The following is a 121,669-nucleotide window of genomic DNA, read 5'->3' on the forward strand; positions in this document are numbered from 1 at the left end:
CACATTCTTCTACAAGTTATTTTTCCCACCACTTAGGTCACATATTGAGTTTCCCTTATTGCCATTGCATGGATACATTTACCTTTTTCTCAAGCTCTTCCCTAGTAACAAAACATCTAGAGTAGATATGAAAGCATCTGTTTTTTGGGTTTTTTTTTTAAAGACACAAGTCCATTCTGTGAGCATCCCTGCAAGGACTGGCCATCCATCCTTGATTGAGTCCCACCCCCTTTGCTCCTTTCCTACCAACCTCACTAGCCTTTCCTGCCTTGGCATCACAATCCTTGTGAATTGAATGACTTCTGACTTCACTTGATTAATAAGTTTTGTACCATTAGCTCTTTAGAAATAACCAGTCCTCCTTAAATATTCTTTTAAAATTATTTTTTAAATTTTAATGTTGGAGATCTTGAACTCAAAACCCAACAAACCCAACAAGTCTAAAATGCCTTTATTAAAGCAGCATAAGGTTGCCTGCCACATGATCTAAGTGCTCAATTAAATATTTCTTGAATAAAAAATGAGGCAAGTGGATCACCGTCTGGGGAATTAAAACATCTGTGTCCTTCCTCAGCCCTGTCACTTACTTGCTGTATGATCTTAAAGTTACTCATACATTGATGTAAACTATTAAAAAACATTTGTATTATGATTCAAAGTTTGTGACGGGGAATGTGGTAGGCAGAATAATGGTCCCTCCTCCCCAAGAAAAGATGTCTGCATCCTAATCCCCAGACCAGTGAATAAATTAGCAAAGGGGAATTAGGTTGCAGTTAGAATTAAGGTTGCAATTTAGATGACCTTAAAATAAGATTATTCTGGAGTATCCAAGTGGGTCAATGTAATTACAAGGGTCCTTAAATGTAGAAGAGGGAGGCAGAAGAGAATCAGAAGGAGATGTGTCTACAGAGCAGTGAAAGAGATGCAATGCTGCTGGCTTTGAAGCAGAAGGAAGGGGTGAGCCAAGGAATATGGACAAAAAGCTGACCAAAGAAACAGATTCTCCTCTAGAACTTCCAGAAAAGAATTCAGCTCTGTTCACCCTTTGATTTAAGCCTAGTGAGACCCATGTCAGACTTATAACCTACAGATATGTAAGATAATAAATTGGTTTTGTGTTAAGCCACTGAGTTTGTGGTTATTTGTTTCAGCAGCAAAAGAAAACTAATACCGGGATTAATAAAATTTAAAACAATAAAGTCCCCAGAGAGAGCTTTAATAAGTCCTTCGATGTTACATGACTAAATTCAATCAAATATATATTTTTTAATCAGTTTCTTTTTAAAAATTACCTGGATAGGGCTTCCCTGGTGGCGCAGTGGTTGAGAGTCTGCCTGCCGATGCAGGGGACACGGGTTCGTGCCCTGGTCCGGGAAGATCCCACATGCCGCGCAGCGGCTGGGCCCGTGAGACATGGCCGCTGAGCTTGCGTGTCCGGAGCCTGTGCTCCACAATGGGAGAGGCCACAACAGTGAGAGGCCCGCGTACGGCAAAAAAAAAAAAAAAAAAAAAAAAAAAAGATGTTCAACATCATTAGCCATCAGGGGAAATCAAATCAAAACAAACATGGTACACTTCATACTTACCATAATGGCTATATTAGAAAACACAGGTAATAACAAGTGTCATAGAGGATATGGAGAAATTAGTACCCTTGCACATTGATAGTAAAAAAGTAAAATGATGCAGCTGCTTTAAAAAGTGGTTTGGCAGTTCCTCAAAAGGTTAAACACAGGGTTACTATATGATCCAGCAATTCCACTCCTGTGTGTATACCTAAGAAAGTTGGAAAACTATGTCCACATTAAAACTTGTACAAATTGTTCATGGTGGCATTATTCGTAAGAGGCAAAAAGTGGAAACAATGTAAATGATCATCTGGGGAATGGATAAATAAATGTGTTATATCCCTACAATGGAATATTATTCAACCATAAAGAAGAATGAACTAGTGATACACACTACGACATGGTTGAACCTCAGAAACATTATGCTAAGTGAAAGAAGCCAGGCACAAAAAGGCACATATATATTATATGATTCCATTTATATGAAATGTGCAGAATAGGTAATTCATAGAGACAGAAAGTAGATTGGCAGTTTTGAGGGCTGAAAGGCAGGAAGAATAGAGAGTGACTGTTAATGGGTACAGGGTTTGGGTGGGGGTTCAGGGAATGATTAAAATGTTCGGAATTAGATAGCAGTAATGTTTGTGCAACTTTGTGAATATACTAAAAATTGCTGAATTATATACCTTAAATTGGTGAATTTTATCATTTGTGAATTATTTCTCAAACAAAAGTACCTAGAAAAAAATCTGATAACAACCAGATTAAAAAATGAGCAGAAAACCTGAATAGACATTTTTCCAAAGAAGACATAGAGCTGGCCAACAGGCACATAAAAAGATGCTCACCATCGTTAACCATCAGAGAAATGCAAATTAAAACCACAATGAGGTATCATCTCACACCTGTCAGAATGGCTATCGTCCAGATAACGAATGTTGGCGAAGATTTGGAGAAAAGGGAATCCTCATACACTGTTGGTGGGAATGTAAACTGGTGCAGTCACTATGGAAAACAGTACGGAGGTTCTTCAAAAAACTAAAAATAGAACTACTAAATGACCCAACAATTCCAATCCTGGGTATATCTGAAATAAATGAAAACACTAATTTGAAAAGATACATGTACCCCAATGATCATAGCAGCATTATTTACAATTGCCAAGATACGGAAGCAACCTAAGCACCCATCAACAGATGAATGGATAAAGAAGATGTGAGATTATATATATATATACGGAATACTAAGTCATAAAAAAGAATAAAATTTTGCCACTTATGACAACATGGATGGACTTGGAGGACGCTAAGTGAAATAAGCCACACAGAGAAAGACAAATACTGTATTATATCATTTATATGTGGACTCTAAAAAATAAAACTAACTAGTGAATATAACAAAAAGGAAACAGACTCACAGATATAGAGAACTAGTGGTTACCAGTGGGGAGAGGGAAGGGAGGAGGGGCAAGATAAGGGTGGGAGATTAAGTGGTACAAACTACTATATAGAAAATAAATAAGCTACAAGGATATATAGTAAAACACAGGGATTATAACTAATATTTTATAACTATGAATGGAATATAACCTTTAAAAATTGTGAATAACTATGTTGTACACCTGAAACTTTTATAATATTGTACAGCAACTATACCTCAATTTTAAAAAGTCAGTAGAAGGGCATTCTAAATACGCAAAGAGGATTGATGTACCTTTGTGAAAATACACTTGAGGATATAATCTAACTCAGCAAGAGATGATGTCCTGGATCACAGACTTAAATAAAATCTTAAAACCTTAAAGGAAAAAAAAGTGTAAAAACAATACTTAGAAACAATTCTGGTTTTAGTAATTCAGACCATACAGAGCTGACTAAAGAAAAGCTCTTTTCATTCCTCTTTTAACCTTACCCTTCCATAATAAAATTTAGATCTATTACAGTCTTTTCTTCTTGCTTATACATACACAAATGCACATAAAAGGAGTTTTATCTTTGTTCTTTATTTTTACAAAAATGAGGTCAATCTATATACAGCTTGCTTTCTTCACTTAGCTCCTCAGGGACATCTCACCAAGTCAATATATATTGATTTAATTTGTATAAAGTTCATACCTTTGATCTCTCATAATTTATTTTTCCCCCAATCTGATGGTTTAAAAATGGTATCACACATAAGAAAAAATGGTATCACAATATACCAAAACATCAAGTTGTATACCTTAAATATATACAATTTTTATATGTCAAAGTTATCTCAATAAAGTTGTTAAACTTTATTTTTTGTTATTTTTGTTGTTTGACTTTTTATTGAAGTGCACATATCAGTATATATCTCAGTGAATTTTCATAATCTGAGCACACCCTGTAACCAACACCTCAGATTAAGAAACAGGACATTACTGGAACATATGCATTTCCTATGACCTAGCAATTCTACTCCTAGGCGTATACCCAAGAAATGCAAATGTATGTTCACCAAAAGACAGAACTTAAATTTGATAACTGTTACCATTTGTAACATTGCTCTTAAGTCTTAATATATTTTAATAAAAGAAATAAAGCATTGCAGTTAAAGATGAAATCCCTTTTGACTTCAAATCCCAGGTCTATTATCCTCCCCTAGGCCCCTGGGCCCTGAGACAACCACTCACAGATTGGGTATTTTTAGGTTTTTCTTGCATATTTATATTCATGAATTCATTGCATTTTCCTGACTCCCAGTGAGACTGAGCATCTTCTCCTATTTCCTCTTCTATGAATTGCTTCTTCATACACTGGCTCATTTTTTTTTTTTTTTTTTTTGTGGTACGCGGGCCTCTCACTGTTGTGGCCTCTCCCGTTGCGGAGCACAGGCTCCGGCCACGCAAGCTCAGCGGCCATGGCTCACGGGAGCCAGCCGCCCCACGGCATGTGGGATCTTCCCACACGGGGGCACGAACCTGTGTCCCCTGCATCGGCAGGCGGACTCTCAACCACTAGCACCACCAGGGAAGCCCCACTGCCTCATTTTTCTATTGTATTATCTTTTGTTTATTAACTTGTAGGAAGCCAGTTTATTAAGATATTTTCCATTTTCTGTCATTTTTATTACAAACATTTTCCCTCACTTTTTCTTTTCATTTTGTTTATGGTATCTTTTGCCTTGCAAAGAAATATTAATTTTTATGTAGTCAAACATGTCTATTTTTTTTCTTTAATTTCTCTGGGTTTCCTGTCCTGCTTAAGAAGACCTCCCCATCCCCAAGGTTATACAAATATTACCTCACGGGCTTCCCTGGTGGTGCAGTGGTTGAGAGTCTGCCTGCCCATGCAGGGGACACGGGTTCGTGCCCCGGTCCGGGAAGATCCCACTGCAGAGCGGCTGGGCCCATGAGCCATGGCCGCTGAGCCTGTGCGTCCGGAGCCTGTGCTCCGCAGCAGGAGAGGCCACGGCAGTGAGAGGCCCGCGTATAGCAAAAAAAAAAAAAAAAAAAAAAAAAAAAAAAAACAAAAAACCTCATATTTTCTTCTGTTTATTAGTTTATTTTTTCTATTTACATTTATTTGCAAAGTACCATATTCCAGACACCACATGGGACACATATGGGTATTCTGGACTGGATGGGGAGAGAGTTTGAAAAACTCTCTTGAAAAGCTATATTGGAGCCACTTTTGTCTTCAAACGTTTCCTATATGGTTGAGAAAGCAATACATACAACTAAAAACAATTAGTCCAGCTGCTAGCCTAGCATTTGATATTCTGTTAGCAGGAAGTTGAGAAATATTAACCATTTGATAAAATGAAATCGGATGAGGGTTTTTTAATCTGTGACTTTTTTCCAGTGGTACTTGAAAAATGTGGTAGTCCTGAAACTATTGTAGTTTCTTTACAGGTAATGACAAGGCCCAGGTTTGAGTATTGAAAATAGCTGAAAATAATTGCTTAAATTTAAATACCAGAGAAAGCCATTTTGGGCGTTTGCTATTTCTTTACCAATGCTGGCTCTCTGCTCTGTTGTCCCTCAAGAACAATGGACTTTTTAACACCAAAGGGGGATGGAAGAAGTGAGGAGGCTAAACAAAATTGTCACTGATCCCACTACCCAGACTCCTACAGTATGCCGTATTTGATTTCATACCTTCCCAGCAAGGACCAGAATGCACCAGCACCTTTCACTGAAACAGTCACCCTGAACGAACTTTGTAGAATACAGAGTTTGCGCTTAGTTTGTTAAGCGGTGGTGAGCTGTTCCGAGTTTCTGAGGCAGTTTCACCCTAGCTCGCTTCAGGTAGTTTGATCAGGCAGCCACCCTGGGATATAAACAGAAACTGATTTAATTGAAATCCTCGGTAACGTCCCTGCGCGCCCCCTTCCGGCTGAGTAAGCGCACATCCCTGCATGATCCATATTTATTGCAGCTGCCACTAATCGAGATGTTGACGGAGAAATTGCTATCCGCAAGGGCGGGGGACGTTCGTTTTGGAAAAAGGTAAATCGTGTAAACTTTCCTTAGATTATTTTTCAACAGTTTGTAGTAGATAAATCGACAACCCATTCAACTCCCCCAGAAAGTTTCCCGTGAATTAATTGAGAGGGGGAAAGGGATGTTTTGTTTGAACTTTACAGCCTTTTAAAAACCTTTTTTTTAATTTAATTTAATTTTTTATTGAAGTGTAGTTGATTTACAATGTTGTGCCACTCTCTGCTGTACAGCAAAGTGTCTCAGTTATACACATATAGACTTTTTTTTTTTTCTCGGTACGCGGGCCTCTCACTGCTGGGGCCCCTCCCGTTGCGGAGCACAGGCTCCGGAAGCGCAGGCTCAGCGGCCATGGCTCACGGGCCCAGCCGCTCCGCGGCATGTGGGATCCTCCCGGATCCGGGCACGAACCTGTGTCCCCTGCATCGGCAGGCGGACTCTCAACCACTGCGCCACCAGGGAAGCCCCACATATAGACTTTTTAAAAAATATTCTTTTGTATTATGGTTTCTCACAGGAGATTGAATGTAGTTCCCTGTGCTATACAGTAGGACCTAAAAACCTTTCTTGAAGGTGTTTTCCCTTAAAGATCAGAGGGAAGCATCTTTAGTGAGAGAACCAACAGCTGGACTGAGATAGTAGGTGCTTGGAACTCCTCACAAAATTAGTTCTCTTCCCTGGTTCCCTGAGAGAGGAAGGTGCCACAGTGTCCTTACTTTTGCTCCCTGACTTGGTTTGCAAGCTTAGTCACATACCCTGTACCACAGAGTACCGGGTTAATGATTTATCTAACGGGGGTAGATACCATATGCCACTTCAATGCCGCATTTTTTTCTGTTTTTCCAAACTAGTCAGCTATTATACATTGATGACATAGCTTAATGCTGTCACTAGACTGTTCTAGAACACAAGTATATATTATGTTCACAGTGTTGCAAGGAGCAAAAGAACTTCCCTTTTTGATAGTACGATGTTTCTGGTAACACTGAAAGGAAAAAAGAAAAAGTGACCCAAAGAGACAAGATAGCATGTGAGTAAGGTTAGATCCGATTGGATCTCAGATCTGAGGGCATTTTAAAAGTAGATTTTTATTGAAGTGTAGTATACATACAGAAAAGTACACAGCACAGGCCATTAATGCTCAGCTTGGTGAATTTCCACAAACTTCACACTCTTGTGTAATGTTCATAGATCATAAAACAGAACATTATCACAACCACAAGAGACCTCATGTCTCTGCTAACCAGTCACAAAGGCCCCTAAGTTAATCATATGTTCCTTCTGACATCATAGATTAGTTTTGCCTATTTTTGAACTTTATATAGATGGAATCATGTTTTGATATCTGGGTTCTCAACTTTAAGTTTGTGAAGTTCATCTATGTTGTTGCATGCAGCTGGAGTTTGTTCATTCTCACTGATACATAGCATTTGGTGGTGTGTGCATACCACAGTTTATTTATCCTTTCTATCATTGACGGGTATTGGGGCGGTTTCTAGCTTTGGATTATTATGGATACTGCTGCTTTTAACAGTCTTAAGCCATATATGTATGTGTGTACACATATATGTACACACATACATATATATGTGTGTATATATATATATATATATATACACACATATATGTGTACATACACACATTACTTTTTGGCATGTATACCTAGGAATGGAATTGCTAGGTGATATACATATAATTGCATATACACATATGTATACATATTTTTAGCATTAGTAGATACTGCCAGTTTTCCAAAGGAATTGTACAACCATTCTTTTTTTTAATAATTAATTAATTAATTTTTATTTTTGGCTGAGTTGGGTCTTTGTTGCTGCACGTGGGCTTTCTCTAGTTGCAGCAAGCGGGGGCTACTCTTTTGTTTCAGTGCGTGGGCTTCTCATTGAGGTGGCTTCTCTTGTTGAGGAGCATGGGCTCTAGGCACACAGGTTTCAGTAGTTGTGGCACGAGGGCTCAATAGTTGTGGCGCACGGGCTTAGTTGACCCACAGCATGTGAGATCTTCCTGGACCGGGGTCCGAAACCATGTCCCCTGCATTGGCAGATTGATTCTTAACCACTGCACCACCAGGGAAGTCCCCTGTACAGCCATTCTTGTTGCTGTATATCTTCGCCAACTTGGTATTTTCTGTCTTTTTAATTTTAGCCATTCTGGTGGGTATGTCGTGGTATTGTATTGTACTCTGTTTGATTGTTTTTTAAAACTTTGTATTGAATTATACTATACATACAGGCATACCTTGTTTTATTGCACTTCACTTTGTTGCACTTTGCAGATTTTGTGCTTCTTACAAATTGAAGATTTGTGGCAACCCTGTGCCAGGCAAGTCTATTAGGGGTATTTGTCCAACAGCATGTGCTTACTTTGTGTCTCTGTGTCACATGTTGGTAATTCTTGCAATATTTCAAACTTTTTCTTTATTATTATATTTATTATGGTGATCTGTCATCAGTGATCTTTGATGTTACTACTATGATTTGCTGAAGGGTCAGATGATGATTAGCATTTTTAGCAATGAATTATTTTTACATTAAGGTATGTACACTTTTTAAAATTATTTATTTATTTATTTATTTTTGCTGTGCCAGGTCTTAGTTGTGGCACGTGGGATCTTCATTGTGGCACGTGGGATCTTTAGTTGCAGTGTGCAGACTTCTTAGTTGTGGCATGCAGACTCTTAGTTGTGGCATGAATGCGGGATCTAGTTCCTGGACCAGGGATCGATCCTGGGCCCCCTGCATTGGGAGCGCAGAGTTTTACCCACTGGACCACCAGAGAAGTCCCATGTACATTGCTTTTTAGACATAATTCTATTGCACACTTAACAGTATAAATATAGCATTTATATGCACTGAGAAACCAAAAAAATTCATGTAACTAACTTTTTATTTTGATTTTTGCTTTATTGCTGTGGTCTGGAATGAGATCTGCAATATCTCCAAAAAAATACGTGTATAATAAGTGTAGGGTTCATTGAATTTTCATGAACTGAACACAACTATGTCATCAGTACCCAGATCCAGAAACAGCACATTACCACTATTCCAAAAGCTTCCTCATGTTCCCTTTCAGGCACTACCATAACTCCCACAGAGGGATAATTTCTATGCTGACCTCAAACTCATAGATTAATTTTGACTGGTTTTGTACTTTGTGTAAATAAAATCATAAAGAAAGTACCTTTGTGTGTCTGATTTCTGTCACTCAACACCAGTAGTGTATGAGAGTTCTTTCTAGTCATTCCATCTCCTCACTAATACTTGGTATTTTCCATCTTTTTAACTTAATCACTCTGGTGGATGTATAATGTATTGCATTATAATTTTGTAGAATATCACACTATAATTTTAAATTGCTTTCCCATGATAACTGATAAAATTGAACATTTTTTCATATATTTATTGGCCATTTGGATCTCTTCTTTTGTAAAATCTAAGTCTTTCTCCTATTCTTCTATATGATTGTTTGTCTTTTTCTTATTTGTCAGAGTTAATCATATTCTCACAAAGTTAAACATACACCTACCACATGGCCCAACTATTTATGCTTCTAGAAATTTACTCAAAAGAAATAAAGACATGTCTACAAAATGAGTTGTCTGTGAATGTTCATAGTAGCTTTACTCATAATAGTTGAACATTGGAAGCAACCTAAATGTCTATTAACAGGAGAATGGATAAGTAAAGTGAAGTATATTCATAAAGTGAAATACTATCCAACAATAAAGAGGAAGGGACTACTGATGACATACAATGATATGAATGAATTTCAAAAAGATGCTGAGCCAAAGAGGCAAACACAAGTGTACCTACTGAATGATTGTATTTTTGTAAAGTTCTACAACGTGGTTAATCCATGATGAAAGAAATCAGAACAGTGATTGTTTCTGGGAGACGAGGTGAGAAGGAAAGGATTGACTAGAAGGAGGCACAAGTAGCTTTCTGAGTTTTGGGGTATGGTTTATGCAGGTTTATGTGTTTGTCAAAACTGATTAAAGGGCTTCCCTGGTAGCGCAGTGGTTGAGAGTCCACCTGCCGATGCAGGGGACACGGGTTCGTGCCCCGGTCCGGGAAGATCCCACATGCCGCGGAGGGGCTGGGCCCGTGAGCCATGGCCGCTGAGCCTGCGCGTCTGGAGCCTGTGCTCCGCAGCGGGAGAGGCCACAACAGTGAGAGGCCCGTGTACCGCAAAAAAAAAAAAAAAAAAAAAAGTAATTTAAAACATTTCCTATATATAATGAACCTGATTTACATAACCCCAAAAGGTAATGGGATGAATTAAATCAATTAGAATACAAAACTGGTTATTTGGGGAGAAGGAATGCTAATGTTTTTACAACATGAAGCTAGGAGGCTGAGGGTGAGCTGTTAAAGTGAATCATTAATGTTTTTATTTCTAAAGAAAGGATGCACTTCACAAAATTGAGATAATATTCCTTTTGTAAATTATTCTGTCCTTCATGCTGCCTACATGCTGACTATGTCAGTGATTTTTAATAATATTTTTAGCGAGAGTTTCAAAGAAAGAAGAAAATTTACAATTAATCAATACATCAGTTAATTACTTTCTGAAGTTTCTTTTTTTAACACTTTAGGCAAAATGAGGAGAATTCCTATTTTTTGTTACCGTTATATTCTGCTTTTCAATGGTTGATTTTCAGATTCATAAATATGTACAATGTTTTTAAAGGAGTTTAGATAGGCATTTTGAAATAGACCAGAAGTTGTTACTTAATTTATATATCATGTCAAAGATGTACATGATAGAACCCTTTTGGAAGCAGTAAGACTACATAAAGCAAAAGCAGAAGCCCCTACTATTTTATTGTAGTTTTGTTATGGACCTGGGTTCTTGGACTCTTTAATCAATAGAAATTGATAAGAGGCCCGACAAGGAATTAAGGCAAGGCTTTACTGGGACTTGTGCTGCAACATGCGGGAGTGCAAATAAGTAACAGGTTCCCTTGCTCGCTCCCACAGTGGGGTGACCTGGTTCCTTAAATGGGGTGAGGGTAGAGGCGGATTGGTGGGGGCCAGAAGGGTGGCTTAGGTGGTCTGCCCGCCCCCTTGGTGGTGCTGTGTGCTGGGATCATGCACAGTAACCCTGCTTTTGCTCCTGGCACTTCAGAAGTGGCAGTTGGGGTTTGGCCTTTTTGTATCTTGCTGTTCATAATTTGCCCCAACTGAGCATGCATGCAATTATTTTTAATCCCTTATAGTTTCTTTGTATTCTGTTGCTTGAAGAAACGGTTGTCCAGGTACAAGCACTACAGTAAAGGGCCTCAAGTCCCAGCCTGTCTCAATTTGACTTCTAAAAATTTATCCCACCCAAAGAAAATGTTTAAGCAAGCAAAACCAGTCACGGATACAGCTTTTCCTTATAGCACTGACTGTGATAGAGTTTAAAAACTGAAAATAGCCTAAGTATCCATCATTAGAATATCTTAGAAAATTATGGTACATCAACAGAGTAAAATAAGAGGTATTAAAATGATAATTAGGAAGACTTCGAAACATGAAAAAGGAAAACATAAAATAGAAAAATATGATAATTCTTTAAGAATTATCTATGTAAGTAAAAAACAACACAAAATTTAAAAATAATTGTGTGGGCCTCCCTGGTGGCGCAGTGGTTAAGAGTCCGCCTGCCGATGCAGGGGATACGGGTTCGTGCCCCGGTCTGGGAGGATCCCATATGCCGCGGAGCGGCTGGGCCCGTGAGCCATGGCCGCTGGGCCTGCGCATCCGGAGCCTGTGCTCCGCAACGGGAGAGGCCACAACAGTGAGAGGCCCGCATACCGCAAAAAAAAAAAAAAAAAAAAAAAAAAAAAAAATAATTGTGTTAGGATGATAGCTTTGTGGATATTTTTAAATGTTTTAAAATTATATCTTATAAAAAGTCTTACAAATAAAAAGTTTAAAACTTTTCTTATTCCCAAATTTGCACATCACATTATTATCAGAGGTTTCACATTTTAAATTTTCTACTAATAATCTTATCAACCTGAAATATCTTGCCTAGATACACTGGGATTTTCAGAAGTAGCAATGTTTATTAAAAGCAATGTTTAAATCAGATAGAGCTTATTAGTAGCCATAGTTTTGGTGTCATAAAGTTGTCTTGTAATTAAGAATCCAGTTTAAGCTTGTTCAACGCCAACTTTTCAAAGCATATTTGCCCATGAAACCATGAAATCATTGTGGTGGTGTCTCCCACAATCCTGTACCCCTACCTTCCATCCCCTCAGCCCCATGGGGCACTAGGAAAATCCCGAGGGGCCTAGGGCTGAAGAGCACACCCTGTACCCCACCTTCTGATTTACTAGTGTGGATTTAGAACCAAGAAGCAGAAACAAAAGGCAACTGCTCTAGTAACACCAAGAACTAAAATAGTACTGTCAAGCTCTCCTGCTTTGTTTTGAACCCATATCTCTTAAACATTTTTTAAAACACTACCATAATCTCTTTATCATATCTTAATATCATCTCCAAAATCAGACACCCGTTGGTGACACCCATTACAGTCCCATTCTGGCTCCTCATGTGCTCAATCCAAGAGCAAATAAAATCCACAGTTTCTCAGCAGGCTAATTGGCAAACTGCAGCTTGTGGCCAGAAGTTCTTGTCCCAGCTTCTTCTTTCCAAAAAACAAACCAAAAAAAGGAGTGTGTTCACTTTCAGGTACCTTCCTGCTAAACAAACTCGTTCAGTCTCAGCTTTGTTCTCTAATCACACCAACAGCAGGGAAGACTGATGTGGGGGAGAGAGAGAGAGCATCCATCTGAATGTTACATAACACAGGATTCAGAGGGTGTGGTCCACCACCTAGCTCGGACCTATTCCTGGCGTGTATTATAACTTTTTTTTTTTAAGTCCTTCCCCCCCCCCCTTTTTTTTTTTTTTTTTTGCGGTACGCGGACCTCTCACTGTTGTGGCCTCTCCCGTTGCGGAGCACAGGCTCCGGATGCGCAGGCTCAGCGGCCGTGGCTCACGTGCCCAGCCGCCCCGCGTCATGTGGGATCTTCCCCAACCGGGGCACGAACGCGCGTCCCCTGCATTGGCAGGCGGACTCTCAACCACTGCGCCACCAGGGAAGCCCTCGGACCTATTCCTAAGTGTTTCAGCCTACCCCATCTCTTACCCCCTTGCTTCACGCTGTATGTTTTAAGGTAATTCAACAAACTGTGATTTGAGCATCTTTATTTGATCTGTGCCTTTCTGCACAATGACATGGTCTAGGATAGCTCGCCTGGTAGGATGCTTGGGAACCACAATGCATCAAGTTAATTTTCCACATTATGGATTAAAATCCAGGCAATCTGATTCTAATACCTGCCACCTTTGGAATTATGCCACAACAGGCTCCTTGAAGAAATCATATGTTCTCAAACTCATTTTTTTAAAATAAATTTATTTTATCTTTGGCTGCATTGGGTCTTCATTGCTGCGTGTGGGCTTTCTTTTTTTTGTGTGTGTGTTTCGAGTGGGGGCTACTCTTCATTGCTGTGAGCGGGCTTCTTATCGCGGTGGCTTCTCTTGTTGTGGAGCACAGGCTCTAGGCGCGCAGGCTTCAGTAGTTGTGGCACGTGGGCTCAGTAGTTGTGGCACGTGGGCTCTAGAGCGCAGGTTCAGTAATTGTGGTGTGCGGGCTCAGTAGTTATGGCCTACAGGCTTACTTGCTCCGCGGCATGTGGGATCTTCCCAGACCAGGGATCAAACCCGTGTCTCCTGCATGGGCAGGCGGATTCTTAACCACTGTGTCACCAGGGAAGCCCCTCAAAACCTATTGATTTCCAACAATTAAAACATTCTATTCAGAGGAAGAAAGGGTACTTTCTCTGAAACCAGGTAGGAAGATGAGTGTTCAAGACCATAAAAGGAGTCATTAGAAGCCTGGAGAAAACAAGACATTCTAAAATGAAGTCATGGAATGAGATTCAACATACATCAATGGATCATTAGAATTTTTGTTAAAAGTAGCTTGCTAGAAAAGCCTACAAATAATGGCTAGCTCAGTAACAATGAACCTTTTGCAGTTAGTTTCTAAATACAGTTTCCTACTAGAAAGAACGAAGCTTCTTGAAGAAATGGCTAATTCCAGGTCTATTTTTCAAGTAGAAAATATACACAGTGAACACTGGACCAGCTTATCTTAGCAGAAATCAAAGAAGTTATCAAAGATTAGTAGGGCCATGTCAAAATTGGTCAGAAACAAACTTGAAGACATTCCTACTGGCCAAAGATGGGACAACTTAGGCATCAATACAAATAATAACTGTAACTATTTACAATAGCCAAGACATGGAAGCAACCTAAGTGTCCATTAACAGATGAATGGATAAAGAGGTGGTAAATATATACAATGGAATATTACTCAGCCATAAAAAGAATGAAAAATTGCCACTTGCAGCAACATGGATGGATCTAGAGATTGTCATACTAAGTGAAGTAAGTCAGACAAAGACAAATATCATATGATATCACTTATAATGCAGAATCTAAAAAATAATACAAATGAACTTATTTACAAAACAGAAATAGACTCACAGACATAGAAAACAAACTTATGATTACCATAGGGGAAATAGGGAGGGAGGGAAAAATTGGGAGTATGGGATTAACAGATACACACCACTATATACAAAATAGATAAACAAAGGTTTACTATACAGTATAGGGAACTATATTCAATATCTTGTAATAACCTATAGTAGAAGAGAATCTGGAAAAGCATGTATATATATATATGTATAACCAAATCACTTTGCTGTACACCTGAAACTAATACAATATTTTAAATCAACTGTACTTCAATTAAACATGTAAAAAAAACTGCAAAAAATTGTTCTATTAGGGACTTCCCTGGTGACACAGTGGTTTTGAATCAGCCTGCAAATGCAGGGGACACGGGTTCGAGCCCTGGTCCAGGAAGATCCCACATGCCACAGAGCAACTAAGCCCATGCACCACAACTACTGAGGCTGCACTCTAGGGCCTGCGAGCCACAACTGCTGAGCCCACGTGCCACAACTACTGAAGCTCGTGTGTGTAGAGCCTGTGCTCCACAACAAGAGAAGCCACTGCAATGAGAAGCCCGTGCACCTCAGCAAAGAGTAGCCCCTGCTCGCCGCAACTAGAGAAAGCCTGTGCACAGCAATGAAGACCCAACACAGCCAAAAAAAAAAAGAGAGAAAAAGAAAAAGAAAAAAAAATTGTTCTATTAAACAAATGAAAGCAATTTAGTAATAAAAAAAGAATAATAGCTGTAATGAATTAAAACACATTATGTGTAAATAGTTCAAAATTATACTTCAAAAACACTCACTGATCATTTTTGGAGAATGCTGGAGAACCAATTCATTATTTCTAAAAAATGGACTGTAATACAAGAGAACCTGTTAAAGCTGATTAATTTGTAGTTTTTCAACTAAAACTGGAAGGCTGGACCTTGTTACTTTGGATCCTTGAACATTAAGATGGAGATCATTCTGTTCTATGCTGTTCATAGTTTACTGAATTCTGTAAAAGAAACAGTGGGTAAGAATGCTTTTACTGTATTTTAAACAAATTTTTACTGCAGATTCATAACCCCAGTTAGCTATGTAAAAATGTGAATGAATGATGACAGAGATAGAGAGTAAGAGGCATCATCATACATAGTCAAACAAAACATGTTAGTCTGTTCTAACAGATTGAAGCCCATTAGTCATTTGTGTTAGTTTTACAAGGACATCTCCATTTAACTTTGCACTGGTATGTTTCACAAGTTTCATTGTGGGCCATTATTCCTATACATTTATATTAAAAACTGCAGGAGACAAAAATATTACAGCATTACATATTTTTAAAAGGACCAACCAAATTAAATTAAATGTCATGAACTTCTGTCTGTAGGTTTATTTTAAATTATCACTTTATCCTGCATAAAGCAATTTTTCAAATGGCATGTGACTTTTCCATTCTAATAAACTCTTTAGAATACCGTCATGAAAACTACCTACTTTGCATCCTACTCTATAATTTTCTATCCTGTCCTACGTGGGTGGAGATTACCCCATTTGCTCAATGCATTATTAGGTCAATTCACAGTAACTGCCATGGTTATAGTATATGACCCATTCCAGAATAAAGGGAGTTTGAGGATGTAAGTTATATCAATTACACTCTTTCAAAGAAGGACGGGAAAATAGACTTTAAAATGAGTGAACTAAGAGAAAACAGGCGTCTAGAAGTCTGCTCCTAATTATCGGTTTTAAAGAGTATACACATGGGAGTGGTCACACCAAGGGTACATACAACACTTTTTTCACTCCTCAAAGGCAACAGTATTCACAGATAAGGGTGAATTCAAGAAAACAGAAATCCCATTGTTGCCAGAAGGACATGTCAAACATTTGTATTAAACACCACTTTGAAAGGCTCTGTACTTCGTGTTAGAGTTACCGAGGAGTATGAAACATAATCATTATTCTCAAAAGACTTTGATTAAGTGCTTCCCATGTACCATGTTCAGCTCTATGTGTGTGTATCTTATACATATATATCAAAACCTCACTCCAACCTCCTCATATAGGTATGGTTATTTCCACTTTAGAAATGGAGAAACTGAAGCTCAGTGAAGTTAAGTAACTTGCCCATGGTCACACAGCAAGTTCAGTATTGGATCTGTGTTTGGAACCTTAACAGTCTGTCCTTAGAGCCTGAGCATTTAACTATTACGCTATCTTCTCCACTGCAAGTTTGGTCAAGAATCAGAACATTTACATATCCTAGTTAAGATGTGCAGATGGGTAGGTGAGAGATTTTGCTTTTAGTACTTACTCTGACATTTTAGTCGATTCTCTTTGTACCTCATTTTGTTCATCTATCAAATGAGAATCACAACATGTCTATCTTATGTAACCTATCATGCAATTATTACAGTAATTATTGTGAGTACTTTAAAGGACAAATATTATACAAATGATAAAGTGCTTTTTTTTTTCTAAAGCAACAGAGGGCCCCCATCTGTCCCTGTCTTTGTAGGGTCAAGGTCTGCATTGATATTCTGATTCAACAGATTGAGCATCTACTGTGGACCCAACAAATGCTTTGCACTTGTGTAAAAGGTGTGTGAACAAGATATGATCACTACGTTTGTTGAGTGCCCAGTCTCAAGTCAGAGACAAACATTAAACAAGCAAGTATACAAATATGGGTGTAATTTTTAAATTGTGTTTTAAAGGAAATAAATACCTTGTCAGGAAAGAGAACAAAAGAATGGACTTGAAGGATATGTCTTTCATACTGGTGGAGAGAAGAATTGAAAGTATGGTTGACTAAATGGGAAAAGAATTTGAGAAGGAATAGATACACATATATGTATTAGTGAATCACTTTGCTGTATACCTGAAACTAACACAACATTGTTAATCAACTATGCTCCAATATAAAAATTTTTTTTAATTTGAAAAAAAGAAAAAAAATAAAAAAGAAAGTATGGTTGAGGGGGTTGTGGTATATGAGGCAGGTGGGAGAGGTACCAGCCTAGGGCTAGGGCATGAGGGCCCTGTAGTGGGTTTTGTATTTTATCCCAAGTGCAATGGGAAATCATTAGTGGGTTAAAAGCGGGGGCCTGGCATGGTCAAAGAGTTGAAGGTGTTTGCAAAAGTGACTACACCGATGACCCATGATGTCAGGGCTGGATGAGGGGTCGAAGAGAAGGTGGGACTGCAGGATGGAGAGAAGACGGCTGGTCACTGACCTGAAGGGCTTGGTAAAAGGTGAAAGGAGTGTTGCTGGAGTTACTAGAGAAAGAGAAAGGATAGGACAGTGTGTTTGAATGAGTGAGGAAGGCAAGGAAATTTCTGGTCCATGTTATGATCATGGGAGTGGGTGGTGGTGACAGAGTAGAGGAAAATGTGGCTGAAGATGTGAAGTGAGAAAACTAAAAGGCCAGGACGACTTGACTGACCTGGGAAGAAAAGTTTCAGCTCCCAGAAGGCTCAAGCTTGAGGGGTTTGTATAGGGCTGACGCCTGCTGGTCAATTCTGGTAGAAGCCCTGAAGCCCAGCTGCTGGCTGAGTGGAATCAGCTCAGAGAAAACTGTAGCCACAGGCAGCAAAGGGAGAGGGATGTTTCTACTTAGACATGACCTTTTCACTTTTCAAAATGTCTCTGCCAGGGGTTTTTGGCTCAGAATGTCCTCACAACTAAAGCACCCTTTATAAATAATCATGTTATCAAATAATGAAAATGCAACACATGAATAGTTGGAGAACACAAGTTTCTCTCTAAATTTTGTTTTTAATTTAAAGTGAAACATACAAGTTATAAAGTACACAAATCTTAACTGTAAAGCAAGATGAAATTTTAGAAATATATAAACCCATTACATTACAAATATAATTAAAATATAGACTATTCCAGCAACCCAGAAACCTCCCTCTTGCCCACCCCCAGACACCACTTGCTCCACTATCCTAACTTCTAGCCACTATCCTGACTTTTAACAGCATAGATTAGCTTTGTCTGTTCTTGGACATCATATAAATGGAATCAAACAGTATGTACTCTTTTGTACTTTGCTTCTTTGACTTAATGGATGCCTGTGAAATTTACCCATGTTGCATGTAGCAGTAGTTCATCCCTTTTTTAAAAATTCCATTGTAAAAATATACCATTATTATTTATCCATTCTCTTGCTGATGGCCTTTTAGGTTGTTTTCAGTTTATGAATTTTACACTGCTATGACCATCCCTTTATATATGTCTTCTGTTGATTGTATGTATGTATGATAGATGTATAACTAGATATGGAATTGCCAGGTCACTTTAAGTGGATACTATCAAAGATTTTCCAAAGAGGCACTCCCACCAGCAGTATATGATAATACCAGTTGTTTCACATTTTTGTTAACACTTGGTGTTGTTCGGTGTTTTTTTTTTTATTCTAGTGTATAAAGAAGAGACTTCAAGAGAACCCCTTGGAGAGTTTGACCCGTGTCCCTTGCAGTTGGTGTGGTACAGAGGTGAGTGCCAAACCTAGTTCTGAAAAAATTCTCCAGGCCAAAGTGGCCGGTTGTGGCAGAGTACAGAGGGCTGCATTTGATGTGTGACATTCCCTCTGAGGGCAGGGCAAAAGCTGGATGGCTCTTGTGGACCAAATGCAGGTCTTGGGTCCCTCTTGGATCCTGTCCTTAGCAGCCATGAGATCCCAACAGAGAGGTGGCCTGAAAGACAAAAGGGAGCAGTCAAGAATGGCAGTTAGAGGAGGGACATGGCCAGGGTCAGAAGAACTGTCATCAGAGAGCCCAGCATGGGAATTTCTGAGGGACTCAAGGAAGGGCCCATAAGAGGAAGATCTAGCCTTGGGGGTCTGCCTGCCCCAGAGGGCACCTTCATGAGGCACCTGTCAGTGAGATTTTTCTGTTCCTTCCTGTCCTGGAAAAAGAGCAGAGACAACATGGTGAGGGCCAGGAGAGAAAAGGAGAACCACAGTGGGAAAAGAGATCCAGAGCTGACCATGCCCTCTCCCCCACTGTTGCCTCCAAACCCCCTTCAGCCTAAAGCAGGCCAGAGCTGAGAGAAGGGGAGAGGTTCAAATGAGGTAAGAGCTGGAGTTGTGATGAATACATACACTGAATATTTTAGTTACTAAAATATCTCTGATAAACGCCCCCCAAAAACCTTGTTCTCCCTACAGAATTGCCTACTTCATTTAATGGCAACTCCATCCTTCTAGCTGTTCAGGCCCAAAGCCATCGATCAGATCATCCTCTGTCTTCTCTCACACTTCATATTCTATCCATCAAAAAATCCTGCCACCTTTACCTTAACATGTTCTATGTTTTGAAAAGGGAGAGAGGTCAAATATGGTTTTGGTGTTTTCTGTATTTAGGATATCCTGAATTGTTCAGTGTTGGCCAACTTTCAAGAGAATAAGAATTAGTATAGTTTGTAGGTTTTCTAGGTTTACATAGAAATGCTCTGTTCCTTCTGTTGCACATGCTTATGCTACTAAAGGCTAAATCATCAAAATAAAGACCAAAACCTAAGAAAGGAACCAACAGTTCATTAAAGTGAGATGATTGTGGTTACTACTAATTCATATTTCATACAATCCAGTAAAAGGAATTGTTGGTACCAGATAAACACAGATGAGCTCAATCTTGTAGGTGAAGGTTTGATTTGGACACAATTATCTATGAATATGGGTTTTAAAAAAAATATAAAGCCTTAACTTAGAGTTTCATTGTGTTTTATAATCATCACTGCCTTCACGTTTAAGTATCTGTTTAAGTCCACCTAATAAATGAGGAATACATCTTTGTGTATGGGGTTTGTAAATATGAATGCAGTGAACTATAACTTTAAAAAGAACACATTGGTTTTTTAAAAAAATAATTCTTGTTAATCTAGCCGATAGAATTATTTGCAGAAGAACTGAGCATATAATAAGGAGTTATTTATTTATAAATAGGAATATTTTCCCCCAAAAGCTTCAGATACTTTAATTATTCTAGGATTCTTTCAAAAACTAAAATTCAAGGGGCTCTATTTCCAGAATGACAGCATGAAGTGCTCCATGGATCTGTTCCCCAGCAAAATAACTATAACTGGTGAAAAGTACAAAAACACCCATTTAAAATCTCCAAAAATTGTCCTAAGTTCATATAGCAAATGAAGAAACATTTTTCAAGGAAATCTACTAAATTTCAGTATGAACAACAAGAGTCTGTGACACTTGAGCTACAACCTGCTCTCTCTCTCTCCCCTACTCCAGCTCAGCTTGATGGAAGCTCCAATCCAAGCAATTTGTCCAGAGAGATAGGGCTTCCTTTCTCCTTAGTTCCTAGTCAAGGGATATGGTATATCATCAGGAGGTGCCACCAGCATCTCACCTACTCCATCTTTGAGTTGCATAGGCAAGATTCCTGATAAGTGTGGCCGAGAAGTTGAAGTCTCACTTCCTCTACCCAGCTCTTACTCATATGATGGAGGTTCTACCACAGGCACAGCAGACTGAGAATCCTGGGCCCCCAATTGCCCTTGCCTCTATTTACTTGAAAGGTGGAGGTTTCCACACCAGAAGAGGCAAAACAAGGATATGTGGGGCTACCACCCCCATCCAGATGTTTGTAAAGCAGTTAAAAGTCATTACCAACTCCAGCTCCAGAGCAGTGGATCAGAGATATTGCCCAGTGGGAAGTGGTCTACAAGAGCAAAGAGTTCCAAAGCTCTCTCTAAAGGAGCTAACTTTATTTCAACTGTCATAAGAATCAACAAACTTAAAGGTAGATCAATAGAGATTATATAATTCAAAGAACAGAGAGGGAAAAAAACGAAGAAAAATGAACAGAGCCACAGAAAAACGTGAGACACCAACAACCACACTGACATATGTGTAATGAGAGTAACAGAAAAAGAGAGAAAGGACTAGGAAAATATTCAAAGAAATAATGGTTGAAAACTTCTTCAACTGGATGAAAAACAGTAATCTACACATTCAGGAAACTTAGTAAACTCCAAATAGGATAAACTCAAAGAGATCCACATGTAGACACATCATAGTAAAAATGTTGGAAAGCAAAGACAAAGATAAAATCTTGAAGGCAACAAAAGAAAAACAACTAATCATAAGTAAAGGAAGCAAAACAATTATAAACTGACTTCTTATCTGAAAGAATGAAGGCTAAAAGCTACTGGAATGACATATTCAAAGTGCTGAAGTGTCAACCAAGAATCTCATATCCAGCAAAACTATTTTTCAAAAATGAAGGCAGAATAAAAATATTCCCAGATAAATGAAAACTAGGAGAATTCCTTGTTAGCAGACTCACCTTACAAGAAATATTAAAGGAAGTTCTTTAGGCTGAAAGCAAGTAACTCCAGACAGTAATTTGAAATCAATATTTTTAAAAAGTACTGGTAAAGGTAGTTATCTAATTATGTAATTATTTTAAAACAGTATAAATGCATCTTTCTTCCCGTCTTTTTTTTAAGTTGGCTTAATTGTTTAATTTCAAATTCATGTAGTATTTTATATTTAAGTTACATTACTCTTTTTGTTTACTTTTAAAAATTAATATGTAGTATAATATTATAAGTTACAGCTGCATAGCATAGTGATTCACAATTCTTAAAGGTTATACTCCATTTATAGTTATTATAAAATGTTGATTATATTCCCTGTGTTGTACAACATATCCTGGAAACTTACTTATTTTATACATAATAGTTTGTTCCTCTTAATCCCCTACCCCTAACTTGCCCCTCCCCACTTCCCTCTCCCCACTGGTAACCACTAGTTTGTTTTCTATATCTGTGAGTCTGTTTCCTTTTTGTTATATTCACTAGTTTTTTTTTTTCAGATACCAACATATAAGTGATATCATACAGTATTTGCCTTTCTTTGTGTGACTTGTATCACTTAGCATAATACCCTCTAAGTCCACCCATATTGTTGCACATGGCAAAACTTCATTCTTTTTTTATGGCTGAGTAGTATACTGTTGTATATATATATATATATGTATATATATATATATATATATATATATATATACTACATCTTTATTCATCTGTTGATGGACTCTTAGGTTGCTTCCATATCTTGGCAATTGTAAATAATGCTGCTATGAACATTAGGGTTCACATATCTTTTTGAATGAATGTTTCTGTTTATTTCAGATATATACCCAGGAGTGGAATTGCTGGGTCATATAGTAGTTCTATTTTTAGTTTTTTTAGGAACCTCCATACTGTTTTCCATAGTGACTGCACCAATTTACATTCCCACCAACAGTGTATGAGGGTTCCCTTTTCTCCACATCCTGGCCAACGTTTGTTATTTGTGTTCTTTTTGATGATAGCCATTCTGATGGGTTTCAGGTGATACCTCATTGTGGTTTTAATTTGCATTTCTCTGATAATTAATGATGTTGAGTATCTTTTCATGTGCATGTCTATGGCTTCTCTGGAAAAATGTCTATTCAGGTCTTCTGCCCATTTTTTATTGGGTTGTTTTTTTTTTTGATGTTGAGTTGTATGAGCTGTTTAGATATGTTAGATATTAACCCCTTATTATTAGCAAATATTTTCTCCCATTCAGTGGTTGTTTTTTCATTGTTGGTGGTTTCCTTTGCTGTGCAAAAGCTTAAAAGTTTGATTATTTCTCATTTGTTTATTTTTGCTTTTATTTCCTTTGTTTTAGGAGACAGATCCCCCCCCCCCAAATTTCTATGATTAATGTCAAAGAGTGTTCTGCCTATGTTTTCTTCTAGGAGTTTTATTGTTCCCAGTCTTACATTTAGGTCTTTAATCAATTTTGAGTTTATTTTTGTACATGGTGTGAGAAAATGTTCTCATTTCATTCTTTTACATGTAGCTGTCCAGTTTTACCAGCACCACTTACTGAAGAGACTTTTTTCTCCATTGTATATTCTTGCCTCCTTTGTCATAGATTAATTGACCATAAGTGTGTGGGTTTATTTCTGGGCTCTCTGTTCTGTTCCATTGATCTATGTGTCTGTTTTTGTGCCAATACCATAACGTTATTCACCTTCTCTTAACTTATTTTAAAGCAGTTGTATAAAACAATATGAAATAATTGTATTGTTCAGCCCATAATATGTAGAAACGTACTATCTTTGACAATAGCAACATGAAGGAGATGGCAGGAGCTTTATGGAGTGAGTAAGGAAAGTGCACCAGATGGTAATTATGATCCACAGGAACAAGTTAAGAGATCAGAAGTGGTAAAAAAGGAAGGTTAATGTAACAAATTCTATATATATATGTGTGTGTGTGTGTGTGTGTGTGTGTGTGTGTGTGTGTGTGTGTGTGTGTGTGTATATATATATATATATATATATATATATACTTTCCTTTCTTCACTTAGCTTCCTTACTAGACATAAAATTATATAAAGTAGTAGTTATAATAATTCATTTTGCGTTACATATAGACAATATGTATAACAATAATATTACAAAAATGTGAACAGAGAATAGAGATATGTATGAATGATATTTCTATATCTTACTGAATTTGAGTTAGTATAAGTCTGAAGTTTATTCTGATAAGTTAAGGTATATATAGTAAGCCTTGGAGCAATCATTAAGAAAATAACTAAAAAATTGTTTTTAAATAATTAAAATATTACAATGGAAAATATTCAATCAATGCAAACAAAAGCAGTAAAGGATGGGCATTCCCTGGTGGTTAGGACTCTGTGCTCTCACTGCTGAGGGCCTGGCTTTAATCCCTGGTCAGAGAACTAAGATCCCACAAGCTGCACAGCACCACCACCACCAAAAAAAAAAAAAAAAAAAAAAAGAAAAATAGAAAGAAAGCAGTAAAGGAGCACTACAGGAACAAAAAGACAAGGAATGTATAGAAAACAAAAAGTAAAACATCACATGTAAATCCAAATGTGTCACTAATAATAATAATGTCATTATTTAATCAAATTACTTGATTTGATTTAATCAAAAGGCAGACATTGTCAGACTGGATTTTTTTTATAAACCCAACTATATTGTATAAAACTTTAGGTTTAAAGTTACAAACAAGAGGCTGGAGTGGCTATGCTAATATCAGACAAAATAGACTTTGAGACAAAGGAAAAGCTGTACTAGAGACAAACAGGAATATTTTATAATGATAAAAGGGATAATCCATCAGGAAAATATGGCAATTTTAAACCTATATGCACCTAATGACAAAACCCCAAAATATATGAAGCAAAACTGACAGAAATGAAAGGAGAAATAGTCAATTCAACAATAATGGTTGGGGACTTCCCTGGTGGTGCAGTGGTTAAGAATCCTCCTGCTGATGCAGGGTACACAGGTTCAAGCCCTGGTCCAGGAAGATCCCACATGCCATGGAGCAACTAAACCCATGCGCCACAACTACTGAGCCTGCACTCTAGAGCCCATGAGCTACAACTACTGAGCCCACGTGCCACAACTACTGAAGCCCGTGTGCCTAGAGCTCGTGTTCTGCAACAAGAGAAGCCACTGCAATGAGAAGCCTGCATGCAGCAACGAAGAGTAGCCCCAGTTACCACAACTAGAGAAAGCCCGTGCACAGCAACGAAGACCCAACACAGACAAAAATAAAATAAATAAAATAAATAACTTTATTTTAAAAACCCAAAAAACAAAAAGCAATAATGGTTGGCCACTTCAGTACCTTACTTTCAACAATGGAAAGAACAAGGGGCAGAAGATCAACAAGGAAATAAAAAACTTAAAAACACTAAAACCCAACTAGATCTAACAGTCATTTATAGAACACTCCATCCAAAAGTAGCAGAATATAATTCTTCTGAAGTTCACACAGAAAATTCTCCAAAATAGACCACATGCTAGGCAATAAAACAAATCTCAATAAATTTAAAAGGATATAAATAATATGAAGTACACTCTCTGGCCACAGGGAGTGAAATTAGAAATCAACAACAGAAAGAAATTTGGGAAATTCACAAATATGCAGAAATTAACCAGTATATCCCTAAATAACCAAAAGGTCAAAGAAGAAATCACAAAGGAAATTAGAAAATACTTTGGAATGAATGAAAATGAAGATACAACATACCAAAATGTATATGACTCAGTTAAAACAGTGCTTAGAGGGAAATTTATAACTCCAAATGCTCCATATTTAAAAAGAAGAAAGGTCTCAGGACTTCCCTAGAGGCCCAGTGGTTGAGATGCTGTGCTTCCACTGCAGGGGTCATGGGTTTGATCCCTGCTCAGGGAACTGGGATCCCGCATGCTGCACAGTGCAGCCAAAAAATAGAAAAAAATAAAAAGAAGAAAGCACTCAAATTGATAACCTAAGCCTCTTACTTGAGATGTTAAAAAAAGAAGAGCAAACTAAGCCAAAAGCAAAAAAGGAAGAAGGAAATAATAAAGATGAAAGTGGAAATTAATGAAATAGAGAATAGAAAAAAAATCAACAAAACCAAAAGTTGGTTCTTTTAAAAAAATCAACAAAATTGAGCTAGATTGCCAAGAAAAAAGAAAGAAGACATAAATTACTAAATTTAAAAATGGAAGACTGGACTATCAATCTTACATAAATAAAAAGGATTACAAAGGAATACTATGACCCGTATGCCAATAAATTAGGTAACAACTGAAACGAACAAATTCCGAGAAAGACACAAATGACTAAAATTGATTCAAGAAGAAATAGAAAATGGCAATAGACATGATACATGAAGAAATTAAATTAGTAGCCAAAAACTTACCCACAAAGAAAATCCCAGGCCCAGCTGGCTTCACTGGTGAATCCTACCAAACATTTAAAGAAGATTTAATACAACTTCTTAAAAATTCTTCCAAAAGATAGAAGAGGAGGGAACACTTCCCAGTTCATCCTGAGAGGCCAATATTACCTTGATATGAAAACCAAAGACATCACAAGAAAGAAAACTACAGACCAATATCTCTTATGAATATATATGCAAAAATTCTCAACAAAAGATTAGCAAATTAAATTCAGCAATATATAGGAAGGATTATACACCAGGACCAAGGGGGATTTATCCCAGGAATACAAGATTGATTTAACATCCGAAAATCAATTAGTATAATATTCATATTAAAATTCAGGGGCCCCAGAATAGCCAAACAATCTTGAAAAAGAATAACAAAGTTAGAGGACCCACACTTTCCAGTTTCAAAATTTACTGCAAAGCTACAATAATCAAGACATTGTGGTACTGGCATACAGATAGATATGTCAACCGATGGACTATAATTGAGAGTCTCACACTGATGATCAGTTGATTTTCAATATGAATGCTAAGACAATTCAATGGGGAAAGAACAGTCTTTTTGGCAAATTGTGCTGGGACAATTGGATGTCCACACACAAAAGAATGAAGTTCATTCCCTGCCACAAACCACATACAGAAATTAACACAAAATTGATCAAAAACTTAAGTGTAAGAGCTACAGCTGTAAAACTCTAAGAAGAAAACATGGGCTTAACTCTTTGTGACCTTGTATTAGGCAATGATTTCTTAGGTATGACATCTAAAGCACAAGCAACAAAAGTTAGAGACTTATATCTAGAATATATCAAAAACTATTAAAACTTGGGACTTCCCTGGTGGCGCAGTGGTTAAGAATCCGCCTGCCAATTCAGGGGACACAGGATCGAGCCCTGGTCTGGGAAGATCCCATATGCCACGGAGCAACTAAGCCCGTGCGCCACAACTAGTGAGCCTGCGCTCTAGAGCCTGTGAGCCACAACTAGTGAGCCTGTGTGCCACAACTACTGAAGCCTGCACGCTTGGAGCCTGTGCTCTGCAACAAGAGGAGCCACCGCAGCGAGAAGCCTGCGCACCGCAACGAAGAGTAGCCCCCTCTCGCCACAACTAGAGAAAGCCCATGCACAGCAACGAAGACCCAACACAGCCAAAAATAAATAATAAATTAATTAATTAAAAAGAACTATTACAACTTAGCAAAGACAAGTAGCCCAATTAAAAATGAGCAAAGGATCTGAATGGACAGTGCCCCAAAGAAAATATATAAATGGCTGATAAACACATGAAATGATGCTCAACATCATTAGCTATCAGATAAATGTAAATGAAAACCACATGAGATATGCTGTAATCAAAAAGACAAATAATAACAAGTATTGGCAAGGATGCGGAGAAATGGGAGCCCTCATACATTGCTGGTGGGAGTGTAAAATGGTGTAGCTACTTTAAACAACAGTCCAGAAGTTCCTCAAAGTTTATACATAAAGTTGCTATGTGATCCAGCAATTCCACTCCTAGGTTTTACCTAAAAGAAATGAGAAATAAAAATATATGTTTGCACAACTTGTACTTATATACAAAAAATTGTACCTAAAGGCTTATAGAAACATTAATCATAATAGTCAAAAAGTTGAAATGACTCAAATGTCCATCAAGTGATGAATGGATAAACAAAATATGGTATACCCATACAATAGAATTATTCAACAATAAAAAGCAAAGAAGTTCTGATATGTACCACAACATAGATGAACCTTGAAAACATGCAAAATGAAAGAACCTAGTCACAAAGGTCATATAATGTATAATTCTATTTATATGAAATATCCAGAAGAGGCAAATCTATAGAGATAGAAGGTATATTAGTGGTTGCCTAGTTCTGGGGGGAATGGGGGAATTGGGGGTGATATGTAAGGGGTATAGGGTTTGTTTTGGAGGTAATAAAATATTCTAAAATTAATTGTGATGGTAGTTGCACAACTTAGTGAATATACTAAAAGCCATTGAATTGTACATTTTATTTAAATTATTAATTTAATTTATTTATTTATGGCTGCATTTGGTCTTCGTTGCTGCGCGCGGGCTTTCTCTAGTTGTGGTGAGCGGGGGCTACTCTTTCGTTGCGGTGCGTGGGCTTCTCATTGCGGTGGCTTCTCTTGCCGTGGAGCACGGGCTCTAGGCCTGAGGGCTTCAGTAGTTGTGGCACACGGGCTTAGTTGCTCCATGGCATGTGGGATCTTCCCGGACCAGGGATCAAACCCATGTCCCCTGCGTTGGCAGGTGGATTCTTAACCACTGCGCCACCAGAGAAGTCCCTATTTATTTATTTTTGAATTGTACGTTATAAGTGGGTAGATTTCATAGTATGCAAATTATATCTCAACAAAACTGTTTAAAGAAAAAGCAAATGAGTTACAGTTTTCTAAAAGGATGTTAATTAAAGGATAATTCAAAATAACAAAGAAAATAGCTCTTTCAGGTAACCTTACCTAAAAGACTGTGCAAAGATTTGACAAATTATTATTTAATCCTGTAAGATGTTTGAACAATGAGGATATTACAAATACTGATAATGATATTTTTCTACTTTATTTTCTCTCCACCCTTTTTCTTTCTCTCAAGAAATCACTCTTTTATGTCTTTGAATGTCTTATACTATATTGATTTCAAAGTTCTTTTCGCTTCAACTAGAACTCTCTGAACAAAGGACATAGAAACAAATGAAATAAAAATTATTTTATTATATATACATATATACATTTAAATTGTTACAAATTGGTATAATATGAAAAATGATTCTAGCTAAAAGGAACGTAATAGGTCTCCATCATTTAATCCTATAACCTACCATGTATACAAAAGTCTAAGTTTCCTCACTTGTTTTATCTCTAACTTGTTTTCTTATTGGGAATAAGAACCCCAGACAGTCAAATGAAGTTAAGGAAATTATTTTTTAAAACCCGGTTGTCTGTACTGTCTGAGAATTATGTATTTGTCTCCTTTGGTTAAACCTAAATTCTCTAACTAAATTAAGTCTTTTTTTATTTCTAAACTCTCTCTTTATCATTAGTAATTGTCACAATTCCAGAGTTGTTAACAATTTGGCTGTGCTTTATGTAAGCTTTTTTATCTTAAGTTTATTTATAGCTGTTCATCTGACTCTAATAATACTCAAGAATTTATGTATGCTTTCTTTTATAATGTGCTGTAGCAATCAAAACTGAGATTGCGGGCCTCCCTGGTGGCGCAGTGGTTGAGAGTCCGCCTGCCGATGCAGGGGATGCGGGTTCGTGCCCCGGTCCGGGAGGATCCCATATGCCGCGGAGCGGCTGGGCCCGTGAGCCATGGCCGCTGAGCCTGCGCGTCCGGAGCCTGTGCTCCGCAACGGGAGAGGCCACAGCAGTGAGAGGCCTGCATACCGCAAAAAAAAAAAAAACAAAAAACTGAGATTGCAAAAGCTTATGAAGCAAATAACGTTTTTTCCGTCTTTAAAACTTTTGTAGTTATTATATGTCATCTTCTCAGTTCTCCCCACTGCTGAGGTTTAGGTCTCTGACTTTGGCCAGGGCATTCAGGCATCAGGAACAGCTGCATCGTCTACAAGGAAGGAATGGAAAGGAAGGAAGGCAGTGATGAAAAGAGCCTAGAAGGATGGAAAAGCATGTTCTGCTTGATGGACTCTGAGAAGACAATTATTGAAAATGACAGAAAGGCACGCTCTCAGCACCGTGAAGGCCTGTCTCTTCACACAGGAGCTAAGAAGCATCAATCTGAGAGACAGGAAACATAATAAAAGGAGAAAAGGGGACCAAAGAGAGAGTGGTAGGCAGCAGAAACAGAGAAGATTAGAAATGGCCAGAAAATTGCAGAACCCAGAGGGCTATAGATGGAGAACAAGGGAGTGATGAATCAGGTGGAGATGGACCTGAACAAGTGAGAGGGCAGGTTGGATGAGTAGGGTGAGTCCAGACTCTGATGGTGGAAAGGAAAAGAAGCGGAACCCCCAGGCAGCAGGTGGAATAACCCTCAGCTCTGGGGAGGGTGTGGGGATGAACAGAAAGGAAGGGAGGATCAACTCATATACTGTGATGTTTTCAGCACCAAAGGCAGGACAACTCAACCGTTTGGGTCAAGTGGGGAAAAGTGGGTGGGGGAAAGGTTTATAGAGGGTTGTGATAAACTGAATTACTCGTTCCTAATTCTAACATTTCCTTTATTGTACAATTCCCACCTCCTCTTGCAGGAGGTGGGAAAAGCATAAACAGATGTGCAAAGATAGGAAGTTGCAAAGTGTAATGGTGGGTAGGGACTAGACGACTTCAGTTATAATGGAAGATTTATACAGGGGAGCAGTAGCAGAAAAGCCTAGAAATCTGAAGCAGAGTCGGATTGTGAAAGTCCTCAGATATCAGGGTAAGGAACTGGGCCCCAGCAAGGGGAAAGGATGGGTTTTCAGTAAGGATCTAAAGTAATGAGCACAATATTTTAGAAAGATACATTTACCAGTGAAAGACAGAATGGAGGGAGAGATCAGAGGCAGGAAAACGAGTTAGAAAACTAAGGTGCTTGTAGTTCAGAATAAGGGTCTTAAAGATTGTGTATAAAGCAATTCTGCTTCTGGGCATTTACATTCTAAGGAGATATTTATGTATACAAAGATTTAACTATTAAAGATGCTTTTTGCAACATTCATAAAATGTTTCTAAAAACACTTTAAAGAGCATCTTTTTGCAGCTAAATCTGTGCACACATTCTTCATTATTTAATAAACTTCTATCTATAGATTAAGAATCTCCTACTTTGCCAATGAAAATAAATCATGACCTTTCTTAGATCCACAATCCTAAAATGACTAACAAAGATATAGCTATATAGACACATACACACACACACACACACACACACACACACACACTGCTGTATGAGCTCCTTAAGGCAGAAGTATCAATGCATTGCTCAAATATACTGGTGTTGGAATTGAGAAGGAATTACAGTGTTCTGTAGATATTGGAGGCTTTCTCCATGACCACGATCTAAACTGATATGGGAGCAGGGCAGGCAGCTCAATCAGAGGAGGGTGAGAATCCTCCAGAGGGGATATCAGGGGCAATTACTTGTCTATATCTCATTTCTACACTACACTATAAATTCAGTGAAACTAGAGACACAATACTATCCAAATAAGAAATAAATAGGATTTTTTAAATCTTCGAACAAAATTTTTTTCCTTCATCAGGCCAATTCTGACCCAGTTCTAGAGATCAGCCAATCCCATGCAACTGGCTTCTATTTAGGTTACCTAGACCAATGATGCTGCAAGGGAGAGGGAATTACACCAATTGAATTAAACCCATCAGAGCCCTCCCTAGAAGCTGGGGATAGGGATCTGTCAATACACCCCCTGGGGTCTTATAGCTGCTACATTATTTGTAAAGAGTGGATGGATGTTGGTAGAATGAATATCTTAAAGATGAAATTAAAGCCTATGATAGCAGAATTCAAATGTCAAGAGAAATTGCATTGTATTGCAATAAAAGACTTTGCAGACATGATCACAGAACTGCTAACAGCGATTTGAAAAATCTTAAAGCACAAATGAAATACCAAAAGACTAGACATATGTAGACAGTATTATAAGATGCGGGATGGTGAGGGTTAGGTGGAGGATCAACTCTTGTCAACTAATATAACAACTTAAACTAACTCTAAGACAGTGGTTCTCAACTCCTGAGTGTCAATGAGACATTTTTAAATATTACAGTTCTTGATGGCACATGTGACTGGATTGAAAGACTCAAAGTTTCTCACTAAACAAGTCAGCAGTAATTACAATAATTACAAGGTACTGGCTACCCCAGGATAAATATGTCTGAGTTTCATTGCGTAGTGAACAGCTGTTGCTTTGGTTTCCCAGCATCCTTTCCCCACTCTTCAGGGAGAATAGCACACTGGAACATCCCTGGAGAGCCTCCTCTTCTCTGTTCTCAATCGGTGTGGTTGGAACACTGGGGCTCCCTCAGTCAATAAACACTTCACATCTCCTTGGCCACAGTGATTGGTCCAAACCTGACCAATTAGAATGAGGACCAGGATTTGTGTTTGGTTCTTGGAGGAAAGAAGCTCTTTCTTTCCTTCTGGATTTGAGGCAGAAAGGATGTTGGGAAGAGCTGCTGCCTTCTTTTAGGCATCATGGAGTGGGGGATGGAGAAGGCAGCAGTGGAGTCTGTAACTGCCCGGAACCACCAGGTGGAGCCCGAGCACAATGCAGAGATAACATTTTATGTGCCATACCTAGCTATGCTGGAAAATTTATTTATCTGAACCTTTCAGTTATGGGAGCTGTGTTTGACTATACCTTCTTATTTTCTATATTCTTGATGCTCTGTCATTTGGGGCCTTGATCCTGGAAAGACTCCCCCTCCCAGGGCTAGCTAATTCTTAGAGATAGATAGCAAATGACTCTCCCTGCTCGTTCCCTCTCCCACACCCAGAGCGTGCCTTTGACATACAAACCAAAGAATCCAGAGCCAACCTCTCCAATTATTTCCTTTATCAAACTCTCACACACCAAGCCAATATTCCCCCTGCCCTAAATCAACCCAGGGCCAGGTACCAGGCAGCTAGAGACCATCCCACAGCCCAGAGCCTACTGGAATAAATCAACTATCCAATCCTAAACTTACTCAGTTACCTACCCTGTTTCACCCATTCTTTCTTATCAAAACCCTTTTAATGGCTCTTGGCCATGTTCTCCCCTCTCTATCCTCTCTGCCCCCTGACCAACCCTGGTGCTTTCCCACGTGGCCCTGTGTGGCATGCTGGGCCTCCTGTTTCTAGGGATCTGTGAGTATAAACTTCTTCTTTCATGACAATCATTTCCACGAGGGCGTGTCTTACCCTACCTGATTAAAACAAATCCTGGGTAAATTGTTGAACAGAAGTCAATGAATTCCTTATTATTTCTTTAAAATTTATTTTATTTCTTTTTCACTGCCTTGGGTCTTTGTTGCTGTGTGCGGGCTTTCTCTAGTTGCAGCGAGTGCGGGCTACTCTTCATTGCGGTGCGCAGGCTTCTCATCGCGGTGGCTTCTCCTGTTGCAAAACATAGGCTCTAGGCATGCGGGCTTCAGTAGTTGTGGCATGCGGGCTCAGTATCTCTGGCTCACAGGCTCTAGAGTGCAGGCTCAGTAGTTGTGGTGCACGGGCTTAGTTGCTCTGCGGCATGTGGGATCTTCCCAGACCAGGGCTTGAACCCATGTCCCCTGCATTGGCAGGAGGATTCTTAACCACTGGGCAACCAGGGAAGTCCCCTTTCCTTATTTTTTAAAAGCCAATACTGAAGCCAGTGCGCCTAGATCCTGTGCTCCACAACAAGAGAAGCCACCGCAGTGAGAATCCTGCCCACCGCAGCAGAGTAGCCCCCACTTGCCACAACTAGAGAAAGCCTGCGCAGCAACAAAGACCCAATGCAGCCAAAACTAAATAAATAAATGAGTTTTTTAAAAAAATTACAGCGCTGGTATCTGAAGAAAAGACCATTTTTCTCAAAGGTTGATTACATGCTCCTGCTTTGAGGTGGTCTGGTTAATGTATAATGCAGATGCACGTTGTACATTGGGAAAGACCTACCACAAAGGGGGCATGTTATTTGTTTTTTTCTTTCTGTCTTAGTTTGATTGTCCCGCCATAGAAAAATTTGTGATTCTACTTCATCTGAGTCAGAAAAAGTCCTAACTGATACATATAATTATTGCACTGTGGAGGCCTCCTGTGGCTTTTTGGTTGTTCAGCACATATCCATTTCCCCTTCTTTTGGTAACCTCACTCTGGTGTCCTGTTAGGAATTCTTCCTGTTCTTAGTCCATGTGCAGCAAATGGGTACCATCCCTCCATCAAGACTTGAGCATGTGACCAGGACTAGCCAAGTGTTGGAATTCCATTCCCTGGTCACAGTGACTAGTTCAGAGGAGGTAATTTGACCAAATTTGCCTAATCACAATGAGTTACGGGAAAAGACTTCTTTTCAACTCACTTTGAACCCAGAATGATATAGGATGGAGAACTGTTGACACCATCTTACCATCTCAAGCTAAAAGCTTGCCTGAGATAAAGCCAACACAATAGCAATGTAATCAAGAGATGGGAAAAGATAAATTGAGTCCTGATGTCATTATTTGAGTTTCTGATCACATTATGCTTGAAGTCCACCCCTACACTTTTCAGTTACATGAGTCAACTAATTTCATATTCTGATTAAGTCAGCTTGACTTAATTAAGCCAATCACTTGTTAGAGAATATTCTCTTATGAAATTTTAGCTTGGTTACTCTTCAGTACTGTGTCCTATTTGAGTTGAACCATTTACTCTTCTGACTTGTGAACCCTGGAGAAATGTTGATGTGTAGACCTGGGCTAACTAAGATGAACAAAATGCGCTAATAAAGGATACAGGTAGACATCACACAGATAGCGTTACCAAGCTCATACGGCTTACTACACAATAGGCCAATAAATCGAGAGATGAGGTGTTGGGACAAGAAATAATGACTTTATTCGGAAAGCCAGCAGACCAAGAAGATGGTGGAGTAGTGTCCCAAAGAACCATACCCAAGTCAGAATTCAGGTTTCTTTTATACTAAAAGGGGAGAGGGTGTGGCTGTTTGTTGCAAACTTCTTGGTGCCGGAATCCTATGTTCTTGCAGCTGTCTATGCAGGTCTGGTCACAATATTCCTATAAACCTCCAACAAGACAAATGTTATTCTCTGTTATGTAACTTTTTATCTCCATATGAATGGAAAAGTGTTACACCTTTAAAGGTCAGAGCCTTGAGAATGTGCTATCATGTATATTTCAGGCTATAGGCAACATTCTTTTACAAAAGGTGCAGAGCCAGCATGACTAAGCACAGGCAACAGAGCACCTGCATTAGAGCTAAAGGAATAGACTTAATATGGAGTCAGGTTTGTTCTTCTGTGTTACAATGGTCCATCGTGAATATTCCACAGCTAACCTCTCAAGGTTCTCTAGAGAATCCATAAACAAATAGTTGCTAGCTGCCTCTAATCAGCACTTAACTAAGAAAAGGAAAACAAAGCTCACTGTTCTCAAATTGTAATTTTTCTCACCTCTTTCCTATTTTCCTTATATGAATCCTGTCTCATTTTCATTAGATAGAATCAATCAGTTTATCTTTCTAGTATACAAACAAAAAAGCATACTAGTAATTAATTCTTTTAATTGTTCTTTGATTTTTCTGACAATCTTATTCTCCCACAGCTAATTTATTAATGTTCTAGGTTACAAGCAAACTTTCTTTGGTGCCTGTTTTTTGACATATTATAAGGCAATTACCTCAAAGCAAATGAAGTGCCGATTTGTGCTCTATCACATCACCTTCTCGCTCCAGGTCGTAGCAGACAGGCATCACCATAACCATGTGTATACTCAGTTATGGAAAATATTAATTTTTTACATTAGTTAAGATTTTGTGGCACTCTTGTGAAGAATTCGTGGAATACCTGTTTGCTGCCAGACAAGTTTGTTGATCTCCAGCACAATTGTAGAATAGACTACTATGTGAATGCTTGGTAAGTTCTTCTAAGATCAGGTGGTGGGCAATAAGGACCAGTAGAGGTTTATTAAGAAAAGTCATTTAAATTTTTGATTGGGTTAATATTCTGAAATTCAGTAAAATGCCAGTTCAAATAAGGACACTAACATGGTCTTTCATGATATTTTGCTTGGTAAAATAAAGTAACATGGGCCATTGTGTGCAGCTAATTGAATAATCCAAAAAAATTATCAATTTTTTCATTTAATTTATGTAAATAAAGTATCTAGTATGTATTAAGCACGTGTTAGGTTTGGTATACAGGAGGAGACTGCACCTCTCCCCACAAAAACGTGATACAGAATAAATGCCTTATTAGAAATCTTCATGTGAGCCCAGAAGAGAGGTAGCAAATGCAGCTTAGCTCTAACTGCTCAATGGACTACTATGCCATCATTAAATACTATGCTTAAGAAAATTCGTGATAGTATTAAAAATGCTTATATACGTAAAGGGAAAAAGTAGAACACAAATCTACATACAGATTTTCATCTTAATTATGAAAACCTAATCAAAATTCACACAGAAAAATACTAGAAGAAAATACACCTAAATTTTAACAGTGGTTGTCTCTAGGTAGTAGGTTATGAGCTCTATTTTTTTCTCTTACTTTTCTAAGCTTTACCCTCCTCCTTCCATGTTTTCTATTACTTTTATAATAAAGCACTTTAAAATTTATTATAAAATTGCTTAAAATAATAAAAAGTAGACAAGTACAATGAACTCCTATGTATTTATCTTCCAGATTCAATGATTATCAAGATTCTGCCCATTTGCTGAATCTATCTTTCTTTATTGTTTCCCCCAGAGTATTTTTTTAATATTTATTTTATTTTATTTATTTATTTGGCTGTATTGGGTCTTAGTTGCAGCATGCAGGATCTTTCGATTCACCATGCAGGCTTCTCTCTAGTTGTGGCACTTGGGCTCAGTAGTTGCGGCGGGCAGGCTTAGTTGCCCTGCAGCATGTAGGATCTTAATTCCCCAACTAAGGATCGAACCCGAGCCCCTTGCATTGGAAGGTGGATTCTTAACCACTGGACCACCAGGGAAGTCTCTGGTATGAGTGTACTTCTGTGCAATTTTATCACATCTATACAGATTAGTGTAACCACCACCACAGTCCAGATACAGAACTGCTCCATCATCATAAAGATCTCTCAAACTATACCTTTAGGGTCATACGCATCCCCAACACCTGGCAATTACAGATCTGTTCTCTATCTCCAAAATGTTGTCATTTCTAGAATGTTATATAAATGGAATTAAACAGTATATCACCCTTTTAAGAGTGCTTTTTTTCACTCAGCATAATTCCCTTGAGATCCATTCAAGTTGTTGTGTGTACCAATAGTTTCTTTTTATTATTGTGTAATATTCCATAATCTGGAGGTACCACATTTTGTTTAATCATTCACTCATTAAAGGACATTTGGGTTGTTTCCAGTTTTGGGCTGTTGCAAATAAAACTGCTATGAACATTCCTATACAGGTTTCTTTGTGAATGTATGTTTTCATTTCTCTGGGGTAAATGCTTAAGCATGAAGTTGCTGTGTTGTATGGTAAGTGACGTTTAGTTTTATAAGAAATTGACAGGCTGAGTGTATTATTTTACATTCTGACCAGCAGTGTATGAGAGATCCAGTTTCTGCGTCCTTACAGCATTTGATATTATCACTATCTTTTATGTTAGTCATTTAATATTCTAATAGGTATGTAGTGGTATCTAATTGTGGATTTAATATGCGTTTCTATGATGGCTAATGATGTTGAATATCTTTTCCTGTGAATCTAATGGATATTTAAAAAAATAATCTAGGACTTCCCCGGTGGCACAGTGGTTAAGAATCTGCCTGCCAATGCAGGGGACACGGGTTCGAGCCCTGGTGCCGGAAGATCCCACATGCCGCAGAGCAACTAAGCCCATGCCCCACAACTACTGAACCTGCACTCTAGAGCCCACAAGCCACAACTATTGAGCCCGCGTGCCACAACTACTGAAGCCCGTGTGCCTAGAGCCCGTGTTTCGCAACAAGAGAAGCCACTGCAATGAGAAGTCTGCACCCCGCAATGAGGAGTAACCCCTGCTTGCCACAACTAGAGAAAGCCTGCATGCAGCAATGAAGACCCAATGCAGCCAATAAATAAATAAATAAATAAATAAATAAATAAATAAATAAATAAATAATCTCTAAGGATCCACCAAAACTTAAAGCAGTATTACTTCTGGGAAAGTGAGAAGGAACTGGGGTTAATGATGAGTATTAAGAGAGGCTTAACATGTATCTGTAATGTGTCATATTTTAAGAGAAGAATGAATTCATGTATTATTTATGTAGTTAATTATTAACTAAAAACAAAAAAGCACAGAATAAAAAACAGAAGCAGTATTTTATCATGGAAAGAACTCTGACTTCAAATCAGACAGACTTGGGTTTGAAGTCTGATGTTCCTACCAAGTGTGAGACTTTAGGTAGTTGATTTTAAACTCTTAGTCTTACTTCTCTTGACTGTAAAGTAGTGATAATAGTACCCACCTCATAGGATTGACCTGAGGAATTAGTTAAATTAGATAATATATTAGAAGTGCTTAGTATAGTGTGTGGCAGAAAAGAGTTGCTCAGTAAATAGCAATAAGCTACTATTCCTACTAAGAATGAGACTTTGTTAGTGTTTAATTTATTTAGACCTTTGACTCCACTTAACCTCCAATAAATGGACTAGTGTTCATTTTTCAGGAATAGTATCATGCTGTAACATGCTTAGTGATTTCATTCCATGCTTCCTAAATGAGTAATAGGTTACACTTTTAGGTTGTACAAAGTTGACACTAGCAAATCCCTAGTAAACTCTTTTCCTTGAGGTCCTCGAAATTTACGAAAATATCTGTAATGCTTAACAAAGCCTCTTTTCTGTATCAGTGTAATTGTCAGAACAAATCAACGTGGCAAATATCCCTGTCCCATAATCTTAACCAAAGAGTAAAGAGTGATCATTTATCCTTAACAATGCCCAAACAGGTTTGAACAGGTCTGTTTGCCTGTGGCAACTTTACATTCCAAGATGAAATCTCATCCAGATATTCAAAAGAAACTCAAGCTCTCTGCACTATGTGATAAATGCAGGTGCCATGTCACCAAAACTAAGTGACAGCTCTCCAACATGAGTTAGTCCATGTTAGCACACAGGTTTCTCTGCCACTGTTGATGTCTGGTCATCAATGCCAACATTCTTCTAGGTGACAACACGCTGCATTTCTCATTTACAGTGTGAATTCGATTCAAGTGTCATGTGTCAATTATCTATGTTTACCTGAACACACATAAAGAACTGATTGCATTTCTAGAAATGTTAATACAGGTCATGGGGGGTGAATATGGTGAATCTTGTTCTGATAATTAAGGAGAAAAAGGAAACATAGGAAGGAGAATAAGGAACAAGTATATGAGGTGAGCCTATCTGATCGTCTTAATGCTCACCCAATGAAAAAATAAAAGGGAACATGAATTTCAATGTTATAACTGTGATTTGTAAAATAATAACAATAACTAATAATAATAATACTTTTTATAAATTAACAGAGTAATGCATTTATTGGGGGCAAAAAACCCAAACTGAATTGTATAAAGTGAGAAAAGCTTAAAAAGTCTGGTCAGGATCACAAAGTTAAGTCTTCTTAAAATGAAGACTAGAAGCCAGGTCTTCTTATTCATGGTTCAGGATGCTTGCCACTAAGTTCATTATTCCATGATATACCTATATCCATTATTCCATCTTTTAACTTCTCTGTACCTCAGTCTACTCATCTTTAAAAGAAAGGGGTGGTAACAAGTCTGAAGGTAATCATGGGCATCTGTGGGCTATTTCCAATATTCTGCCAAATATCAATATTCTTGCCAAATACTGCTATTTCATGGCAGTGATACTGATTATTTCAGGGTATGCCACAAGTTACTGGAGCGTGTGTCAGACAGTCACCTGTGCATGGTGAGCAAATAGAGGATGTGCTCTGTCTGGCAACAGCTCAGAGCAACAGTCAAAATTAAACAGCAAAGTGTACTCTGGGGGGTTCTGGGAAAGTTGGAAACCACTGAACTAGACTGCTATGTTGCTTTAGCAGTGGCAGAAAGAGAGTTAATTCCCGCTCACTCCTCTCTCTGTCTACACCTTCTCTGAAAGCCAGGACTAGGAGATGAGTCAGAGTTTGAAGAGGGCTCATGGCTTCCTCTGGCAGTTGTAGGTAAAGATCTCAGCTGGACTTGTAAAGACCAGAATACAGATAAGAAGTGATCCTGAGAAGGTAGAAGAAGCTGACCCTAGACCTCCAGGACAATGGAAGAGGCAGGGCTTGAGCTTTGTCTTATTAAGTTCTATTTTTATTTCCATAAACTTACATATTTTTATTTTAGACTCATTTGTTAAGCTTCAAGGCCCTGACAACTTGTGACAAAAGCTCATGTTGTTCCACATGCTGCTGTCGGGCGATTTGACCATGGACCATACTCCTTTTTCATCTTTCATTAGAAATTTAAATTTATCACTGCCCCCACCAGCATTGTGTTTCATCTCTTTTCAATAGCAAATTATTAACATCAGATTTTAACCACAGTATTGAGGTAACAGAGTATCTTATTTAGGATAAAGATAGATAAATTCTGAACTTAACCAAATTTTATACATTTTATGTAGATAATTCAAATGATTCTCAAATTGAAACTTTTGCTGTTCTGAGAAGTTTACTTTTCTTTCAGTGATGACAGATCACTTGGAGGTCGGGAGCTTACATTTTGTTGTTGGATACTGATGTCAGGCACATTTTTCCACCTAAATCATGTGAAAAGAGAAACTCAAACGTACTTGGTTATTTAAAAAACTTTTTGGTGGTACTGGATCCTTATTTAAAAGTCATCTATTAATAGTTAAATTCTGAGAGCAATGACAGCCTCAGGCAATGACATGAATGAATGAATTTCACAAACAAAATGTTGAGCAAAAAATATATAGTGTCATGATTCCATTTATACAAAGTCAAAACTAGGCAAAATTAATCTATGCTGTTAGAAGGTCAGTAATTTTTTCCTTTGGAGTGGAGAGGTAGGGTGGTGATGGAAAGCAGGTGTGGAGACATCTTCTGGGTGCTTGCAATTTTGTCATTCTTGACCTGGGTGTGGTTACATAGCTGTGTTCACTTAGTGATAATGTCTTGGGCCATTAAAATATCATTTGTGCATTTTTCTATATGTGTATTATACCTCAATAAAATTTATTTTAAACTTTATACATTTACTTAAACATTAATTTTTAAACTCATGGGAAATACATGAAAACATCCCCTCTGTAAAAAAAGAAAACTGGAATATTTTAGTTAGGGTAAATCCTTTCTCGTCCCTTTCAAATCTTGTACTCTCCCAAGAGGGTATCAGTTTATCCTTTTTACATACATTTATATACCTAAGTAAGGACAAAGAATATGTATAGTATCATTGTGTATGTGTATTTTAGGTTCTGTGCTCTTTTTTTTTTAAAATAAATTTGTTTATTTATTTATTTATTTATTTGGCTGCATTGAGTCTTTGTTGCTGTGCAGAGGCTTTCTCTAGTTGTGGCGAGCAGGGGCTACTCTTCATTGCGGTGCACTGGCTTCTCATTGCGATGGCTACTCTTGTTGCAGAGCACGGGCTCTAGGCACGCGGGCTTCAGTAGTTCTGTCACATGGGCTCAGTAGTTGTGGCTTGCAGGCTCTAGAGCACAGGCTCAGTAGTTGTGGCACATGGGTTTAGTTGCTCTGCGGCATGTGGAATCTTCCCGGACCAGGACTCAAACCCATGTCCCTTGCATTGGCAGGCGGATTCCTAACCACTGAACCACCACCAGGTAAGTCCCTCTGTGCTGTTTGTAAAACTGTGTGGATTAATAGACTTTGCATTTCTTCTTTCAGTAATACAGGGTATCAACAATATCACTAAGAAAACTTTAATAATTGTCACTAACATATATCATTTTGTAATACACTGTATAGACAGTTTTATCACATATATATTTTACTTTTATATGCGTTATATATGTGATATACATTTCATTATAGTATAGGTTTATTATACAACTTGTAATAAAACTTATACAACAAAAGAGTCATTGAGTACCTGTCGGTCAGCAAGCCTCAAGGACAGAGAATTAAACCTGGAGATAGAAGCTTATAAGAATCAACAGTAAGTGGCTGAGTTTAGGTAGCAACATACATAATGAAGTTTCAAAATTTGTAAAAGTGCTGCTGATGAGATTATGGTAGAGTGTCTTCTATATTTTATCTAAAAGCCTAAGGAAGCTCCCAAATCCAGGATTAAAATTTAATTTAAGCAGGATACACTATAATCTTGCAATTTATATTTCATCAAGTAATAAAGCCTTGATAAAAAGAAAGTCAAAAAAAAGCAGAAAAATCAGCCATGGTTTATTTGGTACCGAATATTCCACCTACATCAACACACATACACACACACACACACACACACACAAGTTAAAAAGTCAAATGGTTTAAAAAAGCTTTTAATGATGAACATCTATTCTCAATTTCTGCCTCCCCAAGGCAACTACCTTCAACTCTTTTAGTTGTTTCTTCTGATATTTAGCTCCTTATTTCTGAACATGCTTCTTCAGCTATTTCTTGATCTTTCTCACTTTAGACATCATTTGTTAACCAACTATGGTAAAAGATCATTTAACTCGGGCTTCCCTGGTGGCGCAGTGGTTGGGAGTCCACCTGCCGATGAAGGGGACACGGGTTCGTGCCCCGGTCCGGGAAGATCCCACATGCCGCGGAGCGGCTGGGCCCGTGAGCCATGGCCACTGGGCCTGCACATCCGGAGCCTGTGCTCCGCGACGGGAGAGGCCACAACAGTGAGAGGCCCGCATACCACAAAAAAAAAAAAAAAAAAAAAAAAACCCAAAATCATTTAGCTCTCTTACAGTTCCTCCCCAACACACACATACTCCCCTACTCCTCATCCTCCTAACATCAACATATCATGATATTTGATTAGACCATTATTTAGTATTTATATTCATACTGAGCCATGTAGTATATCTGATGACATTTCCTTGTATTACAATTTTTAAAAATTTCCCTGGATTTAATCATTGTTTCATTTTTCCTTTTTAAAAGAAGTTTTAACTAATTCATTACCAAACTCTCCACTAGAAGTATATATCTCTCAAACACTTAAAATACATCAGAAAACTTAAGTGTGGGGGGGGAGGGGAGGGCAGGAAAGAGAGAGAGAGAGAGAGAGAGAGAGAGATAATTTCCCTTCTGAAGTACTTTGTCCTGTTACTTGAGATTTTTGTCCCACCACTATTCATAGAATTCTTCTTATTTCTCTCATGTCCCAAATCCCTGGTCTCCTAGTTCTCATGATTTCATATTTCTTGAATAACTCCTTCATTTTCCAGGAGTACATCCTTTAGTAACCCCTGAGAAACAGAGCATGTCTAGAAAATTGTTTCTTAGTTCTTGGAAATAATCTTGTATTGTTTCTGAAGTAATTTTCCCTCTGTTTTCTGGTATTAAACTTCCTGTCCCGATCCTCTAATTTTTACATTTTTTCTCTTATTTTCCATTCTGTTGTCTTTTTACTCTACTTTTTGGAAAATTTCTTGAACTTTATATTCTAACTTTTCTTTTGAATATTTTCTTCTATCATATTTAAAATGTTATCTCTCTGGGGATATGAAGATATTAACTATAATGATGTTTTTTTAAAAAAGTTCTCTTCTGCTTTCTACATTGTCACTGTTTTGGTTTTTGTCTTAGGTGTTAGACATTTTCCTCAACTGTCTGATGATCCTAGGCTGTCCAGTGATACTTAAGAGTGAAACACTAAAAACTTATTGGAAGCTGTCTGCTGGGCGCTGAGTCTTGCTGACTATTGGGTTTCATTGTAATGTGATCTAGCAGAGGTTGGCTATTTTTGTTAGAGGGTTCCCAGCTTTCAGGATCTGTAGGTCTCATCTCTGTATAGGTTTTGCTTTGTTTTTCCCAAGAGGAAGAAGAGCAGAGTGGGTAGTGAGTAGGATAGAGGTGCAAAACTGATTACCAGCTTGTTTGCAGTTCATTCAGAAGGAGGCTGGGTCTCACTCTTTTGGATGTAGACTTTCCCTTAATCTCCCTGTTATCCTCAGCAGTGCCTGTCCCTGAGAATGGAGTCCCTTTGGCTTTAACTCACTCTAGAGTAAAGCCACTCCATTCCATGACAGAAGTTGGGGTGTGGGGGGATGGTGGTAGGTGGAGAGGTATGTGGTGCAGGGCAGGGTATCATCTGACTGGAAGGGGTGAAGGAGGAAATTTAGGAGTCCAAATGATTCTAACCTATTTTCAGTCAGTTCCTTTTCAGGTTTCTCGTGAATGGACTTGCTTCTTTTCCCCCATCTCAACCTCAGGCATTAAGTTTTCAGCTTTCTAGGCTTTGCTTAGTAACTATCATTCCTCCATCTGCTCTCCAGCTTACAAATATTTGTTGATAGCTTTCTTTTGTCTCTTTTCCACCTTTCTTGTCTTGTGAGTTTTATGCTTAAAAAACCATTTTGTGTCATTTTAGTGGAATTAGGGAGAAAGTGGAGAAAATGTGTCATGCTTAACTGATGTCCTTACCATTTCTCCACGTTCAGTTTTAAAACAAAACCTTCCACAATGTTCAAAACTTTCAAGGGTGTGCCACTGAGATTGGGATAAAATCTACTTTCTTTGCTGCAGTCTATAAAGCCCTCCATGTACCCCTCTTCCCTTTAGTCACTGTGCTCCAGTCACAATAGCCTTCTTCTGTTCCTTGAATTAACACAACAACCTCATTTTATTTATTTTTTAAAATTTCTTAAATTAATTAATTGATTAATTTATTTAGTTTTGGCTGCGTTGGGTCTTCGTTGTTGCACACAGGCTTTCTCTAGTTGCAGCGAGTCGGGGCTGCTCTTCGTTGTAGTGTGTGGGCTTCTCATTGCAGTGGCTTCTCTTGTTGCAGAGCACAGGCTCTAGGTGTGCGGACTTCAGTAGTTGTGGCACATGGGCTCAGTAGTTTTGGTGCACGGGCTTAGTTGCACTTATTGTTATCTGAATTAATCATATTTTTAAGTTCACTTGTTTAACATTTGTCTCTCCCAACTAGAATGTAAGCTTCATGAAGGCTGGGACCACATCCAGGTCCTAGAATGGGACCTGACATAGAGTGGGTGTTCTAAATATATTTGCTGAGTGAATAACGATGCCCGGTCTGGTCAGAGCCCTACTGGTATTAGGAAAGCAGGCAGAATTCTCTAGACTCTCTCTGCATGGAAGACATCCTCAATTTTCTCTGCTCAGAGTCCACACTCATGTATCAATTTTCTTATTACTAATTCAATGTCCCAAGTGTTTGAAACTAGAAAATTAGCCTCTGAAAAGATGACTTAAACCTCTTGGTCAAGAGAAAGTTATGTCTCCCACCATAAATTAATAAACTGGTATGTGGTATATGTTTGGTTAGGAGGCATAGCTTTCAGAGTAGGCAGACAAAAGTTTGAATATCAGTTTTACCATTTATAGAAAAGTGAACTTGACTAGTTAATTTACTGAGCTTAAGTTTCCTCATTGGTAAAAAAATGGGACTAACAATACCTATATTTTAAGACTGCTGTGAGGACCAGGTGAGAAAATGCATTCAAGAGATTGAGCAGTTTGCCAAGGAGAGAGCCTGGAAGCAGGGGGACCAGGTTTTAAGTCCAAGTCTTTATGATGCTAGATTCTTAACCCTTAACTTCTACACTATCCCACCACTAAAATGGCCCCCACGGCTATCCTTCTAAGTCTTCTAGTCCTAATATTTTAGAATATCTCCTCAACTGACTTAGGCAGAATACTAACATTCATTCATTTATTCAATTTATTTATTTATGCCAGAAATCTCAGTTTTATTTGATGAAGCAAGACAACATTTAGGACCTGGAGTTTATTCAGTGATGGAATTAGAGTATTTGGTAGGAAGAATAGCTTTTGGATTGGAAGGAGTACTGATAGAATCAGTGAATTCAAGTTTTAGTCCATCATAAACAGTAGAGCAGTTTGTCTCTGAGTGAACTGCTTTAATTTTTATCCTGAAAGTTAAAAAACCACAAACCTTTATTGAGATATACACATACCATACAATTCATTTATTTGAAGTATATACTATACTGTATGTCAACTATATCAATAAAACTAGAAAAAAACCCAATATAATAGTAGAGTTGTATAACCATCACACAAGCAATATTAGAACATTTCTTTATCCCCCAAAGAAACCCCATATCCACACAGGGAGTCGGGCCACGGGTCGACGCTGCTACCTGGGCCGCTGCCGCCGCCATAACCTCGGTCCCCATCTCCCGCCATGGCGGAGGAGCTCTCCGCGGCCACGTCCTACACCGAAGATGAATTCTACTGCCCCGTCTGTCAGGAGGTGCTCAAAACGCCCGTACGGACCGCGGCTTGTCAGCACGTTTTCTGTAGAAAATGTTTCCTGACTGCAATGAGAGAAAGCGGAATACATTGTCCCCTGTGTCGTGGAAACGTGACTAGAAGAGAGAGAGCATGTCCTGAACGGGCCTTAGACCTTGAAAATATCATGAGGAGATTTTCTGGTAGCTGCAGATGCTGTGCAAAACAGATTAAATTCTATCGCATGAGACATCATTACAAATCTTGTAAGAAGTACCAAGATGAATATGGTGTTTCTTCTGTCATTCCAAACTTTCAGATCTCTCAAGATTCAGTAGGGAACAGTAATAGGAGTGAAACATCCACATCTGATAACACAGAAACGTATCAAGAGAATACAAGTTCTTCTGGGCATCCCACCTTTAAGTGTCCCTTGTGTCAAGAATCAAATTTTACCAGACAGCGTTTACTGGATCACTGTAATAGTAATCACCTATTTCAGATAGTTCCGTTCCTGTGACATGTCCTATTTGTGTGTCTCTTCCTTGGGGAGATCCTAGCCAGATTACTAGAAATTTCGTTAGTCATCTAAATCAAAGACATCAGTTTGATTATGGAGAATTTGTGAATCTTCAGCTAGATGAGGAAACCCAATATCAAACTGCTGTTGAAGAATCTTTTCAGGTAAACATCTGAAGGCTGTAGACGTCTCTGCATCTTTGTACCTGCAAGTGCCATCTTTAAGGAGAAAACTACATGAAGTCGCCATTTCAATAACTTGATGTGTATATTAATAAAAGTAATTCAGTCTATTGTTTTAGTTTTTAATTGAAAAATAAAGGTGGGCCATCTAAAAACTTCATTCTCTTGATAAGTTAAAAGATAAAAGTTAGGACATTATCTTTAAAAGCATTAAAAGGATTATATTTCATTAATGTAATGGTGAAAAGGGAATCCCTGTTGTACTTATATTTTTATATTACATATTGAATTTTTCCTTGCTTTTGAAATTTGGTGCAGTTCCTCCCATTGACATTGTTGTACACAGGTAACACAGTACCAAATTGTGAAAGATGTGATTGATATAAACTTAACAAATCTGAGCCAGTTATTTGAGTTGCAGAATGGAGACTTGAAGTGCTAAATGAAACAATCCAAAGGAAACTTTTTAAAATACAGATTCTAGCAGAAGAATTCAACTATTATAAGAAAATTGTATTTATATAACGTTTAGTATTTTTGAAGACTAGTGAGATTTCTTTACTAATTTTGACTCTTTAAAAAGTGAAAGCTCATTGTATAGATATTTCCTTTTTGCTGTTAGAAGGAAATATCAAGAGAAAAATTTATTTCTTTGATGGGCAGTTGGTAATTTCATATCTTGTTTGTTTGGCTGACTAATTTGTAAGCCTAAAGTACAGTAAGCTGAATTACAGCTCTTTGGCCTCAGAATTTTCAATAGCAGAATTGCTAAAGCTAAGACAAAACTTTTATTAGAAACTTCCAGTTGGTGATATTACATTCTATATATATATTTAAATGAGAGGTTTGACTTCATCTCAGTTTAGAAATTTGTTCAAATCTAAAGATGTATATGCATATATACATACACTTTTGTATGTGTATGTACACATATATGCATGCAGTTTGTCAGGTTATATACAGAATTTCTATTAAGATTTTAAAAATGCACAAGCAATATGAGATCAAAGTATTTATCTGATTTGATTAAAATTTTGTATGTCACCAAATTTTTAAAGTAACAGTCAAATGCTAAGTCATCTACTTGGCTACTATTACACCTTAAAAATGAGTTTACACACCTACACAATTACCTGTTTATATGGTGCTCATTTGTTATCTTATGGTAATGTGGGACTATAGTAGTGAGATGGATTCTACCAACCACTCTGTTTCACTACATTTTAGTCAAAAACTGGGTTTGTTCTTAGTATTCATTAATGAGAATCATAAAATAACTTGTACTAGAAGGCCCAAATCACAGAATAAAAGATGAAGAGTGGATTAGCTGACATTCCATACTAATACATTGTTGATGCTTTCTTTAAAATAAATAACTCAAAAGAATATAAAAGAAAATCTCAGAAGTAGTTTGCTGCTAATATATACATATATTGTATAAAAAGGTATATTTTGGTTTTGTTAAAATCCTTGTTGACTTTTCTACAGTGAACATTTTTTTAACTTGATTTAATAAAAATATTAATTTTGAAAAAAAAAAAGAAACCCCATATCCATTAACACTCACTCTGCATTTCTCTGCTCCTCCCCGACAAACCCCTGACAGTCATAAGACAATCACTAATCTTCCTTCTGTCTCTAAAGATTTGCCTAGTTTGGACATTTCATATCAATGGAATCATACAATATTTGGCTTTTTGTCACTGGCTTCTTTACTTAGTGTGATGTTTTCAAGGTTCACCCATGTTGTAGCATGTAGCAGTACTACACTCCTTTCTATGGCTGAATATTATTGCATTGTATGGACATGCCACTATATTTTGTTTATCCACTTTTCAGTTTATAGGCGTTTGGGTTGTTTCCAGTTTTTGGCTATTGTGAATAATACTGCTGTAAACATTTGTGTGTGAGTTTTTGTGTGGACATGTTTTCATTTCTCTGGTGTATACCTAGGAGTGGAATTGCTGAGTCATACATTAGCTCTATGTTTAACCTTTTGAGAAAGGTAAATACTGCTTTTTAAAGCAGCTGCACCATTTTACATTCCCACCAGCAATGCATGAGGGTTCCAATTTCTCCACATCCTGGTCAGCACTTGTTATGTTCCATCTTTTTGATTATAGCCATCGTAGTAAGTGTGAAGTGGAACCTCACTGTGGTTTTGATTTGCATTTACTTCATGGTTTCCTTGATGCTAATGATGCTAAGCTTCCTTTTATTTGTTTATTGGCCATTTGTATATCTTTGTGTAAATGTCTATTCAAAACGTTTTCTCATTTTTAAATTGGGTTTTCTTTTTATTATTGAATTTTAAGGATTCTTTGATATGCTAAATAGAAGTCCCTTATCAGATATATGACTTGCAGATATTTTCTCCCATTCTGTGAGTTGTCTTTTCACTCACTTGATCGTGTCTTTTGTAGCACAAATGTTTTTTAATTTTGGTGAAGTGCGATTTATCTATTTCTTGTTTTGTTGCTTGTGCTTTTGCATCACATCGAAGAAACCAAAGCCTAGTCCAAGGTTATGAAGGTTTACCCCCTGTTTTCTTTTATGAGGTTTATAGTTTTATCTCTTAAGTTTACATCTTTGATCCATTTCAAGTTAATTTTTATATATGGTGAGGTGGGAGGAGATTAACCTTTTGAACGAGGAATATCACAACTAAAATGTCAACTAAAATTATAGCTTTGTACACTTAATGCCTATAAGATTTGTTTTTTTGATTTTAAAAGTCATTTAACTAGCCTAGTTTCAAAACTATAACTCTCATTTGAAAGCAACTGCTGCAGCTAATTAGGTCAAAACCTCTTAGCTTTGGAAATGAGAAATTGTGGGTCAGGAAATCAGTACTTGACTGTTTTTTGTCCAATCTGGCAACGATCACTGATGGCTGCTTGAAGTCCTAAGTGAGAAGTTTATGGAAAACTCTGTAATAGATCATTTGGTAACACCAAATTCCAGTGAATAATCTTAACATCACTAAATATGGGATACCTAGACATTATGTTTCTTCAAGTGTGATGCAATAGGAAGTACATACTACTGCCTATGAAATATTTTTGCCAAGATAATTGAATCTTAATCTAATCGTACTTCTAGATCTAACTACCAGTTTACAAAAAATATGGAGGCTCATGGAACAAGAAAAACAATACTACGTGGATACAATCAGCTAAATCCAGAATGTGGGAAAATCTAGAGGACAAATGATCCAGTCTATTCACCCAAAATATAGTATAAAAAAGAGATGGGGAAGTGTTATAGACTAAAATAATCTTAAGAGACATATCAACCAAATAAATTATATGGATGTCCTCTTCCTGAGTTGTTCAGGTACAGAATAGGTGTAATATACATGGTAATACTATCCGTTTCTAAAATGAGTGAACACCTTTGGAGTGAATTAAAGTTTTACTCAAAACATTCCCAAGGTGACTTTGTGCTCATTAAGTTAGAAACTGTAGATACAAGTAACTGCATTTTAAAGAGATTCCAAGGAAATCATTCTTATCTATAAATTCTGGAGAGAAAAGAATTAATTATTTTTGTTACCTTACTTCAATTACTAGTAGACCCTGTTTTCCTTCTCAAGTAGAATACATATCAATGAGTAGGAGTATATTTTAACAGTCACTGTATTGCTCTGTAACCATAAAAACATACTGATCCATTTCCATTTGAGCACAGAAGCTAAATCAGGTCCAAGTGAAATGCTAAGAAAGTCATCTCCAACTGGGATGCCAACTGAAGCTTCAGGTTTTCATGACAGATCTAAAGTTCCCCCAAATCCTGAGTAAACGGAACTTTGGAGTCAGGCATACCTGTAACTATTCCTAGTTCTGATATATGATAATTTGATGAATTTGGGCAGGTAACAATTTTTAAAAACAACTCTGTTGAATTTACAAGGTATAATTTACAAGTTTCAAATGCACAGTTTCATGATTTTAGTAAATTTATACCGTTGTGCAACCATCACCAAAGTCTAGTTTTAAATTTCCATCACTCAGGCTTCCCTGGTGGCACAGTGGTTAAGAATCCGCCTGCCAGTGCAGGGGACACAGGTTTGAGCCCTGGTCTGGGAAGATCCCACATGCCGCGGAGTAACTAAGCCCGTGCGCCACAACTACTGAGCCTGCACTCTAGAACACATGAGCCACAACTACTGAGCCCGCATGCCACAACTACTGAAGCCCACTCACCTAGAGCCTGTGCTCGGCAACAAGAGAAGCTACCGCAATGAGAAGCCCGCTCACCGCAAGGAAGAGTAGCCCCCGCTCGCCACAACTAGAGAAAGCCCCATTCAGCAGTGAAGACCCAATGCAGCCAAAAATAAATAAATAAATAAAATTTATTAAATTTCCATCACTCCATAAAAGTTCTCTCATGCCTATATTCAGCCAAATGTGGCTCCCAGCCCAAGCAATCATGGATGTGCTTTCCATATCTACAAATCTACTTTTTCTAGGAATTTCATGTTAATGGGACCATACAATACATAGTCTTTTGCAGCTGGTATGTTTTTAAGTTTCATCCATGTTATGGTATGTAGTTTCCTTTTTATTGCCAAACAGTGTTCCATTGTATGGATATACCACATAGTTTACTCATTCACAAATTGAAGGACATTTGGATTGTTTCTACTCTTCATCTATTATGAGTAATGCCACTATGAACATTTGTACGCAAGTCTGTGGATATATGCTTTCATTTCTCTTGGATATATACCTAGGAGTGGAACTGCTGGGTATGGTAATTTTATGTTTAACTTTTTGAAAAACTGCCAACTGCTTTCCAAAGTTGCTGCAGCGCTGTACATTCCTACCAGCAATGTATGAGAGTTCCAGTTTCTCCACATCTTTGCTAACATTTGTTATGTTTTCTTTCTGATTATAGGCATTCTGGTGAGTATGAAGTGATATCTCATTATGATTTTAATTTGGATTAAATGATTAATGATGTGGAGCATCTTTTCACATGCTTATTAGCCATCCATAAATCTTCATTGGTGAAATGTCTATTCAAATCTTTTGCCCATTTTTAAATTAGGTAATGTGTCTTCTTATTGTTATAATGTTCTTAATATTTTCTGGATACAAGTGCTTTGTTGGATATATGATTTGCAAATATTTTCTTCTAGTCCATGGCTTGTCTTTATCTTTTCTTAATACATGAATTAAAAGTTTTAAATTTCTATTAAGTATAATTTGTCAATTTTTTTCCTTCATGGATCATGACTCTGGTGTCATATCTAAGCAATCTTTAACTCAACATCAAAAGATTTTTCTGTTTTCTTCTGGAATGTATAGACTTTTAGCTCTTTTACATTTAGGTCTATGATCCATTTGAATTAATTTTTATGTATAGTGTGAGGTAAGGGTCAAAGTTCTCCCCACCACCACCACAGGTATTCAATTATCCCAACACTATTTGTATTAAAAAAATTTTTTTACTCTTTCCCTATTGAATTGTTTTAGCACGTTTGTTGAAAATCAAATGACCATAAATGTAAAGGTTTATTTCTGGGCTGTCTATTCTGTTCCATTGATCTATATGTCTATACTTGTGGCAATACCACACTGTATTCATTAGTGTAGTAGCTTTATAAGTTTTCAAATTGGGTAGCAGAACTCTGTCACCTTTGCTTTTCTTTTTCAAAATTGCTTTGGCTATTCTGGTTCCTTTACATTTCCATATAAGTGTTAGAATCAAACTTGTCAATTTCTAAAAAGAAAAAGGGCTGCTAGGGTTTTGATAGAGATTATATATATATTTTTTCAACATCTTTATTGAAGTATAATTGCTCTACAATGGTGTGTTAGCTTCTGCTGTATAATAAAGTGAATCAGCCACACATATCCACATATCCCATATCCCCTCCCTCTTGTCTCCCTCACACCCTCTCTGTCCCACCTCTCTAGGTGGTCACAAAGCACTGAGCTGATCTCCCTGTGCTATTCAGCTGCTTCCCACCAGCCATCCATTCTACATTTGGTATTGTATACATGTCCATGCCACTCTCACTTCACCCCAGCTTACCCTTCCCCCTCCCCATGTCATCAAGTCCATTCTGATAGAGATTATATTGAATCTATAGATCAATTTGGAGAGAACTGTCAACAATTGTTCAATCCATGATCATGGTATGTTTATTTACCTAGATCTTTGATTTCTCTCAGCAATGTTTTGTAGTTTTCAGTGTATAGGTCTTGCATTACTTTCATTACATTTATTTGGATTTTTCTGATACTCTTGTAAATGGAATTGTTTTCCTTACTTAATTTTCAGATTGTTAGCTGTTGGCATTTATAAATATATTGATTTCTGCATGTAGATCTTGGTAGACTTAATTTTTTTAAGCCCCCATTTTGTCATGTGTAAAAAGGAAATAGCTGCCTAGCAAGATTTTATGCAGAATAATATACATAAAAATTCAACAGAAGGCTAGAAATGAAGCCCTCCCCCACACAAAAAAATTCAGTCACCTAAAATGTGAGGCCACATTATTTTGAGGAAAGGGAAATGACCAGGATGAGCCTGATGCAGAAGGCAGGAGCCAGTTGCCAACAGCATTTGCATAATGAAGGCGTTTTGCTGCATTTTCATTAGTGTAGTAAATAGATGTTTGTTGATATTTTCTAGCATCTGCATGTGGTGATTTTATAATCAGAAGAAAACAAATGTTACTTCTTAAAAAGTAAAAATTAGTAATCCATTTAATCTCATAAAGAGGAAAAGTAAAAAGACACAGAAATGCTTGAATTCAATTTGCTGAGACCAATTAAATATAATTCCATGAAAACTACACAGTGCTAGGCACTGGGGCCAGAAAAGTAAGACATGTAATTTATGAACTACTGCAAAGTTCAGCAGGCTGAGGTACCTCAATGACTACTGAAGCAGATGCAGGGAAGACAGATTCCCCCGAGGCCTCCTACTCAGACTAACTTCTCAAATTTCCAACAACTATGGCAGCTTTATTTTGATCTTTTCTTTCTTTTCTTTCTTTCTTTTTTTTTTTTTTTTTTTTTTTTTTTTTTTTTTTTTTGCGGTACACGGGTCTCTCACTGCTGTGGCCTCTCCCGTTGCGGAGCACAGGTTCCGGACGCGCAGGCTCAGCGGCCATAGGCTCACGGGCCCAGCCGCTCCACGGCATGTGGGATCTTCCCGGACCGGGGCACGAACCCGTGTCCCCTGCATCGGCAGGCAGACTCAACCACTGCGCCACCAGGGAAGCCCTCTTTTCTTTTTTTAAATTTTGGCTGTCCGGCTTGCGAGATCTCAGTTCCCCCACCAGGGATTGAATCCTGGGCCTTGGCAGTGAAAGTGAGGAATCCTAACCACTAGACCACCAGGGAACTCCCATACTTTGATCTATTTTTATATGTTGGGTTTCCATATAAGATTAAATTTGAATAAAGCATTCTATGCCTTTATAAGGTTTGAAAACCACTGTCTAATAAAAGAACAAAGTGAAACTGAGAAGCAGTCTGGTATCATAATATTGAACTGAGGGCTCATGTAGGGTGGGCCCAGATCACAGAATTCCTAAGTGGCAGGGCCGTGTTTGAAACTGGGGTTGTCTGATTTCAAAGCACAGAGTCTGGGTTCAGATAGGTACATATACTGAAGAGGTGTGAAGCAACATCATGCTGCTGTAAGGGAAGTGGTGAGCAATGAGGCTGGAATCGTTAAGCACCTACTCTTGTTCACTTGACTAAGGGCAAACCAGGCAAAGACAGATTGGTCTGGATTTGGAGGAATCGGTATAAATGCACGATTTCATGTGTCTGTACCATCGCAGCTCTGTTCACTGAAAAGGCCTACAAGCAATGATACACCAAGCTCATTCAATGGTGGGGTTAGCAAGGGTGTCTGCCGCCTCCTGCCCTCCCGGCAGGCTTTTCTGTCACATTCCATTGCGGTCTCGCCACAGACCAGATATCTTTCATCTGCCTGCGCCTCCTTCAGCCGGGTAAGCGGAGCCCCCAACTCCTGCCACGCCTTAAGGAGAAGACCGCAGCAGCCACCACCTCGGCGGCCATTTACGCCCGGCGAGACAAAACGCCGACAGGAAGAACCTGCCTGGGCGGTGACCCTGAAGGCGGAGCTGGAACCGAAGCCGGAAACGGCGCCGTGGGCGGGACTCCAACTTTGTTTCTTATTGGAGCTCACCGCTGCCAGTCTCGGCCTCCTCCCTCCGGTTCTCACCTCTTCCGCGCCGGCAGTCAGTAGGTGGCGGGCAGGGGCGGGCAGGGGCGAGTAGGGGCGGACGGCCACTTCCGGGTGGGGGAAAAAAGCTGGGCCGCGGGAGGGGCCGGGAAGAGGGAGGAGGAGGAAGAGGAACCGACGGACGGCGGCGGCTGTAGGTTGTTCGGTGGCGGCGGCTCCGGCTCTCTTACGGGCGCACTATGGACAGCCAGGGCCGGAAGGTGGTGGTGTGCGACAACGGCACCGGGGTAAGCTCTTCGCGGGGAGGCTGCAGCGGCTACAGGCTCGCGCAGGGGATGAGCGAGGGGCGCGCGGGCCCTTGGCACCCGGGACTGCACCCCTGGGCCCTCGGCTCCCGGGGCTGCACCGCTGGGCCCTCGGCCCCCGGGGCCAAGGGGCCAGGGCCTCGCTTCCCGCCTCCGTGGGTGTGGCGCGCGAGAGGGTCGGGCTCCTTGGTTTCCCCGAGCCCGCCACTCCCGCAGCTCGGGGTCAGGACGGCGGGCGAGGCCGGCACTGGATGGGGTTCCCACCTGCTGCCCGGCCGGGGCCGGCCCCGCACTGGAGCCTCGGGATTCTGGCTAAAGGGCCGGAGGGGTAAAAGGCTGGGTTTGTGTGTTCCAAAAGGGCTCCATTCCCCAGGGTCGCCGGTGTGTAAAAAGAAGATCAAGAGGCCTTCCTCTTCCTGTATAGTTGAAGATACTGAACGGGAGGCAGGAAACGGGTTTAAAGAAAAAAGGGAAGTGCTGTCATGCAGCGAACCTCAGTCCTTTCGCAGTGTTTGTTTTTTTGTTTTCTTGTTTTTTGAGGGAAAGGGAGACCAGATCGGCAGCGCATCATTTACTTTTTGTTCTGCATGCTGGAAATTTGGCCCAGGTGCAGCCCCGCAGAGACCAATGTGTTCCAGTGGTTGATCTTGCACCCTTTAAGGCCCAAGTGTTAATTCCACTAACCTTAGGGGAAGTTAATCAGTTTGGGTACCCCTCCTCCTTTTTTTCCTTACTTGCAGATTACAGGTAATGTTAGTATTTAAGATTCTAAAATGCAAATAATTGTAAATATCTGAGTAAAACACTGATTTAGAAATTATTTCAAAGTTGTTTCTTTCAATCACCCCCCCACCCCATTTTAAAAAATGTATTTTGGGCAGCAAAGTCAGCAAATTAGAAGACAGAAGTGTTATTATTTTGGATGAGTTCTGTAGTGATCACTTCCCCCTACATTACAACAAGTCCTAACCATCTTGGAGCTGCAGTATTTTGTGACTTTTATCCCCTTCCATAAATGTGATAGATGAATTAAAATAGATTTTATTTGAACTTTAAAGCCCTTTGGAAACTGGATTGTTGAGGGGAAAAAAGAGCTGATATTCACTGCTATAATGCTGCCCTTGATTGAATTTGTTAGACTTTTACAAGCAATGATGATATTAGCTTTATCTGACTTAAGTTAAAAACGGATGAGAGTAAGAAGAGTGTTATCATTTAATGGGACATCCATACAAAATGGAATAGTACTTAAAGAAAAGGAGGCAGGTCCACCACTATAGGAACATTTTTAAGATCTATTGTTAAGTTAAAAAAAAAGTTGTACAGCAATTCCATTTATGTGTGTGTTCTTCTTTATTAAAGATATTTATGTGTCCACAAAGGTATGTGTATATGAAAGTTTTGGCGGAATTCATAAGAAATGTATGTTCATAGTGGTTACCTGTGAGACTAGGGATAAGAGTGAGGTAAGGTGGGAAGGACTTCATCACCCTTCTGAATTATTGGAAAACTGTTCTTTGCTTTTTAACAAACCATGTATTGTTAAACTGTCTTTAAATGAAATTAACTATAAACATGTATTACTTCTACAGTTAAAACTCAGTTAAAGGTGCTTTTTAAAAAATATTAGCCTGATCCCCACTGTAGTCTCATATTGACCTCTAAATAAATGTAAATCTTTAAAAGTTGACGTTAATATATTTTGTTTTGTGAATATGTCAACTTTTTTCTTTAGAAATTGAAGTCAGTTATGTTTTAATGGATTCCTCCTCTTTGAAGGACAGTGAACCCTGTTTTTGTAGTATATGTTTTTTCATAATATTTAGGGGTTTTTTTTCTTCTTCTTTTTTAAAAAAATTTTCTTTTTGGCTGCACCGCATGCAGGATCTTAGTTCCCCGACCAGGGATCGAATCCGCGCTCTCCGAGGTGGAAGCGCGGAGTATTAACCACTGGACAACTGGGGAAGTCCCATAATATTTAGTTTTTATGTTACTATTTCATTAGTTTATCTGTGTTAGAAAACTGATTGTATATTATTGATTAGTCTTACGTCTAATCCATAATTTAAGAATCTTGTTTCTTAAGACAAAAGATCAGTTACTATGACATAAATAGAAAAGTGTAGTTAATTCAAACAAAAACTTACATATTTGGTGTTATGTTTCTAGTTACTTTAAAATTTTTATCCAGATTTTCTATAGTACATGGTAGACTTCAAATGAAGAAACAGCTCTGATGTGGTATGTAGTCATGAATGCTGTGATATTTCTGAAAATTCAGAGAATTAGGAACCACTTAGATTCTGTATTTCTTATGGTTATACTTCATAGTCTTTTTGATTTTATTTAGGTACCTGAAGGTCTAATGATTCCTCTATGATTAAATAAAGAAGATATTAAAATTAAATTTCTGAAAACTTATGGGAATAATTGTTACTCCAAAACAATTTGCCTGTTACACATTTTAGTTGTTAAAATTATAGGTATTTGAGAACTTGATTTTTTAAAAAATTTATTTATTTATGGCTGCGTTGGGTCTTTGTTGCAGTGTGTGGGCTTCTCATTGCGGTGGCTTCTCTTGTCGCGGAGCACGGGCTCTAGGCGTGCGGGCTTCAGTAGTTGTGGCGCGTGGGCTCTAGAGCGCAGGCTCAGTAGTTGTGGCGCATGGGCTTAGTTGCTCCATGGCATGTGGGATCTTCCGGGACCAGGGCTCGAGCCCGTGTCCCCTGCATTGGCAGGCGGATTCTTAACCACTGCACCACCAGGGAAGTCCCGAGAACTTGATTTTTTAAGCCCCTCTGGCAGGCCCTAAATCGAATGCCCTAAGAGTAGGTGAGTTCTTGTGATCACATGCCAGATGTTGGTCCCGCTCTTCTTCCTCACTAGCTCCCAAGCTGACCACTGTCTCTTTTCCTCCTAGAGGAGGAAAAGCTCATCCATATCCAGTACTTCATGCATTTCACCTTCATAACCATTCAAACCTAAAATGGAGCCTTCGTCCAAACCTGCACCTAAAATAGAGCTGCGGAAAGTGGCCAGATAGGTGAAAATGTGGAGATCTGCTTAGGCTTGGGTGCCTTTCAAGAGTTGGGCCTGGGCCCCTGGTGTTATATATTCTTTTACCAAACTTGGGTGATTTCGTCAACATTGAGTTAGTTCAGCAACAGTGAAGACTTCTGGAGTGCCTCCTGTGTGACTGGTATAATTTTTAGGGTCTAGTGATACAAAGTAGCTTATAGTGTTAGGTAATTATACTTTTACAATTCACATTTGTAGTATTATGGCCTTTATCAGGCTTATACAGATTTATATGATGAATTTAGGAGTGTTTGAATTAGAAACAAATCAGAAACAGGTTTGGTTTCACCCTATAAAATGCTTTGGAATAAATATAATAAATATTTTGGTGGTCTAAGATCAGAATAATCACTATGCAATTAAATTAATGTCAGTACCATCAATTTAAATTAATAAAGGAAAAATACAAATTAAATAAGCCCAAATGAGGCTTTATAAATCCCAGTTTATTTTTTGAGGGAGAAAGGTACTTTTAGAGCAAATGTAGATGAGCTTTTTTTTGTTGCTTGAAAGAACATTATATTGTTCATGTTCTTACCATTTGATGACTCAGTAGGAAGTAAGGGAGCCAGTTTAAACCACAGTGCTATGAAGAGGAAACTATATATGGTAAAATCTATTTCTTAAACACAGCCTTACTGCACACAATGAGAGAACTAAGCCACCAAGTCTTAAAATGATTGGAGTGGAGGGAGGTATCTCCAGGATTAAAAATGATACCAAACAGATAATTTAAAAAAGAATATTTTCTTTGTATTTTATTACATCGTGGTTTAGATGTTTTAAAAAATACTTTTTACGAGAAAGGAAATGCCAGGTTGTCTGTTGTCTGAGAAATAACATATAATTATTATTTATATGTAATTATTTTCTTGTTATTATAACTATTAATGCTTTCACATTTGAAATAATGTGAAATAGTGCAGCACTTGCCATTTTGACCAAACACTAGTACCCTGTAGTAATGCTAGCACTGGATTACTATGGCAGCATCTACTTCCAATAAGCTACTGCTTAAGCAGAATAAATGATTTCATTAATAAGTGATTGGTATCTTTAATTTGAACTAGAAGCCAAATTTCTATTTTTTATAAAGCACAGGAATAGTAGTTTACAATTATTTTTATAGTTTCAGGAGTTCTTAATTTTTTGTCATCTTACCTCAGGCACTTGGCAAATATTTTGTCCCATGAAGTATTCTCAGACAAGAATTTCAAGATGCAAACTACCCATCTATAATTGTTCACATTATATCAGTAAACATTGAGTGATGTGATTATGGATTTACCGTGTTGCACGTTTCCTAGTGTGTTTGGCTCAGAATGAGGGGAGGCACGTCAACCTTCGCAGCCTCCTCCCTGCACCAGGACTTGGCTCACGCCCCATCCCAGGTTCCTGCCCCACCTGTACCTTATGTTAATGATTTCTCACTTAAATCATTTGTTTACATTTAATATGCTAAAAATGCCCTTACAAACTTGTAGGTTCTTTTTTCATTCATTCTGTCATTTTTTTAAAGAATATTTATACCCATGTGAGCATGTTCAGTCTTGTGAATGGACACTTTTGACCCACCCAGTGTCCTTATCTGTTCATTATGTTAATACATAAGAATTTAATGTCTGCATTGTATTTGGTTTCTATATTTGGAACATATGTATAAATTATGACTAAAGCTGGTGATCATGACAAATTTTATTTATGTAGAAATTTGGATATGGTGGGGTAATGAGAAGAGATTCTCTGGTTTTGCATCTGATTTCAGTTCACGTCAAGTGAGCTGGCTTTTGATTTAAGGACAAAAGCGAGTTTGATTTAGAAGAGAAGCGTGTGAGAGGTTTTTTCATTTTCTTTTAATTTGAATAGAGTAGAAAATACTAAGTATTATTCTTTTCCTCTGTGGCAGTTGTCACTCCAACTCTTTCTGGGTCACATTGATAAATTATTTGGGAAGACATTGTGGAAAAATGGACTAGCATTTCTGAATTCTGTTGAACACATTTTTAGGGTGGGAAGTGTATTGCTCTTTATCAACCACTATTCAAATGGAGAGAGAGGTATGAGCAAGCAGGTAATCTATTGCATATGCCATCATATCACAGTAATTTCTGCCTTGGAAACTAATCTGGTCAGAATTGTATCATAGTTTTAGAAATGGGTATGTGGCTAAATGGTAAACTGAGCAGGACTAGGTTTTGTGAGTTTGGAAGAAAAGCTATCTGAGCAGTATGTTTTTTCTTTTTTCCTTTTTTTTTTTTTTTTTTGCGGTACGCGGGCCTCTCACTGTTGTGGCCTCTCCCGTTGCGGAGCACAGGCTCCGGACACGCAGGCTCAGCGGCCATGGCTCACAGGCCCAGCCGCTCCGCGGCATGTGGGATCTTCCCGGACCGGGGCACGAACTCGTGTCCCCTGCATCAACAGGCGGACTTTCAACCACTGCGCCACCAGGGAAGCCCTGAGCAGTGTGTTTTATGTAGGTTCTAAAATGTAAACGTGAACTGAGGAGATACGAATTCAGGTGGTATTGGAAATATGCAATTTTTAAATTTTGGGCAGATTTTTCATACCAGTAGCTTTAGTCTGCTAAAGACATGACTTCAACATATTTTTAAGAGCTCTATTTATAGAAGACTTGAAATTATGCATGGCAGAATGTTCTAGACTATTTATAATTAAATGTGGTTCATCAGCATCATTTCGAACAAGATTGTTTTTGCAGTAGAAAAATTTTATATTTTGGAGAGTTAGTCAGAAGTCAGTGAGTTTCAGGTAGTTGCTAACCTTTACCACTATCAAACAAAACGGTTCCGTGTATGTAACAGCTTTCTGTCCACTTTTGTGTTATTACTATCATGCGTCACATTCAGATACTGTTTTTCTCCTTAATTCTTCTAAGAGAATATGGACCTGAAGCCATGGGACAATAGACTTTCTCACTATTAAACATATTCTCTAGGTTAAAATAATCATAGTATCATACGAGTCAACAGCAAAACTTCTAATATTTATTGATCAGTTAAATAATATGCATTTAGTATGTGTCAGACACTGTTCTAGGTGCTTGGGATTCATCAATAGACACAAAAATCCTTGCACAGTGTACCATACATTGAATAAAGGCTTGTTAAGGGAGAGGGTAGAGACTGATTGCATTTCCTTTCTTTTATAGCTTCTTCCTCCCACCCTGAAGTTTTAAACTGCCTTTTCCTTGTAATGGCTGCTCTTAAAAATAAGACTAAACAGACTGTATTATTGGTATAAGAATTAAAAACCCTTGGTTCTATTTTCAGTTTTACTGTAGATTGTTAAATCTCCTAGTATATCCGTTTCTTATTAATAAAATGGAAGTATTATTAGAATCAGTGATATGTCCTCATTGGAGAAGTACACTATCTGAATATGAAATTATGTTATTTGGTATTACTGAATACGTTTGTCTAAATATAAAGATGTAAATAGCCCAAAATTCCTAATAAATGTTTATTTTAACTTGATGCTAGTCCAGGTGCCATTTGATCTTCCCATTTTCAAAAATGGGGTTGCTTAAGTGAATTGCCAGACATGAATGAAAAGCTGCTTTAGTTCTGTTCATTTTCTGACATTTCTCTTTTAAAAATCCTTAGCATTTGTTGAGTGAATTTGTCCCTTCCCCGCTGTGCATCAAGGCAGTGGGCTCCAGCATGAACTGCTTAGCTTAGCTCCCTGTGGTGGGGAGACCTAGGCACTAAATAAGCAGTTGACCAGTAAGGAAACGGGAACTCTGGTAGTAGTGCCATAAAGGAAATAAATGGAGGATATGATAGATGGGGTGACTACTTTGGGTAATTTGAAAGCAACAAAAGTTTAAAATATTGTATAAATGCAAAGCGGTACTTTTCAGATACAGTTTTTAAAAGGATAATATCATAAATACCTTGACACTAACCCACTTTTACTGTTCTTTTCCAGTTTGTGAAGTGTGGATATGCAGGCTCTAACTTTCCAGAACACATCTTCCCAGCTTTGGTTGGAAGACCTATTATCAGATCAACCACCAAAGTGGGAAACATTGAAATCAAGGTAATATTTTATTTATTGATAAATGAGGAGCAAAACCTGTGAGGTGTTCTTTGAATTAAGTAGTTTTAAAATGTGATGCCTTGAAAAGCAAAGGAGGAGGGCCGAATTTCTTATATTTAAAATTTTTATCAACACCTGAAGAAAGGCACCAGAAACTGAAGTTAATTTCATCTGACTTTAAGTATAGCTTGATGCCATTACTCTCTGAATGAAGTAAAATACTTAGGAAGATTTTTATGTTGATGTGAATACTATATTAGTGACTTAAAGTCCTATTACCTAATATAATTTTTAAAAGAAATCAGCCTGGTATTTTTATGTCTTTCAGTTCCATATATTTTTCTATGTTAGTGTCTCTTTGGGACCTAAGATTTTTCCTTCCCATGTTCTCATGGCCTGATCCCCCTACATTTTTATATAGCTAGTCAGGAAACACAGGATATAAATCTTATTGGTTCCTCTTTTCACCAGTATAACTGATTTCCATAGTGTGCAGGAGGAAGCTGTGCAAGTCTTTATTTGGCGTTGTATTTATCTTAGCACGAGGAGAGGGGAGGGAATATTGTCATTGCCTTCCTACTGTACTTAACATGAGAGACTGGATGTTAAGGATGATAGATTTTTATCTTCTATTAAAGGGATTGGAAATCAAGTGGGAGTTACAATATTGTAGAAGAAAAAGAACAGTCAAAAGTCAGTGGTCACCAATTGACTTAAATTTTTCAGGTGGCCTAGGGATCAGGTTATACAAAATGCAGTAGCATTTAGGGGCCCTTTTACTGAATCATTTGTGAACGGACTAGCATTGTTGGACAGTCCTATCTGGACAGTCCTTGGCAAGACTTCACTGAACTGTTAGTGTGTGAGTTAGCGTGTGCCTCTCTGGAACGTTTATTTGAGATGTCTAGGAAGGCGGTAATAGGTGGTAGAGGTTTGCTACTTGGTGGCTCTCTGCTGTTGGGACTAGAGAATTGAATTACACAATGAATAAAAATACAAACTGAAATTTAGGTTCTGTGTTAATTTTTTAAAGACTTAAAAGAGTGAATGATTCTGGCCTCTGTTTTGTTGTTACAATCAGAAGGGATACTCAATATGAGAGGTTTTTTGTTTTTGTTTTTGGGGTTTTTTTAGGGTCTTTTGGGAATTTTATGGAATTCTGTATTCTCTTTTTGTGAACTCCTTTCGTTCTGATTGAATGCAATCTTAAATGAAAACTTAAAATTTAGCTAATAATAGTGATAAGGATAAACTTTTTAATGATGTTGGAAGTCACACTTCTATTCAGTATCAGCCTTTTAAAGAAGAATGGCTTTTTTATATACTTTATGGATAATAACATTTTTGAGGTATTAAGATACATCACATATAGCTATTTTTATTGACCGGCATAGTCACAATCATTACCATTTTCTTGCTTTTTAAGGCCAAGTGATAGAAATGAAACTATATGATATTCTAATAAGACATTTTTGCTAAGGAATTCCCCAGTAGCATTCCTTGTATGGTTTGTCAGTCTGTGTTCGGTTGGCTCACTTCTGTTCAATCTGCTTAATCTTTTAAGTCTTTCAAGTTAATTTGTTCTTCCAGTAGAAGACAGTGAAAGAAAACAGACCTGTGTCAAATTTAACTTGACTACTAGAGCTTGGAAAGTCAACTCAAATACCCTTTACCTACTCAGCTAGACTTTTTCTGCTATTTATTTTCCTTAATTAAGGTTCTTAAATTCAGTAATGAATTAAAGAAATTTGACTTTTTTGGAATTCCTATGCCTAGTGGATTGATTTATACTTTTTGTGTCTTGTTAGCTAAAATGTGGTAGACTAAAAACTGGAAATTTAAATTGTTTAATGAGTTTATTTTCATTCAGGAGTATTAACTGTCCATGCTAATTCGGCCCTAATTGTTAACTCCGTAAACTGTAGTAGTACTGCATCTGACCTCGACCTAATTTGTCTCTATTGCTTGTATGTTTAAAAATTTCAGTGAGGATTTTATTTAGGCCTTTTCTGACTCTTACTTCTACCTTCTCTCTCTTCACCTTTCTTGACCTGTTGAAGTAGAATAACAAAAAGATGGTAAGTGAGGTTACACACATGCTCTCTGTTTGTTTTCCACTTTTGCTTGGTGGGACAGTAGTTGTTGTTTTGTGTCCCTTTGGTATTGGGGAGGGGGGGTAATTCCATATTTTAATTTTTTAATTTTTAAGTACTTTGATTTTTAACCTTTTTCATTGCTTCAATTTGGTAGCAACTAATTAAGTCCTATACTTTCCTGATTGCATACAATGGACCACATCAGAACTAATTACTAACATAGTTTTGAATTGTTTTCCTTGTGTTTTTTGTAGATGAATGTTATGATTAAAATGGAATGTGGTGTGCATTTTATTAGAAACCAAGTGGCTTTATTTAGGATATGTGTGATCCAGAAAATTGGGGTGAAGTTGTTGCATTTGGATAAATCCACTTTATTGACCATTGTTAAATTGAACACTGCCTGTCATAGCCTCTATATATATGTGTATATATTTGCATCCAGTACAGTATCATATGTGTATTTAATAAACTGAGTAAAATTTTAATCTACAAATGAACTATAAATAGTAAAGGGGGAGAAAAAGAGATTGACTTGTTTCCTATATTATCCTTATCGGTGAGCAGATTTTGCATTATCTGAGTATAAATAAGAAAAAGGTGAAAGTCTTGTAAGACTTTCACATAGACAATAGATTCTTCCTCTAAATAAATACCATTGTGTGGCACCTTTTTCTTTTGAACTAGAACTAGGCGCATCCCAGGCAATTGACTCTTTCATCATATTTTTCTGTGATAGTCAAAGTGCTTTCTGTAGTAGATATTTTCAAGTTTGTTTGTTTTTAATATTATTTGTAAGCAGCTTTGACAGAGATTAATATCAGGCCTTTCTAGTGATATGTATTTTAACTAGTAACAGTAACTTTGTGAAGTTTTCTTTTGAATAAACAAAAGCATTTAAAAGTGGAAATTCCTACATTTATCCTAAATAAAAGATCATGCATTTGTCTTAAAATCTGAAGGAGATTAAGAAAAAAGTGTACTTGTAGAGAACAGTGTAGGCTTAATGTTTTTTATGAAATTTTGTTCTAGGAATTTAATTGTGGTTTTAAAGTATATTTGCTCTACTTTTAATTTGAGGTGACATTGTTCAGAATGATTCTTGGCAAATCTCATCTACACTGCCTGCTTTTCATAAAATATAAATGCCTTTAAAACAACATCTCAGACAGTTACTGTAATTTTTCATTGTTTCAGGTAATAGGTGATGGTTTAGGCTTGGTCCAATGATGAGGTGGGTGGTAAAAAACTAAGGCCTGATCTGATGATGGCTTATAATTTTGGTCTTGGAGTTGTGGACAAGTTACATAAAGCTTTTAGCATTTTGGGGTTTTGGAAGTTAAAATGTTCTAAGGAAAACTATATGTTTTGGGATTTTTTGAAATAAAATTTTAGATATGGATACATTTTTAAATTAGGTAGCTTGAGTTAGTCAAGACTATTTGCACTAATTTGATAAGTTAATACTCATTTTCTTCCATTTTAAATGCCCTCTTTGGGCTTCCCTGGTGGCGCAGTGGTTGAGAGTCCGCCTGCCGATGCAGGGGACACGGGTTCGTGCCCCGGTCCGGGAAGATCCCACATGCCACGGAGCGGCTGGGCCCGTGAGCCATGGCCACTGAGCCTGTGCATCCGGAACCTGTGCTCCGCAACGGGAGAGGCCACAACAGTGAGAGGCCCACGTAACACCCCCCCACACACACCCTCTTTGTTCAGAGGGATGGTAAGATACTCAATGCCAGATGTTTTTTTCAGTTAATTATTTATGGTATGTGTGCCCTAGAAGTAGATCCATGACACTTTTATTTTGAGTTGGCATTAGATCAGACATACATAAGCCCCTATTCTTGCATGGAATAAAAACTAAACAGTCTGATGAAATCAGACCAGACTTATACTAAATTTGTTGAAATGTAGTTGTGAATATATATCGATGATATAAACCATCTAATTATCTGATCTGTTATTACCTTGTATAACACAAAGAAAGATATATTCTAGAAGAAAGTAACAAAATTGTATATTAAGTTATATTGATGGCCAAAAGTAATATATGTACTTGGAGGTATAAATGCCTCCCCCTAACATTTTATTAAGAAGTGTTTAGAATACACGGCAAAGTTGAAGGAATTTTGCAGTGAAACCCATACATCCATCACCTAGATTATGATATTAATGTTTACTATACTGATATGTCACATATCTATCCATTTATCCATCTGTCAGTCCATCAGTGTATCTTGTCTTTTGATGTATTTGAAATTATCAGTATACTTCTCCATAAGTAATTCAACAAATGCATGTCAGTTACTAGAGTTCACAAATATAGATTTTTAGTTTTGCATTTTCCTATCAGCTGATTCTAACTAGTTAATATTTAAGCAATTTGAGTATTAAATTATGGTAAATTAACTTTATACAAAATTAGTTGCAACAGAAAAGTTTTAGTGAACATTTCTAGCATGTGCTTTAACTTTGTTTTTCCTTTTTGTTGTTGCTTTCAGTGGATTTTCCAGAAATCTGTTTGTTTTTTATTGTTGTTTTTAGAGTCTTCACCCTTGTTTATCTCTTCTCTTTTTTTTTTAATTGTTATTTTTAAAAGTTTTAAAGTCATACATGTATTTAAACTTCTGTTTTAAAATATCTTAAGGTCTTATAGCAAATAGTAGCTATTTCTGATACTAGTGGTTTTTTTTAATTGAATTCATCAGTATATGTAGAAATCAAGATTATTTAGTATTTTGACTAGCCGATTTCTAAAATAAGTTTAAATTCTGGGGCATCATTAGCCTTATTATACACACAAAATTTGACTTTTGAAATGTGGGTCATCTTAAGTATGCTGTCATTGGAGACAAGACTTGTGAGTATTCTGCTTCGTGTGTAATAGCATAGTTTTCCAGTATTATACTTTAAGATTGAAGATGTTGCTCATGAGATAATTTTAAAGAAGAATTGCTTCTCTTTGTCTTAATTTTTTGTATCTCTACAAATTATCATTCATCTTGGTGAGGCATATATTGAAACTTAATTTCAATTCTAATTGAGGCATATATAGGTAGAAGTTTGTGAAATTTACAAGTTATGTGGTTGGTGCGTATGTCCATTCTTATAGTGCAATAAAAAATCCTTTTATTTTTTGCTTCTCATTATGCTTTATAGTACTTACACTTATCATTTTGATATTTAGTACAAAGAAATGTGCTGCATGCATTGAGCATTTTTCTACACGTTTTTTTTTTCCCTGATGTGCTATCTCACATATCACAGGCCTTATTTTTTGAACCTTTGAGCAAAAGAAACAGATGAAACCTCATACAAAACCTTCCAAAATATGAAAATGTGGGGTTTATTTGTGCTAATGCTCTTCTTTTGGAAACATATGTATTAAAGGTAAGGTCAATTTATTGATTTAAACCACGCTGTACATAAAAATTTATTATTCCTGATTAAGATTTGCAAGGCATTGTTCATGAAAGAAAAGATCTTTTTAACTTGTGGAATGAAGAACTTTGTCTGAAAGTGCCAGAAAGATTAAAATTAATTATTCCCAAGTTTTCCAAAATATTATGGGAGGATAATTTTCTGAAGGTATTTTATATAAAAATTTGGTCTAAAGCTTTGATATTATAATTTTCTAGGATCTTATGGTTGGTGATGAGGCAAGTGAATTACGCTCAATGTTAGAAGTTAATTACCCAATGGAAAATGGCATAGTACGAAATTGGGATGACATGAAACACCTGTGGGACTATACATTTGGACCAGAGAAACTTAACATAGATACCAAGAATTGTAAAATCTTGCTCACAGAACCTCCTATGAACCCAACCAAAAACAGAGAGAAGATTGTAGAGGTAAGTTTTTAGATGGGTTGCGCATATATGTGTTTCTGTGATGTGATGTTACAGCACATGTTTTTTCTTTTATCTTACCATTGTCCTTAAGAATAAAGGGAATAAGAATAATTGTTATTTTCTCCCAGATCCTATTTATTGAGCACCTAACTATGTTAGTCATTACTTATAAGTAGAATATACCAGTAAGCAAAGCGAAGTCCTGCTGCCATGGAGTTTATCCTCTAGCAGGGGAAAACAAACCAAAAGAGCAAAAAGTGAGTTAATTAAATGATTTGTTAGAAGATAATAGATGCTAAAGGGAAAAAAAAGAGTAGGTTAAGGGGGGTGGGGAATGTAGGGAGGCTGCGTTTTTCATAGAATGTGGTAGTATGTGTCTGTGAGAAGGTGATATTTAAACAAAGGGAGTTAGCCAGAATATATTTGGGAAGAGCATTCCAGGCAAAGGGAGTAGCCAGTGTAAAGGTCTTGAAATGGGAGCAAGCCTGGCATATTAGAGAGTCAGCAAGGAAGCCAGTGTGGGAGAGCAACAGGAGATGAGGTGGGAGAAGTAATGGGGGCATTCTAGGGCCGTGTAGGCTCTAATAGGGAATTAGATTTAAACTCCAAGTGAAATGTAGAGCTATTACAAGGAAGGGACATGCTCAGATTTAGGTTCCTGTGGCTGCTGTGTTGAACGTAGATAGGACATAAGGAGGCAAGGGTACAAGAGAGACCAGTTTGGAGACTTTTTCAGTTACCTAAGCACAAGATAATGATGGTTAGGATTAGGGGTAGTAGCAGAGAAGGCAATGAGAAGTGGCCAGATTGTGGCTCTGTTTTGAAGGAAGGGCCAAAATATATTCTGATTTCTTAGAGTGGGTAATAGAGGGATAACTGCACAGATTTCGCTTGAGTAACTGGAGGATGGGGAAAGACTGAGATAGTAGAACAGGATTTGGGAGGGAAATGGATCAGGAGTCCAGTTTTGGACATGTTAGGTCTTCATTAGACATCCAAGAAAAAATGTCAAGTAGATGGTTATTAAGATCAAGTTCAGGAGAGAAGTCTGGGACTGGAGATAAAAACTTGGGAGAGTCATGAGGATATAGATAATATGGTTCACCGAAGAAGTGAGAGTAGACAGAGGTGAGAGAGCGAAGGGCCAGGGAGACAGAGGAGAGCTGGGAAAGGAGGTTGAAACGGCTAATGAGGTAGGCAGTTCCAGAGAGCAAAAAGTCTACATTCTTAAGAGTTTAGATAGGTAACTTTTCAAGGTTGTCTTTCATTTTGTTATATATGAGATAGGAACTTTTAATTGCTTTGTATTTTAGTAGCTTTCCAGATACTACTTAATGTAAATATCTTGTTTTACTCAGTGGCTATGTTTAGATGTTGATGGAAATTTTGGAAGAGATTTAGAATTTTTATATTAAGTGTTTTAAAATTTGAGATCATGATTTTAGCTACAGAATCCATATCATTTCTTATGGTTCGTATTTTATTACTTTTTTCCACTAGCCACCCCTAAAACTATGAAAGATGGGCTTTATTGTATTAGCTCATATTTTAATGGCATTCTACACTTTGTGAATGGTTTACAATCACTAATACTTTGTGATGGATAAGTAGTCATTTGTAATTGCTATTTATTTTTAGCAGCTCATTACAAAATCAGAGTGCAGAGATATTTTTGCATTAAATCAAAAGGTTACTACACAAGGAAACCTTTCGGAAAGTAACACAATACCAGAATGAAAACCAAGTTTTCTTTCAAATGAAAAGTTAGGGAGATGACAGGTATAGTGTCGTCCACTAACTAGCTGTTTGACTAGGACACATATTTTTTTAATCTGCAAAAATGACAAGAATTAGTCTTACTGCACTCTAAGGTCTCATCTTTAGTTTAATGCTCTTTTTTACTCACGAGTGCAAATTTGGCTATGACTGATAATGCCCTACTTTAATCTCATCCAGAAAGTTGTATTAGAACTACAAATACTTTTTAATGATCTTATAAGTAAAAACAAATTCTCACAGACTGTCAAGTTGATAAATGCAAATACAGTTGACCCTTGAACAATGCAGGGTTAGGGGTGCCAACCCCCCTCGGTCAAACATTTGTGTATAACTTTACATTTGGCCCTCTTTATTCCAGTTCTGCATCACTGGATTCAGCCAATCTTGGATCATGTAGTGGTATAGTATTTATTTACTGAAAAAAACCTGCAATTAAGTGGACCTGCGCAGTTCAAACCTGTGTTTTCAAGGGTCAACTGTATAGCATTACTCTTCCATTTTCATCCCTGTGGTGGGAGAATAAAGGGTGATGGAGTAGAATACTACTTAGAATATCCAGTTGCTTAATTGATGAGTATGTGTTTCAGAGATGTAAAATTTATGTATGTATGTATGTATTTTAGGATTGTTTTTAATTGAATTTTATTGAAGTATAGTTAATTTACAATGTTATGTTAGTTTCAGGTGTACAGCAAAGTGATTCAGTTTTGTTGTTTTTGTTTTTGTTTTTGGCTGCACCACGCTGTATGCGGGATCTTAGTTCCCTGACCAGGGATCGAACCTGTGCTCCCTGCAGTGGAAGCACAGAGTCCTAACTGCTGTACCGCAGGGAATTCCCCAGAGTTGTAAAATTTAAATTCTATATAATTCTTATTGTGGTCAGTTGTAATATTTTCTAAATATGAGATATTCATAGCGGTAGTCAGCACTGCCAATCAAGGAATGCTCGGTGTAGATGACAGAGAAAATGCTATAGGATGTTCCCAGCCAACCTGCACTACGGAGAATGAGCATGGTTGTGAGCAGAGTGGGCATGAGGGAACTCCTCCCTGCAGTGTACCTTGGCAGAGAGTGGAACGCAGCCTTGGCTCCAGTGGGGAGGGCAGGCTCAGCTGCTGAGCATTCAGGATCTGCCAGCATTCAGGAGTTACTGTGTTTATTTTTGTTTTTCTGCCCTACTGTTTTATTACCTTTTATTTTTTTTTAACTGCTAGAGGTAGAGCCACAGTCTTTCTTGGCCCAGGTTGAGGGAGAGGGATGCTAAGGTAAGCAGTTAAGCAATTTCTATCGTTTGTCTTTAAATTAAAAGATATTTCCTTTAAGGGACATCAGTTGAGAAGAATGCCTTGTTCAAAAGCAGAATGCTTTCTTTCACTCTAATTAGCCATTAACTAAAACACTCAGAAATCTTTGCTTTGTAGCACTTATGAAATGCTTGGGGACTTAGTGTGTATTCAAAAATCTGTCCCCAAAATTGGAGCTCTGTGACAGCAGGACTTCAGTAGAGGCAAAAAGAGCTAAAGAGAATGGAGGATTCTTTTGGGTTCTTTGATTCTATTTTGGATAGCTAATCCACTCTGACCATCAAGAAACCTTATACATACTTATTATGTAATTTCTAAATACTAATTTTTTCCCTTTCCTTTTGCATTTTCAGGTAATGTTTGAAACTTACCAGTTTTCTGGAGTGTATGTAGCCATCCAGGCAGTTTTGACTTTGTATGCTCAAGGTAGGTGAAGCTTAACTTTTAGTATAATCAATTCAGCAAATATTTATTAAATATGTTTGATGTCAGAGGAGTTTGATTTTTCGGTAAGTTGTAAGTCCCAGAAGAGCACAATATTTATGTATTTATATTTATTCAAATATTTAAAAATTTATTCAGATACTTCCACAATTTTTAAAATTTGTCAAATAAAATATACACATTTTTATTTTACTAAACAATGAAAGACTTAGGTAAAAAGAAACTTCTCAATTTTTTTAGAAGTAGAAGGTTCCCTCTTTTAGGCTGTTTAAAGTAAAAAATGTTTTATAAAGTGGAGAATGAAAATGGAATTTGTCCTCAGAATTGGCAGTTTAAAAAAAATAGAGCCAAAAAGGTTAGTATAAATCATGTTTGTCAAATGCATAATAGATTAAATACAAAGGAAAAGGCAGACATTTGAGGGTGCCTTCCTAACTTCTGAGGTGGATTTAATGGGGGGAGCTACTGTGTTTTCTTGGTACTGCTGTTAGTAACTGCCTTGCTGTCCATTGAGAATAAAATAGTAGCCATGTAGGGAGAACTCTTTATATCCTGATGGTCTTATCGAGAACTTGAGGGGCCATCAGATATGTGCTACAGAGTTTGTTAGGCACTTAAAATGTAAAGATGCCTCAAGGACTTAGAATCTAATGGGGAAAAGATACAGAAATTGATTCAGCATGTCAGAGAAGATTTTTGAAGGAAGTGACAATTAAGTCTCAAGCCTTAGTACTTAAGCAGTGTATGACAATACAGTTGACCCTTGAACAATGCTGGTTTGAACTGCATGAGTCCACTTGTACATGGATATTTTTTAATAGTAAATACTGCAGTACATGGTCTGTGGTTGGTTGAATCTGGGGATGGAGAGGAACCATGGATGCAGAGGGCCAATTATAAGTTATATGCAGGTTAACCCCCGTGTTGTTCAGGGGTCAGTTGTACTTGGGTACAAACTAATACTGTGGTGATCCATCTGATTCTACATGTGCATAAGTAAAAATCACTTTTCAAAATACATACTGGGTTTTTTAACTGTCTTTACTACTACATATAGATACTAAGAAAGTACTTGGGGAGAATTAAATTTTTAAAGAGGCTTTATTCATTCACCAAGTGTAACATGTGCCTCGATTTCTGTTTAGTGCAGAGGATATGGCAGTGAGTAAAGTAAGCTACTCTGTAAGCTGCGTGTGGTCTCCTTGTGCTTAAGGCAGTTACAGCCCAGCTGTGAGTAATTAGTGCTTGTGTGCATCTAGGTAATTTTGTTTCATTTTTTTAAAGTAAATTTCAGAAATTATTTTAGAAAAACTTTGGAAAAATAGATATTAAAAATTTTGAATCTAAGCTTTGAAATTGGTGATAATAGTTCCATGTAGGGGGTGGGGACACTTTAGGGGGACACTTCTGCTGAAATGAATTTTTGTTTTAATTGTATTTGAGTGAAATTTACCTTAACAGATTTTTCTAGCAGTATTCATAAACTTATTTCTGTCCAAGGAGAAGATACCCTCTTTTAATTCCTGATACTTAGCTATTTTTGTTTAACTGTTGAATTCTTAATTTTGAGAAATGATAGTCCAGTAATACTAATCAAAAGAACTCTAAGCCGTGGAAAAATTCTCCTTCTTCAACAAGGTGGCTCGTGCTACCAGTTAAACCAAAAAAAGTAAGAAGCAGCATTCGGAGCCAGGGAAGGTTTTTGAACAAGAGAGAGGTGACCCAGTGATTCAGGAAAGTATGTTTGACTGCATTTTGCAGACAGGATTGAGGGGAATAACGAATCATGGAGTCTGGGCTGGAGGTTAAAGTGGTCAGGGAAGGTATAAATGGGAAGGTAAGAACTAGATTGAGCTTTAAAGAATCCTTAGGAATTGAAGTGGAAAGAATGAATAATCCAGTGACAGAAGGGTGTGGCATTGAAATCCGGTCAAATACATAAGGGAAAGGCCAGTAGGTAACCTAGTGGGAGTGTAGAAAATAAGGTGAGGTTGGATGGGAGGGTCTATTTGGAAAATAAAATATGTAAATTGCTGCTTTAGTTGATATTACTGGGAGTATTTTTGAATTAATGATATTGTGGATTCTTCTTTTTTACAGTAGAAAGTCTCTTGTTTAAAAGAATGCAACCTTAAGAGGCAGTGTATGATTTTATGAAACTTAAAAAATCAGTCAAGGAAAAACAGATTATATCAACTTCAGTAGGAGGTGGTTTGAATAAACGTATTCCAAGAAAAATCAGTTACTTAGTGCATAATAAGAAAGAGGGAGAGTGCCTACTCAGGGATGGGACAATGATAAAAGAATGCTTGAGCAAATTGTAGATAATGCATATTCTGGTTAAAATTTTTTTTGTTGTTAAAAATATTATTAGACTATTAAAACCTACTAGAAAACATGAGTCAGAAAAAGTTTTGTTTTTCCTGAATTAACCCTGACACAAAAGGTGAAACAGTAATTTGCAGCCATTTATAGTTTTAAATAGCACATATGAGAAACAAGGCAGCTTCTTTGCTGTTTTTTAAGAGGTTTAACTGACATTGTCTTTTTGGTTTCTGGTGAATAATTGAAATGATCCTTCGGCTAGTCAAGATGAATTGTTCTCAGATTTCTAGCTATCTAGTATCAACAAATTTTCCAAACACAGTTTTGTCATATGACAAAAATAATAATAAAGAACTAGATTATTTCAACAGGTTCACTATCAACTTGTGTAATATTTACCTTTCACAATGGTTTTCGTAAAAGTTATCCATGATGCTCTAGAAAATTTTACTTTAAGGGAATTCAGGGATCCAGATTAAGTTGGAAGGAGAAATAAAGACCATGTTGTATTTTTCAGTCCTAGGTCTGAAAAATAGTCCTAGGGCTATCTTCTGGGGTAGCCCACGATTAGACTAAAAGTCTCACAGGAGGCATGTGAGAGAACACTGACTTTAGTGTCTGTGTGTTCGAAATAAGCTGCAAAATAAGCAAATAATAAAGAAATGCTGGCTTTTAGACCATTCTGGCTGGTGACATTTCTAGTTTGGTTTCTTTACTAATATTTGAAATTTGCTGGCTTTGATTTTTCTGATTTGGCTTTTTATTTACAACCTCATGGTTCTTCCACAGGTTTATTAACTGGAGTAGTGGTGGACTCTGGAGATGGTGTGACTCACATTTGCCCAGTGTATGAAGGCTTTTCTCTCCCTCACCTTACCAGGAGACTGGATATTGCTGGGAGGGATATTACCAGATATCTTATCAAGGTAAGCAAAAAAAATATATCATAGAATTAGATTTTGTAGTTTGTGTGTACCAGCTTAACACAAAATTGAATGTATCATCTCAGGATTCTAGCTAACCTGCACCACCAGAGAAGTGGCCCAGTTCATTATTCATATAAAATCCATATGAGATTCACACACGTGATCTCTTGTATGCTAATGAGAGTTCATCATTACATAATTATATTTACTATTCCCAAGGAATGGGTAGAGAGGTATTTCAAAGATGGAGGAAGGCTAAAACTTCCTTGAACAACTTAGGCAACCTTTCTGCCATAAGACCTTCCTTTGAACAGGTGGATGATAAAGTGTACTTGTGAATATAATTAGTTATAATTTTCTTTAAAACACTGCTGGATAAAGTATATAAGGCCACTCTTTGGAGGCATGTGGGTTTTCTGTAATGTGGAAAAAAAAGGTGTAGAATGTTGTCTGTACCAGAATTCTGTAGTTAGTGTATTCTCTCCAGGTCAGTGGCTCTCAGTCAGGGCTGATGCTACCCCCCAGGGACATTTTGCAGTGTCTGGAGACATTTTTTGGTTGTTACAGCTTTGCAGGAAGGCTGCTAAACATCCTACAATGAACAGGGCATCCCCTGCAACTAAGAATTGTAAGGTCCAAAATGTCATTGGTGCTGCTGTGAAGAGACTGTTCTAGGATGAAGTCTGTGCAATAAATTAGGTTGCATTAAGTCTTCACCTTGACATTGGGTTCCTTTAATCTCATTTAAAGTAATAATAAGATTGTTAATGACAATTATAATACTCTCATTCTAAGCCAAAATTCTATTCAAAGGTGACTACCAAAGGAGTGCCCAAGGGATTTCTTTTGAACATAAGCACAAAGATAAGGGGATTTGTTTTCTTAAGTTTTTATATGAAAATGTTGTTTATGATGCGTATTATGTGGGATTTTTTTTTTTAAACAAATGCTATTGCCCATCTAATATGTGTCAGACATAATAGAAGTTAGGGATAGAACTTCGTTAAGACCTGGGGTATTTCATGAATATGGTATTGATTGAGCAAATTGCAGACTTACAGGAGTCCAGTGTAAAATATTATTTATTAATAGATATTTTGCTCATTTTGGCCATTTATTTTTCATGAACTGTTACTTCTGTCTCTCTGTGAAATGGAAATATAAATCCTTTTATGTCAAGTAATATTCCCATTTCTGAAATACTCAGTAAGACCTAAGGCTCCACTGTCCATTGCATTTGGTATTGATGTGACATATTTAGAGAGCATTAATCGCTTTTGCAGAGTTGAACTCATTCAGATTACTTGTGGATTTACTGCTATTTTTTTGTACCAGCTGCTTCTGTTGCGGGGCTACGCCTTCAACCATTCTGCTGATTTTGAAACGGTTCGCATGATTAAAGAAAAATTGTGTTATGTGGGGTATAATATTGAGCAAGAGCAGAAACTGGCCCTAGAAACTACAGTATTAGTTGAATCTTACACAGTAAGTATTTCCAGTGTATAATATATATGTGGTTTTAAAATGGACAACTTTATTGGCGTGTGCATAAGGAGGTTTTCTTAGAATCCAGTATTTTTGGTTGGGTTGTTATAATATGTATATGTGTGATCTTTAATGTCTTTCTACATTATGATTCTATGATTAGTTATTTTAGGACACCGTATAACATGAAATAAGGCAAGAATCATGTATTGCTTTTCTACTTTAGGATGCAATTAGATGTGAGATATTATTTTGAGATTCTAGTACCTGGAATAGCATTTTTCAGCATGGGTTTTGCGTAATGTTATCTCTGTGAGATGTTAATAGGTATTTCACAAAAATTAAAATGGGGGCTACATTTTCAGGTAAGTTTGGGAGAGAGTTGATTTCACTTTATTAAAGGACTTCTCAGAGCCTTTGATATGCTGATTTGTACAGGACTGCAGTATTCCTCAGCATTTCATGGGGCTGGTGTTCTAAGATACTTTGGGAAGTGGTCATCCTATAGGATGGCTTTTATAATTCAGTAGGTGGCAGTCTTCCTGACTTAGTATTTTCTTAATGAGATGTTCAAAACAAATGTTAACTTGAAATTGAAACTAATGAGACTTAGAACCTAGTTATAGTTTCCACTAGGGGAGTTGATCCTCCCTGAATTTTTAATGTATTGCTATCTTTAAGTCTGTCATTCATCTGGATATAAAGTACTTCCATATTGCATCTTTGATCAATGCATCTGGAGACATTTTTTGGTTGTTACAGCTTTGCAGGAAGGCTGTTAAACATCCTACAATGAACAGGGCATCCCCTGCAACTAAGAATTGTAAGGTCTAATATGTCATTGGTGCTGCTAGGATCTAGTAGTTATTAAAATGAAATTGAGTGATAGGCAATAAAAGCAAGTATTCTTAAACCATTTGATACATGTAAACTCAACCTATCACAAATATGTACATAATAGTCATTTAAAAAATAATTATAGAGACTTCCCTGGTGGTCTAGCAGTTAAGACTGTGCTTCCATATGGATGGCTAGTGGGAAGCTGCTGCATAGCACCGGGAGATCGACTCGATGCTTTGTGATGACCTAGAGGAGTGGGATAGGGAGGGTGGGAGGGAGGCACAAGAGGGAGGGGATATGGGGACATGTGTATACATATAGCTGATTCACTTCGTTGTACAGCAGAAACTAATACAACATTGTAAAACAATTATACTCCAATAAAGATATTTTAAAAAAAAACGGTTACCAGGGGATAAGGTGGGGGAGGGATAAATTGGGTAATTGGGATTGACATATACACACTACTATATATAAAATAGATAATTAATAAGGACTTACTGTATAGCATAGGCTACTCTATTCAATACTCTGTAATGACCTATATGGTAAGAGAGTCTAAAAAAGAGTAGGTATATGTATAACTGATTCACTTTGCTGTACACCTGAAGCTAACACAACATTGTAAATCAACTGTACTCCAATAAAAATTATTTTTTAAAAAATAGGAAAAAAAAAAAAGACTGTGTTTCCACTGCAGGGGCTGTGGGTTTGATCCCTGGACAGGAAACTAAAGATCCTGTATGCCACGTGGTACAGCCAAAATAAAACAAAAACAAAAATAAATGAATAGGGACTTCCCTGGTGGCACAGTGGTTAAGAATCCACCTGCCAATGCACGGGACATGGGTTCGAGCCCTGGTCCAGGAAGATCCCACGTGTCGCGGAGCAACTAAGCCCGTGAGCCACAACTACTGAGCCCATGCCACAACTACTGAAGCCTGTGCGCCTAGAGCCTGTGCTCTGCAACAAGAGGAGCCACCGCAATGAGCAGCCCTCACACCGCAACAGAGTAGCCCCCACTCACCGCAGCTAGAGAAAGCCCACGCACAGCAATGAAGACCCAACGCAGCCAAAACTAAATAAATACATTTTTAAAAGAATAAATAAAAATAATTATAAATTTTTATGTTATATTGTTTAATTTTAGAAGATACTGATCCAAATAGTCAATAAGTCAATACTTTGCAACTTAATGATCTCCAGATTTGCTCTGGGAATTCTTTCCTGAAGCTTTCTTGACAGTTACCCTAGATTTATAATTTGTCACCTACCTAACTTTGGAAGAAAGTGTCATGAGGCAGAGGATAAGGGAACTAGAAGTGTAAGACATATTTTATTTATTTATTCTCCTTTCTCAGCGAGTTTGAGGTAGGTTACAAAAATACATGCAACAAATAAACAGTGAACTGATGAGTAAATGAAGAGGGATAAGAGTGGACAAATAAAGGAAAGGGTAAGATTTGGTGCAAAGAAATGGGAAGCATACAGTTTTAACAGTTCCAAGAGGTAGTAGTTCCTAGGGTAGGTGGCCCCAGGCTGGCCTGCAAAAATAGAGCTTTGAGAAGAGCCACACCATCAGAGGCTGGAAGGGCCAGGTACAGAGGTTTTGGTAACAGTAGTCTGCCATGTGAAGTTTTTCCATGTATCTTGGGATGATTTCAAGTTTGGGTTTTAAAGTTTATTTTTTTTAAGGGTAAGTTTTTTTTCAAGACATTGATGTGATTTATAAAAAGATAATTTTGGAGTGGTCGCCTTGCACATACTTGTAAACAATCATAGGAAACTGGGGTAAATGTCTTAAAGAACTTGCTTCGTGATGCTTTGTCATATTGGAAAGTCAGTTTTGGAATCTAAAGATAATTATTTTAATTATGTTATTTTAAACAAATATACTGTTAGAAATGTTCATGTAAAACTAATTCTGGTGTGTCATACAGAAATGTGTCCAATGTCAGCATATACAAACAAGCATGCCTGTTACTTAGGTCACTTCAGTGAATTGTGAGGGAGTTTTTGTTTAACATTTCTCATTTAATTAAATATAAACATGATGTAACTTAAGAGATTTCTGCACAAGGTCATGTTGTAATGGTATCTGACCAGTTGTTTAAATCTCATTTTCTTAAAATTACATTTATTCATTATCATTTAAAATTTAATAGGACCTAGTAAGTAGGATACAACAGAATTGCCTAATAAATAGTCTAGATCAATATTCCTTAAGTTTTCTTGATCATACAATTTTTTTGGATTAAATGATTTGACAAGTTTCACATGTGATATAAAGTGTTTTGATGACAAAATAATAAAGTTTCCCAGAGTAATTATTTGGTGAAAGAAATTACTTAAAATTTTTAATTGAATTTGCCTGTGCTGGTAAAAATATCCATAAACTCACAAATGTGTTAAAATGATAAGCAACACTGACTCCAGCAAAAATCCAATTGCCATGGGCGATCAGCACCACCTGTAGTGCTCACCTGCACACACCACTGGAACATCACACACTCGTGTGTTGGCGAATCCTCCAAGAAATTCCTCTTATTTGGGGGCATGACATACCATTTCAAAAGCAGAACAGAGCATGATAATAAAAACAATTATTTTGATGTATTTAATTTACCTTTTTTGTCTTTTTTCAAAAATATATTTTCGGAGAAATATATTGCTGATAATGATTTTGGTTCTAGAACAGGTGTTTATAAGTTTATAAGTACTAACATCTAAAGAACACTAGGAACTTTTAACATCTTTTGCTGATACCTGATTGTTTTTGGTTTCTAGCTCCCAGATGGCCGCATTATCAAAGTTGGGGGAGAGAGATTTGAAGCACCAGAAGCTTTGTTTCAGCCTCACTTGATCAACGTTGAGGGAGTAGGTGTTGCTGAATTGCTTTTTAACACAATCCAGGCAGCTGACATCGATACCAGGTACATTAGAAAGGGTTGTTTCAAAGTTATTTATCAGAAACAGATGGAATATAAATAGCTAGAATGACCAAGTTGTCTATTGTCTCACTCAGGTTTCTGATAAGATGACACTGGTTGTTGAACAGCATGTATCATTGTGTCTCAGATGCCTCTTTAATCTTATTTTGGAATAGTTTAAATATTGAAAGTTGCAAGAATAGAATAGAGAACTCCTGTACACTGTCCAGTTTTCCATGTTACTGATTTTAACATTCTGCATGTCTGTGTGCTCTCTTTTCTTTCTTGAGCCATTTGACTAGGTTGTATGCATAAGTCCTCTTTACTCCTTAATATTCACTTTGTATTTCTTAGGAATGAAGCTGTTCTCTTATAGCCACAGTGCATTATTGAGTTCTGGGGATTGATTACTGACATACATTTATCTACCATCCGTATTTCAGTTTTGTTCACTGTCCCAATAATGTCCTTTATACAGTTTTTCTTTTCTCCAGTAAAGGATCAAATCTAAGGTCACACATTGTATTTAGTTGTCATGTCTCTTAGTCACCTTTTATCTATTATAGTTCCTCAGTCTTTTATGACATTGATATCTCTGCAGAGTACAATTTGGGTTTGAATGTTTTCACATGATTAGATTCAGATTGTGCATTTTTGGCTAGAACAGTACTTAAGTGATGTGACCTTCTCAGGTTATCACATCCAGAATTGATGTCTGTTTGCTCCTAATGGGTGATATTAGTGTTAAACTCTTAATGAAGTTTCCTATTTTCTCCACTGTGTAGGTTTTCTTTTTTTTCCCTTTCCTGACTTTTAAGTAATTTGTGGGAAAATACTTTGAGACTGTTCCTCATCAAACTCTGGCCCCCACCCCTTTTGGCATCTGTTGATGATTCTTGCCTAAATTCATTTTTATTGTGATGGTTACAAAAAGGTGATTTTTTTCTAATTCTGTCATTCTGTATTTATTAGTTGGCATTCTAGCATAAAGAAATCCTTTTCCTTTCTCCCTTGTTTTGTTTGTTTATTATCAGTATGGTCTCATGATTTTATTTGGTGGATTATAATTTATTACTGCCTTATTTCATTTTGGTGCTAAATTGTTCCTGGTATTGCCTGTGAGAGCCCCTTCAAGCAAGCTCCTGTGTCCTTTGATGTGCCCTCATCTCTTTTTGAGCACATTCTACTTCATTCTGTTTTGTGGCACAGGATATTCCTGGCTCATCTTTAATTTTGTTTTCTGAATAGGTAGTGAAAACTATACAAAAAAGTATACTCAGAAGTATTACTCTCCCCACCCCTTGTCTTTCACCCTAGTCCTCCTCCCTCTGTTTTTTATTTTCTTACACAAAAGGTAGCATACTGTAAATACTCACTTGCACTTTGCTTTTTTCACTTAATGTATTCGAAACAAGCTTTTTTTTTTTAATGTCTAAAACTGCCTCTTTTTTTTGTGCAGCAGGTTTTTATTATCCGTTTTATACATGTGTGTATGTGTATCAATCCCAATCTCCCAATTCATCCCCCTCCGCCCCCCACCCCGCCCTGCTTTCCCTCCTTGGTGTCCACACGTTCGTTCTCTACATCTGCCACTTCCTAGGGGTTGTCCTTATTCTTTGTTCCAGCTGCATTCTTTTTTCCAGTGTGATAATGCAGGGATAATGCTGCAGTTAATAACTTTGTGCACACTGTATCTTTGTACTGTTGGGCATATATATTCTGAAAAAATGTCTGGGGGGAATAGTTGGGATGAAGGATAACTGTGTGTGGTTTTGTTATTGCTCAGTTTCCTTCTATGAAAGTTGTACCCTTTCTCTTTCCCACCAGTCATATATGAGGGCACCTGTGTCCCCAACAGCTTGTTCACAGAGTTTTTCAGCATTTTACTTTTATGCCAAGTCTAATGAGTGAGAAATGATATCTTAATGTAGTTTTAATTTGTGTTTCTCTTAAGATTGAAGTTGAATATATTTTTCTATGTCTAGGGCCATTTTTATACCTTCTCCTGGTGAATTATCTGTTCGTGGCTTTTGCCTGTTCTTCTATGGAATTAAAAAAAATGTTTTCTCTCAGTTTTTGAAAAAGTTCTTTATATATTAGCTCTGTGATATCTATTGCAGACATTTTGTCATTTTTCATTTGTCTCTTGCTTGTGGTGTTTTTGGCCATATAAAATTTTGTTTTTATTTAGTTATATAAAAAGATTTATAATCTTTTACTGCATCTAGAGTTTGAGTCATAGTTAGAAAGCTCTCCTTTATACTCAAGTTATTGAGAAATTCACTCAGAAGCATTTTATTAAGCAAGTGTTTGCCTACTTCTTTATTTAACCCTGAATGAAATAACCCCCTAATTTTTGTGGGCTGGCTGGGGAACAGGCTGGTAATGGAAATTAATAAAAATAGCAGTTGGCTTATAAAAAGCTATAAATCTAATGGAAGATGATCAAAAATCTCATCTAGACTTCATAATTATGATAAATTCTTATGGTAAGGATTGGGTAGATGCTTTTGTCCCTTGCTTTAATGATCACTAATAGCAAAATTATATTTAAAAGTGCATTCTTGTTGGTAGTGATTAAAGTTTTGGTGTTCCTAAAGCAATGGAGTTAGGTTCAGTACCCTCTCCATATTGCTAGCATTGGAAAGCAGCACAACTCAAATTTTGTGTTGCATGTCCTGTGTGTTGAAAGCATACATGTAAGTGCTCATGTGGGGCTTCCCTGGTGGCGCAGTGGTTAAGAATCCGTCTGCCAATGCAGGGGACACAGGTTCAAGCCCTGGTCCGGGAAGATCCCACATGCTGTGGAGCAACTAAGTCCGTGCGCCACAACTACTGAGCCTGCACTCTAGAGCCTGTGAATCACAACTGCTGAAGCCCGCGTGCCTAGAGCCTGTGCTCTGCAGCAAGAGAAGACACCGCAATGAGAAGCCCGTGCACCGCAACGAAGAGTAGCCCCTGCTCGCCACAATTAGAGAAAGCCCGTGCACAGCAACGAAGACCCAGTGCAGCCAAAAATAAATAAATAAAAATAAATTAATTTTAAAAATAAAAGAAAAATAAATGCTCATGGGCACATACCACATGTAGCTATACCTCAACTGCTTAGTTTATGTCACACTCATGTGCATACTTCTGCAATTAAATACAATACAGAACTTCTTCTAGAAGCTAGAATTATAATAGCCTGAGCCCTTGAGAACCTGAAAGTAAGTAAAAACCTGGAAGTGAGTTTGAATGAGGCCAAAATGGATGTGACTTAGCTCCTGAGTTTTACTAGGAGAAGAGTTCCTCAGACCCTCAGTCAGATGATATTACTTTTACTACATACGCAGTTATTTTAGATTTGATTATCTGGTATCATGACCAACAGCATATTTAAGGAAGAAAGCGAGGACTGCTCTAAGAAGCAAGCACATCAATCCAACCAAAAATAATAGCTGACAGCCTCAAAACAAAGGAACAAAAGGGAAAACTACAAAAGACAAATGGAAAAATTCAAAAGCAAGAACTGGAATCATGGTAGAATATGGTTAATTATAGTAAACAACCACATCTAAGTGGCTCCATGGAAGCACTGTGATAGCACAGTCCAAATACTGCAAGTTTGTAATGTAAACTGGTCATTACTAAAAGACTCAGTTACTTTTGCAAGAAAATGTTACGTGCTTTAGAAGTATTGTCATCAAAATGCTAATAATTTTATATATAAAGAGGGTTTATTATCTATTAAGAGTAGTAATAGCAAACATTCAGCCTTGTGCTTTACATGTTGAATTTTATTTAATTCTCCCAGCAACCACCTGAGGCTGATGTAAATAAAAGCAACTCTGAGATACTGTTTTCCTAATCTGAAACCCCTAATGAATACCTATTGTGTCTTTCTAGATCTGAATTCTATAAGCACATTGTGCTTTCTGGAGGGTCTACTATGTACCCTGGGCTGCCATCACGGTTGGAACGAGAGCTTAAACAGCTGTACTTAGAACGAGTGTTGAAGGGAGATGTGGAAAAACTTTCTGTAAGTATCAATAAATAATCCAGCTGTTAACATACTTTTAAAACCCTGTAAAATAGTTTGTTAATCTTGACAGCCACCAGAGGGAGCAAGAAGTCTTTCTAAACAAATTCCTAATGCAGTCTAGTGTAGCCTTGAAGAGAAAGGAAGAAGTAAATGGTTCAAGATGAGCTTTGTCTCAGAGCGGTCCTAGTGCCGGGGCACCTCTGTATTCAGTGTATCGAGGCAACTGGGTCCAGGGCCAGATGTTTTGGTTCATCTGTAACAAACAGGTTGGAGCCAGAGGTGCCTGTAAGTATATGGGAAGAACCTGTTGTACTATGGGGAGAGAAAGGCCCCCTTGGGTTTGTTTTTTTTTTTTAACTTGTTTTTTTAATATGTAGTCAGCATTCAGTGCTACTCTTGGACTGTCTCATGTTTCTGACTGAGTTATTTTCTGGCTGTTTCTCGCATATGTCTTATCTCCCCAATCAGATTGTAAACAATACCATGTCTCCAGTTCTTTTGCATCCCCGTCAACTATCATAGCTCTTGAAACAGACTTTAATTGGTAGTTGTTGTTGTGTAGAGTAGGAAGAAATTTTTAAACTAGTACGTAACAGTTGGTGGTTATTTGGCATTGATTTTTTTCTACAAACCCTGGACTGTGTGAAGTACACTATACATACTGTGCACTCAATTAAGAGTCGTTTAATTCTAAATTAATCTCTGAGGTTCATCTCACCAACTTTGATCAGTTTAGATAATGAGATTACATCCTACAGAGGGCTGTATGTATTAGAGACACTATGTCACATCTTTTATTTGTGACTCAAATTGTTGAAATTAAATTATGTATGGGCTCATACATTAAATAAGTTGAAAGACTCAAAAGGAGCCGTGTTGTCTAAGTACTTCACTCATTTGTCTGACTTTGAGTACACATATAATTTAAAATCAGTCTCAGATGATTATTTAGCAAATGCTTCTTGAACTCCTTCTCGGTGCCAAACATTTGTCTAGATGGTGTGAGCAACAAAACAGTGGTGAACAAAACCAAAAATCCCCGCGTTTAGTCTGTGAATCATATATTAGTAGTAATAAGCACTACGGAGAAGTCAGGTTAGGGGCTAGAGAGTGGGTAGTGATTGGGGGAGACGGTGTGCTTCTTTGTGTAGTGTGATCGGAGAAGGGCTCCTGTGAGATAAGATAACTTTTGAGCAAAGACCTGAAGGGAGTGAGTCAGTGGGCAGCCTGACTCTCTGGGGGGAAGAATCTTCCAGGCAGGAAGAGCCCCAGGTTGGTGGGAGTGTGCAGGAGTGGCTGGAGCAGAGTGAGCTCAGAAAGGTAGTCAGGATGTACGTCTTATTCAGCCACGGGGAAGAGTTTGGCTTTCCTCCTATCGAGGAAGGAGGATCTTGCGCAGAGAAATGGTAGGATCTGACTTGTTTAAAGGATCATTAAGTCTGGGTGGTGAATAGATTGTTGAGGGAAGGGAGGAGGAAAGGCGAAATCACAAGACAGGTTAGGAGGCTCTGAGAGCAGGGAGGAGCTGGGAGAGGTTTATAAAATAGACGGGGAAGTGTGAAGTGGTGTGTCTTGCAGAGGGCAAGAGAGAAGAGAAATGTCACAGGATTGCCGAGCAGCACTGAGGGGCTCAGCTGAGGTAATGTTTAAAGCTAGAGGTTGAGTTTCTCTGATACGTGCTCAGTTGCTTGAGGGCAGGGGGAGAGCAAGAGAGTCGATCACCCGAGTTGGTGCTCCGCCGGGTGAGGGAGAGAAAGACTGGGCCACCGAGGGTGATGCCAGGCCATGGTGGAGAGAGCATGCACGCGTGCCGCAGAGCAGGTGTGAGGGGGAGTAACCCGGGCATCTGTAGCTGCCCTGGGCAAAGGGGTGGTGGATGGAGTAGTCAGATAGGATGAGTTCCTGCGGGACTGTGGAGCTGCAGGGAGGAGGCAGAGAATAGTGAACAAGAATTACTGTTACCAACCTCCAGAGTTAGGCAGGTAGTGAGAGAGAGAGAAGTAGCAGCCAGTTGAGAAAGCTGCAGGGGCAGTGGTGTCCTCAGGGGCTAGCCAGGTGTCCCTGAGAGCGGGGTTGCCAAACCATAGCCCTGGACCAAACCTGGCTGTTTTATCAAGTTTTTTGGAACACAGCCAGACCCATTCTTTTGTCACATAATATGTTACCTATTGTCACATATTGTCTCTGGCTGCCTTTAGGTATTGCCAGAGAGACCTGCAGAGCCTCAAGTACTTACTCTCTGGTCCCTTGCAGAAAAAGTTTGCTGACCCCTGCCAAAGAGTAAAAAAGTAACTAGAACAGTTAGAACAGTAGGTTAGCCTCAGAATTAATAAGTAAACAGATGTTTTTCTATGTCATGTGTTATGACAGATCCTATGGTTCATTTATGTGATATAAAGACAATGTAGAATGACATAGTTATTTTGAGTCTTTTTGCAGGATTTGTGACTTTGTAAATAAAACTGCTATTTCATTTTGAGGTTTCTCTTTCAGGTGTTGACTGACCGTACAGATGGAGGTCTGTCTTTGTTAGACAGTTAATAGTGGCTCCTGCTTGTCTTTAATTTTGGTTACTGTGTTCATTTTATCCAACATCCTGGCCCTGGCCTTGTTTATTTTGAGAACATTTCATTTGAATTTGAGAGAATAGAAAGTGAGCTTTGCTTATAAGAAGAGAACTTGGGGCTTCCCTGGTGGTGCAGTGGTTGAGAGTCCGCCTGCCGATGCAGGGGACGCGGGTTCATGCCCCGGTCCGGGAGGATCCCACATGCCGCGGAGCGGCTAGGCCCGTGAGCCATGGCCGCTGAGCCTGCGCGTCCGGAGCCTGTGCTCCTCAACGGAGAGGCCACAATAGTGAGAGGCCCGCGTACCGCAAAAATAAATGAATGAATGAATGAATAAACAAACAAACAAATCAATAAATAAAAAAGAAAGGAACTTAAAGCTTACCCTATTGCACGGGACTACAATCATAGGGGCGTGAGACCTTGAAGAAACTATAGCAGTCCTTTTATCCCAACTCTTCATGTGACAGCTGGCCAGGTGATTTGCCCATTAGTGGGAAACCTGTCACAGGGCTCTGGTACTTGGGCTCTTCGTAGGGTGAACATGGAATTCATTGTTCAAATCAGGCTGCTTTTGAGAGTGACAAGGAGTGTAGTTAACGATGGAGCCACAGGTGTACATTGCGACTGTTCTAAGCACACTGGGATGGATGTGTGATCTCCTGGCTGTGAGTTTTGGGCAAATTACAAAATTTCTGTCTCTAACTGAGATACTTACATCACAGGACCTTTGTGAGAATTCAACAAGAGAATATAAGAAAAAGTCATTTTCATAAAGCAGAAAGCACCATGCGTGTGACGTTTTATCATCTCCTCTTTCTCCTTTAGAAATTCAAGATCCGCATTGAAGACCCACCCCGCAGAAAGCACATGGTATTCCTGGGTGGCGCAGTTCTAGCGGACATCATGAAGGACAAAGACAACTTCTGGATGACCCGACAGGAATACCAAGAAAAGGGTGTTCGTGTGCTGGAGAAACTTGGGGTGACTGTTCGATAAACTGCGAAGCTGGTTCCCATCACGCCCCTAATGCTTTCTTTTTTCCTTTATTGCCAATCTGAACTCATTCAACTCCAGGACATGGATGAGGCCTCTCTGTGCCCTTTGACTGGAAAGGTCAGGTTTTATTCTGGTGTCTTGCAGAAGTTTTATTATATTTGTGTTGATGTGGGTAAATCTGACTGCTTAATTCCACCACTTCCCTGCAAACACTAGAGGGCCAGGGTCCTGTCTGCTGCTCTCTTTCTCCTAAGTAGGCATTTAGGTCATTCCCATAGCCTTCCTATTTTCACTTTCCTGTTCTAAGGCTGCTAGTTTTAGTCTTTAGCACACTAGGTGGTATGCCTTTATTAGCATAAGAAAAAACAACTTCCACAGGAGCTTTTATGTGTTATTGGGGTGGGGTGGTGAGGGCTGAGTGGGCAGCTGCTGAACCCTTTGTAGCGTTTCCCCTGTGGTGTGGCGCTTTCTACGTTACTGCTGCAGCTTTAAGTACCTTAAAGCTTCTGGTATTAACATTTTAGGGAAATGGTAGGCTCAGAACTAAAGTGTTTGGGGTGGGGTTTTGCGTGGAGGAAAGGCGGGGGTTGATTTTATTTTTTCGATTTTTGAGCTTTTCTGCTCTGGGGTACGTAAGATGACTTTATTTACAATACTTTGATTTGGCAGGTTTTCTTCTACTTTTGGTCTGCCTGGAACTGTTTCCATATGCTCTAAAAAGCAAGTGTAGTGTCCCATTATTATGTGACTTAGGGATTTTTTATTTGTTTTTTAAAATCAACCATATCAGCTGGGACTAGACTCCCTAGAATCTACCAATGGAAAAGTAACATTGAAAAAAAGCTTTTGGAAATTCAAATTACAGACAAAAAGTGCTTAAGAGCTGGTATTTTTCTAAGTGCTTCTATTAATACCAGAAGCATTAAGGTAACCCAGTGCCAAGTACCATTCTTGCAAAATTCTTTTATATAACCGACCAGTGCTTATTTAATAAAAACAAGTAGATACATATAAATAATTACTGGCAGTAGGTTATAATTATTGGGTTAAACATAACATTGAAATATGGGACTTGTGCCAGTTGGGTAATTTTCACTAGTTTTTTTTTGTTGCTATGTTTTCATTTAAAACCTGGAAGTGGAGTAAAATTTGACTATTTAAAATGTTGGCCAAAAAAATCAAGATTTAAATACATATTTGTACTGAAAAACTAATCATAACTACTAAATCTCAGCCATCTTAAGCTTGAAAGAAGAGGAGTTGGTATTTTGTAAATGTTAGCCGACTTACCTGTCAGAAAACCATATTTATGAATCCTGTCTGTATTGCTTGGTATCTGAAAAAATATCAAATAGTACCCAGACTTGAATTCCTTCTAAATTTGAAAAATAAAGTAATAAGAAATTGTATCACTCTAAGTACAAAATGCAAATTCTGGAGAAAAATGTTTTTCTTCATTTCAAAACATTCTTTACTAATAACGACTTTGAAAGAAGAAGCGTACTTTTTTGGGTGACTGAAATTGGAGAAATTATTGGCTATAGCATCTCTTTTTTTGTGAAGAAACTTAAAAATCAGTTTATATGAAATAAGCAGCAAAAGAAGGTTAGTTTTAATTATGCAGCTTCTGTTAATATTGTGTGTTTTTTGTCTGTTTTACCTCAATTTGAACAAGTAAAAGAAGTTCGCCTGCATGCTGGACATGCTTCAGTACACGTGAATAGCCTATGAATAACGTCTGTTAGATTTTAGGGACGTGGGTATCAGAGTCACTTTGGAATTCTAAAGTGTTCCTAAGTCATGTTCTTATAAATCCCCCCCCCCCCACCCCAGCCTTTTGAATACTGAGTTGTTAAAGGACACAGATGTAGGACCAGTATCTACTAGTTGTTCATTTCAGGTAAATGGATTGACTTCTGACCTTTGGTCATGATTTTAAAATATGGGGGTAGAAGACGACAAAGAATGGGATAGACTCTTAAATAAAGCAATGAAAGCATTTGTCATTTGTCCCTTGAATGTAGAATTTGGTTTTAATTTTATAATCTGCTAGCAAACATGGCAGTTAAAATGATGTATTAATATATAGAAAGAGTATAGTTTTTAAATTACATTTTATAATTTTCCTATTCCAAGGTGAAATAATGCATTTAGTAATTTGGGGGTGGGGTGGGGAAGTATCGTGTTTAATTGGAGTTGTCAGGTATGAGTCCCTCAGAAATTAACTTTTTTTCTGTTCTAAAAGAGATCTGATATATAGCTCTTGAAAACCTTTGTCACTTAAATTTCCAATAATTAAAATTCTTTTCTTTTAAAATTAGAATTGCCAATGCCTTGACCTTTGAGAAGGGTTTCTTAGAAATAGGTCCTGCATTTAAACTTTTTTCTTTAAAATGTGGTATTGGATGTTAACTTTTACACAGTTCTGAGCACTGTCAACAATATTTGGAAAGTATTTTGAGAGATCAATGGAAAGTTAAACATTCTAAATTTAACATGAAAACACTTCTTTTTGATTCAGAAAATAAAATCAGATTTTTCAAAGTAAATTTGAATTTTGTCTTTGTTTTTCCTCTTAATAATATTTCTCTTTGGTTTCATTTTCTTATTTTTATTCATATTTTCATTTTTGCTAATGCAAGATGGATCGACAACTTTATGCTAGTTGTTAGGCAAAGTTCAGTTCAGTGACATTCTACTATTTGACAAAAAATAATTTATTTTTGGTATGATCTTTATTTCTGATATGATTTTAAATACCTAAGGCGGGGGGGAAGGAATAAAAGCAAATCACAGCTACAGCTCTATTAGAGACTTTTTTCCCTCTAGGAGACTGTTTTGTCTCCCGGAAGATTTAAGGAGGCTTTGGCAGTGTTAGGAATGCTCGAGAGATCTATATGGAACATGCCTCTTTTCAACAACATTTCACCTCATCTGCAGACTTTTAGGCATATTATTTTTAACAAAGCAACTAAAGACACATGAAAATGTATTAAGCTGACCCAGCCCTTTCTTACTTTTATACTAGCCTTTGAAGATGGGGTCTGGGGAGTAGATGTGAGTACTTTTGTTTTTCTTGCTCCATGAACTTGTGTGCTTGAACCTCATTGCTCCCTTCACAGCCAGAGTCCCCCAGGACTTCCTGAGGTTCTCCTCTGGTGTCTTTTATCCAGTCTCTTCCTGGTCACCAGAAGAATGGTGTGATTGCTATGTCCATGTTACAGAGGGGCACTGTATTAGGTGTCACTGTTGATGGAATGAATGTCTCAGTGCTCTTCATTTTTTTTTTCACCCACAAACCTTGACCACTGTACAACTGAGTGTGGTTATTAACTACTAATTTTAGAACCATTGAAGAGGGTATCCAACTAAAGTGAACCAGAAACTCAAGGATTGATTTTAGCTCAATATTTAACATGCTGTCAAACCTTGGACTAATTGGCCAACTACCCACAGTACCTGGGGGTATTTGTAGGATCACTGTTTTCCTCCAGCTCAAATTTCTTGAACTTTTTAGAAGCTTGAGAACGCTACATCAGAGGTAAGTGGAGGAGGTGGGGGAAGGACCTGGAAAAGTATATTTGCAAGTGTTGAGTGCTTTGTAAAGGCCAAATTACTGACTTTAACCCTGCCATATTGCAGTTACTTTAGCTACCGAGTAAAAATAAAGTTGGGATGTAAATAAGGCAGCTCTTAGTATTAGCAGGGAATTGGTTCCAGGACACTACCCACGTGTCCCCCCAGGATAACAAAATCCAAGGATGCTCAAGTCCTTTATATAAAATGGCATGGTATTTACCTATAAGCTACACACATCCTCCTGTATACTGTAAATCATTCCTAGACTACTTATAATAACACAATGTGAAGGCTATGTAAATAGTTGCTGGGGCATGCAGGAAATTCAAGTTTTGCTTTTTGGAGTTTTCTGGAATTTATTTTCCTGAGGTTTTTTTGTTGTTGTTGTTTACCATTTATTTTATTTTTGGCTGCGTTGGGTCTTAGTTGCGGCATGGTACTCCTGGTGCCACACGGGCCTCTCTAGTTGTGACCCACGTGCTCAGTAGTTGTGGCACACGGGCTTACTTGCCCCGTGGCATGTGGGATCTTAGTTCCCTGACTAGGCATCGAACCTGTGTCCCCTGCATTGGAAGGTGGATTCTTAACCACTGGACCACTAGGGAAGTCCCTTCCTGAATATTTTCAGTCTGCAGTTGATTGAACCCACAGGTACGGAACCTGCCTTACAGAGGGCCGACTGTATGTAAGTTCCAGTGACTTTTCACATTAAGCTTAACATTCACAGGGAGATCAGCTGGGTGCTTTGTGACCCCCTGGAGGGGTGGGATAGGGAGGGTGGGAGGGAGGGAGACGCAAGAGGGAAGGGATGTGGGAACAGATGTATATGTATGACTGATGCACTTTGTTATAAAGCAGAAACTAATAAATAATTTGGCTCAATAAAAAAAAAACCCAAAACAAAACAAAAAAAGCATCCTAAAGCATCTTGCTCTGCATTGGTTAAATAACATACAAAGTTAGGGAGAAAGAAGCTATTAATACTTTTGTTTAAATCATCTGCACTATGGCAGTGACAGAAAATAAGTATTGTACCTACTGTAAGTATCTCAATTTGTTACATGCAGATGTAAAATACCTAACTGGGTAAGGGGAATCCAGATCATCTTTCTCTTCCCTTTGGCAGAACAGAGTTCCTGTCCTGTCTTTCTCATATCTACACTCAGTTCCTCCCACCCACTAGAGGAAAAAGGAAAGACTAGAAAGGACTCTGCAGATAATTTCCCTTGAAGTAGAAGAATTACAGAATATTTTAACTAGGCTTGCATGGACCAGTTGAAAGGTTTGGGTTTGGGAAATGCAGAAACCAATCACAAGGATAAGGTACGGTTTTCAAGCTCAAGGTAGACTCCCGAGAACACTGCTCTTTGCCATTAACATCAAGTTGAGCTCTTACCTGTTGAATGCTTTTTTTTTTTTAAAGATTAGTAAGAAAACTAGTCAGCTGCCTTGTACTTCCTTGAATAGAGGTTTGTAAAAGGGCCCCAACTCTCAAGAGTAAGAATTCTACACATAAAAAAGAGTAATTATAAATATTCAAATGTAAAGGTATTAATAGCAAATAAAGGTTGACATTTTAAGCAGTCATTTCAGGAAATTCTGAGGTTAAGAACTGCCATAGTATTAATTTGATCTTTTTGTTAAATGAGTACCTTGATGTGCAGGGGTTGTTGGAAGTTTAATTTAGGCCTATCATATGCACAAGGAAATTTCAAGGCTTGTCTTACTTTAGGAAATCAAATCTAAGGATTTCCTCAGTGATAATTATTTCTATTAACTTTTTATATTTTCATATTTCATGCCAACTTAGTGTTTGAAAAGAAAGTTGGGCCTTAGTTTGCAGCAGCATGGATATCATGTGATATCGCTTATATGTGGAACCTAAAAAAAGGTACAAATGAACTTATTTACAAAACAGAAAGAGACACAGACTTAGAGAACAACTTATGGTTATGGGGGCGGGGAGTGGGGGGGAAGGGTGGGGGAGGGATAGATTGCAAGTTTGGGGTTGTCACATACACACTGCTCTACTTAAAATAGGTAGCCAACAAGGACCCTACCGTATAGCACAGGGAAGGCTGCTCAATATTCAAGTAATAACCTAAATGGGAAAAGAATTTGAAAAAGGATAGATATATGTATATGTATAACTGAATCACTTTGCTGTACACCTGAAACTAACACAACATTGTTAGTCAACTATACTGCAGTATAAGATAAAAATTAGGGCTTCCCTGGTGGCACAGTGGTTGAGAGTCCGCCTGCCAATGCAGGGGACACGGGTTCGTGCCCGGTTCGGGAAGATCCCACATGCCGCGGAGCGGCTGGGCCCGTGAGCCATGGCCACTGAGCCTGCGCGTCTGGAGCCTGTGCTCCGCAACAGGAGAGGCCGCAACAGTGAGAGGCCCGCGTACCGCAAAAAAACAAAAAAAAAATTAAATTTTCTTTTAATTTGGGCCTTAACTGAGGTTCAAATGTTGAAAGTAGTAAGTTGATAATATACATTTGACCCCTTAATTTGAAATCTTCAGTGTACCTCCAAATGTGTGTGTGTTTGCATATGTTTTCTTAGATCTATCTACATGTGAAAGTGTTTGGCATTCAATTAAAGAACTATTGAGAAGGAATGTAGGTTTGGAACCTAAAACTATTGACTAGGTACAATTCAAAGGATCTTGATCAGTTAGAGAAGCCATTTTGCTTGTTTTGTTTTTACTTAGCAGTTTAGGTAGAATTTAATGTTAAGTATGCTATACAAAATTATGTAGCTAGAGTATAATTATATAATCTTTAAAATACTCAGGTTATTGCCTCTCAATGTCTTTGAAGTCAGAATCACATGGAGTGTTTAAAAGTGCAGGTTCCTGGGCCCCACTCTGGACCTCCAAATTTGACTCTTGGGCCTGAGGATTTGCCTGTTTTCCAACTGCACTAATGGTCTGATCCCTGCCAAAGCCCTCACTCCCCTGCTGTAGGATATTAACAGGACCCACTCTTCAGGGCCCACACCTGCAGGCCCTTGTCTCGCTCTTCTGAAAATTTCTGGAGCTTTCAGCAAATAGGTTCAGAAGTGAACAAGCCCTGGAAACCGACGCTGACCTCCACCCCACCGCCCCAAACAAATCCTCAGTTCAGGCGGTGATAATATCCCTTGCTCAAAATGCAAATTCTTCCGGGACGGTTAAAGCACCATCAGTTATTTACACGTTGGTGTGAGTTAAAAGGAAGTCAGTGACTCAGACTGACACCTAGTGAAGATTAGCAGCTCTTTGTGATTTAAGTGGAGGGAAGGTCTGTAAGTTTCACCTGAGTCCATTGGTGAAAACAGGCAGGATCCTGAGGAGAGTAAAGAAGTCAGGAGGGCAAGCTCACTGTTTAGGGGCCCCTGTAGATGTGAGTTGGGTGCTGGAAGTGGTGAAGTAACCCAAGCAAACTGCTTATTTCAGAGTGGTTTTTAGAGATGTTTTCTCCTCCCTTCTGACTTGCATGGTTCCCAGCTCCCTGAACTCAAGGTAGTACAGCTAGTACTAGGATTCAGCCACTTGATTGAAATGATTTGTAGTCTGGCCAAGGAGCCCACCTACCAGTTGTAGCTTTACTTCTGGAGAGGAAATATCTGTTTCAAGTTCCATGCAACTAACATACAAGCGAACTTGGATGCAGTGTGGAGACCACTTATATATAGTTGATTCAAGTTTTGATTTTTTTAAAGTATAAGCTCAGTTCATTATAAAATTTGGAAGTTTGTGGAATTTTATTATTTTAGTTGATAGCTGCTAGAGAGAGAAACAAAAGCTTACTCCTGCGTTTGCTCTTTTAGGCAGGAATAATTGTAGCCAGAGATTTGAAGGGGGGGCAGGGGCACTGCAGCTACTACATATTAAAATTAACTAACCAGCTGCAGGTGAGGAGAGGAGGTGGTTAGTTTTCAGTGCAGAAACCCTCTCTGAGGAGGAGGTTGGTGGATCCTCTGGGTGAGTAGGAAATGACTTTTATCTTCTGAACCTCATTCTTATATGGCTCATATAAGTAAGTTTTAGCATTTTCTGTAGAATGAAAGTGTGTGGTTGATGCTGGATGAATTTTCTTGCTATTTGTTTGCCTGCATATCTCATTCCTACTGTTTTTACCATGATAGCTTCTCTTAAATTTTCCATTTCACCCTAGAGCACACAGCAAATATCCTCCAGCATTTTAAGCACCACCTCTGATAGTACAGTTAGCTAAAAATGTGTATCAGATGTTTAGAGCCTTCTTTGTTCTCCGTGTTGATGCAAAGTTTGTCCAAAAGTGGAAATGTTTGTTTATGATGTCCAATAGTCACTTTAATAACTGCTATCAATACATTTCTTATGACATGAAAACTGACTGAAAAATCACAAGGTCCTCCAAATCAGAATGCTGTTCATAATGTGGATTTGGGGGGTATCAGTGTTTGCGATTTGCCTTTTCTCAAACACACAGGTGAAGGCTGTGCTAGGAAAACTATCTTCTGACTTTAAGCTACTATTTTTTTTAAATGGTGTGACAATTTCATGGTTGTCTTTTCTTTTTTTAAGTTTTGGATAATTTTACTAATCTCAGAAAAGAGAAGGCTGAGTTATCTTTCTCTTCCATTTTATATATGTAGCACTCTTATGCCTTAAACATTTTTTGTTTTCATACCATTCAAAAGAAGCTAAGATTTGTGGTGTGAACCAATGGAAATCTTCTCCTAGGTGTTTTTTTAAAAAATGAAAAAGGCTTCCCTGAGCATTCTAAATGAAAGTTTTCTTTGTTCTGTTGCATTTGTGGGTCTTTTGAACAAATATATGAGGGGAAAGATTTATGTAATGAAATGCCCATGTTTTAAGAGTCTAAAGAAGCTTAGATTTATGGCACTCCCACCCCCATCTCTGCCGTCAAATCACTGAGATGAAAACTTCTGAATATGGCCTGGATCACAAAAAAAAAACCTTTGCTGTTCCCACATTCTCTGAAATGACATCTTAAACTCTTATAGCTCAAGCTTTGCTAACTGGCAAACGAAACTAAATGGAAGCCCGCTTCACTAGCTCATTTGATTCAAAAACGGACCGAAGGAGGGCCTTTTCCCACTAAATTTCAGTACAATAATTACTTTCAAGAATACATCCTGTTTTCTTCAGGCGTGGACCTTGTCTGCTAAAATAATTATCTGTGAGGCAGACAGGGAAAGAATTGCATCTGCAAAAGGCAGGACGAGTTTAGGAGCCGAGGAGGAGTTAAGCCCCTCGCTGACTCACAGCTGCCCACCCTGCAAGGAGAGAGCTAGCCAAGAATATCCACGCTGATTTATGGAGGAGAAATGAGGAAACCATTTACCCCAGATCTCTTGGATTTGTGACAATGTCAGTGTAAACTATTCCATTCAGACCAAGAGGGAATTCCAAGTCTCCAAGGTGTTCCCTCTCCCACCTCTTCCTCTCCTAGGACGTTCAGGCTGGTGGTTCTCAAACCTTGGGGTGCCTGAGAATCTCTTGGGGAGCTAATTATGGCACAGATACCTGGCCCCACTTCCCGAAATAGAGGTGGTGGCACTCTCAGAAGGGCTCATTTACACTTAGAAAAACATGAACCAGAAACCCAGGGGGGTTTGTTCAGAATTAAGCTACAGCCTCAATGATAAAAATCTGGGTGTGTTTTTCCAAAGCTTTCATTTAATTGTGAGTTTTCTAACAGAATGAAGACAAAGGCTCTCCCGCCTAGAATTTACCACCAGGGACTCTTGGATTCCCGGTTTATCTCTCCTCCCCCTCCCCCTCCCTCCCCCTCCCTCCCCCCTCCCCCTCCCTCCCCCCTCCCTCCCCCCTCCCTCCCCCTCCCCCCTCCCTCCCCCCTCCCTCCCTCTCTGTCCCCTCCCCCCTCCCCCTCTCCCCCCCGTCTCTCTCTCCCCTCCCCCTACTGTAAGACTAGAGAAAACCGGCTTCCGTTATTACTGTACCTTAATTTTACTTACAAAGGAAAGTGTTGCCAGTCTCATCTGTTTCAAAGGGCCTTTGCTTGAAATCCCTTTTGAAAATGGAGCACGTTTTCCTGGTTTACTGCCTTTCAGAGAACAAGAATGCATCTTAAACAAGTGTTTTTTGAACTTTTAAAGCTCCTTGACTTTCTGTGAGCTGAGCCAACAGAGGTCTTCAGGCTCTACATTCATTAACGGAGTCACATAGGAAGCATTAGCGACAAGGATGCCAACATGACAGAAAGCTGTAATGATCACCATTTATTGAGCACACACTAAGAACCAGGTGCTGACCCTCAGGGCACTTTACCAGCATTCTCTTGTATTTCAAGTCGGATTTATTTATTTATTTATTTATTTATTTTTTGCGGTATGCGGGCCTCTCACTGTTGTGGCTTCCCCCGTTGCGGAGCACAGGCTCCGGACGCGCAGGCTCCGGACGCGCAGGCTCAGCGGCCATGGCTCACGGGCCAAGCCGCTCCGCGGCATATGGGATCCTCCCAGACCGGGGCACGAACCCGTATCCCCTGCATCGGCAGGCGGACTCTCAACCACTTGCGCCACCAGGGAGGCCCTCAAGTCGGATTTATTACCTTCACTTTGTAGATAGGAAAATAGATTGCAAAGGTAAAGTAACCCGGGGACTTCCCTGGCGGTCCAGTGGTTAAGACTTCCGCACTTCCAATGCAGGGGGTGCGGGTTCGATCCCTGGTCGGGGAGCTAAGATCCCAAATGTCACATGGTGTGACCCAAAAACAAAACAAAACAAAACAAAAAAAGTCAAGTAACTGGAACAAGGATGCAGAGCTAGGAAATTCAGAGGCAGAGTTGAACTCAAGCATCTCTCTGGCTGCACAACCTTTGCTTCAACACCCTGCCATGGTTCTGCGTGATGGTCATCCAAGTCTCTCTGTCTCTCTAAGCCTCGACCAGCTTAGGACCCCGCCTGGACTCCACCCTCCACTCAGAGGCCTTGGGAAAAACACTTGTCTCTTGTGTGCCTTAATTTAACTCAAACCAATGAGTAAAGTGCCCCAGCCCAGAGTGGTTGACATCCCAAGTGCCATTAAAAAAGCGCTTTGATATGAAGTGCCCCATAAGAGCTTGCTCTTCTGTTTATAGCAAATCATTCCCATGAAAAAAATTAAGTGGAGACTGGGAGTGAACAAGTCAGTGATCTGCTGGGCAAAGGCATTTAAATCCAGAGGGGCTTGTCACACTTTGAGGATTTATCAAGCTCAAACTTTTTTTCCGGGGAGGCTTAGTTTTTGCCTACCAAGTGTTCATTCTGGCCCTGAATTTAGATCAGAACTTGACAAATTTATCAGTGGAGATTTCAAAATCGCCACTCACCACAGGAAGGCAAGAAATGGAAAGAATGTCAGTTATTAAGGTTAGCAGTGGCCCCTGGAATCCAAATGGCCCTGGAAAAGAACACTTGGGGAGGGGAAACATTTGAATCACTTAAATCTGCTAAGGACTTGCCCTGTATGGAATGCTCTGAGGGTGGTGAGTGCGTGGGCAATGCTCTCAGAGTGACTGTCATGCATGGGGGACAACCTAACGGGAGGCCATCTGCAGAGGCTAAACTGTGGAGGACCATTGCCTTCTGGGAGACAGTGACTCGGCTCCCATGCAGAGCAGCTGTGTATCACTTAAGCAGCAGCTAAATTTGCCGCTATCTGAATTCAAGGGTGTTTCCCAGATCTCTGTGCCGTGAACAGCAGTGCTGTTCAAAATGGCCATTTATTGCTTTCATCCCCTTTGGCCAGGAGCAGAGGGAGCGTCCTGGCTCTGGGTCTCCATCGCTGCTGCAGGACGACAAGATTCATGGTTAGCCCATCTCTAAAAGCCCTGGGGAGCCAAGGGTAGGAAGGAAGGAGGGAAATTGTGTAGCATAAACAAAACAAAGGAAAACCAAAAAAAGCGGCAAGAAAGTACTTCAGATGTGCAAGGATCTGTAATTCACGTACTCGTGGGACAGCTGAGGGTTAAGACCTGGATTAAATGTTTTCACATGGAATGGAAATACCAAGAAAAAAGCAACCCAGCGTTGGAGGGCCTGGCTTGGTTTAAAGAGGTCCTGGAAACAGATTCCTCTTATGTTTCTGGATATTTAGACACATCAATTCCTATACCTAAATTGTTTAAAAATATATGTAGCAGGTTATCCCATAAAGCCATTTATACTGCTAGTCTGCCTTCAGGTTTCCATGAGAGGATGAAATATATTTTATGAGATTTGGTTGAAAATAATTGATCACTTTTTAAAAAAAAAAACTATGGTTTAAAAGAAGTGAATATACGGATAAAAAGTATGAAATGATCTCTGGGGTGTTCATTAAAACCCATTCCAAATGAAGGAGTCTTCAGCAGCAAGTCTTTTAGAGTAACTGGGCTGTTGCCTGGTGACCTTCACAATTCAGTGATTTTATAATCAAAGGAGAGATTCCTCGGGATTGATGCTGTGGGCCACACCTCAGAGATGGGGTTTTTTTCCAGTGTCTTAATGGCCCTTTGGATAGAACCAAACAAACACCTTTAAAAAGTAGGAGTGGTGGTGGACATTTTAATAGGCTGCTAAATTATCTCAGTATGAGGTGCGCCAGGGGTTACTAAGCCAAACGGTATGTTGCAATTGGAATTGGTCAGCCTAGCGCAGCTGTTCTGGTGAAGGGCTTGAGGGCCAGCTCACGTGGGAGCCAAAGTTTTTGCAAGTTTTGTACACGTATATGTGTTAAATTAATTTGAAGGTGATCTGTCAAGTTGAACTTGACAGTGAGCCAAAAACCAAAACGAAAAAAAAATAACAAAACCAAAATCAACTCATGACGATGTTCGTTTCAGTTTGTGCAAGATAAGCACATTTGAAAGTTCCTGTGTATTGAATTGACTTTGTAGGAAACACCTTTTTTCCCTCACTGGTTAACCTTATTAGCCTGTGTTATTTAGCCTGTATTATTTAGCCTGTGTTAGTTACACTCATTGACTCTTAAAGCTTGCACATAAGGTTAGGGGTCCCATGGTTGAGAGCTCTCAAGCTGCATTTCCTAAATCAAACGGCGGGGTGGGGAGGTAAAGCAACTTCCGAAGTCATTCAACAGAACTTAAAAGGGGCTAAATGTTTGCAGGTATCATCCCTCCTTCCCTTTTCAAAGTAGCCCTCAAAGTTGGTCTGAAGCCAGTGACATTTAAAATAACTGTATTTGCATGAAAGTTTCTGAGTTTTGAATTTGAAGAAGTTAACTGTTCTCTGGGGCTCTAACCTGGGTGAGAGGCAGCCTGGGGTAATTTCCCTAAGAGTGTTGTGTGAAACCTCAAGCAAGACACCTTACAGCCAAGTGTTCTCTGTGGTCCAGTGAGTTAGGGCATCGCTGCATGAACCTCCCTTGCAGCATAGTAAAGTCTCAGGGAAGTCCTACAGGAAGGAAATGGAGTGGACTTTTATTTGCCCGGCACAAAGTCCCTCTCGTAATCATTGCCTCCTCCCTCTCTCTGGCCACCCATCTATTAACACTATGCAAGGCACATTCTGGAAAATCATGGTCCTGGCCAGCAGCATAGATACAGTAGCGGTGGCCACATCCCACATTCCTGGGCCCCTTCTCATCTGGAAACAGCAGGTTTCCAGGTGCTTGAAATAATTATTACTTCCAGTCTCCTCCTCAGAAGGTTCACTTTAGAACTAAGATTTGAGGATTTTCCAGATTTCATTTTTTGTATTCAGAATAAGCCTTGGAATGCCAGAACAACAGAGGGAAGATGGTGACAGCAAAAGCAAGTACAGGAGCCTAGTGAGTGTGAAAACAACCTAGAAGCTGGACATTTTCCCTGATTGCCACGTTGGTGCTGTATTCGTGGACGTGGTCATGATGACTGTGACCACCAAGCTTCTGTGGAACTCTCTTCTGATATTTAGGGGCTTTTCTACATCGTTAAGAGCTGCCTCTTTGAGACAGAAGTCACTGCTCGGTGTGCCCATCAGGCACTTCCACTTGGGAAGCAGACCCCCAGAGGAATGGTTTCCTGCCCAGGAGGTGGGAAGCAGCACAGGCCTGGGGCTCTTGAGTGCGGCCGCGCAGGGCCCCTGCTCTCCAGTGCCCAGTGTCAGAGGTGTGGGCAGCAGAGGCTGTGTCCACAAGGGGAGGTGGTGGCTCTCCTTAGTAACTGAGTGAGCTCCCACGTATCCCTTAGTAATTTCTTTTCTTTTTTGCTAAAACCGTCCAGGGCAGGTTACGCTGATCACAGCTAAGACACTGACTAGTATACGTACTTCCTGTCCCAAATGGCCAGGATGCAATTCTGTCTTTTTTTTTTTAAGGTTTAATTTTATTTATTTTTTAAATTTTGGCTGCGTTGGGTCTTTGTCGCTGTGCACGGGCTTTCTCTAGTTGCGGCAAGCGGGGGCTACTCTTCGTTGCGGTGCGTGGGCTTCTCATTGCGGTGGCTTCTCTTGTTGCGGAGCAAGGGCTCTAGGCACACAGGCTTCAGTAGGTGTGGCACGCAGGCTCAGTAGTTGTGGCGCATGGGCTTAGTTGCTCCGCGGCATGTGGGATCTTCCCGGACCAGGGCACCAACCTGTGTCGCCTGCATTGGCAGGCGGATTCTCAACCACTGTGCCAGCAGGTAAGTCCCGCAATTCTGTCTTAATGAAACTGGTGCTTTGCAACAAAGGACACAGGAGGTATTTCGGACACGTTTAGTTCAGTAAAATAGAATGTGTTCATTGCTTTAAATGTCTGAGATAAGAACTCTGTATACCACGCAGAGTAGAGGCTGACTCAATATTTGTCAAACTAAAGATGACTTTCGTTTTCAAGTGAGAGGCCCCACTCAGTCCCCCTCCTTCTGGTAGAGTGAGCATCTGACTTAACGATTTTCATAGGAGCGGAAGGTCAGAAGAAGAACAGAGAATGTACTCAGTTATGTCCTGCTGAGTTTATTTTTTTCACCCCAAGAATATGGTAAGAGTAATAAAATCCCAAGTAAATTTCCAGGAAATGTGGAGGAATTTATAAATGATCATAAAGTAAGACAAGCTCACAGTGCTTTCCCCCTTCCTTAGAGGAGCTGGGAGTAGAGTGGGGAGGAGGTTGGTGAAGCATCAGAATTGTATTTGTGCCTCCTCTAAAATCAAGCAGAAATGTTAGAAACCAAGAAAGCCACACTGCAAAGTGTTTTCCTTGTTGTCAGGAAACTGGAGGATTATTTAATCAAATAAAAACGAAGATTCAAGATTCACTGTCTACTATGGGCTTAGCTCTGCTGGCTACTCTAAGGAATACTGCAGCAATGTTTATTTTTCCCGAAACATTTGAGAGACGTCGTGCCCCTTTATCTCATATTAAAGGTATTAAGGTACCTCAGTGTGTATTTCCTAAGAACAGGATGTTCTCTTACAGAGCCATTGTACAGTGATCAAATTCAAGAAATCTAATACTGTTATAATAATGTTTTCTCTTCTACGCTCCATATTCAAGTTTGTCAATTGACCCAAAAGGCTTGCAAAGCACTTTCCCCCATTCCAGTGAGGAATCAAATCCCGTACCACCTATGGCATTTAGATGTCTTGTCTCTTTTGTTTCTTTACTCTGGAACAGTTCCTCAGCTTTGACATTGACATTGAAATGTTTGAAGAATAGAGGCCAGTGATTTTATTGACTGTTCCTCCATTTGGGTTCCTCAGATGTTTCCTCATGACTAGGTTCAGGTTACGTAGCCTTGGCCAAAAGACAACATAAGTGATGTTGGGTGATGTCCACCTATGGTTCCTTTAGTTCACCTGGTCCGTGCATGGTCAGGCTTCTCTCCTGCATAGTTACCATCTTTGCCTTGTAACTAATAAGCAATCTGTAGGGTGATATACCTTGTCTTCTAAGGGACTGGGACATACCACCACATTAGTGGAGGAGGTTGCAGAGGGCAATGATGAGAAGTGGCTTAAATCCTGACTGCCATTCGCTAGCTGTGTGACCTTGGGCAAGTCACCTAACCTCTCAGATCCACCTTTCCCCATCTGTAGAATGGAGTAATAATATTTCCCATCCAGTGTTGTCAAGAGGATAAACATGTAAGGTGCTTGGCGCACAGGAGGCATTGCACAAACAGTGCACTTCTCCTTCCCTCGCTCCTTTTAAACTTTTTTTTGTTTGCGGTACGCGGGCCTCTCACTGTTGTGGCCTCTCCCGTTGTGGAGCACAGGCTCTGGACACGCAGGCTCAGCGGCATGTGGGATCTTCCCGGACCGGGGCACGAACTCGTGTCCCCTGCATCGGCAGGTGGACTCTCAACCACTGCACCACCAGGGAAGCCCTAAACCTATTAAAAGTAGCCTTTTAAAGGTTACTTTAGGGTGGTGGTTTGTTGATCTCACTATTGTTTCACTTGCTATCCAGGGACATCAAGGACAAGCAAGACATACAATGCGGCACATATGGCAAGAGGCAGGAAACACCAGATATGCACTAGAGGCCTAGGGGGAAATGTCTGGAGTTCTCTTCGGAAGTGCCAGGAGCAGGGGTGGAGGGAGCAAAAAAAAAAAGGCCATCTTAAAGGCCGTCTTGGGGTGCGTGTCACACTCATCTGGAGAGTCAGCTATAAGGAAAGTGGCCAGTGGGACTCAGGTTATGAGACTTGACTTGGGCTCTAGGACTCCAGCTCTGCAACCTCAAGGACCCAGGGGTTTCACCCCACACCCAGACCAGAATCTACTCTGCGCCCCACCACCAGCTGTGTCCCTGGGGTCCCTGGGAAAACCATCCCTCTGCTCTCAGCCTCCATTTCCTTATCTGTAGAATGAGGGGTTTTGACCAAATCTGTTGTTCTCAATCCAGGCTGGGCATGAGAACCAGTAGGGGAATTTTAAGAAAATGCCAGTTCCTGGGCCCATCCCCAAACCAATGAAATCAGAACACAGACATCAGAATTTTTCAAAAGTTCCCCAGGTGATTACACCGTAAGCCAAATTTGAGAACCACAGGACTAATCTCAAATGTCCTTCCTAGCCTCCAGTGTCTATGAGTACTTGAATGGAATATTCTGAGGAACTGAGTTTCCTGGCGAACTTAGAATTTGCCACCAAAAATTCCCCCTCATTTCTATTCCTATTTTTGAAAACATTTCTAAAGTGAATAAGTCTAATTAATTGTTAAGGTCCTTCTTACCTTGATGTTTCTATGGCTACGTGAGAAGTATATTCTGAGAAACTGGAGTCTTCTGGTTAATTTAGAGCTGCACCAAAGATTCCTTTTCATTTTTATTCCTATTTTTGAAAACTTTTCTATTTTCATTTTTATTCCTATTTTTGAAAACTTTTCTAAAGTGTACAGTTTCCTGCCTAGGGAAACAGGGACAATAACTTCCTAACATGGGGGCTACTGCATGCCCTTTCCCAAGCCAGGGCAGACATTACTAATTGATGATGACACCAGCAACTTGCCTTAAAAGTCCTTCTCAACCTTAGCAGCCACAACCAGTCAATCAGCTGACACTTGAGATGAATCCTATCTGCCATTCTGAGTATGGTGAATTTAGCTCGATATTTCTTTCATAACCAGGTACCCTTCAGGGCTTCAAGGGCAACATTCCATCAGCCCTTCCTCGATTCCTGTTCTTCCAAGTGCACAGGACTATTGAACAGGTGGTGTAGGGGGCTGTGCCACATATATACTGAATCTCAATAAACTTTGGTTATAAACACATACACATTTTTATAAAAGTATGCTTTGTGGCTAGCTACTTTTAAAAAATTTAATTAATTATTTGGTTTTGGCTGCATTGAGTCTTCGTTGCTGCATGCGGGCTTTCTCTAGTTGCAGTGAGTGGGGGCTACTCTTCGTTGTGGTGCACAGGCTTCTCATTGCGGTGGCTTCTCTTGTTGCAGAGCACAGGATTTAGGCGCTCCGACTTCAGTAGTTGTGGCTCGCGGGCTCTAGAGTGCAGGCTCAGTAGTTGTGGCGAACAGGCTTAGTTGCTCCATGGCATGTGGGATCTTCCCGGACCAGGGATCGAATCCATGTCCCCTGCATTGGCAGGTGGATTCTTAACCCCTGCACCACTAGGGAAGTCCCTTTTTTCTTTTTTTTTTCCTTTTTTAAACATTGAAGTATAGTTGAGTTATAATGTTGTGTTAGTTTCTGGCATACAGCAAAGTGATTAAGATATATACTTTTTCAGATTCTTTTCCATTATGGTTTATTACAAGATATTGAATATAGTTCCCTGTGCTATATAGTAGGACCTTGTTGTTTATTTTATATATAGTAGCTTGTATCTTCTAATCTCAAACTCCTAATTTGTCCCTCCACCTCTCCCTTTCCCCTTTGGTAACCATAAGTTTGTTTTCTATTTCTGTGTCTGTTTCTGTTTTGTAACTAAGTTCATCTGTATCATATTTTAGATTCCACATATAAGGGATATCATATGATATTTGTCTTTCTCAGTCTGACTTACTCTATTTAGAATGATAATCTCTAGGTCCATCCATGTTGCTGCAAATGGCATTATTTCATTCTTTTTTATGGCTGAGTAATATTCCATTGTGTGTGTGTGTGTATATATACACACACACACACCCCACATCTTCTTTACCCATTCATCTGTTAATTTAGGTTGCTTCCATGTCTTGGCTGTTGTAAATATTGCTGTTATGAACATTGGGGCGTTTCTTTTTGAATTAGAGTTTTTGTTTTTTCCAGATATGTGCCCAGGAGTGGGATTTCTGGGTCATATGGTAATTCTATTTTTAGTTTTTTAAGGAACCTTCATACTGTTTTCCACAGTGGCTGCACCAATTTACATTCCCACCAACAGTGTAGGAGGGTTCCCTTTTCTCCACCTGCTCTCCAGCTTTTACTGTTTGTAGATTTTTTGGGGGGGTTATAGTTGTTTTACAATGTTGTGTATTGCTTGAGGACTTTTTAATGATGGCCATTCTGATGGGTGTGAGGTGATACCTCATTGTATTTTTTATTTGCATTTCTCTGATAATTAGCGATGTTGAGCATCTTTTCGTAAGCATGTTGGCCATCTGGTATGTCTTCTTTGGAGAAATGTCTGTTGAGGTCTTCTGCCCATTTTTTTGATTGGATCGTTTGGTTTATTTTGTTATTGAGTTGTATGAGCTGTTTGTATATTTTGGAAATTAAACCCTTGTCGTTTGCATCATTTGCAAATATTTTCTCCCAGTCTGTATGTTGTCTTTTCGTTTTATTTATGGTTTCCTTTGCTGTGCAAAAGCTTATAAGTTTGATTAGGTCTCATTTGTTTATTTTTGCTTTTATTTCTATTGCTTTGGGAGACTGACCTAAGAAAACATTGGTACAATTTATGTCAGAGAATGTTTTGTCTATGTTCTCTTCTAGGAATTTTATGGTGTCACATCTTATGGTTAAGTGTTTAAGCCATTTTGAGTTTATTTTGTGTATGCTGTGAGGGTGTATTCTAACTTCATTGATTTATGTACGGCTGTCCAGCTTTCCAAGCACCGCTTGGTGAAGAGACTGTCTTTTTTCCATTGTATATTCTTGCCTCCTTTGTCGAAGATTAATTGACCGTAGGTGTGTGGGTTTGCCATTTACTTCTTTTGCTTAAATTGAATACAGAGAAGACAGTTGTGGGGAAATAGTATAGCAAATAGAGTAAGAGCCAGGATTCAAATTCTGATTTTGTCACTCATTAGGTCACTTTGGACCAGTTTCTGAAACTCTCCCTGTAAAATATGTCTAATAATAGTATCTACTTCATAGGGTTACTGTGAAGTTTGAATGAAGTAACAAAGCTAAAACACCCAGGGTCTGACACAGAGTGAACTCTCAACAGATGTTACCCATTTACCTTGTTAATACCATCCATCAAGTGTCACTGAGTTATGATTAATAAAAATTGCATAGAAGTGTTACAGGTAGTAAAGATACTAGCAGTGGAGATAATAGAAGTACATATGTTGTTCCCCAAACACCAGCTGATGGGAGGGACATTTGAATCTGTGTCCATAAAGTGGATGCTTGTCAATGAGGTCTTGGATGGCAGTGACCCACATCTGGGATGTGGTCATATAAGTCTGGGGTAATCTACAGGAGCTGTGGTGTCCCAGAGGGGGCATTTTGGAAATTGGTGGGTGTAGTTTTTGGGTGACATGCCCATTGGCATCTGGGGATGAGGAGGAAGCTAGATGTCCTGCAGTGTTTGGGAGAGTCCCACGTGACTTTTGAATGTTCTCCCAGATTAAACTCACTACAAGTGTACATCAGCAATACTTATAACATGATAATTCTGAAAACAAGTTCTAAAAAGTTACTGGAAAAGTCCAGTAATTTAGAAGACCATTCCATAGAGAGAAACTTAAATGGAAGAAAGATCTTGTCTGGCAATGACTGTATAACTTACTCATGCTGTGCAGCTTGCTGTTCTATGCATTAAGCATTTCTAACTACAAATTTTCCTGAAAAGTGTTTCAGTGCAGCAAGGCAGTACTGTGCAATGAAACCAACTGAAAATATGTAACAGAGATTTGAGATTCCTTTGAATAGATCTTGAACCAGATAGAAATTTGTAGACTCATGTAATACAAGGATCTCATTGAATTTCATTGTTATTTTTAAAAATATTGTTATAATATTGCCATCTATATTCATACAAACACACGCACACACACATAGGCACAATGATAAGAAATCTAGGTTATAAGAATTTCACTTTCAAATTATTTTTCAGTTGGTCTGTTCTTTTTCAACATTATTCTGATTCCTTCCCCAGAGGTCTTCCTACCACTTGGCCTCTTTCAATCCATCCTCTCACAGGATACAGCCCCAAGTTCTTGTTAAATACCAGAGATTCTATCACTGTAGTGACACCCCCGGTTATAAAGTAGGGAACTACCCTGATGCTGTACTTATAAATAAGTCCCAGCTCATTTATGACTGAGTCTGTAGCTGATCTTAGTATACGATCTCTATTTTAATTATAGTTATTTTATTCTTTCACGTATGTACAGTTAAGTGTTCTCTATTATTCCTTAGCCTAACACTCATTTTTCTTCTAATGTCCACCCATACTTCTACCCTTACACTTTCCTGCTCTTCTTATAGAAAGAGCTCCTGACCTTCTTACTTCTCTTAAATCCAAACCCCTTCACTATCAGCAGGTGCAGGCAGGTGGCTGCTTCATTGCGTCTCCCAGTACAGCCATGTGTGAGCATTTATATTTTGAAATGCATGTTACTTTAGTATACATTATCACCTTTTTATTTATCCTTTATGTTAGAGGAGTGGTTCTCAATGGAGAATGATTTTGCTCCCCGCAGGGAACACTTGGCAATATCTGGAGAACTTTTTGGTTGTCAGGTCTGTGGGTAGAAGCCTGGGATGCTGCTAAATATCTGCAAGTGCACAGGACAGTACTTCAAGAGTTACATGGGGCTACCCTGGTGGCGCAGTGGTTGAGAGGTTAAAATATACACTTATAATTGAATTTTTTTAATAATATGGTAAAAAGGGGAAATGGCTTGCCATTGTAGAGATCAAGCTATTTGGGACAATGAGATTTTATTATAATTCTATTAAGCCTTATACAATTAAATGAAACTGAATTAAAAATAATAAGGTAATCTATTAATATTTCAGCATGGGGGGAGGGCTTTAACATCTGAAGTAAGTTAATGGCAATAGAGATTTTAAAAATAAAAAAGGGGCTTCCCTGGTGGCGCAGTGGTTGAGAGTCCGCCTGCCGATGCAGGGGACACGGGTTCGTGCCCTGGTCTGGGAGGATCCCATATGCCGCGGAGCGTCTAGGCCCGTGAGCCGTGGCTGCTGAGCCTGCGCGTCCGGAGCCTGTGCTCCACAACGGGAGAGGCCACAACAGTGAGAGGCCCACATACTGTAAAAAAAAAAAGAGTTACATGGCCCCATATCAGTAGTTCTCACATTAAAAATTCTGTGTTAGAGTTAGGGTATTAGATTAATCTTTTAAAAATGTGTATAGATGACTTATATAATCCATGAACTTCATTTGTCTTACAAACAAACCATATAACAAAACCAAAACTTAAACATATAAACCACTGGCATAAATCAAAAAAAGCAGAAGTAGTCTAGGTAGACTTTGGATTCCCCACCTCCACCATCACCCTTGAACTAGTTATGTAAATAGAAAATGACTTTGAAAAGTTTTCTGTCCCTTAATCTCGTGTGGAAGCCAAAGGTCAAATGTGAAACTCCAGTGTGTCTAAATGGCTGAGCACCCACCCCCCAGCTGTGTTCCTCAAGTGACTGTCACCAAGCATCCTGGTGCCAGGAAACATTTCTTTAGCACCTGGTGGATCTAGTTTTCTCCCCTCCCATTTTGACGATGAGCTTTTAGGGAACACTCGAGGTCCCAGGTCACCCACAGGATTTGGTAGAAGCACTTCCCCTTCAGTCAGCACCTAGTTCTGGGTCGTTATCACAGTCCCTAACCTAGAGGAGCACAGCTGCAAGGAGGCAATAATGGCTTCCGCCCTGTGCCACAAATATCCTGAGAAGAATGTCTCAGAATTGTTTAAAGGCGTGGCACTTAGTGTGGCTAAGATGTGGGAGAAGTGAGTTTGTATATAGTACCATTAGCACATTCCTTCCCAAGATGCATTGAGACGTCTTTGCTACAAATGGGGTTAAACAAATGGAATGGAAAATTCCAGAGTCTGCAAAACAAAATAGGGGTGAGCAGACTTTGTAGGAGGTTCTGATTCTCTTCCAGTGGAGTAACTTGGCAGCTTTTGGCCCCCATGCCATCATTTATCATACTGTGTGGCTTTGGAGACAGCCTTATTCTTTTGCACCCTGACGGATGTCCTCTCTAGGAAGGGGATATGGAAAACCTAGCAGATGCCTGGCACACACAAAAGATACACCATGGGCTGCTTTTGCTTCATAAATCCACTCAAGGCTGTATAGCACAGGGGAAAGATGGGCCCTCCCCCTGTCAAAACTGGAGCTTGCTTTAAGTGAGTTATATCCACGGCAGCTCGGGTAGCACTGGGGAAGGGTCCAGGCATGAAGCCAGCCCTGAACTCTAAGCCACCTAAAGGCTACTTACTCACTTAGGACTGTCTTTGGACCCTCAAACCATCTTAAGAGGTACCGCTTGATCATTATAAGCTCTTGCTATGTGCTGACTCTCATTTTATTCTCATGATAATCCAAAATATAGGAGCTATTGTCCCATTTAATGGGCATGGAAAGTGAGGCCCGAGCAGTGATGTGAGTTGCCCAGGCTCAAGGTGGTGGGGACCAGAGGGCTGAGGCAGGACTAAACCCAGGCATGGCTCTTACCTGCTGCCTTTGCACCTGGTCAGGGCCTCATTCCTTCCTTCCGGGGAAATCACTGCCAAAAGCCCTCACACACCTCCTGGAAGGGGAGTTTGTGAAGCCAGCCAGCCCTTCTCCAGGACTCCCAACTCACAGGGCCTCAGCCCATCACTCCAGCCTTGGCCCCTAGCAACCACATCCGCTTGGTGGAGAAGTGGGTGGGGCCCGAGAGCAGACTGATCGCGTCTCCAGCGCCTTCGGCTCTGTCCGGCTCTGTCCCAGCCACAGAGAATTGGAGCGATGACAAGGATAAGTGTGTTTGCCTCTGGGCTCAGTCACTGAGGATTTATTTAGCACCTGCAGTAATAGAAAATAACAACACTGCAGCATGCAAGGCACCACACGGGCCTGCGGAAGGATGCCGAGGAGGTGCGATACAGAGGACGCTCCCTTGCTCTCCAGCTGCTTGCAATCTAGTGACGGAACAGAGACGGTTCCCGGAGAACCTCAGAGAGGGAACGAGGTGGGGCATCTCTGAGATGAGGAACCCGAGAGGTTGTGTGCTCTGAGGTAACATGGTTAGTGAGGAGTGGAATGACAGCTGCAGATTCTGTGACACTTCCATGAGCTTTCTTTTTATTTATTTATTTACTTACTTACTTACTTATTTACTTACTTATTTATTTATTTATTTGCGGTACGCGGGCCTCTCACTGTTGTGGCCTCTCCCGTTGCGGAGCACAGGCTCTGGACGCGCAAGCTCAGCGGCCATGGCTCACGGGCCCAGCCGCTCTGCGGCATATGGGATCTTCCTGGACTGGGGCACGAACCCGTGTCCCCTGCATCGGCAGGTGGACTCTCAACCACTGCGCCACCAGGGAAGCCCTCTTTTTCTTTTTAAACACACGTGGGAAAATCAAATTTAAGGATACAGCTAAACAAAAAAGCTGCCTAGAGATAACTACCGTCACCCTGGTGGAGGACACCTCCCAGCCTCCTCTTTCTCTGTGTAGATGGACATGAACATGCCTGCAACGTGTGTCCTTATTCTACAAAGTTGGATCACGCACATACTGTTCAGGAAACTGCTTGTCTCCTTTACGATGCTTGCCAGCTATTTAAGTGGCTCCCTGCAAGGGGGCTGCCAAAGGGCAGGGAAGAGGGGCACTTCCAGGAAGTTCTCCCAGCAGGGCCTCAGGAGGTAGGTGGAAGGCAGGCGGGTGAAGATGACACCTGGAGGGGAAAAGATGAGCCTGGTGAAACGTGTGGAGGGCTTGAGCACAGAGATGCTGAAGGGAGCCCGTTCAGGTCTAGGGGGTCACAGAGGAGGCAAAGTGTAGAAAGCAACGTGCTTCAGGGCTCCTCCGAGAGATGCAAGATGCTGATGAGCCTGGCTTTGTGCTGAGGGAAATTCCCATCTCTGGCTTCTTTAGGTAAGCAAAGCATCTGGCCTTCCTGCAGCTTCCCACACAACTTCAGATGGCGCTTCAGGAGGAAGAAAGCATGAAACCAGTGTTTTCCAAGCTGTGTCCCAGAGAACACAAATCCTACAAAAACAGTTCTCCAGAAAAAGGGTTTAAAAAGTTTGAGAAATGCAATCTATAGTCACCCCACCTTGGAGAATCACAAGGCACAGAAGCTTATCTAGGCCCTGGGAAGTAAGGAGATCGGTTTCACCCAGGGTTTCCCAAATGTATTTTCTCAGAATGGTGCTTACCATCTCTGGGATTTCCCTCTTGCTCCGAGCCCAGTGATATTGGAGAAGACACCACGGAGCACCGGGATGGGAGTCTCCCCTCATCAAGGTGACTTCCTTACCATCAGCGGAAAGCCCCAGGCCTCAGGCGCCCACACCCCGGCCCTTGCAGGGTCCCACAAGGGCAGAAGTCAGCCATCTCAAGGGCTCTTCCGGCTCTAATGTTCTCCTTCTGAAATTCATGCCAATTAAATCTCACTTGGAGAGAATACCTAGGGGGTGGGATAGGCTAGGCAGTCAAATTTGTTGGTTAACTTCACTCATTTATTCAACAAATATTTCTTGAGTTCCTGTTATGTGTCAGGAACTGTTCTAAGCATTGGAAATTCAGGAGGGAATCAGATAAGGTCTCTTCTCTTATTGCTCTCATGATAATCCAACAGAAACAGACTACAGATAAATAACTGTAGCATGTATTTGTCATCTAAACATTATGAAGGTAAAGTAGTATAAGTACTGAGTGTGGGATGGGGGGATGGAGAGGGGTAGAGTGATCTGGGAAGGCTTTTCTTTTCTGGCTGTGCTGCACAGCTTGCAGGATCATAGTTCACCAACCAGAGATTGAATCCGGGCCATGGCAGTGAAAGCACCGAGCCCTAACCCCTGGACCACCAGAGAATTCCCAGGGAAGGCTTTTCTAAACAGGTGACATTGAGCAGAGACCTGAGGAAGTAAAGGATGAAACCATGCCTAGATCTCAAGGCAGAGCATTTCAGGCAGCTGGAATAGCAAGTGCAAAGGTCCTGAGGCAGGAGCATGCTTGAGGAACAATGAGGAAGCCAATGTGGCTTAAGGGAGTAAAAGACGGGGAGGGTATTGGGAGATGAGGTCGGAGAGATGGGGGGCCCAGATCCTGTGGGACTGTGAAGGTCATGGTAAGAACTCTGATTTTCTTCAGAGTGAGATGGGAAGCCATTGGAGGGATGGAGCCAGGAGAGTGACATGTGATACAAGGGAGGATTTCTGCTCTCTCATGGGGTGAACAATTTTCTAAATGGTGAGAGCCCACTCTCTGCCTTTGACAATAGCAGAACTTATGAAAAGTAATTGAATTTTCATCTGATGACTGAAGATCTCACAAGGCCTCAGGACTGGTCATTCATTCATTATACACCTACTATGTGCCAAGATTTCTGCTAGGCACCAGAGATACAAATATAGTTGATATGACTTTTAGTTCCCGACTATTGATGCAAAACCATCACAATTACTTTGTACCCCTAATTAAGTAGGACTCCAAGCTTCCACTGGCCATGGTGGCAAGGAGTTCCATCTCAGTCATATTTCAGGAGGCAGATGTCCTTCCTTTCCTCTATGGTTCCATATGAATCCAGTAGCTTACAGGTACCTGGGAGGGGAAGGGCCTCTGGTCTCCAGTCTCTCATGGATGATGCCAAGATGCTCATGGTCCAAGCCCAGTGATATTTTCAAAGGCAAGAAGCTCCATCCCTCTGTGCCAACTAGGGCTTCCAAGATGCTTTCCTTGGCTCCATGATTACAGCTCCTAAGAACACAGTCCCCCTGGGATCTACTTCCCACTCTCAGCGATCAGGTCATCAATGGATGCTTCGTGGGTATGTAAGCAGTCCCCTTCCTCAAGCCTCTTACAACCTTTGGTCCAACAGACAAGTAAGGCAGTTGTGGCTAGGCTCTGTTGAGCCGTAGGATAGACTAGAGCTATTTTGCTTACAAAGAGTAAGCCAAAGTAGGCTATAGAACCCAAGTTCTTAAGTTTTTCTTTTTTTTAAATAAATTTATTTACTTTTGGCCACATTGGGTCTTCGTTGTTGCACGTGGGCTTTCTCAAGTTGTGACGAGCAGGGGCTACTCTTTGTTGCAGTGCGTGGGCTTCTCATTGTGGTGGCTTCTCCTGTTGTGGAGCACGGGCTCTAGGCGCGCAGGCTTCAGTAGTTGTGGCGCACAGGCTTAGTTGCTCTGTGGCATGTGGGATCTTCCCGGACCAGGGCCCGAACCTGTGTCCCCTGTGTTGGCAGGCAGATTCTTAACCACTGTGCCACCAGGGAAGCCCAAGTTGTTTTTCTGTTTGTTTTTAGTGTAATGTTCAGTTTTTAATGTGATTAATACAAAAATTATTCATTTTCAGTTTTGTGCAACAAGGGAAGGCATACAACAGTCTGCTTCTGTTCTTGGGAAAGATGCTGTATTTCTTAAGACTGTAGAACAAAACCAGAAGTGTATGTTTTTACTTTTTCTTGGAGGTAGAAGGAGTTTCAGGGATCATGTAGACCAGATGAGAAAACTGTGTTAGTCCCTTAACCTCATCAAGTTACTTGACCCCTCCAAGCCTCAATTTCCTCATGTCTTGGTCTTACTCCAGAGGATATTTGCCATATATCACAGTCAGTCTTTTACTAGAAACAATAACCAGTTGAGTAGAATTTCCTTTGTGTATTTATGTATGTTCTGTTTTTGCTTCATTCCCTAGTTACTTAGGGGAAATTTCTCTCTCCTTCAACTCTCTTCTTTCTTCACTCTTTGACTCTCCTTTTTTCTTTCTTTACCCCCTTTAAATTTGTTTACCAGTTTATTATAACGGATACAGATGAACAGCCAGGGCAAGGTCCGGAAGGGTCCTGAATGCAGGAGCTTCTGTCCCCAGGGAACCACGGTGCCCTCCCCTCCCCTCATGCGGATGTGTTCACCAACCTGGGAGCACCAAGGTTGTTTTTGAGATCACTTGAAACTCTGGGTGATGGGAACCAGGCTGGGGTAGGTTGTACTGGGGCCCTACAACCTCACCTGGGCCCTCCTCTCAGCCCGGGAGGCCCCCAGCGCCCTTTGTTCAGGAAGCAGAAGTGCTGCAGTGATCTGCCGCGGTGGAGTTTGTCCTCTGCTGTGTAGGACGCTCTCAGAGAAGGGTCGACGGCAGCAGTGCTGCAGCACTAATTAAGTTTAGGAAGTGCTGAGCTGAAAAGGGCACGGATGGGGTAATTGAATCGGTGTCAGACACCTAATGGCTTCGAGAGACTTTTCTCCCTTATTTGGTAAGAAGAGCCCTTTCCCTCACATCCTCCGTAAAAGCTCAAGGAGAAAAGGATGTTCACCCAGCTGTATATCAACCCTGTATATTGAGCAGGAGTTTTGGGAAACCATATGGAGGAGCACAGTTTTAAAGAAGGCTCTGGGGGCTTCCCTGGTGGCACAGTGGTTGAGAGTCCGCCTGCCGATGCAGGGGACATGGGTTCGTGCCCCGGTCCAGGAAGATCCCACATGCCACGGAGCAGCTGGGCCCGTGAGCCATGGCCGCTGAGCCTGCGCGTCCGGAGCCTGTGCTCCGCAATGGGAGAGGGCGCAGCAGTGAGAGGCCCGCGTGCCACAAAAAAAAAAAAAAAAAAAAAAAGAAGAAGGCTTTGGAGACTGTTAATAGCAGGCTGGGCAGGGCACAGGAAGAGGCAAATGAGTGTTTTCTACAAGATGCTGCCAGGTGATAAAATATTAAAACCAATACCAACACTCGCTCTTCAAGGAATGGTCTTAATGATACTGTCAGATCTGGGCCCTGTGGTCAAATGGACAGTGAGCTTTGTGCTTGATCAAAAATAGCTTAATGGGTGCCATGAATGGTTGCCAAGAATGCTTAATGGCTGCCAGGCCCTGGGCTAAACTCTTACATATGATCTCATTTAATCCTCACAACAATCCAGTGAGGGAGGCACTACTATTATCCACATTTTACAGATGAGGAAACTGAGCTTTGCCCAAGATCACACAGTTATGATGACGTGAAGATTGGCTTGAAATCTAGAATTGGAATCCAAAGCCAGTGTTTCCTTTCTTTACTTCTTTGACAAAAAACTGTAGGGAAAACCAAATATATCCATATATGGTAAAAGATAGTACAAAAGAATTTACAATGAAAATTAATTCTGTCTCACCAGACCCCAGTCCACTGCAGCCACCATTACTTGTTTCTTATGTTGCCTTCCAGCTGTATAGAATACAAACACAGACGTGTACATGCTTGTGTGTCTAAATGTGTGTGTGTGTATACAAGTGGTTGTGTGCTCTCCACACTACGTGCACCTGGCTTGATATGTCTTGGAAGTCTTTAGCGTCAGTACAGAGACACCTGCCTGGCTTTAAATGGCTGCATAGTTCATAGTATGGATATATCGAAACTTAACCAGTCCACTCTTTAGGAACATTTAGGACTTTCTAGATTTTTCTTGGCCTTTCTAGATTTTTGCCATCAGTAACAATGTCACAGTAAGCATCCTCAGGCAAATGCCCCTGCACATATGTGAGAGCAACGTTGTGTGTGCTTTTGATCACAAAAGCAAGATGACATCCAGGGACAGTTGGGGTCACTCCCAGGTTGCTGAAGCAGAGATTGCACTTCTCTCATCTCCAGGGCATTGGGGATGGCACTCAGGGGGCCATACAGGCTCTTGGCTTTGGGACATCCCATCCATACTGCCCTCCAGTTTAGATAGTAACAGACTTCAGCACTGCTGGGTGCCCCAGTGACATTTCTGAATGAGAACAAGAATGTGGAAAGCAAAGGTTCCTCTCTCCAGCCACCATCTCATCCCATCCCTTTTGGGCAGTAAAGGTCAATTGTTCTGCCTGCCACCCCAGGCAGGTGGAGACCTGTCACACCTAAGGAGGCATGGGCTGGAGTACAGAGAGGTGAAGCAGCTTACCCAAGGTCACAGAGCATACATGTTGGGGAGGACCGTGGGATGGGGCCGTGTCTTCCATCTCCTCGTGCACTGCCCTCTCCCCTGCCTCCTCATGTCTCAAGAAGTTCTGCTCAACAGAGGTTTGCCTCTTCTCTAGTTCGTACTAAGACTTGAGAAGATCCTGAAGCCCCTCCTGGGCTCAGGGGAGAGTGTGCAGGACAGATTAGCAAGGGGGAGGGGGTCGTCTTCTCACCTTTTTGCCTTCCCTTCACTGAATGAAGCTGGCTTTTTGTCTCATGTTGAAGTTTCTTATGTTAACTGCTGCTGTATTTGTATCAGTCAGGACAGTCTTTGGCGGCAACAAACGAATCCAAAATTTTATTGGCTGAATACCAAGATTTATTTTTTTCCTTATTCATTCACTTCCTGATTCAGGCCACTCCCCCATGTCAGCTTTTCATCTTGTAGTGACTCAGTGACCCCATCTGCTTTCACCTTGTGGCTTTTCACCTCAGTGGGTGGCCTCTATGATTGCCCTGGGGGGGATGTGTACCACTGTACACATCACTTGGGGGTTGTGTGGGGGGAATGCAGGAGGGTCACACTAAGAGTTGACTCTTAAATGCGTCTCTAGGTCACTTCCACTCAGCCCAATGGCCAGAAATAGGCACATGGCCACACCTAATTGCAAGAGACCAGGCAGTGGCGGAGTGCCACGTGGGTAACCCTGAGTAGTACGCATCTCTGCCAAGGCCACAGGCTAGCAGGGCCAGGTGAATGTGGGGTACATGAATAGGCCTGTGGTCATTATTGTTAATAATAGTAGACTTGGGGACCAAAAGTAGCTTTTAGGTGCTACTCAATTGCTAGTTCTTCTGTAGAGGACTTTTATTTTTCTTAACTATCTTATTGCCAAATAAAACACACGTACAGAAAACCCCACACAACAAACGCAGAGCTGAACCTTAGAAAATTATTATTAGGCAAATATTTTTTTTCTATATTAATTGAAATTTATTAGTATCAGGGTCAATTTTATGCCTTCAGTATGGATTGTGTTTATTTCTGATTGTGGTACACTAGCACATTTTCAAGACTTAGTACAATTTCAGGTTGCTTTTTACATGACAATAAGTGTAATGAAGATAATGTCATATTTTATGACACAAATACTTTTTTAAGTCTTAATTTTTTAATTGAAGTATAATTGATTTATAATGTGCTAATTTCTGCTGTAGTGACTCACACATATATATATTCTTTTTTTTTAATGCTGTAGTGACTCACACATATATATATTCTTTTTTTTTAATATTCTTTTCCATTATGGTTTATCCCAGGAGATTGGATATAGTTCCCTGTGCTATAGAGTAGGACCTTGTTGTTTATCCATTCTAAATGTAATAGTTTGCATCTACTAACCTCAATTTCCCAGTCCATCCCTCCCCCTCCCTCCAACCCCTTGGCAACCACAAGTCTGATCTGATCTCTGTGTCTGTGAGTCTGTTTCTGTTTTGTAGATAGGTTCATTTGTGCCATATTTTAGATTCCACGTATTAGTGATATCATATGGTATTTGTCTTTCCCTTTCTGACTCACTTAACTTAGTGTGATAATCTCTAGTTGCATCCATGTTGCTGCAAATGGCATTATTCCATTCTTTTTTATGGCTGAGTAGTATTCCATTGTATGTATGTAACACATCTTCTTTATCCATTCATCTATCTGTTAATGGACATTTAAGTTCCATGTTTTGGCTACTGTGAATAGTGCTGCTATGAACATAGGGGTGTAGGTATCTTTTTGAATAATAGTTTGTCCAGGTATATACCCAGGAGTGGGATTGATGGATCATATGGCAGGTTCTCTTTTCAGTTTTCTGAGGAACCTCCATACTGTTTTCCATAATGGCTTTACCAACTTATATTCCCACCAACAGTGTAGGAGGGTTCCCTTTTCTCTACACCTGCTCTAGCATTTGTTATTTGTAGACTTTCTAATGCTGGCCATTCTGATTGGTGTGAGGTGATGCCTCATTGTAGTTTTGATTTGCATTTGTCTAATAATTAGTGATGTTGAGCATCTTTTCATGTGCCTGTTAGCCACCTGTATGTCTTCTTTGGAGAAATGTCTATTAGGGTCTCTTGATAAGGCAAATACTCTTGAAACTGCCTCCCAATGCAAGAAACAGAACAATAGAGCTAATTAAAAAAATTTTTGGACTAAGCACTCTGTTTTGCCAAACTTGAGTGTAACGCAGATTTGGAAAAGTGAAGTTTTGAATTTCAGAGGTACGATGCTCCGCTTTTACGCTGAGGGCTGCCTAATCCCGACAATGAACTTGCAGTGAGCCTGTGACGGAGGGAGTGAGGAGGTCTTCCCTTCTCGTGGTGAATGTGAGGGCGGGGATGTGGGGTGCCTGGGCGTGCTGCTGTCAGACTCTCCCCGGGTGCCCTAACTGTGCCCTTGCTCCCGGGGTCAGCCTGTTTCTTGTGGCCACGGTGCTCCCAGGCGGTGTGTCCATCCACAGAGGTCACCCCACCCACCGTGAGGCCCCTCCTCCAAACTGCAGCCTGGAGGCCAGCCTGACCTCAGGGACTCCCAGCTCTGGGCGGGAGTCCCAACGCCCCTGCCAAGGTATGTGTCAGCCTCAGAGCAGCACACCATGTTTTGGTAACTCGCAAAGGCCGAATCCTAGAAAGACTGCGTGTTCCCGGCCACTGGCTGCCCAGCCTTGGCGATGCTCGGCTCGCCCCCGGGGAGCCCAGTGCACCTGCTGAGAGGCAGCAAGGGCAGGGCGCTCCCATCTGGCCCTGTCAACATATATTTCTAGGCTCAAGTCAGACTCAGGAAAATATGGCTTTCTCCCGTCCCCACACCCTGGCCCCCCTGCACCCATGAAGAAGCAGCTGACCCAGGTTTTGATAGAAAAAAATGAGAATCTTCAGTCAGATGAGAGCAGAAGCAAGCCTGTGCTGCCCTAATCTAGCTCAGACCCGACCCTCTTTCTGAGGAAGGGTCGAGGAACCTGGTGTTCCTCTCTCTCTCCAGAGCATTTGGAACAAACTTCCAAAGTACCAGAGGCTGAGTGCAAACCTCCTTTGCTTTCATCAAGAGGAGTGATGAATCATGCAAACCACGCCGTTTCTCTCGTCCCCAAATACTGCATATATATTTACATTTAGTGTCATTTTACATGTGCAAGGTATTTTTTTAAAAGAAATTCTTTTCTCTCTCTCTCTTTTTTCCAAACCAAAAACACCAGCTGTAAAACCCACTGCTTCCTTCCCCACCAAGTCTGCAGCGGTAGGAGGTGGCGGAGGCAGACAGCCGGGGCTCGCTGTGCTCTGAGTCAGGCCTCCCTCTCGGTGACTCACTGCCTGCAGAACAAACTTAAAAGCTGGTGAATGGCACTTAGGGGCCCACAAGCATGCAGGGAGGCCTAAAATATTTGCAGAGGTGCACACTGCTCATAGGATGAAAGACCACTATGTAAATATCTGGGCCCCATTGGGACGAGGCATCTTCAAAGTGGCTTCTGCTTGTCACATCAAGCCAGCAAGGAAGCAAAGACGTTCATTCAAAAGCAGCATGCAGGAACCACACCACAACTTCCTGGCCTCAGAGGGGAGACTCAGAAAAGGACCACAGCTGCGGGTCCCATGTTTCTCCTCCACTGCATGCTGCACAGGATGGTTTTGTGATGGCCTACAATGTCAGCTTTCAGGCTGGGCAGACATGATCAGTTTTGTCTCTTTTGGCAAGGAAAGGCTTTTTTGGAAGACGCTCAAAAGGCAACCATAGTTACTAATGGAGCATGGCGAGCATGAGAGGTAGTTATTACCCAGGCTTGACAAAAGAAGACAAAAACACAAGATGGTTTTTGCATCAAGCCACAAATATTACTCCCAAAGACACCCCCAGGTGAGTGCAGAAGCAGACCAGACACACATGATACCCTTTGCAGCATCTCCCTAAGATTCCCAGAAAGTCCCACACAAATGTGAAACCTGGCAGCAACCCTATGACCAAAGAGGAGGCTGGGAGCCAAACTCCAGGCAGATTTTTCACTAACCACTTTGTCCACTGGGATGCATTCAGAAGAACATTCTTGGATTTCGCACCATTTGTGTTGCCCCCTCTGAGCCAGAATGGGACAGACAGTC

The 121,669-nt window shown here is 39.4% G+C and overlaps 2 protein-coding genes across 2 annotated transcripts; both read left to right on the plus strand.

Annotated features, from left to right (window-relative positions):
* The first annotated feature begins 46,301 nt into the window (after window positions 1-46,301).
* On the plus strand, window positions 46,302-47,209 carry LOC132501882 (E3 ubiquitin-protein ligase RNF138-like). Its single transcript, XM_060117643.1, is given in 2 exon segments — window positions 46,302-46,875; window positions 46,878-47,209. Coding segments are annotated over 2 exon segments (741 nt in total). The 5' UTR covers window positions 46,302-46,323; the 3' UTR covers window positions 47,067-47,209.
* An 8,156-nt stretch (window positions 47,210-55,365) lies between these two features.
* ACTR2 (actin related protein 2) lies at window positions 55,366-90,811 on the plus strand. The gene is made up of 9 exons (XM_060117113.1): window positions 55,366-55,534; window positions 62,579-62,689; window positions 68,427-68,642; window positions 72,079-72,151; window positions 75,284-75,420; window positions 76,756-76,905; window positions 80,533-80,678; window positions 84,564-84,696; window positions 88,092-90,811. Exons 1-9 carry the CDS (start codon window positions 55,487-55,489, stop codon window positions 88,260-88,262), a joined length of 1,185 nt encoding a protein of 394 aa, XP_059973096.1. The 5' UTR covers window positions 55,366-55,486; the 3' UTR covers window positions 88,263-90,811.
* The last annotated feature ends 30,858 nt before the right edge of the window (window positions 90,812-121,669 follow it).

The sequence above is a fragment of the Mesoplodon densirostris genome, chromosome 14 (genome assembly GCF_025265405.1).
Source record: "Mesoplodon densirostris isolate mMesDen1 chromosome 14, mMesDen1 primary haplotype, whole genome shotgun sequence".
Lineage (NCBI taxonomy): Eukaryota > Metazoa > Chordata > Mammalia > Artiodactyla > Ziphiidae > Mesoplodon > Mesoplodon densirostris.

Excerpts from the sequence above, each read along its gene's own strand:
- ACTR2 (XM_060117113.1), top strand. The coding sequence starts at position 55,487 with ATGGACAGCCAGGGCCGGAAGGTGGTGGTGTGCGACAACGGCACCGGG. Across the intron at positions 68,643-72,078 it reads ACAGAGAGAAGATTGTAGAG|GTAATGTTTGAAACTTACCA; the intron begins GTAAGTTTTTAG and ends TTGCATTTTCAG. Across the intron at positions 84,697-88,091 it reads GAGATGTGGAAAAACTTTCT|AAATTCAAGATCCGCATTGA; the intron begins GTAAGTATCAAT and ends TTTCTCCTTTAG.